Source organism: Phyllopteryx taeniolatus, chromosome 1, assembly GCF_024500385.1.
Source record: "Phyllopteryx taeniolatus isolate TA_2022b chromosome 1, UOR_Ptae_1.2, whole genome shotgun sequence".
NCBI classification, from domain to species: Eukaryota; Metazoa; Chordata; class Actinopteri; order Syngnathiformes; family Syngnathidae; genus Phyllopteryx; species Phyllopteryx taeniolatus.
The window spans coordinates 17,977,761-18,121,939 of NC_084502.1; the positions used below are offsets into that span (position 1 = coordinate 17,977,761).

The window sequence follows — 144,179 nt, forward strand, 5'->3', positions numbered from 1 at the left end:
TTCCAATGTACCATATTTAGATCATAATTGTTTATGTTTTTGCTGTGGTTTAGATACACAACAGGTGTTTTGTTTGTATTTGTATTTGTGTTGTTTAAGCAGACATGGGGATGTATACATTGTCGATCTGTTTATTTTGGTGACATCGTGCGGGCATTGACGGGGTGTTTTCAATCTGTCCGTTTACAACGCGTTTGCCTTGGCAGATATCCACTACATATCTGATTTTTATTTGGAAGAAGTCTGATTCCAGTTTGAGGATATCCAATTCCATGATTTTTTTTTTCCTCTTTACGCTTCCATGACGCATATCTGCATTGTGCCACTTGTAAGCAAAAATTGTGTCACTTGAACCATGCTGTGTAAATCCAGCCTTATTTTCTGTACATGTTGTAGGACTCTAATAAATGGGTGGTGGGAAGGAAATGGCCCACAGGCGGGACTTTGGACACTCCGGCTGTACAGCCACAAGCACAGAATCTGTGATGAAGTGAGAGCGGAGACATTATTATTAACTGTAGGTTTGAGCATCACTCGGAGCTATAATGTAAAACTCACAAGATGTTTAACATGATTGTTAAAATTGTCTTGAATTATCATCCTTCAATAAATTGTAATTGATTCCTCAATATATTTCTCTTCTCTTTTCTGTCCATATTATTTAATTGGACTTAATATTGGACTGTAAAAGCAAATACCAATTACTCTAAAACTTTTTACACGAAGCACCAGTTTAAAAAAAATACATACATACACGTAGCCCTGCAAGTGCCACGATAATGACCAACATTGGAATACACTAGCGTCCTACGTCAGCGTTCATAAAGGTTATATTCCTAAAAAGTATGTTCAATATTATAAGCCACTGTAACATTAGGCAGTTTGACCATTAATACTGCACTTAATTATAAACATAAAAGACTGTACTTAAATGATTCAATTTAAATGTATTGCACAAAAGTAAAAAATTGTACTTGAATAAATTTTTTTAGGGAAAAAGGTTTTGAAAGAATAAATGCAGATGTATTGTACTTAAAGGTAAAATACAACTGAACTGTACTTAAATATAATGTACTGCATTGAAAAATGCTCAAGCCAATGTAACATGATGCCCAGTTTTAACATTTAATTTTGTGATTTTATTCACGTACCACTATTGGTACCACACTTTGATAATCAATGCAATATATTAAAAGTGAAGTGTGTGGTGTTGAAACTAGTGGCAAGATTTGAATGTAGCCTTCACTACTGGCCGAATCCACGCCTCTCGCAGGCGTACACGCGCAGGTCACTAGCTGACTTTACCGTGGTCACCTTGTAGAAGCAACTTTGACATTTTCGGTATGTCGTCTTCACCGGTAAATAAAAAAAAAAAAAAAAAATTGTCATACTGTATAAAAATGGCAACCTAACTAGTGGCATTATATTTAGAAAGTTATTAGCTTGAATGTTATATATCATTAATTACTAGCCCCATTTAGCAACAAGCTATAAATATCAATATTACACATTGTTATATAGAGGCAATGTGCCGTGAAGTTATATCCTTTGTTGTTCAGAGTTCCCAAGAGCTATTGGTGACACCGGCTGACTACAATCCCTGGCCGAGTAGTGTTGGAAAAGTTCATTTTCTACACAAACTAGTTCAAAGTTCAGTTCACCAATCCAAAAATGAACGAGTTTATAGTTTGTTTTCTCTCAATATGTTGCTGACGGGCTATTCCCCTTAAAATACGAGTATTTAATTTTCCCATTGTTGCCACCCATTCAGGCCACACTAGTCGTCAGCTGCAGCTTTCACCCTGCAATCTCAAAAACATGAGGAAAAACGTGTTGCTTGAATGGTCTTTTTTAAAACGAGGAATTCAATCAAAAACAGGACTTTTGTCCTGAATGTGCAAACAAAAACATGCAACACAGTATGACAGGAACGATGGTGAAAGGACATTGATAACTGCATTCCTTGCAGCTCTGGCTGACTATATTAACAAAATATTTTATTTCATCTATTCTTATATTACAAAACAAAATAAATTCTATATCATACAGTATGATCGTACAGAGATTTAAAAAAAAAGCATTCTGATACAAATAATTTTCCTAGTAGGCCTCATCTATTTTTACAATTATGTACTGTATTACAAAAGAGCCACAAAAGAACACTTTCAGTCCCATTCACGCAGTGTCCAGAATGCACCTCATATTCTCACGCAGCTGCGACGTGCCTGCCATGAATGGCGGCTGTGGCCACAGTGAAACGGTTGCCAAATACAACGTTTATCCACTGACATATGAAGGCTCGTATATAGTGTGTCTAGACAGGTTTTCCTGGAATTCACTAACAAAACCTGGCACTCTTGAATGAAAATGAACTTTTGTTTGAAAACTGTTCTTTGGCGCCAGAATGAGCGCGTTCTCAATTATGAACTCAATTATAACTAGCAACCCTTTATTGCTCAGTGACTGTTTTTTTTTGTCAATGTGTTTATGTCTCAAAAGTGTTCTTTGTCAATTGATTGTCTGTTGTCGTACTAGAGCGGCTCCAACTACCGGAGACAAATTCCTTGTGTGTTTTTTGGACATACTTGGCAAATAAAGATGATTCTGATTCTGATGTTCATCAGGCAGATATGAACTAAGTTCAGTTCATGTTCGCACAAAATATGAACTAAGTTCATTGAACGAACAGGTACAACACTGCAGAGTACATCTCTGGGTAGCAGACGAAGAGGTATGCCATGCACTCTATAATGGTCACATGATTTGTACAAATGCATTTACATAGAAACATGTTTTTAGAAACTGTAAATCACAGGTGTAAGAACAAGAAGAAGTATCATCATCTTTATTGTCATGAACATGCATGCATGCACACAAAATTTGTTATCTGCATTTTACCCATTACAGTGAACACACACACTTGTTGGTGGAGCACACTGGAGCAGGGGGCAGCTTAAGCACCCGGGGAGCAGTTTGGGGTATTGGTGTCTTGCTCAGGGACACCACAGCCATGAGTCCAGGAGATGTTGGTGGATAGTCTGGTCGGGGTCTTGAGCCTATGTCCCCACGATGGCAGGCGATGATCTTAACCATTGGGTCACAGCTGACCCCAAAAGATTTTACTGGCATAAGTTACTGTAAACTTCAATTACAGTAACTCAAAATTGTACCAAAACTTCCAATTGTCATATGCAAAAAATGTCATGTGCTGATATCCTTTGCACATTGATGTCGTTTTTTGATGCAGTGCCGCCTGAGGGATCGAAGGTCACGGGCATTCAATGTTGGTTTTCAGCCTTGCCGCTTACATGCAGTGATTTCACCAGATTCTCTGAACCTTTTGATGATATTATAGACCGTAAATGATGAAATCCCTAAATTCCTTGCAATTGTACATTGAGGAACATTGTCCTTAAAATGTTCGACTATTTTCTCACGCACTTGTTCACAAAGAGGTGAACCTCGTCCCATGTTTGCTTGTGAATGACTGAGCTATTCAGGGAAGCTCTTTTTATACCCAATCATGGCACCCACCAGTTCCCAATTAGCCTGTTCACCTGTGGGATGTTCCAAACAGGTGTTTGATGAGCATTCCTCAACTTTCTCAGTCTTTTTTGCCACCTGTCCCAGCTTTTTTGGAATGTGTTGCAGCCATAAAATTCCAAGTTAATGATTATTTGGTAAAACCAATAAAGTTGATCAGTTTGAACATTAAATATCGTGTCTTTGTAATGTATTCAATTAAATATAGATTGAACATGATTTGCAAATAATTGTATTCTGTTTTTATTTACGTTTAACACAACGTCCCAACTTCATTGGAATTGGGGTTGTACATCATTTTTAGAGGTTTGTCTGGTGTTCCAGCACTGGCTCGTGTCACTCTGTTATCAGGCAGTGTCCTTTAGAAAGAATCTCACATTTAGATAACTATTAAATACATTTCACACACAACCCTAAATACTAATAACATTTTATTTATTTTTACAGATTTTGACAAACGTGTTCAAAAAATCAAAATTATTACCAATAGACCTGACATCATTGAGAAGTTTAATAAAATTGATTTAGTGAGCAATGTCATGAAGCATGGAATATTTATAATTACATCATTCATATTTGTATGTTATTATTTCTTGAGACAGCCATAAGATTGAAGTAAAAACTCGGCCTCTGATGTGTTTAGTTTGCAATACCTGAGTAGATCATCATTCCTAATCTGCAGCAGGCCACTGGTGACAGACAACCTGTAATTACATTTTATTTTTATTTGTTTATTTGTGAGGGAGAAGAACACAGACAAATTAACAGTTGCAGATGCAGCATGGGATGTACTGTACTTTTTGCTCACAATGGTACTCTGAATTTGTGAGATATACAGTAATGATTCCATCTCTGCAGTCAGTGTTCTACCTGAATGGGTTAATGAAAGAAAGTTCATGAACTAGTTCATATTTTCGGCGAACGTAAACAGAACAGAACTCTGCCTGATGAATGTTATTGAGAGCGCGTTAATTCTGGCATCAAAGAACGGTTTTTGAACGAAAGTTCATTTTCATTTCAGAGTGCTAGGTTTTGCTAGGGACTTTCAAGACAAAACCCGTCCGGACACACTATATGCAAGTCTTCATATGTCGGGGATGAACAACAACAGCCATTCATATTCACATTCGGTAGGCACCTTGCAGCAGCCTGCGTGCTCCAGTTGCATTTAGGGACATTGCTTAAATGCAGACATGCAAACACCAAAGGCATGAAAAAGGTGACAAAAAAAAATACATTGTAGGAGGGGTTTGTGGCGATCCCCCGGGGCCCCACAGAGAATCTTTTTTAATTTTAACATAAATTAAGCAATCTGGCAGACTCTGAAGAGTACAATAAGGCAAAAAAATAAAAAATTAAATTATTCACGCCGAAAAACATTTATTTATTTATATCAACCGCTCAAGCACACGTTAATGTACAAATTTAAGATTAAAATTAAATTTGCCTCATTGTCTCTGTCGCTTAATACAGTTAACATTAACATCCGTAAACTAATTTGATAATTGTAGGCGCGTTTCCTAATCTATGCAAAATATTAGCAGATCAACTCTTGTCGCCGATGTTATGTGCGCTTCGCGGTTCCGCTGGGACCACAAACAAGGCCACGACCCGCAGCATTGCAATGAGAAAATTCAAAACAACAGTGCAACAAATATGACACTGGCTGATCTGATTAACAAAACTGTTGCTTAAACATAAGAGTAACAATAGAGGATCTCCACTCCAGAGGTAGGTACAGTAGCCAAATATTGTACTCATGTAAGAGTACTGTTACTTGACAATAATGTGACTCAAGTAAAAGTAAAAAGTAGTCCTCCAAAAAATTACTTGAGTAAAAAGTACACAGTGAAATAATTACTCAAGTACTGAATAAATAGTAACTTCTGATTTTTTTTTAACCACAGCAGGAACATCAACAAAATAAATAAATAAAATAAAGTAAATGTGCAAATTTTGATGTTGCATTGTGTGTGTCAAAAAATCAGCAATTTACGGCACGGTGTTTTCTAAAGTTATAACTGAGCTGAAATATCCACGTTGGGGCAGACAGTGCCAGACAAATACTACAATACATAAAAGCCATTGTTTTTGTTCGTCTAAATGTAAACACGAGTAGCGCCTCGTTGCCTTCATGGTAACGATGAGCTTCTCAACATGGCCGCCACGTACGCACGACAATCAACCGGGCTGGCTTATCTAGTGTTAATACCTATGCCCGGGAAGCCCAATAGAAGATGTGTGAGGTCATGTGACTTTCTTGTGTTGTTTGATTGGTGAACTAGACTTAAACGTCACAAGCGCTTAAACTGGTTGGCGCAAACAGCGGCCGATGCAGAAGTCGAAGTCGTAGTCTCGCACACGAAATAGTTGATAAATACGCAATAATTGACGAATAAAAGTAGCAAGCGACATTTAGATCATTGTAACGGAATAAAAGTACAGTTACTTAACAGCAGAAGTGGCGGAAGTGTTTTTTCTGGTCTCGTCAACTCCTGTGACAAGCGGAACCTCAGGCCAATGCGCTCCCATATTAGTCCGCCGCGGAATAATATTCACAATTACATCTGTGTGTGGATGGTGGGAGTGTGGAATGGATCTAGCTGCCAGTGTTCAAGGAGTACGAAACAGCCTATGCCGGCGTCCACCCCCCCCCCCCCAGGAAAAACTTATCGGATCTATACGATTCATGTAAATGGCCTATTTTGAGTTAAAAACGGCGAATTTCGCCAAAATGCGACTAATTTGCATATATGTAAACGGGAGCAAATGTGTTCTTTGGTTGTTTTTTATTTGCAGTACATTATTGTAAAATGTATTACAAGCTAAATTATTATTTTTATCAGAATGCTTTAGTTAAAACACTGCGATCACACTATCATAATATTGACTTGATTTGGTGTTGTTATATAAACACTAGATGAGATAAAATATTTTGTCAGTGTAGTCAGCCAGAGCTGCAAGGAATGCAGTTATCAGTCTTTTCACCATCGTTCTTTTCATACTGTGTTGTGTGTTTTTGTTTAGAACCCAATACAATTATAATGGGCATCAATTAACTCCGGATTTTCACTGTTTGCGGTCCAGCACGGTCCATTTCCCCCGCAAATAGCGGTGGTCGTAATACATCATCTACCCACAATTCATTGCGCACACAATGTAATGGAGGATAAAATGTGTTTGACAGGCCGCATGTGACGTCCAAATATGACAAAATTCCAGTGAAACAATAGTGAAAGTTTTGATTTCTAGCATCAGTATGAGGTTAATGGCAGTTTATATACTGGAACTCAAACTGTTCAGCATTTAAGGACTTCCGCTTAAAAAGACTGGCAACGAAGAGACTGAATTACACAATGCAAGCCTGACACAAAATGGAGGGTCCAAGAGACGGTTTGTCCTGCTTTGATAAACCAATGGTGCTCTCTCTTCCTTTGCCAACAGAGCCCGTTTTTACTGGCGTACGGTGCCTCAGTGGAGACACACACAGGTAGATTCCATGCAGACGTTGTTGACAGAGCAGAAAGTCAGTGCCGATGAGCTCCTTATGCCGGCTTGCTGGAGTTTACAGAGGCTGAAGGAGGACCTATCAGCAGACTGAAAGCTTGTCCTTTTTCTGAGTTCCAAAGCCATGTTAAAACCTGTTTGCTTGCTTGTTCATTTTTGTTCCCAATAGCAAGATTCCCACTAGATTCAACAACTGACTCATTTTACGAGCTTCAGTTACAAAATGAACAGGAAGCAGATTATAAACCACAAAAATGCAACCTTGTAATAAAAAAATATATGTTCTAAAAAAGTTGTTGAAGAGCAAGTTATTTCATATTGCCAAAGGCAATAGAGTTTATGCCAGAATTGGAGGTGTTTGCTTTGTTCTCACAAGGTTACTTACTGTGGGACCAAAAGCCAGCCAAATTCTCTAGACATCAGCAATGTATACACACAATTCAATCCGCAACTCCTTAGGACTGGATCCTAGCAGTCTGCATGGCGTGTCGGGGAAAACAAGCTGAGATTTAACGTTAACGTTCTCATCCATCCGCAAGAGGTTCCAGCTTTGGCAAGCAGGAATGTTGTAGGAATAAGGACGAAATAGAGGAAACCTCTGCAGCGGAAACCTTTTTCCAAATAAACTCATCATTCCGAACAGGTCAGAGACGAGAACTGTTGAAAGACTATTACTCTTAATAACAGGACTTGGATCCAACCAAGACCCTGAAGCAGGATGGCGGCTGAGCATAATCACACTCATTTCAGCATTTGTAGACATGTGGCTTACAGAAAGAGAAGAAATGCAGAAGAAGCTCAAGGTTTGCTTGTGCAAACTAGACTTTACACCGATTTTATCAGCCTGATCGGTATCGGCCGTTAACTAGCATTTTATGCTGATCGGCTTTAATGTCATAATTCGTTGATCCGATCAATGACGTCATTGATCGGCTCCGCAAAAGACTGACTCCACGTCGCCATCGTGCACAGTATATTTGAATCCAAAAGCTAATTGGCCAATAAAGTTATTAAAAAAAAAACATGTCGGCGGTGTGGGACAGACAACACGTCTGAGACACAACACGTAATGCCTGGATCAGACTACAAGACAAATTTGCTCTTTTACGATTGCACTGTCAGACTATGCAATAAAATCTTGTATTCCGATACCACCGCATCTCGTTTTTTACGATCATTGGGATTTATCTTATCAACTCAAATACGAACGGATACACTCGTTACCGTGGCGACGACAACAAGAGTGGATCGCGCCGACTGTATTATAAAGGACAAAATGGGGAAAAACGTGTTGGTGGTCACCGGTGCGTTTAAGGTTTGCTTGAGGTATGTTCACGTACTTTTAATACGATACGAACAAAAACGTTATGTAGCCTAGCAAGCTAGTTCCAGCGCTAACGGTTTTACGTAAATGCCGCCGTTCTGTCGAATCATGCTGTAAAGTTTTTTTTCCCTCACTAGGGTCGCGGGCGTGCTGGAGCCTATCCCAGCTCTCATTGGGGAGGAGGCGGGGTACACCCTGAACTGGTTGCCAGCCAATCGCAGGGCACAAACAAACAACCATTCGCACTCACAGTCACACGTACGGGCAATTTAGAGTCTCCAATTAATGCATGTTTTTGGGATATGGGAGGAAACCGGAGTGCCCGGAGAAAATCCACACAGGCACGGGGAGAACATGCTAACTCCACACAGGCGGCGCCCGGGATTGAACCCGGGTCCTCAGAACTGTGAGGCTGACGCTCTATCCAGTAGTCCACCGTGCCACCATAAGTTACATACATATACACAAATACATACATATATACACATGTATATACGTGATGTCTTGGTGTTCCATGCTTTTTTGCAAAAAATGGTGACGTTAAATACTTCAGCCGCTGTGTACACACACACACACACCTCTCCATACTCTGTGAGACGGCATGATGGGGAAACAGGCGAGGAGGCGGCTCGCACAAAGACACTGACGGCATACAAGACTTCTTGCAGCCAAAACTCACCCACAGCAAAGGTAACAACGGCCTCAATAACCTTCTTTATTGTTAGAAATCCCATCTTTTGACTATTTAGAGCTCCGTAGTGACTAACAGGGACTTCGTATCAAAGTGTCAATTTCATTTCTAAAAACACATTGGTTTTCTCATACGAGTGTCCAGAAAAGGCTCAGCTGACAGCTACTTGTCTGACCCAGTTTTGTATCCACTTTGTCCAGATTTGGCTAAGACCGCCCGCTTTCCTCTTATTGGTTGCCTCCATGTAGAAGAGCCACTTGTGAAAACATTATGTTGACAGCGCTGGCTCAGGAGCGGAGGTAGGTGGCGATCTTTGCTAGTGATGTAGATAAGCTTGAGCTATTCAAATGATTCAAAGGAAAACGCCTGGAACTTAATGCGTGGGTGATTTTAATTAATATTTTACAAGTTTACTGAGGGACCCTCAAGCCAATATTACATCCTAAATGCTAGAAAATTGAAAATCCTTTAGAAAGGGGGGCGGGGGGAGAATTGAAAAATCCTTTAAATACTTAAGACTATACTCTTTCGAATGAGGGCTTTCGGTACATGCTAAAAACAGAGTACCGATACACTATAATGACACCAGCATTTCACCAACAAGTGCCTGGCAAAGTTGTACAACAAAGTAAAGGATGAAACCAAAGAACTATTCAATGCAAAAAAAAATTATTTATTGAAGAGATGCACACCCCTAATACCAATTTTAATTGAACCAGGAAATGTATTGGTCAAGTCATGATCAAACACCTGTTATGAATTTTGCCATTCAGGTTAGAGAACAGCAAGTTGCGCAAAAAGATTTAAAACAAACAGTTGGACATGCTTTCCAAATGTTTTGAGAAGTTAATGAAAGGTTTTATAACAGTGGGACCACTGAATTGATTTATTGTACTTCATACTTTCCCTACACTTAAAATTCAGTCCTGCATGTGATCCATCCTTAACAGTTCCACTGTTCAAGAATAGCAATAATAGTCAACTACTCCTGTGAAAAATTAGGTGTGGCGTTAACGCACTAAAAATAAACTGACTTAAAAGACCATTTTCAGGAAGTGCAACTGGCTGTGTCCCATTACTTCCTGTTGGCAATCCTCTTGGAGCGTCGAGGAACAATATTCTCCTGCTGCTGCGGAACTCGCGCTCCTGCTGGCCGAGCATTTTTAGCGTTGTCTGCCTCTTTGACACTTTCCGCCCGCAATGCTGTGGCCTTTGGGTGTCTGACTGCCTTCACTCTCCCTTGGGTACGTCGTACAGGCTGACACCCATCTGGTAATGTCTGGAATCCTGCGGCTGCTTCTGGAGTCTTGTCTACTGTGGACTTTGAAGGTGATTTTGGGGTTTTGTTCGTGCTCTTACTTGTGTCCTTGCCTGCTGGCTTCCTACTCCTGGGCAGCTCCCTCTTTGTCACTACCTTCCTTCTGACCATCTACATTAGAAGGGTTTAATACTGCATTTGTACGTTAGACGCTAAATTAAGTCGATGGGTTGAAGCCAAGCTGGATCTTACCTCTAGCTGAGCCGTAGATTTAAGTTCAGACATTTCTCTCATTAGTTGTTGGATCACCAGCTAAGAAAAAACAGGCTTAAAAACAAATAGCATTATTTCCTGCAGTTTTTTTTTCCCCTCACCCCTCCCCCCCCTCACCTGGTCATCAACAAGTTGTTTCTCCAGGTGTGCTTTAGTGTGCTCCTTTCTCCTGAGAGACGCACATTTTTATGCACCATAGGATGGGGACATCCACCACCACTTAAATCCATATACATGTTTGCACATGCGTACATACACACACACTGGCTTGAAATAAACTAAACCCTTTTTATAGAGTACTGACCATTCATAACTCAGCTGCTTCAAACATTTTTTCCCTGTTTTAATTAAAACAGAGGTGGCACACTAGTATACAGGTATATTTAAACTGACATTAGTACATCAAGTCAGAGCAAAAGTTAGTTTCGCTAATTAAACCGAAAGTAAAAGATTAGCATTCTAGTTGTTCTTTAATAATTGAGTTATGCTACCCAGGACACACGTGGACAAATTGCAACATGAGATGTCCAAACATACAGACTCATCTCCTTCTGCATGTGACACATTGCCTGCTTCTTCTCGCTTAGCACCCTCGCCACATCTTCCTTGGTCACCATGGCCAGCAGTGACCGGACATCCTGCTCCAACACTTTGAAAGATGGAAGTACGACTCCAAGCACCTGCTTGAGATGCTCCACGAGCTCAGTGCATGATGCGAGCTGACAGGCAGAAGACATTTTTAAGCAGTTTCACCTTTTCTTCACACAAACTGGTCACTGTAAAATAACTGAAAAAACCAACAGAGCAACAAGGTATTGTTTTGACAGCTGTTGGATTGTTTGTTGGCATGATTATACAAAAACGCAACCGAGCAAGGCCCCACTTCAATTTAGTGTACTGTGGAGCTGACTAAAGAAATTTACTTTTTACGCTGCTTTGAGTCGCTGTGGGACTCAACCCGACCCCAGTGTGCAAATAGTGGAGTCCAATCCATCTATCACGGACATATAGCACTCACAAAAAAATTTGAATATTCAGCTTTCAAGGGTAATCACACTAACCTTCACAGATTTAATTTGACCACTTCATCTTGTGGGGATATTTGAGATTTCCATCTTTAGCTCTAAATATACTGTATATAATACTGACTACATAAAATTGTATATTTTGGCTCCATCGTGACTCCTGTTGGCCAATTGAAACCCATGAAACCTAATTTACTACATTTCTTATTTACTAGATTGAATCATACAATTTGGATAAATTACATTGTAGATTCAACACCAAGTCTTGTGTTTTCTATTATATTCCATTAATAAATGTTTGGATTATTTCATGTAATATTCTTAGTTTCTGAAAGAGGAATTTAATGCTTACGTCAATCAGGTGGAGAAAAATGAATGAATTTTTATTTTGGGAATGTTGCGATACACTCTGCTGTCCATAGAGTAGAATTACATTTTCAAAATTGTTAGAAAACCGTATATCAAAACTAATTTTTTTACTACACTTACTGTGCAAACAAATTTCCATACTAAAGCTAAGAAGTGACATGTTAAAAATGTTGCAGCTAAAGACGTGAACAATTCCTGAAATGGTCATGAATAAGCTGAAAGTGGTAAAAATCAAACAACGCCTGAGAGTTAAAACACAACAAAACCAACAGGGCAGAAAAAGCAAACTGTCAGTGCTGAAAACACCTGTGTGTAATGAAAGGTCAACAAATGTCCTGAGCTTACATTCTCAAGAGCTGCTTGCACCTTCTCCCTAGAGGCCAGTGTGAGGTCCAAGGCCATCCGTTCACTTTTAATCACATTTTGCACTTGCTCCAGTTCTCCCTGAAGAATACCTGCATGAGTTTACTTCCCAACTTGTGCTGGTGGATGACTTCATTGAAAACCAACCTGTAGCTGCTTTGTTTGTTTCTCCACTTGCATCTTCCTCATAAAGTCCAGGTCACACGCCGTTAATTGATATCCCTTCATGCCGGTCAGCAAGGCTTCAGAGAAATCTGAAAAACCTTGAGAACAATATTTTAGCATCTTACCCTCAGGGTGGTCGAGGTGTCCAAACTGCATAACTACATTTAACTGATATGGATTCATCTTTTTATATTCAGTGATTTATATCAATTCAGTTACCAACAATGGTAATCACTGAAGCTGGAAGAGCAAGAACCTAAACTAGTGAAACCCATTCCCACTGCCATCTCAGCCCTTTATCTTTGGGAAACATGAGAAAGGTTAGCGAAGCAAGTAAGCATCCAACAACCAGATTAATTACTTTGAGACAATTTAAACAGGAAAGACTTCTTTATCATTGCTATCAGCATTGTTACACCCTGCACAGTGGAATGAAGAGGGCCAGGGGGATTTGTCATGGTTATGACCCTTTTTGGATTTTGCTTAGGAACTTTCCTTTCAAAGTGAGCTCAACCGGAAGTACTTGGATAGGTCGTTCTAATTCTACAAAATGCTTAGGAAAGGGGCGGCACGGTGGCCGACTGGTTAGAGCGTCAGCCTCACAGTTCTGAGGTGCGGGGTTCAATCCCCGTCCCCGCCTGTGTGGAGTTTGCATGTTCTCCCCGTGCCTGCGTGGGTTTTCTCCGGGCACTCCGGTTTCCTCCCACATCCCAAAAACATGCATTAATTGGAGACTCTAAATTGCCCGTAGGCATGACTGTGAGTGCAAATGGTTGTTTGTTTCGATGTGCCCTGCGATTGGCTGGCAACCAGTTTAGGGTGTACCCCGCCTCCTGCCCGATGACAGCTGGGATTGGCTCCAGCACGCCCGCGACCCTAGTGAGGAGAAGCGGCTCAGAAAATGGATGGATGGATGCTTAGGAAAGGTGCCTCAAATCCACCTTTAGGATCAATTACTCCTTTACAAAAAGGAAATACATTACCTACAATCCTATACAGGCTCAATATTTCAAGCAACAGACGATCAAGGTTTAAGACTTCACAAAAACGCTCTAGTGTCATGCTAGGAAAGGAGAGGAAAAAAAAAAAAATCCTCAGATCCTCAGCAGAATGACTCATGAAGTCCTCTAAAACATTCCGGTAGACTGTTGCGGTGACATTAGATTTAACAAAGCAGAGTTTACTAATACCTGCACTGGACATTGCAGCCCAAATCATGACCAACTGTGGATATTTCACACTGGACCTCAACCAGCTTGGGTTCTGTTCTTTACCAGTCTTCCTCCAAGCCTTGGCCAACAGTCCAGTCCTTCCTCTCCTTGGCCCAGTTGAGACACTTCCTCTGCTGGCTCAGGCTCAGACCAGAGGAACCCAACAGTTGTAGCCCATTTCCCAGATGAGTCTAAATGTGGTTGTTTTTGAAGCTGTGATTCCCACCTCATGCCACTCTGTGTGAACCTTTCTGGATCTCTGCTAGATTCTTGAATCTCCTGTTTGCCAATCTGCTGACGCCCATGGTCATCTCTTTTGGTGATGCATCTTCTCCTGCCACATTTTGTCTTTCCATTGATATGCTTGGACACAGGACTCTGTGAACAGCCAGCCTCCTTAGCTATGAACCTTTGTGGCTTACCTAGCCTATTGAGGGTTTCAGTGATGGGCTTCTGGTCAGTTGTCAAGTCTGCAGTTTTCCCCATATTGAACCCAAATGAGACAAACCAAACTGAAGCAATTTAATGACACCTGGGGAAACCTGTGCAGGTGCTTTGAGTTTAGTCGATTAGTGTGTGACACTTCATTTAAAACATTTACAGCCTGCAAACTTTGGGCTGATTCCTTCGCAGTATTCTAATTTTTTGAATTTCAGATTTCATGGGTTTTATGAGCGAGAAACCCAAATTATGTAACAATAAATAAAATGGTAGGCCCTGAATCTATAATAGTTTAACTTTTTGAATGGAATTATGGAAAAACTTTTCCATGATATTCTAATTTTTTGGAAAGAGTCTGTTTATATTTTTTGTGAAACATATTTACCTTGGCTCAAATGTTGTGAAACACTGTTCTAGAAGCATTATTGACAATGACAAACCTTGTTTTGTGCCTGAAGTGTTCAACTTAATCATGTGTGGGTCAGGGTGCTCTCCACTGTCCCCCTTTGGAACACACAGACACAGGTCATGAGGTCAACAATGGGACTTGCAACCAAACAATAAAGTGAGACACAGACAGTCTGTGTACGTGCGAACCTCAGTTCTCTGATGCATTGCCACATTGTCACGTTTTCGATCCAGTTTCTTCACTTCATTCATAGGCGGCGTCCTAGGCAGTTGTCGGCCGGTCGGGATGATGTGCATGCTCCCGCTGAGTCGCTTCAAAAAATTGTCTGCCATGCTACAACAGGCTTTGGAGCTCCTGCTAAAAGTTGTCATGGTCTATGGTTTCCTTGCTGGGCCTTAAAGAGCTCGTGTGTCATCACATTCAGCTCTAATTATTTGCACCTGGGGGCGCACTACTGACTATTGGCCACCGGGAGGCAACAGTTGCACAGCCGGATGGTGCAGAAGCTTCAGGAAATTCTGGGCACTTTCACAGAGATCAAGCGATAACTAGATACGCCAGCGCACTGTAACAGCCGGGCTAACCGACGTGCCTACGTGGCCACTATTTTGGCAGGGGCGACGTTCCCATCAAAGGCAATGCATGGACATTGAAGATAGGTTGTAACTTGCTTATTTCTCAACCGATTTTCATGAGGTTTACTTTTTTGTCAATGCGAAAGCTTGTGCTATTATTACATTTGGGGGGAAGAAATTCCCTCATATATATATATATATATATATATATATATATATATATATATTCCACTTTAAGGTTATTCTCAGTTCCCTTGTCATAATTGTACAGTCAGCATTGTGCGTCACCGTATGCCGTACAATGTGCCGGCATCTTCATGCTTTCAGTTTTCTTGCCATCCCTACAAATTGAATGTACAGATGACTGTGCCCTACTAGCTTAGCATCAATATTATATTATTATATGGAGACGTGGGTAGAGTAGCCAAATATTGTACTCAATTAAGAGTACTGTTACTTTATAATAATATGACTCAAGTAAAAGTAAAAAGCAGTCATCCAAATATTTACTTGAGTAAGATTCAGAAATTACTAAATGAAAACACTACTCAAGTAAAGAGTAACTTGTAACTTCTGATTTTTTATTTTTTAATCCGAGCATGAACATCTAATAATAATAATAATAATAAGAATAATAATATAGCCGGCACAATGGACGACTGGTTAGCATATCTGCCTCACAGTTTTGGAGACTGAGGTTCAAATCCCGGCCCCGCCTGTGTGGAGTTTGCATGTTCTCCCCGTGCCTGGGTGGGTTTTCTGATTTCCTCCCACAACCCAAAAACATGCGTGGTAGGTTCATTGAAGACTCTAAATTGTCCGTAGGTGTGAATGTGAGTGTGAATGGTTGTTTGTCTCTATGTGCCCTGCGATTGGCTGGCGACCGGTTCAGGGTGTACCCTGTCTCCCCCACGAAGATAGCTGGGATAGGCTTAAACAGCCCGCGACCCTAGTGAGGATAAGCGGTAAAGGAAATGGATGGATGGATGGATGGATAACAATGGGAGTTGACACACACCTGCCACCATTTAAATTTTTAACTGGCCAAAAACCAACAACACATGGATTGGGCCCTACAGAAAAAATATTTGCTTTATTCACTTAAATTACTTCATGAAGAAGCTGTTTGCTGACCAGACATATTGATTGAGTGTGTGTGTGTGTGTGTCTGAAACCGTAGGATAGGGCTAATGTTGCCATTTCCACTGCCAAAACAACAATAGAAACATCTGCAACTTAGCGCAAGGTGTTTTCTCAAGTTAGAAGTGGGCTGAAATATCCGAGTTTGGGCAATCACAATTTAAGAGCTGCATGATAAAGCTGTTGTTTTTGAGAGTCTGTACAGTAATGTACATGCGTGTTCTTACTGATTTTACAGTTAGTGGTTACGTAGCATTCCTCAATGGACAGTTCACAGCATCCACTGCTCAGCACCATCTCCAGAGGAGCAGCTTTAATGACAAGCTGCTGTCAGTGCCCTCCTCCACTGACAGACTGAGGAAATCCTTCCTCCCCATGCCATGTAATTTGGTACGCCTGCTTTGCCTTGTGTTGTTTTCAATTCAATCAACTAGAACAGTGAATTTCCTTTGTGGATGAATAAAGTATCTGTCCATCCATCCACCCGTCCGTCTCTCAGTCCCTTTGTCTGTCCGTCCACCTACCTACCTACCTACCTACCTACCTCTTTCCAAGTCCTTAATTTTTTTAGAGTCAGCTAAACCTACTGAGGCGCCTCCTAAGCATGCTTCAACCTGCATTAAATTGGCTTTTTAGTCACTTCTTGGTTGCATCACTTATTCACATCCATCCATTTTGTATACCCCTTCCCCTCACTAAGGTCACAGGTGAGCTGGAGCCTATCCCAGCTGACTTTGGACGAAATATATGGGGTACACCTTGGACTGGTTACCAGCCATTTGCAATATTTGTTCGCTATCCATACACTCATATACATACTGTATGTACTCTCAAGTCTGAGAGTACGGAAAATGCGCTGGCCCTCAATCCCCAAATTGTGAATTAGCAGAGCAGTTAGCCTTGCATCGCTCGCTTTGGTGATGTGTCCAATAAAACGCAAACAACAACTGTGTGCCAATGGGACTTTATTTAACAATGTGCAATATGTGTCCATTTTCTTACCATGGTCACTGCGGTATAGTGTAGCAGTATGTCAAGTAGCTTAGTTAACTTATTTAACACTATGTAAATTTCCCAAACATTTTAACACTGAAATATGTCATTATAGGGTGGCTGAGAAGTATAAAGCAAATTGCAAAAATACGATTGATGACATTGTGGGCTTTATGGAAGTTCCATTCAGGATTCCACTTTCTACCGCTCATCCTGTCCAAGGTGAAGAGTGACCTGGAGCCTATCCCAGCTGACTTTGGGATCTGGGTCTGGTTGCCAGTCAATCAAATGGCACAGATACACAAACAACCATTTACATTGACGATGGGCTACAGTCTTCAGTTAACATAACGCACATGTTCCTGGAATGTGGGAGGCAGTAGGAGAAAACTCACGCAAGCATAGGGAAAACATGCAAATTAGACAGAAAGGCAGTTTGAAAGTTTCTAATTTTGATTGTAATAAAAAGTGTCGTTTTCTTTATAGTTTTGTAGTTTTCTTTTCCCAAATGTTAATTTGTTTCAGAGTTTGAAAAAATGTTATATAAAATGTCATTTTGTAAATGTGTTTGTTTGTTCATAATTTTAAACTACTGAAATACTTTCACTGTTTTTGTTTTTTAGGCCTACTTGTCTGGGAGTATCTTAAGTCAACAGTGTTTACTTTACTTGAATAATGGATTTGGGTTCTGGCAGAAGAAGCACAGATATTGACTGTACCAGGCAGGCGGACAGAGAGCCGAATGGAAACCCGACTTGCTTTAAACCGCCGGTGTCACACTGTCAGTCCCGCATGTTTTGTGGAACTCCAGGAACTTGAGAGGCGAGCACTGAGTCGTAAATACGTCTGTTTTTAAACTCCTTGCTCCCATGATGCTGTGGGAGAGAGGAAGTGAGAAAAGGGTCATCGATTAGTGCCCTGTAAAATCCGATTGTGTAACAAACTATTAGAGCTCATGTCCAAAGCAACGATCACTTTAAGTATCGCACTCATGGACAAGGCGTGCATATTGGCAGTTACTGGATCGCAAAAAGCTCTTGAGTGTCCTAAAAAGAGACCATCGCTCCCTTCGTTCTACAATATCATGTGGTGTAGTGACGGGGAAGCTCATAAAACCATGAAGACGTGCTCTGACTTTTGACTCCATAGGAGACGGGGAGGTCTAGAATGTTTATTGATTCTTATTAAAATCAACAATCTACTAATGATTACACAACAGATTTAAATGCAAATGTGTGAAGTTTTAAGTTTGACTATACTTTTGATAGCTGTAGTGTGTGGTACTTTGGGGCAGGGCAGCACAGTACGGTGGTTGGCACTTCTGCCTCATAGTTCTGAGGTTCGGAAACTCAGTCTTCCTGTGTGGAGTTGTAATGTCCTCACCTTTGCTTCCGTGGGCTTTCTCTTTCTAAACTTGTTAGGGAGTCGAAGGCGCCGAATCATGGAAGCACTAGGATGTTTTTCTTTGGTTGTTGTTACGGCTGAGTCGAGCTGACACTACACATCCATTTTCAAAATAAAAAAGTTTAACGACCATCGCTTGTCATCGTTTCATCGTCAAAGCAGATGCAACAGTATACTGTATTTTTCGTCTTCTTTCTGTTTTGGGGGCATTTGTTGAATTCGCTAATTGACGGCCTGTGTGAGGATTTAGGCTTTTAGTGAACTAGTGTTCCACAATCTGAGGCACTGCTGCTTACTGCGCAAACACAGCAACTGTTGCTTTTAGTGTGGCGTCCGTGCTGTTAAAGTCAAAACATAAGCTCTTACCATCATTGCGAAAAGATAACGTGGATGCATCAACTAGTAGTTAGTTCAACCCCTACAGGAGACCCCACCTGGGTCCTGGAGAACATGGATGGATGAAAAATAGATATAAATACTGATTAGGATAATTATTTTCTCACAAAAACAAAACTAATACAAAAAGTGAGGTGAGATACAAAAGATGTGTGACCACTATTCAAACGGTAAATAATTTCCATTAATTTGTATTATTAGAGAGTAAGATTATAATATTATAAATCCCAAGTACTAGAAAGGCACTTATGGTCAAAAAAGACTAGCTTGATTCACAGACACATAATCAGGAACGACTGAGTGCACCTGGGTTCATCTCCCACACGTGGTGACAATCAGACTCTGAGGAAAGGATGATGGAGGAGGTTTAGTTTTCCTCCTCCTCAGTTCTTCATGACATCAACACAATCAGCTGGATCAGTGGTTTTGTGTGTGTGTCTGTATGTTTGTGTATTTTTGTGTGTGAGGAGGTTGATTTTGTTGTTCCACTTAAATTCCAAGTGGTGGCATTGTCTCACCCCTTTCGTAACGACTCCCAACTTCAGTTTTCATTTGGTGTAAGAATTACTGTTTTTTTTGTTTGTTTTCATTCTCCCAGTCCCCTTTAAAAAAGCATACAGACCCTGTTTTTTTTCATCACATTAGTGCCTTTTTTTGTTAGTATCCCAAATAGCAACTTCCATCCATCCATCCATCCATTTTCTGAGCCGCTTCTCCTCACTAGGGTCGCGGGCGTGCTGGAGCCTATCCCAGCTGTCATCGGCCAGGAGGCGGGGTACACCCTGAACTGGTTGCCAGCCAATCGCAGGGCACATAGAAACAAACAACCATTCACACTCACAGTCATGCCTACGGGCAATTTAGAGTCTCCAATTAATGCATGTTTTTGGGATGTGGGAGGAAACCGGAGTGCCCGGAGAAAACCCACGCAGGCACGGGGAGAACATGCAAACTCGACACAGGCGGGGATGGGGATTGAACGCGGGTCCTCAGAACTGTGAGGCTAACGCTCTAACCAAATAGCAACTTCAAGATAAGAATTTGTTTAATAATCTAATCGCATTTTTTCTTCTGGGTGATACCATTCCTGTAGCTGGTGTTAATGCACATTACAAAATGGGTGCCCATATCACACATAACAAGCTTTATAGTACTGCAGCTCTAGATGGATTTATGGATAGACAGATTTATACTTTATTCATTCACTAGGGAAATTCAATGCTCCATTGATCTCCGCAATGAAAAGCAACACCACACAAAGCTGACATGCCAAATTACTAATAATATTAAAAATATTTTATCGAGCCGCTGGATCTGGTGGGTAAATAACATTAGGTTGGTGTTTTCCCCTTGTTTAAATGTAAATAAAGTACATTAGAAAAAAATGTAAATAAAGTACATTCAAAAAAGCTTATGTACTGAATTATCCTTTTCCAAAACATTAAGAACACCCTCAGATTTCCTATGAAAACTGTGCAATTTGCTTTAGTTTATTATCTACTTCTGTGTACTGTAACTGATCACAGTGATTGTATATAAAGGCACAAAACTAAGTCACAGTTATTTGGAACTGAAAAATATAGTATTACGCTTTAAAATTAAATCACCTTATGAAGATCTAGGACTTATTTCGATTGTACTTTATACTTCTCTTTAAGACTAAATTGACTTCCCGGACCTATAGAACACAAAACAACCGTAGGCTCACTACAGTATTTTTTCACTTTCAAATTCATCCCGTGGGCCAGATTGAACCCCCTAGTACAGGGGTGGGCAAACATTTTGGCTCAGGGGCCATATTGACTTTTAAAATTTGACATGCAGTCCAAGCTAGGACCAGATTCTTACATATATATATATATATATATAAAAAGCATGGTAGTGTTAATACTTAGATTTACTTTTAATGGGAACAGTGTTGTTTTGTTGATCACCTTTTTTTGCCAGTGCATCAAAGTCTGGTATTAGTTTTGTTGTGGCAATTCTCAGCTGGGATCTGTTGGATGTTTTGTTGGTGTTCATCACACTAAAAGTCTGTTAACACACATATGTAGAGCCAAAGACCACCAGCATCCTCTGTGCCATCTTCTGGATTTTTGGAAATGTGTCTGCGCTTAATGAAGCATAAAACTCATACAGTTTGAGAGTCGAACTTCTCTTTTAAGACAGTATCACATTGGAGATCAATCAGTTCCATCTGCAGCTCCCGTGGCGCTGTTTCAGGGTCTTGTGGGACTGAATCTTGGATGGCAGTTTGTCAGATAAAGGTGTTTTGCTGAGTGTGGAAGCTTGATTTTAACCGCTGAGCTGTAGCCATGAGTTTCTGCGTTGATTGGCTGTTAGCATAATCAGCATGCTTGATAGAAAGGTGACGGCTGATATTATAGTCCTTGAAAACGGCAATGGTATCTTAACAAATTAGACATAGAGCCTTTGACCGTACTTCATTGAAAAAGCATTTAGTAGTCTATTCTATATTAAACACTCGGCACTCACTGTTGACTTTTCTTTTCTTTGTCTCACTCATGGTTGAAGAAGGGTTCAGAGCAGTAGCAGCGTATAAACAGAACAGCCAAAGTCAAGTCAATGTATCACTGTACCTACTGCGCTACCTGGCGGAACCACTGGACATTACAGGACAACCTGGTGAAAGCATTGGGCATTACAGGACGACCTGGTGGAACCACTCTGCATTACAGAGTCGGATGTGGCCCGTGGGCCGTAGTTTGCCCACCAATAGCAAGCCTGTTTTGGCCCAGGGGTTGTATGTCGAAACCCCTGTGATAGAGACTTCACAGTGTTCAAACTGAAAAATGCAGTTTCAGTTTTGTTTTAGGGTTCATTTACATTTCCCCCTGAGACCACAAGTGCCTCTATATGTTCCTCCATGCCCTCCACCCTAAGCATCAGGTTGTCCCTCTCCGCAGGGACTGCTGAGGCATTGGGCTTTAGTCAGGAGACATATGGTAACGTCATAGTCGTGTGAATCAGAGTGCAGACACACATCTACCCAAGTGTGTGTGTGTGTGTGTGTGTGTGTGTGTGTGTGTGTAGGGAAGGGAGGGCAGTCGTGGCTCAAGGTGTCAGAAGGCAGTCTGGTTTAAATTTAACTGGCTGATATCTGCATGGCAGGTCGTCCTCTCCCTCTCCCTTACACACACACATACCCAGGCAGCATCGTGCTCACACAGACTTAGCCTTAGACACCATCGTGCACTACACACACAGCAGCAACCTTCCTTTTTCAGACCGCCTGGATTGTACAAGGAGATAACTGGGGACATAGCAGAGAAGTGATTCCTACACTGGGTGAGCAGAAACCATTCAACACTGAGGATAAAAACATCATCCCAGGCGTCAGGCTGAAGGCACTGCCAGCAGCTCTGCAGCATCACAGTTAGCGGTCGGTCGCTTAGCTACGAGAGGTAAGATGGGAGAGGCGTGTGCACCATGGCTGTGTGTGTGTGATTATTAGAAATGCTTTGACTACTTGACGGGAGAGAACTGCTGATGTATATTGCCTTGAGTGTGTTAATCGGCACAGATGACAGGCCACACAAGAGACACATTTTGGGCATCTTTTTTGACCTAATTGATCCCATTGTCTTTTAATGTGATTAGAATGCAGTGAGGTCCAAATTCATATCTCCACAGGAAAATAAATCAGGTGGGAAGAGGCTTTTGACTAACAGTGCTGATGATGGTGGAATGAGATATTGCACTGGCAGCCTGCGGTTAGTCTGCACATCAAAGGTACAGTGATAACTCATGTAAAACTGCTCCTACTTCATGGTGGCACATGTTGGCTGCACCCGGGAAAGTTTCACAAAGGTGTTTGTATTTTTCCATTGGCTCCGCCATCACTGGCTTGCCAACGCCTGTGTTTTGATGATGTGCTGATGTGATGAGGATCACAGGTTAAGCCTGTAGTTGAAATGATTGCCGTTAAGTCAAGTTCTTGATTTCCTCTGCACCGAAACTATTTTCTCCTTAAGTAGCCCAATGAAAAATGTTTGCACTATTGTCCAACCCAAGGCCCAGGACCAGATCTGTCGTGTGAGTTAATTTTTTGTGGTCCACAAAAAGTGTGTCAACTTCATGTTTCCTGTGAAATGAATTTGTTCTATTCATATTGGCAGAAAGCCTGTACAGATTTTGCAACTTTATTTTTTTAACAGATATTAAAAGCATTATTTAAAAAATTAACATAAATTGAACAATACCATTTATTTGGTTGTCACTATTTTCCATTTCTTCTGATTTCAAACTCAGATTATTGTTGTATATGGGTCATTTTCATATAATTCAATCAATAATGGTAAAGAAACTAATTTAGAATTTTTTTTAAATGCAGCCTTGGTTTTATATGAGTAAATGTCTCCCATGCTGAAAGAACTATGCTATGTCCCATTATCAAAAAGTTTAAATTAAAAAAATAATAATAATATGCATTAATAGTAAAGGCAATCCTTAGATCCATAGTTCACCTTGATAGTCACGCTTCTGCCTCCGCTCATAATGGATATTACATTATTGGATATATTTGTAATAATAATGTAATTCTGCTTGCGTCTCCATCGGCTTTTGCGAGTCCATTGCGCTGTAGGCCTGCTGGTTCTTAGTGGCTTAGCACTCCAAGGCTAGTAAACACTGCCAATTAGGCGTAACTACGAATACAAAGTCACCGGATGATCGTACAGAAATTTGTGTTAGTCATTTCGTTGCCGTCGGCCCGAACCCACATATGTCCAAATTTGGTCAATTCCATATTTTCTCACAAATTCATACTATTGGTCAGTCTCCATGTGGATCTGTTATTTTTTTTTTTTACAAATGATTGACCAATCTAAAGTGATGATGCAATTTTAATGGCTCAACATACATGCCGTTTTTTGGGTTTCCTGAAAAGTGATAGTTTTGGAGGTACGGGGATTCTGCTCATCAGCAGCGATATCCTGTGGATATATTTACGGTTTAAATTCTGCCACAGGTTTGTTAATAGAATCCACTGACAGAGCAAATGGTGGCGGTACACTAAAATACACTTCTTGCATAACGGGAAAGGCGGAAGTGCATAACGGTAAAGACATAAAAAGCTTGATAAAAATCGTGTGAGTTCCACAATTTACATGTGTTGCCCTTCAAACTGCGGATACAAGTGCATATATTAACTCCACATAAAACCCATTACATTCTTGTCTTAAAACAATATTAATAAGGGTAAAGACATGCAATTGTTCTGACACTTACACAAATGCATACATACCTCATAAATAACATTTATTTTTGGGTCCACTATTGTGTATTGCAACAACATAATAGGGCTCGCTCCCGTGGCATTAACGGTAAAGACAATTTGAGTGTCAAAGACGGATCATTTGTAAAAGAACAAAAAAAAAAAAAAAAAAAAGGGACTCTGAAATGCATTTTAATTAGTTTTCATGGAAAAGGCATATTAAGCAATAGGACAAATATCTTATATATACAATAATGTAATTATGATCTTCAGAAAACACAATTTCTTTTGGGGCACATAATAGTACAGATATTTTGGCATTAAAAGTTTGAAAAATATTACTTTTGAATATTTTTTTCTTTGAAACAATTATTAACTTTTAAATGATAACAACTGCCAATAATTCAAATACTCACCAGTAAAATTGATTGATTGATTTTACTCAGGAAATTCAGTGAGGTATGTCTTTACCGTTATTGATCAAATTATATGAAAATGACCCATATAATAATAATTTAATGTTGAGGCAATTGTGTATACATAATAATATGATGATGTGATTATTCATCTGGATGATATTCAGAGTCATAATGGCCCTCTGAGGAAAACCATAATTACCATGTTGGCCGTGATCAAAATATGTTTAACACCCTATTCCACAATGCTGAAACGAAGCAAGCAGCATGTTGCTGATATATATTTTGGGATTTGGTACATTATTGGAAGTGACGGTTTGATCTGATTGGGTGTGTCTAATAGCAGGGCAGCAAGCCAGCACCTTCTGGTGCTACTAAGCTGCACAACAGATTGATTAGACATTTTACATGTAGTGTCACGAGAGCCCGAAGTGTGAACGCTGGCCAGTCATACTGAAAGCTGCGAAGATTGTATGAATGCTTGAGGCATGTCTTTAATTTCCTTTGTGACACACTGATAAAGAGATAATTACTTTGATTATATTACCTCTGATTCTCTCACTTTTAGCATGTGAACCACCACAAAACCTTATAACCGAAATAATGAAATGTTGAGTATTTATTCTCTGGTGTGCTGAGGAGTCCTTTAGGCCAGGTTCGATGTTTGTGACCTAAATCATTTGGAGGAAATGCTCTTATCAGATGAAATCTGAAGTGTTGAAATCAGTGGAGAAAAGTGCACCTTGCTACTGAGTGACAGTTTGGGGGTAGTGGGACACAGATTGTTAAAGTACTTTGAGCTCCTTTGACTTGAAGGGCGGATTACAAGGCCTGGTTAAGAGGTTTTGTGTTGGATTTATCACTGACTCATATGGTCAGAATGTTGCTCTTGCTGACTCTTCAAAAATATCACAATCACATCATAAAAGGGAGCCATTCTGTGAGAATTGTTATCGGGACCCACTTTATTCAGGGGTTTCTTACGGATCATTCAATATTTGGGAGTCACACAAATTCATTGCAGCATCAATAACAAACGCATAAAAAAAAAAATCATAGATTACATTTGCTGATTTCAGCAGAACCTTGTTTGTCAGTTCACACAAAGCAATAACATTTGTCAAACGTGTGGTGTTTCTAGAATCATTTGTTCTCTGGCGCATTGAGGCAATGAGGTGGTGGCGAGGTCGACCAGTCCAAATCAAAGTATGGAACGAGGGGCACATGGCGCTCGCTGACTTGTTAGGGCTCGCTGGATCTGGTTTCACTCACCGAATAGCTGCCACTCAGCGCTCTGGGAAAAGAACACTATTTATACTCCACCAGAAACACCAGTGTTGTCCAACATTAGCCTTGCTCCAAGCATGACCTGCAGGCGAAACAGTCCAAATAAGTCCAATAAAGTTAGCAGCGATCACAATGTGCTGCAGGATGGAATCTAGAGAAAGATTGTTGATCCAAGCAAGTTCAAATAAATTTTGGGACACTAAAATGGTAAAAGTTAATAAGACACACCTCTTGGTCCACTGAATCATAATTAAGGGGTGGGCTATAACCAGAGGTGGCAAAAGTACTCACATTCTGTACTTATACTAAATTACAGATGCTTGTGTAAAAAAAGACTGGTAAAAGAAGTACTCATTCAACTCCTGTACTTACTCTGAAATTCATTTAAGTACAAAATGAAAACACATTTTTAGTGTCAATTATATACCTTTCCAACAATTTGTTGATATTTAATCTTTGTCTCATAAACTCTTTAGGGTCTTTCATTACAACTTTCTGTATGTTTTTGTTCAGCTGCTTTTGTTTTCCTTCGTATACCTGTTTGACATCCAACCATACACCTGTACTTTATTTCTTCTTCAGGTCATTGGCAATGGCCAATGTTTGTGCAATGGCCGTGACTGCTTTTCTATCTTCTCTCAGCTTCACAATTACTTGTTTTTCATCCATAGACCTCTCTGATGTGGTCTGGTTAGTTACGGTATACCTCTAACTAGTCTAAATGTAGAGTTCACAGGGAAAACCCAAAAATGAAACTGAGCGTAGACATTTAGCGTTATTTAATGTTTTATGACTAGTTTAATAAGACCCACCTGTTAATCACGTTTCAATACTTTTCCTCACAGGAAAAATAGATGTATTCAAACAAAAGCTGTGTGCTCATAAGCTGCTCTTACAACCTCTGTGTCTGATTCAGATGTAAATACCTGTAAAATAAAAACTGAACTATTCCAATACTTATGGAGGGGAGTGAATGTCGTTAGGACAGTATGAGTTTAGACCACTGTAATAGCCTAGGTCTTATATACATAATAATTTATGTCTGGTTTTCAAAGGAGCACCAGAGGTTGTTGCTTGGTGCTAATTTTTTCCTGACCCACCGACCTCATGGATAAACTTACAAACTTACAACACACACTTGGGTAAAGTACAGTTCGCTGGCCACATTTGGCTCGTCTATGGTTTCTGATCAAAATAAATTGTAAAGAATGCGTTGCTTTTGTTTTGATATGTCCGTGTGCACGGTGGAGAGAAGGGTCGGGAATATGCCTGGTAATGATTAGTCTTAACTAAGAACAACTAATATGAGTTAGTGGTTTGTGCTCCGAATGTCAGCACACTTTAAAAATATATATATAAAAATATATGGAATCTGTAGAAATGCTTTTTATTTTTTGTGAATGTTATTTAATAGTGATGTAATGTTATGTGTGTTAAGTCATTTTAATGTGACAGATTATATTGTTTTTAAGTTTTGATTAAAATTTTAATTTTTTAATTATAACATATACCAATACCATAAAAAATGCACTCGTATTAGTATGAGTATTCAATTAACCTACCATGCATGTTTCTGAGATGTGGGAGGAAACTGGAGTACCGGGAGAAAATCCAAGCAGGCACGGGGAAAACATGCATACACCATACAGACAAGGCCGGATTTGAAAGCAGGTCCTCAGAACTGTGAGACAGATGTGCTCACCAGTCGTCCACCGTGCCGCCTGGGAGGTCATATGTTTAAAAAAAAAATTAATAAATAAATTAATTAAAAAAACAGCCTCGCCAACTGAATTCCATTATTTGTGTTTAAAGCCTAACAAGTGACACTTTTAAAATTGTTTCTGTTGCACTTGTCTGCATCTGTCATGAACTAACAAGAAGACAAACTATTGAACAAACTAAAAAGAAAGTGTTAAAGGTGACATATTTTCCCCCAAAAACGTTTTCTAGTATTTGGGATGTAATATTGGCTCTATGGTCCCTCAGTAAACGTGAAATATGAATTAAAATCGTCTACTCATTCCTGACTCACAGACATTTTTCTGCCGAGAGGCCTGAAATCAGGTCGTTCAAATTTCTTGAGCTTATCTACATCACTAGTGAATATCTCCACCTACACTTTCCGCTCCCGAGCCAGGGGTGTCAACATACCGAACACGTCTGCTCTTACAAGTGGGTCTTCTACACGGAGGCAACCAATCAGAGGAAAGGGGATGGTCTTAGCCAAATATGGACAAAGCGAATACAAAACTGGGTCAAACAGAAGTAACTGTCAAAGGGGCCTTTTCTGGACACTCGTATGACAAAATCAAGGTGTATTTTTAAATGAAATTGACAGTTTTTTACTAAGTCCATATTATTGAGTCACTCTTTGGAGGTCTAAATAGCCAAAATACGGGACCTTTAAGCTGTTGATGTTAAATTTGAAATGCCATTAATTCTGTCCCTGTTTACACAAAAGAAAAGCAGTTTGTTTTGAATTTTCTTCCCTTACCGTACCCAATGTGAAGCAAACCATCACCATAAAAAAACAAACCTCTTGTCTCTAGTTATGTTATGAAATCCGTCCTCGCCATTTGCCGGCTGTGTATGGGGCAGGGTGGGCAGTGGTTCACTTGTATGAGAAAAACAGGCAAATTTCAGTGAGACAAAATATTGACTATTTTAAAATTGATTAATTGATTGATAATATTGAAAAAAATTATTTTAATGCATCTTAAAAAAAAACTGCACAATCCTTCTATTTCTGATATTTTCACCACTTCCAAACATAGAACATTATTGAGGTACATTATATCCGCATATGCATCAAACTTCGATAATCAGTATTTTTCTGGTAACAATGGTTCAGTCTCTAAATTGCCTTAGCTAAATTATCCTTTCCTGTAAGTTTAAAAGGTTAGTGAAGACAACACAAAAAACTCAGAATATTATAATAAAAACATTCATTCATTCATTTATTCATTCATCTTCCGTTACGCTTATCTTCACTAGGGTCGCGGGCGTGCTTGAGCCCATCCCAACTGTCTTCGGGCGAGAGGCGGGGGTACACCCTGAACTGGTGGCCAGCCAATAGCAGGGCACATATAAACAAACAACCATTCATACTCACATTCACACTTACAGGCAATTTAGAGTCTTCAATCAACCTACCCTGCATGTTTTTAGGACGTGGAAGGAAACGGGAGTACCCGGAGAAAAACCACGCAGGCACGGGGATTCGATCCCCGGTCCTCAGAACTGTGCGGCCGATGTGCGAACCAGTCGTCCACCGTGCCGCAATAATAAATACAGCAATTTAAAAAAAAGTCTTATACTGATGCCAGAGTTTATCACCTGCACTGGTCACATTTGCCACTGCATTATTGCCTTCGCTCTGTTTAGTATGTGTGGTTTGCTTTGTGTTAACTACACAGCAGGTCAAACTTAGATTCCACCGCAGGCTACTTGATGCGGTCCGGGGCTTTCCATGATGCAGCACAAATTGCCAAGGCTGCACACATACCGCCTCCCTCCACTGAGTGGCCTTGCTGGTTACAGTCACATAAAATCCTCACAGAGACCCTCATACAGTCTTGCAGCTATTTCTGCAGTCTATTTCTAGGAGGGATGCAACGTCACCTCTGAAATTCCTAGCATGTGTAACATGATTAGATAAAGCGACACAGGTGGGGGGCTGTAAATATTCGCCTTGCAGTGGACATACCATAAACACTGCTCTTTTTTGAGCTGGCATTGTTGCCCTGTGCTGTGTTGCATGTTGCTATGGAGACGCCCCTGACGAAGACCAAAGCTGTGTGTCTCTTACAGTAGCAGTTGACTGAGAGGCAACAAATATTTTTATGTTTTTATGTGTACCTCCTACTTTTAATATTAATTTAGTTTATTTACGTACACTTTCCTGTATATATTTTGTGTTGCAAACCACTAATATATGGAAAAATCACACACATGCAGGCATGCAGGGAGCGATGTCAGAGTGAAAGTGGCACACTGCTTTTGAGCTGGGGAGGGTGCCTTGCACAAGGGCACCTCGACAGTAGCCAGGAAGCAGACCAGCATCTCTGCAACAACGATATCAAGCAATGTATATATTGTTTATATATTCAATGTATTTTGAAAAACTTCATCACAGATTTTTTTTTTTTGGGGTGGCATGTGACCCTGTATCCAAGAAGAATCAAACCACTCTTCCACTGAGCAGCAGCCGAATCACATCTCCACATTCTGAATCAAAACAAGAGCAATTTATAATATATTGTTAGCTGACAATCTTTAAAGAAATGTTTACTTCATTAGGATCATTACTGTCATGCTTTCCAAATTGGACCTTGAAACAGCAGAAAGTGGAGCTATTTGCAATTCTATGTATTTGCTTCTGAGCGGAATTATCTTTATTCATTGAGATGAATAGAAATGTTATTATTTAGTTATAAATAGTGCATTTACAGCTTTGCACATCAATAAAAGCGCTTTAAAACAGTTAGTTATAATTATTAATCATAGAAGTGCCAAATGTTATTGTTAGTACTGTATAAGTAACAGACCGCTATAGAATGGACAGTGGGCCCTGAAACATATATGGATACCTCTGCTTGAGACTGAGGTGGGGATAACTAGTGTAGCTTGGATGACTATGCAATGAGGCTAGGCCCCAGTGCCTCATTAATTTCACAGTCCTACTTGAGCACCAGCAGCTCATTGTTTTGCAAAGTTATTGATCAGCAGCATATTGTTTAGCAGCTAACAAGAAAAACAGTTCCCTCAGGAATCAGCTGATCTCAAACCATCTCATTGGGTGTGTTCACTTTCATTGATCAATTCTTGGAGCGCAGCCTTCTCCACACAGTGTCGCTGAGCCACAAGGAAACATATTCACTGTTCAGGCCTTTCAAGCGACAGCGTGGTGATTGGCTCAAGGATGGCGTGACCTTGTAATCCTCACAATGCTCACTATTGTGTCAGACAGAAGCCACTCTGGCAGACGAGGTGACAGATTGCTGATCGTCCCATAAATCCTTGTCCTGCCTAATCTGCTGTCAGACATCAATTGGGGGTTCAAGCCCATAAAGGAGGATGTGTACATTTGAATCCACAAAACAGTCCTTATGGCCCCTCTGTACCTGTATGGTACTCTGGCAATTAGCAACGGCAAGGCTGAGGATGGTGGTGTTGGGAACGGACCATTATCATCGACGTTGTTATTACAGTGGTGCCTCGAGATACGAGTGACCCAACTTACAGGTTTTTCGACAGACAAGCCGTCGATTGGCTGAGTTTTTGCTTTGTCTTGCAAGCTTAAATTGGAGAAACGAGTCCTGTACAGTGGCAGGAGGCGCCACTCACTTGACAATAAGAAGCACTTTGGCTGATATAATTAGTAAATATTCTTCAAAAAAGAGGCTTCAAGCTGTAGAGTGCTACTACCAGTTGGAGTATACTTGAAAACTAACTATAAAATAAAGATAATGACACATTGTGTGTTTGAAGCTACAACATAGCCACCATCAAGCATACAAAGAAAAAGACCACAGCCACCACATGGGCTAACAATTAACGTAACACAAAAATAAAATACAATAACGCCAGCCACGTGTTGAAAAAAAATGTTGGAGCTGTGGACAAGAGGTCTATTACGCTGGAGAAGTTACAGAGCGACGTCTGCAGAAGATGCGAGATGCTTATGTGGAGGATTCACTCAAAAGCAGATCGGCGTGCATAGCATTATTAAAGAAGAACTGAATGTCATGTGGGGTGTGAATGTTACTGTGTGTTTCTACACAATGCGGTGCTGTTGAATGCAAGTTTTCTTTTTAAAAAATGTAGAACAAAAGTTTTTGGACGTAACTGCTGATGAGAGACACAGACACTTCCTACGCAAGAGGAGCAAGAGAGGGCAGGGCCTGGGACGTCAAGCAAGTGTGCCTGGGAAGAGAGAGCGAGAGAGAGAGAGAGAGAGAGAGAGAGAGAGAGAGCACATTTAAATGCACATCACGCAAATGTAATTAAATTTGAGTGTGTGCGTGTGTGTTTGAGGCTTTTGGCCTGATTAGACTTCATTGAACCATGCAGTTAATATCTTTATTATTATCTTCTATTGTTTTATGACTATATTTTACAATATACTACTACTTTTCTTTAGTAAAAACATTTATGAAATTTTTTTTATTTTTTTTTGTGGGGGACTGGAACGGATTGATTGCATTTCCATCCATTTTAATGGGGAAATGTTTTGTGATACGAGTGTTTTCAGATAAGAGCATGGTAATGAAATGAATTAAACTCGTATCTCAAGGTACCACTGTACTGTTGTTGTGCCCATTGTTTTCTTGTCCCTTCCCCGGTCATTCAACCTCTCTATCATGTTCTCGCTCCTCTGACTCTCCCTCTCAACCCGACCGGCCGACACAGACTGACGCCCCACAGAGCCAGGGTTCTGTTGGAGGTTTCGTCTTTAGAGGTCGTTGGTCCTTGCCTCCGTTGCCAGGTGCCGCTCATGAGGGGTTCAGGTGCTTTTCTCTAATGTATGACGAGTGTGGTTCTTGACCTGCTCAATGTGTTCAGTGCCTTGAGATGACTTTCTGTTGTGAATTAGCGCTTCTAAAAAAAAAAAATACTTGACTGTTTGGTAAATAAACATGCAGAAGAGAAGCTAACATTGGTCCTCCTAAATATGCTGAGACACGCATCCTCCATTCAAAGGGGGCCGGCCACATCAGGCTTACATTTAGAATATACTACCCTCTGCTGGTTGGTTGGTTAAGGTGCACGCTTTCATTTTTGGGATGATACTGTAAAAGCCGTCTCACGCGTTACTCCCACCGTGTGCGTGTGCGTGTGCGTGTGCGTGTGTGTGTGTGTGTGTGTTGCTCTGACAGAGGGAATGGCTGCTGCTGAGGGAAAGACTAACACATGATCAAGAACACCTGGGTGCTGAAAAGAGTTTTAATGGAACCACGTGTGTCAAACTCGAGGCCCAGGGGCTACATCCGGAACGCCACGTCGTTTTATGTGTTCCACCAAAGCAAATCTTATGTGTCTACTTCATGTTTCTTACCAAAATCTTTACCAAAAACCACGGTGTTTTCAACTCCTTTTAAAAATAAATTGAACAAAAGTTGAACAAACTATAATCTTTGACTTATGCTTTCAAAACTAGTTATCTATTATTCTCTGGGTAGTGAATCGATCGAAACTGGACTGGTCTGGTTGTCTTAAAATAAGTTTCGCCTCTCATCTGTGCAGCCTTCATCAGTTCTTGGAACCGGCTACGTAAGACAGCACTAGTGAGTTTTTTTGTTTGTTTGTTTTTTGCCTGGTGTGGAAAACCCACTCTTTATCCTCCAAATTTGTCCTGGGAATGAAATGACTTGGATGAATGAGAGTATTCACAGGCATTATCCATCAATTTGTTGTGTATATGTGATAATTTGATCAGGTGATTATTCATTTATAGTAAACGGTTTCACAGTCATAATGGGTCTCCAAGGGAAACCATAAGCCACAATCTGGCCCGCAACAAATATTATTTTAACACCCTTGAGCTAAACTATTGATCTCAATAATGCTTTGAAGAAACAAAGATCCACAGTGTCAGAGTCTGTCTGAACCCACTGACCCCTCACTGAGATTACTACAACCCAGGAGCACTTCTGGCTTCTTTCTCTCATAATCACCTGTTCCAAAACAGACCTGGTTACAGTGCAACTGTACGCGACCTACAGTTTGCGCCAAGAGAGGAAAGCCGATACGGGATAATAAATGCAATTGTGTGTTGGAACATGCACTGAGGTCCAAACGGGATTCTCAGGGCTAAAGATAGTGTGTACAGTCCCACGGTGCAAGAACGAGGTTTACGTCTCATGCGTCATATTCTGTTCATTGACGTTTGACTTCACACAGCATGACTCTCAGGGTAGTCGCACAATTAAAAAGTACTCTGGTGTCATCTGTTGTGGGTGAACTTCTGGGGCTTGGGTTTTCACCAATGCCATCCTTGGCACCAGAAAGGCTAAAAAAAACTTAAAAGGTTGAAGATACAGTATATCAAGCTACAGTATAACGTTCAATGTTTTGGAAGCAGCTGTAAAATAGAAAGATGTTGTTATGGCAACACCTGGAATTACAAACAAACAAACAGGACTTTGTTTTCTGCGCTTCTTACATGAAACAATTCCCACCTTGAAGAGTCAAGGGAAAATAAATCTCAATTTACTTAAATTGAGGGACAACCCTGGCCTAACTCCACTGTGGCACAATAAAACTGCTCCGGCATAAAAGGGATATAGATCCTCTTTTCTGCTTGATCTAAGAGCTGAACAGGACAAAAAAAAAAAAGGTAAACCCTGGCCTAGTTACTTACTAAATGACTGACACAAAGGGCTCTGATGCACAACATGCACCGTTGCTGCAAATAGCACGCATCATGATATTCGTGCCAATGCAAGGCTCGCTGCTCGTGTTTGCCTATCTGGCAGACCGATCTACACCAAGCTGGGCGGTGTCGGCACAGCGCCGTTTGTTCCTTGCCTTCTGTCCGGAGCATGGGACATTTTGGTGACTGAGGGCTCTATTTTCAGTGATGCATCTTCATTTTCGCGCAACGGTATGACTCGCTGCGAGTTGGCAGACCCGTCTGTGCCAAGCTGGGCTCAGTGAGCTTTGCCAGTGGAGTGAGGGTGTGGTAGGCGGAGTGAGATCTTGGTTTCAGAAAGTCCGTCTAAACTTAGGCCGGCTTATAAAACATCTAAGTTGTGGAGCGGGGATTTAACGCGATTTTGGTGAATCTGATCGGTGTACATGCAGGCAGAAAGACATACAAATTCATCGGACGTGTGTGTGTGGTGGATGACATTTATTTCAGCAGTCGGCATCCAACCTCTTAATCTTTGTAGAAATCAATTCATTGAATGCATTATTATTATTATCACCATTATAACAGTATATATATTTTTAAATCCACGTAGCGGCTGGCACGCCGGTCTGGCGGACAGGGGTGTTGGGGACGTAAACGAACGCTCATCTGACGGGATATAGATTAATGAAGTCCCCGGACACATTTAAGTTGGCAACAATTTTTCACCAGCAAATTCTGTATTTAATAAGGTGCTCCAAGTGCTCCAATGCTCCAGTCACGCATGGGTCGCTGAGTACCTTTCTACATACAGAATATGACCTCACCATGCGAGACACCAGTATTTGTGCAGCTTTTAAAGGGTATGGAATAGCCCGCTTCGATTGGAGAGGATTGAAGCCAGTTGTGGTGACGCCCATACCAGCGCAAATGTCCCATTTTAAATGTGCTGGGGGTCCATCGTTCCACTAAAGTACCAAAACCGGGTGTAGCCCTCCTCCTCCCAGAGTGGTCTGACAGCTACATGAGCTCTGCAGACATGTGGGGTGGATCAGACGTATTTCATTGATAAATATGTGAACAGCGGACATCGAACCCTCTGAATCATTGTAGAAAGCAGTTCATTGAAAGCATCATCATTATTATCATCATTAATAGCCCATTTTTAGTTATTTAAATCACCCCTCACGATATACTGTGTGTGTGTATATATATATATATATATATATATATATATATATACAGGGTGATTGAAAAGTAACTCCCTATTTTTAAATACTTTTACTTTTAAAGAGTAATTTATTTCTGAACTATAATTCTTACAAGAAATGAAAACAAGAAGAAAGTGTATTGCATGGAGTTTTATTTAAAATTCGATATGGGCGCCAGCATTAGCCACCAGTTTCTCAAGTCGCTTGGGAACCGCATTATCTGATTTCACAAGGAACTCTTGTGGGATGGAAGACATAACTTCTCGTATTCGTCCTTCAAGTTCTTCCAGAGTCGTTGGTTTGGTAGAATAGACTTGCTCCTTTAACCAACCCCACAGAAAACAAGGAACATGGAACATACACAAACAAATTGAGGAAAATATTACAACATATGAATAAATTATAAGTATTTTAAAATAGGGAGTTACTTTTCAATCACCCTGTATATATATATATATATATATATATATATATATATATATATATATACACACACACAGACATACATAGATAGATAGATAGATAGATAGATCGATAGATAGATAGATAGATAGATAGATAGATAGATAGATAGATAGATAGATAGATAGATAGATAGATAGATAGATAGATAGATAGATAGATAGATAGATAGATAGATATTGATATATTGAAATTCTGTTGGATCATTGTAAATAATGCTCTCGTTCACATTCCTCCATGTCGCCGCAGTCCCTGATTTTTTTCCCCACCTGATTTTTGTCCTTGATTTTTTTTCCCCAAGATCTTAATGAATTAATATCTCAACCACTGTTGAATTTACGCCTCTCTATCTAGGATTTTTATGTTGTGTCGTCATCTGTGGAGGTTGAAAAAAATAATGACCCTAAGTAACGAGTATAAAAGTAGAATTTCAAGTAGAGTAAAAATAAAAAGTCGCTAGAAAAGAAATACTAAAGTAAAGTACAGATATGTTAAAAAAAAAAAATAAATAATCCACTCAAGTCAACTTCCCACCATTGCAAGTAATGGACGACACAACACAATCACACCAAAATTCAGAACTCCTCACTCGTATTCATTTTTGGAAATCAGCACATCACAAAACATTTACTTGGTTGTATAATGTCAGACTTTGGATGGGTGGGTGGACCGGCATCCCGGATTCCCAACTATTTATGTACATGTAATTAAAAAGTCAGTTTTCCATAATGTATCCCCTTTAAAGTTTTTTTTTCTTTAAAACTCACTCACCCATCCACAACAATACCTGTACATCCTGCACCACACCCTGTGCTTTTGAATGTCTTGTGCTGGGGGGAACTTAATAAGATTCCCGATTACTCATTCGCTGTTTGACAAGGCTCTCTTATGCTGGCAGGAAGCATCTTAAAAGGTTTTATACCACCTCAAGGAACCGTAAACTCTGGGCGCCACCTGTTGCTATGACAACCATCTACCCTGTTTGTAAATATTCCACTCCTTTTTTGGCTCCATGATTAAAACCGTGGAAGAAAAGCATGCTACACTGAGGGTGCTATTATTACAGGGCTAATAGCTGGAATAATAAAAGAAAATACTGTTAAGTTCCTGTGGGTATTTTACAAGCATAAGCGTACTTGATGAAACAACATTCGCAAAATGAAAACAAGAACAGCAGCTGAATAAGGAAATCACCAACAGTGTTGGGTAGATTACTTTGAAAATGTCATTGGTTACAATCATAATACCCTGATGAAAATGTTATAGTAGTGTAACTATTTTAATTACGTTCTCAAAATAAGATAGCTAATTATATTTTGTTACATTTTGGATACTTTTTCTTAATTTTGAACAAATGCTCTCATTTCAACTGTAAACGACTTTCATATTTTATGACCTGATGTGTGTGAAAATCTTTCAGCAGTACATAAGACAACACAAAGACTATATAATAAAAGACTATACAAGATTGAACTTCAGGAACTTTTTTACTGTCACAACAGCTTCACAGTACACTTACCGTCACAGTTTTCATTGCCTTAACAATATATATAAACTTTAACACTCAAGACTTTCAACAGTCAATGCAAATTAAATTAAGCAGTTTTACTGTAAAATCAAACTGGCAAACAGAACAACACAAAGATAACAGATGTCCACACACTATACATCACTCATGTGGATAAAAACCTAGATAAATGATGGCATTAATGTTCCATCAGCAAGTCAAAAATTATAAAGCTGAATCTGTTCAAAAGTCAATGTTCTTTTTTGTGTTCAAAAGTATAATTTACTATACATTCGAATCTTTTCAAAATCTCAGATAAACTAACAGATTGCACCGTAAGGTGCCGCTTCAAGGTGATATTTAAAGGAAAACGATGCCTTGTTTGAGAGCATCATAAATGATATGAAAATAAAGATGACTTTGTCATCATCATTTAACCTGCTAAGCATCAAAAGACACGTGGAACATGGCAAACTCCTCAAGTCAAGACTCAGCTGTCTACCTGCTCCTCCAAGAGAAACAGCACTTTTTTTTGTGTATATTCTGGACAACGGCTTACAACATCAGAATGCCGTCCTTTTGTCCATGCCAAAGAAACTCAATAATTCTGCCTCCAACAAACAGCACAGCCTCCTTGATCGTTAGGTAACTCTACGACCACTTTACAACTGAACGGAATATCAATGTGGGAGTTTCCACCCAATGACTCTGGTGGACGGCCAATGGCCTCTTGGCCAGGTGGCTTAACGGCTCTCCCCCTTTTTTTGCATTCCAAGGAAATGGTTCCTTTGGAATGCATGTGGGTGCAGAATGTGTGACTGTGGTGTGGGGGATGCCTCTAAATTGGAGCATATATAGTTGGGTTTTCCACACAAAACCGGCTAAAAGCCTTTTTGCATGAACTGATGAAGCCTGCCCAGATGAGAGGCGAAACATCTACAAAGACAAACAGAACAATCCAGTTGGGATCGATTCAGTGCCCTGAGAATGAAATGACGAGGATGAATGAAAATATTCACAGGCACATCATCTCGTTACATGTAATTTCGTTACTCTCCAACACTGATTACCAACATATACTATTTATACGATTTGAGCCAAAAGATTGAAAAAAAAGCCAAAATATACTAAATTGCAGGCCAAAAGTTGATATTGGTCTGAGTAGTTGATTAAGACCCCACTTTGTGTGCAGTAGGCAGACAAGTGGTGGAACTCCTCCTTCTTACCAAAGGTCACTCCCTCCATCTGCTCCTCCCCTCTCTCTCTGCTCCCATTTGAACTGGGTTCTCTTGCCCTCAATCACGTCAGGGTGTGATGTCAGGCTGTAGGAATGTACTCAGTAATGTGTTTGTGTGTTTTCATGCATACGACCTCCATGCTTGGGGGAAGAGGTTTATTTTCTTTGTGGCACACCTGCTTCCTCACCTTTCACCCTGGTGACTTTTACGGGAAAATAAAAAGTGAAGGCCTTTCTTTTTTGTTTTTTACATCATGATACATGAAGTGGTCGTTGACTCTACAGAGTTCAATAGTCTAAGGGCAGCATAACCAAGGTTCTGGGACTTCCCATATCCTACTTTTAGACCTGCTCGCCAGTCACGGAAACATAAGTGGTCACTGGAAAGAAAGACTCCAAATTGCCAACTGTTTCCAGTGACTTTTGGCAGCAGATACTGTTATAACTGCCGAGAGTAAACGTATAGGCTGGATCTCCTGAACTGCTTTTTGTTGTTGTTCTTTTACTGCCACTAGATAATTTCATATAGAACAAATTACCACTAACACATCAAAATGTCACAATTACTGAAGTGCGTATTTACAGTATACTCGTTGGCCTTAACATTAGATATATCCAAATCAATCAAAAAACTGTATCAATTTTGTCTTAACAAATTTAAGGATGCTGTTGTATAGTGTAAAATTGAAATTAATCAATTGAAACTGAAAATTAGATGCAGGTGCTGTTGGCTCAACTCCCCAAAATAAAAAAGGCAACAACTTCAATGCACTATAAATACCTGCATTTTACAGAATTAGCCTGTGGCCTGGAAATTCCCCAAGTGCATGTTTATAGCAAGTGACTGAACTATTCATTAAATTCAACATGAATCGGCTTCCTTGTCCCATGTTTGACCCTTTTTAGCTTTTAAATATGTGATATATCTGTGATCCCTGTTGCAGTTTTGGCAGATATGTGATACTTGCACATGCCGAGCTGATGTACACGTCTGTGACCTTTGGAACTGTTGCGCTAACCCGTTCTGCTAGCAGCGCAGTGTTCTGACTGAGTGGATGTGGAGTTTGTCCTGGACTGCAGGGAATTACCTCAGCTCACAATCATGTGGCGTCTCACCTCCAGTTTGTACAATGTAATCAGCCAGCCATTGCGATCACTCACAGACCATCAGAAGGCCTCACACATCGGCCGAGTCACGAACACTCCACTAAAACGCTGCTCTATTTATCTGGCAAGTTCACCCAGTGGTGAGATTCCATTCAGCTGCAAATGTGAGTTGGATAAAATTACTTTCTGTGCCATAGATTGAAATAAATCTCTTACTTTATTATTTTAGATGATTCATTGCCTACTAATGGTTTTCTAATCCCTCTGAGGCCCATGCAAATCTCTTCTTTAAGTCTCAACTCCGATAAAACCGCTAATAAAAGATGATGCAATGATTCTGGCATCCTTGTTTGGTTTTTCTGCTAAAAAAAGAAAAATGTTAGAAATTGCGTGGTTAGTTCATTTGCTTGTTCTATCAATTTATCATAGTTGGGTTCACCATAATCAGCGAGAGCCTGAGAGTCACACAGCGGACGTCAGCCTACCAGATGATGATTCTTCTTATCCCAAAGTCATCTTTCACTGAAGTTACTCATTTTTCCAATCACATTCGGGGGCCAAAGATATCAAACATAGTCACAGGAGAAAAAAAATTAGGAAGTGTTGGTTGTAAGTGGTAGGCAAAAGATTTCAGCTAGGTGGTCCCAAAAAGTTCTGGATGCAGTTTGTAATTTGTAGCATTTGATCATTTTTGGGCTGTACTGATGACTCAATTTTACTTTGAAGCTAATAATAGCTTGGAAGGCCGTGACAGCAAGAAAGAGGATGCAGCACCAGCGTGTTCGAAAACAGGGCCACATATACAAACTGTATACATTATACAGTAGATAATTTTGTTGTTGCCTTTTTCAGATCCTTGGTATATTCTTGTGCTCGAGTTTGTCAGACAATTGTATTTTGCTCTTGTTAGCTGTGAGGCCTAACCCTTGCATGCATTGTCTAAACTGCTGCCAACAAAAAGTGAGTACACCCCTAAGGGAAATTGTCCAAATTATCTGTGGTACATCCTCAAACGGAAGGTGGAGGAGCATCCACCTCTGTGATGTCGTTATGAAGGAGTGGAAGAGGATCCGAGTGGCAACTTGTTTAACGCTGGTGAACTTAATGCCCAATAGGATAAAGGCAGTGCTGGAAAATAATGGTGGCTCACTTTTGTTGCCAGTGGTTTAGACATGAATGGCTGTGTTGAATTATTTTGGGAGAATAAATCAAATGTTTTCAAAAATGTGAGCGATGTATTCATCTTTGTGAAATTCTGCACATGCGTGTGCACATCTGAGTGTAATGTCCCAACTCTGTTCTTTCAAGGAAGCAACATGCGCTCCCGTAGCAGCAGCCTGGAGGACGTCACCAAGGTCAAGCTGGACAAAGAAGGACCCTCAGGGCGGCCAGAGCGCCGCAGTCGCCACCGGGAGCCGCCAGATGACACCGGCACCGTCCAGCGGAACCACAACACCAACAAGAATGGTGGCAGCGGCGCTACGAAGGCAAGAGACCTTTCGCGTGATGACTTGGTCTTCCTGCTGAGCTTGCTGGAGGGAGAGCTGCAGGTCAGGTGAAATGGGCAGAAAGACACTTTTTCTCAGCAACTCATACAATAAACTACATTCTGCCCTCTGCAGGCAAGAGATGAGGTGATCACTGTGCTGAAGGCAGAAAAAATCGATTTGGCCCTTCTGGAAGCCAAATACGGCTTTGTCACACCACCCAAAGTGCTGCAGGCTCTGCAACGGGATGCCATCCAGGGCAAAGCTGACGGTTTGCAGGAAGACATCTATGAAAGGCCCATGGTGGAGGTATCAGCAGTCTTGAATTAAGTACCAGAGCAATACTTGAGTAAAAGTAGAACTATCTCAACAGAAAACTGATGGAAGCAAAAGTCACTTTATGGAATAGTACTTGAGTAAAAGTCATAAACTTTTGGGCAAGAATATGTTGTATGCGCCCCCACTAGTCTAAACATGCCATACTGATTAATATTGTGCCCGGAAATTAGGATACCGGGCTCTCCATGTATGCTGCGATAACTAATCAACTACGGGTTGATTACATGATGGTTTTAACCCACACTTGCTAGAATGTTGTTTAAAACACCATGTAATCAACCCGGAGTTCACAGCACACACGGGGAGGCCACCTCCTGGGTTCTGGGTTTGGTCACGTGATGTAATACAAATACGATGACACTTGTGGCGTTAACTTCAGTCGACAGCAGAGGGCGACAGCAGAGGGCGACATTGCCCCACATGGCTGGCCCCTGGGATCGGTGAAAATTGATGAATTTAACTGTTTTAATTCTTATTCCACAAACTCCATATTCTTGCCCATCAAATTTTTGCAGTCCCTTCCCCTTTAAAGGATCTGATATCTGCAGTAGGCTACTTAAGTATTAAAAGTACATTTCTAATATTAAACATACTTCAGTATTGCAAGTAAAAGTATTTTTAAAAAGTGAGAATTTTTATTTGTTTTTATTTATATTTTTCTATTTCGCACCCATCAGTAGTGTACAGATCCACATGTACTCTGCACTGGTAAATTGCATGCCTCACTCTTGACAGGACTATTCTTTTGCTTTGCGCTCCGTGGTACAATACAGATATATGGACATTTAAAGTATTCGTACTCTGTTACACTACAAGAGTGGGTGCCACTTGGCTGTTGTTGATCTGCAACATTTTTTTGGCCAGACTGTAAGTGTCCTGCTACTGTCTTGAAGCTAGACAAGCTGGTGGAGAAGCAGAGGGAGACGTACCGTCGCATGCTGGAGCAGCTGCTGATGGTGGAGCAGGCCCACAAACAGGCCCTGTATAAAATGGCGGACGAGAAGCGCAACCATAGCGACTTTATGAGGAAAAGCGACGATTTCACCAACCTGCTGGAGCAGGAGCGTGAGAGGTCAGTGCACATGAATGCAGCACTGATGTCATTACAGAGCTTCCCCAACCTCAGTAGCCCAGGCCACATCATGAGTTTGTGTTTATTAGGAATTCATGCTTACAGTAAACACTGAATTGTAGCAAGAATTTACAAAGTCGATGATGAAACTAGATACAAATAAAAGCGTATATAAAAACTCTAAAAATTAAAAGAAACAAAGCATCTTCTAAACAGCCACAGAGATTTAAAAATTAATAAATAAATAAATAACATGACTAAAACAAGAAATGACCATTCCAGAAGCATTCTCCGGGCACTCTGGTTTCCTCCCACATCCCAAATACATGCATGGTAGGTTGACTAAATTGCCCTTAGGTGTGATTGTGTGCTCAAATGGTTTGTTTATTTATATGTGCTTTGCGATTGGCTGGCGAGGATAAGTGGAACGGAAGAACGGAACGGAAGATGAATGAATGAATGAATGTTGTATAATGAGGAGTGTCAGACAAGTTCCAGGACTGGTGTCACAAAAGATGTAAAATGTCAACTACTGAACTAAATGTATTATCACTACATTTAGGCATAATTCTGACTAACAACTGGATGTTATGCAAGTAGAGTGCTACCTTGACTTACTAGTGCCCCAATTTACGAGTTACAAGCCTTGGCTTGATGTTTTTTTTGTTTTTTGTTTTTTTTGTATTGTGAGCCAAAATTTCAATTTTGAGCAAACTTCCAATAAACTCGCGCTCGAGTGGTATGAAACAAAAATTGAGCAATTAAGGAACTGTAATGGCTTTGCATGTGGGAAAGGAGAGTTATCTATTTTGCGTGGATGTCTACTTATGACAAAACAAAGTGTTAATTTTTGAATTTGATACTTTTCCATTAAATTACCATCTGTTCCTATAAATTTCCATATTTTCCTTGGAAAATTTTCCAAACTTGCCAAAATTAACTTCCCATGAAAATCTACCTGAAATTTTATGGAAGGTGATCAGAAATTTGCCAGCCCTTTGTAGCCCTAAACAGAAGTCAAGGACAAATTGTGTCAAGCTTTCCCAGGCCACATAAAATGACATGACGGGGCGGATATGGCCCGTGGGCCTTGAGTTTGACACCCGTGGAATAGCGGATGTGCGGAAATGTAGGCAGATGCTCCCCTTTGATTGATTAAGGATTTGTCATTGAGTGGTGACCTCATCGCATGCCGGCTGATGCAGGAGCAGCAGGGATTTGGGAGCCACAACGAGAGCGACGTGCTAACCAGCAACAGATGTTTCTTAAAACATGACCTCAGCTCAGAGATGAATGCGATGTAGACGGTAACTTGCCGCCATTGCTCTTCTAGCGCGAACTCAAGGCCGGGAGCCAATTTCATGGCTGCCTGTATCCCCTGATTCTGTATAACACATATACACGCTTGCACGCACACACGCGCACACACACACACATAGTAGGGAAAATTGACTTTTACAGATTGGGACATCACAATTTGGCTCTTCAGAAGTCTCTACTCACTGACAAAAGTAAAAAAAAAAATCACTTGATATTTTTGGTAATTGCGTTTTTGGAACGGAGTCCCTATAACGGTCAGAAAGGTTGCTAAGCTGGCAACAATGAGTGGCCCTCGTTTTTGCCTTAGCTCCTCCCCAGTCATCATGGTAACGAAAGACATACTCGACATTTGCATGAGAGAGAACCGACCCCTGAAACCGAGTAATTTCAAGCATAAAGTGACGTCAGAGACCCTTTATGAGATACCAAGGAATTGTTTTAAATTTTGGGGGGAAAAAATTGCATGTGTCTCCTTTTAAAGTAACATGGTACGTATTTTTAAGAACACCATCTGCCAACACTTTGAGCCAGGTTCACACCCACTGCTATGGTGCCTTTGAGCAATGCACCAACATTTTTATATTTTGGGTAAAGGACCCAATTTGTAAATATGAAAGAGTAAAAGTCATAACAGTAAAAATGATTGATCACCCTTGCAAAACGTAAGAATAACAAACCACTCTCCTTTAACTTCAATCCTTTTGATTCGTGCTGTACTTTAAGCTCTTTAGTGAAGCATTGCTGAAGTCCCGTGTGATGTGCTAACATGACGCCTTGCATTAGGCAGTTCCCCCCCTCCATTTTCTATTCCACTTATCCCCAACATTTTCTGTATTTCTCGAGTCTTAATGCTTGAGCAATGTGTGTAGTATATGATAATTTGAATCTAAACATGAAGCATTAAATTCATCATATGTAATAAAATAGGGCTGCAGTGCAATGACAGTGCGGTAGCTGCAAACATGACACAGCATGATCTCAGTCTGCCTCTTTATTTGCTACGCAGGGTTTGCCATTTATCTTTATGCCATCTGGCTGGCTTAACTGAAGCGGCGATGACGTCAACAGGTCGAGAACATTCTTGAGCGATGCCCTCATCATCACTGAGGTGTTTATTATCCAGACCTACCCTCCTCTTTGAAACAGAACACTACATTTTAACAACGTGGAATTTCTGGTTAAAAATTATCAGTGTTCCTGTATGATTGAGCTTGCCACAGAGGAAAGTTGTGAACTCAGCAAGAGAGTTACTGTGTAGTAAACCCCCGCTCCATTGCGGTGCATCTTTCACACCTCCACTATATTGCTATATATTATTATGTTTTTACGTTACAGTATATAGGCACGTCCGAATTTTATGACAGTTATAATTTTGTGTCGTACCACGTGGTGCTGCAATATGCTGGGCAGCACTGAGCTGTACTTGGCAGATGAAGAAGTGGAGAAGGTCACTACTAAGTGAAGAGACTATATGCCTGTGAGTAATGTTGTACTGTATGGTTTGGTTGGACATTTTGGTGTTCAAATACACATTTAGTTCTATTTTGTTGTATGTGATCTAGCTCCTTGAGTGTTAAAGTATAGGAGTTGTTTGAAGGTTTATATTACCGTTACAGCTATGCTAATTTAACTCGCCTATGGCGTTTTGCATTGTATGTTAGCATTAAGCTAGCAGACTTTCGTTGATATGTGGGTTGGTTAAATATTTTAGTTTAAATAAAGAATGCTTTACTGCGATTGGCTGGCAACCAGTTCAGGGTGTGCCCCACCTCCTGCCCGATGATAGCTGGGATAGGCTCCAGCACGCCCGCGACCCTAGTGAGGAGAAGCGGCTCAGAAAATGGATGGATTGATGGATGGATGAAGAATGTTTTAATTCAATTGTTTGATGTGTCAGTTTTACAGTAAACTTAAACTAGGAGTGACGAATAAACAGCTTGAAGCAAGCACCCTTTACCTTTTATAAATGTGTGAGCAAGATCGTGAGGACTAAGGAATACTTAGTTCTGGTACTACTCATATTATTTTATTAATAATAAAACTAAGGAATACTTTGAAAAGTGTGTTTTAATTAGTTTAAATGTGTTTGAAGCATGTGCCAGGGATACAACTAACGTTGTATGGTCCTTCTAGATCACGTTTACTGGAACGTATCCAGCGAGATAAACGGGGGTTTTGCTGTTGTGTCCAAATGACAGCATGTTTTTGGACGTTATCAGGCACCAGTCGTGCTGCATGCATGAGCAGGGCCTGTCGGCACCTACAGACCGTTAAAATGCCATTGGGCCATCAAAAAGTGTTTGCAGCATCTTTCCTGAAGAGATCCACACCTGCATTTTCAGCCTGCCGCACGCTACACATTCCTGCTCTGTACCAGCTTTCTGGGAGTAGATGAAGGGAAATAGAGTTGTTGGGAACTGGAGATGCTTTGTACCAAACATTTCCTTGTATGGGAAGAAAAGTGATTTCCAGGGCTGAGGATTGCGGGTGTCTGGCAGATGTATGCTTTGTGAGCATGCCCTCATACTGAGACCACTAATAGCAAATAGCATCGACACATTGACCCAACACACAAAACACGCACGTTCTACCTCATCCCCAAATATGTCAGCAGGCCTCCTTCCAGCGAACATCACTCTTGTGGAAAAAATCTACTTGTTGAAAAGGATGGACATCGGGAATGAGTCTGAATCAGGAGGGAGGAAGTACAATGATCGTATAATGAAAAAGATTAAAAAGAAATAGGATGAGTGTCTCATATGGGTCAGTTTAGCCTGCAGCAAAAGTACATTCTCTTTCTGATCAAGGGGCTTCTTTTTCTGATTTGTAATCTGCTGCTGCAATTGTATCCTGGGTTCAATATAAAGGTAATAGGTTATTCATAAAGGAACCTGTTTAAGCAGCAAGCCATTTGTAAAGTGGGCGTGAATAAGGCTACAAAATTTGGCCTTGCAAACACAATCACACGAGGCGACTGTTCCAGATTTTTGGGTGAATGTCGTCTTTTAAGTAACATTTAGTCAGAATGATCAGATTCATGTGAGTGCGGTATAACCTTCTGAGTAGCTGAAGTAGCCAGGCCATGCAGTTTGTGAGATTTCAAAGTTCACCTTTCCTTAAAAGGTACAAAGGCCTGGGAGCAAATAGCTTAGAGCTTATGTGCAGGGCGAGACAAGCTTGACAGACTTAATGGAGTCTCGCTGGAGGTCTCATTACAATCGAATGAAAGCTACACAACATTAGTGATGACATCATGCTTGAAGATAGAGCCACTTACAGGAAAGGTCTACAGACTGTGACAGCATGTGTTTTCCTTTATCTATCTCCCTGGGTAGACAAAAAATAACAGTGTAAAGAGCTTGACAAATTATTTTGGTTGGCAAAGTGTCTGCTTGTGACAGAAAATACACAAAATATACCACATATTAAGACACCGATCCATCCATTTTCTATACTGCTTTTCAAGATTAGGATGCTGGAACCCAACACTGCTGCCTTTTGTGCAAAAGCCAGGTTATGCTGTGGACTTGCCAATCATTCACAGGGCACACTTATACAGACAACCATTAACACTCACATTCACACTTGTATGGCTAGGAACTGGACCCATTGAAGCCAAGCATGTGAGCCACTTCAATGAGAGTATTGAGACAAGGCGCTTAATTAAACAAATGAACAATAGTTTAGACTTAATCCCTTTAGTTACCTCTGAATAATAATTGTTCATCTATCCTGGACATTTTGGGAAACTCTGAATCAGAATCAGAATAAGAATCCTCTTTATTTGCCAAGTATGTCAAAAACAGACAGGACAGGAATTTGTATCCGGTAGTTGGAGCCGCTCTAGTACGACAATAGATAGTCATTTTGACAATAAATACTTTTGAGACATAAAAACTCACTACAGAGAGTTACTTGGCCTCTAGCAGTTTAATGCCAAGAGGGAAGAAGCTGTTGGAACGCCTGCTGGTTTTATTTTGCATTGATCTTACCTCAGGGAAGGAGCTGGAAGAGGTGGTGACTAGGATGTAGCGGGTCCAAGAGGATTTTGCATGCGCTTGTCTTAGTTCTTCCAGCGTGCAAGTCCTCAAGGGTGGGTAGCGGTAGTCCTGATTGTCTGTTGCAGTCAGAGTTTGTCCTTTTTTTGGCAGCACCAAACCCGACTGTGATGGATGAACAGGACTGATTCGATGACTGCTGTGTAGAACTACCTCAAGTACATCCTCTGCTAGGCCTTTTTGAGGATGGAGTTGATGTTGGTCTCCCACTTCAGGTCCTGAGAGACTGTATTTCTCAGGAACTTGTAGGTTTTGACAGTCGACACAAGGCAGTTGGACAGTGTGAGGGGATGCAGGATGCTTACTGATGTCCACGATCATCTCTACAGTCTTGAGCGTGTTCAGCTCCAGGTTGTGTCGGCCGCACCAAAGCTCCAGCCGGTCCATTTCCTGTCGATATGCAGACTCGTCACCGTCTTTGGTGAGGCCGATGACTGTTGTGTCGTCTGCAAACTTCAGGTGTTTGACAGCCAGGTGCGTTGAGGGAACAGTTTGGGGAAAGCCCTTTTCTGTCCCAGCTTGACTATGCCCGAGTATACAAAGCATGGTCCATGCATGCTTGGATGAGTTTGTTATGGAAGAACTTGTTATGGAAGAACTTGAGAGTGCCCCATCAAACACATTTGGGATGAAGTAGAACAGAGATTGTGAGTCAGGCCCTCTCTCAGGTCCAATATTAGTGCCCTCTGATGTTGCAAAAATTCCTAAAGACCTTTCAATCTTGTAGAAAGCCTTTCCAATAGAGAGGAAGATCTAATACTGTAGCTGCAAATGGGGTCGGGGGACCATTTCCATTATTTCTTATCAATAGCGATCGTGAAAACCCTTATTTAAAAATTCCCCTTTTTGGAGAAACAAAAAAACAAAAAACAAACAACAAACAAACAAAAACATGCAGTATGACATTTGCTGAGCATACCTAATTCTTCTTCTTAAAAACACTGTTTGTCTACCATGTTACTATATTATGTGGTGGAAAAAAGTATTGAATTTGGGTAGCAATCCATGTTTTCCTCTTCATCAAAATCCACCAATCAGAAAATCTTGCAGATTGTAAGTTTTGGAGGAACCTTACCCTTTCTGTCTGGGTAAGTTGAAACTAAAGAGGTAGATGTTTCTATACTTTTGTCGTTGACCATTTGTTGCAAGCGTCACAAAGATAGTGGTGAGTTATCTTATCACCATGTAACCAACACTTTCTGCACCCCCAGCTTTCCAAAAAGAGGAGGGCAAGAAAGGTTTTCTATTGTCGTGTGTTGAGAATCATCTGTGTGATTGTCTTCTGGCAGCCTATACACACTGAAATAGCCTACTGCTAACATCAGATGCTGAGTGAAATGCATTATTGTAACAATTAGACAAGGTTAAGCCCTCAAGTGTTTTTGACACGCAGAACGGATCCAGGCGCCCTCCGGGAAGTATGACCTCATCTCATGATTCCATCAACAACTACCAACAAGCTTCCACCCAAAGTTGTCCCCAGATCTTATTCTTGAATGTCACAATTTGGTATCTTACAAAGTTTGGAATCTCTTAAATTCTGAGGGAGCTGAAAAACAACAGCTTTGAAATACTTCGTGGTAAGTGGCTGGGGTTGAGTGATTTGTCACAACTTTCACTTTCCCGTGATTGGTCTCACCGACGAGAGAAAACAGGATGGATTAAAAAAGTGGCAGCAAACTTCACTTGGTTCAGGCTTAAATTAAATGAAGCGTGTTTTAAACTAGAAACCTTCAGATCAAATTATGTAATTGCAACAGCCACTATGGTCAAAATGTTGAACTAAACTCCTCCTTAACCCTTTAACTACCCGCTCGACCAATCAGTGAAGCATATTATAAAATAAAATAATCAGTTTTAAGGAAACTATAGATGTTGTTACCATAGATGCCAGCTGAACCGTTTTGTAGATTGTGTTTTTAAAGGAATTATTTAACATTTTTTTATTACAGTGGGAAGGCCACCCATGATGTGACAACAACAGAAAGCAGAGGTGAAGGTGGCAGAAATTAATATGTTGAGGTTCTCTCTAGGAGTGACCAAGTTGGATACGACTAGAATTTATCTTATCAGAGGGACAGCCAAGGTTAGATGTTTTAGAGACAAAGTTAGGGAGACCAGACTAAGATGGTTTGGACAGGTTCAGAGGAGAGAGAGCAGATAGAAGGATGATGAGGATGGAGCTGTCAGGAAAGAGAGCTTGAGGAAGACCAAAGAGAAGGTTGATGAATGTAGTGAGGGAAGACCTTTGGGCAGTTGGTGTTAGTACGATGCAGAAGATAGATTTAGATGAAAAATGTGCTGTGGCGACCCCTAATGGGACAAGCCCAAAGGAAAAGATAAAGATTTCACATTTTTGTTATTATAAAACTCAAACGTTTTACCCTGCCGACAGGCCCTGCTCATGCATGCAGCACGACAGCACGTTTTACCCTGAACAGATGAGATGAAGATACTCTATGTCACTATACCTCTGAATATTCTCATACATCCAGGTCATTTCATTCTCAGGTTATTAAATCGATCATAACTGGACTCTTCTGATTGTCTTAAATGTTTCGCCTCTCATTTTAGCAGGCTTCATCCATTCATGCAACAAGGCTTAGTTAGGACAGACTAGTCCATATGTCACTATGGTAATATTTCACATTTTCAGCAGTATCTGCATGCATTCCCAAAAAAATAAAAAATATTTTGAGCTGTGTATTTCTTTAAAAAAAAAAAAGTAACTGCCATTATCATTTTTTTGTTTTGTTTTGTTTTTTTAACAATCAAGTGACATCTCAACTATTTGGTAGCGGGTCATATTTTAAAAAGTATCGATTCTTAAAACTGCCCAAACGAAATATAAAATACAAACTTTTTTTATATTGTTTGTTTAGGGGTTAATGCCATTGGCACTATCCACGACGTCCAATACACCCATTTTTTCCCAAGCGTAAATCATGTGGTGAAATCAATTTGGGTTGGTCTCGGGGAGCCTTTAACATGCATTGCTAAAGCTGAGGAACAAAGACAGTTCGTTGTTTTTTGCTTCAAATAAGCAAACACACAGTAGCTGGATTCTGAGACGATGGGAGTCAGGGCATGGTCTGACTAAATAGGCTTCAGAGGCCAGATCTGATTGCAGCTGTCTCGGGAGGAGCCGAGCAGTGTAAGGAAGAGGAAGTATCAATGTCAGCATGCCGACAAGCCATGAGGCCCCTGCAAAGAGCCAAATGCACCAAAACAATGTCTTTGGGTCACAATCCCTGATCTGGTTTTTGCAGGAACACACAGACTCACTGTGTTGGATCAGCCCTTCCAAGCTCTCAACAGAGTTCTTGTAAAGTTTAATCAGGGGCACGGCATGTGCGGTTTGGATTAAGAGCATAGGCGAGAGGCTAAATCATGCTCTCTAATTTAATGTAAGTATAGCATGAGCTCATTCCAGAAGAACACTCTTTTTCCAAACAAAGAACTCATGAGCTCATGTTTGAAGAAGCCATCCATGACAGCCAACTTAACGCTCAAGTCAGAACGACCCAGAATCGAATTTAACAGCAATTCCCTTGCTAATTGGGCCTCATTTTGAGCCCAGTTAAACCCAAATTAACCTGCTATGTTTAAGCAAGTTATTGTCATAAAATAAAATTAAGACGCAGTGAAGAGTGTGGAAGGGGAAAAAGCACAGAACTCTAAGTGGACTGGCTCCAGATGTGAGAGCCAACTGTTGTGCTCAGTCACTGTGCTGTGAATATTAAAGGTGCCTTTTTTTCTTTGCACAGCCTGAACATGTTGCCTGATAAAAATGTTCACTTTCTAGAGTGCACCTCTTCTTCGTGATATTACAAGTATTTGAACAGTGATTACAATCAAATGTGCTGCAGCACATTAGTGTGTCATGACATATTGTCAGGCATCGGTGTGCCTCCGGAAATTGTCCAGTTTCTCTTAATTATTTAAAAAAAATATTTATATACTACAAATAAGATGTCTTTGTTCAATAACAGCTTTGTTTTCAACTAAACAGGGCCAGGTTTTACACTATGTAAATTTGTGAGTAAATTGATCAAAATTACTTCAATATATATACAGCTCTGGAAAAAAAATTAAGGGAATGCTGCAAAATGAAATGATCTGTTTCTCAGTTTTGCTATTCATAGGTATATGTTTCAGTAGGGCGGCATGGTGAAAAACTGGTTAGCACATCTGCCTCACAGTTCTGAAGACCAGGGTTCAAATCCAGTCCCGCCTGTGTGGAGTTTGCATGTTCTCCCCATGCCTGGGTGGGTTTTCTCTGGGCACTCCGGTTTCCTCCCACACCCCAAAAACATGCATGGTAGGTTAACTGAAGACTTTAAATCGCCCGTAGGTGTGAATGTGAGTGCGAATTGTTGTTTGTTTATATGGGGCCTGTGATTGGCCGGCGACCAGTTCAGGGTGTACCCCGCCTCTCGCCCGAAGATAGCTGGGATAGGCTCCAGCACGCCCGCGACCCTAGTGAGGATAAATGGTACTGAGAATGGATGGATGGATGTTTGAGTAGAACCAAAAATTCATCCCAAATTTCAAATACGGTCATTTAGAGCATTTATTTGCAGAACATTAAAAATGGTCAAATTACCCAAAAATGGCCAGTGTTTTTTGGTCTCTTAATTTTTTCCAGCACTGTGTACTTTTTGTGACATTTTTGTTTGGTGGTGTGCTGTGACATTTTTCTGATGTAAAATATGTGTTTTGGCTCAATAAAAGTTGGGAAACACTGGCTTAGAGGACTCATCCACCTATGACTAACAGGTTGTACCCAATTACCTCACGGAAGACAAGGTGATGACACCTTCGGATGCTGACATGATGTCACACATCACATGAATGATGATGTGATGTGATTTGAAAGAGGCAGGTATCTTGCCTCATCCCCTTGAAGTGCCCTTGGCAATGATGTCACCATGATTGCACACCACACAGACTCAGGGTGCGTCGCAGGTCCATCTGTAAATTCCAGTGTCGCACACTGCAGTACAGAATGCCTGTCATTTCCATTCCTCGTCAAAAGTTACGCAGCAGGCAGGAGGATCTCTAGCTGGGGTCACCAGCGTGGCCCTTTGGTGACCCCAAGAACCACGGTTCGCCCATGGGCTTATTCTAAATGTAGCTCAGTTAGTCAGTATTAGGGCTAGTGAAAATGGGACAAGGTGATTTCCTAGGAATATTATAGAATTGATCATTTGAAAATGTCAACACTTGCAGAGATTAGAGGTAGTGTTCCATATTGATATTTGTGTGGGTGTGGGGGGGCATTGGATTCCTGCGGCCTCCTCAGGGTGGCCGGTTGTCAGGGCGCCTCGGTGGGGCCGGCAGACGTGGGACGTGTCCTGTCTGCCGGGCGGCTCTTGGGCCCCTGAGCCCGATCCGGTCACTCGATTGATTGGGTGGGGTCCTCAGCCTCCGCACTGCTGGCACATCAATTACAGGACACTTCTGTCAGTCTTTGTGCATGCGAAAAGGTGTCAGTTCACTTGCATGTGTCCGCAGGCACACACCCCTGGGACTCTTACGCTGGGTGTAGGGCCACTCACTTATTGCGACAAATAACTCATGAATATGCAAATTGCTTGGGTATCCCCTCACTCACACTCTCGCCCCATAGACTTTTATAATTTACATAGTCAGTCCCACCACACTTCAGTTGTACACTCGGGTCCACGACCCTTGTCCTGTATGCTTCTTTTCCTGTCCTTGTCCTGTTCTATCTTGTCCTGACCTTCCCTCACAGGCTGCAGCACTACAGCCCCATGCAACACTCATATCTAATGCTTAATTATTGTAGATATGTAATGATTTACTTTTCTCATCCTGTTTACAATTATTGCTTTGTCTTTTGTCTTTTTTTGCTCTCCCCTCTAGAAACTTTGTTCTGTTCGACTGATCGACTCTGATTCTCAATAAACATCAATTATACTAAGAAACCACAGGGGCAGCTTAAAAGCTCCACTGGGACACAGTAAAACTGTTCTGGCATAAAAGGGATGCAGATCCTCCATTTTGCTTGACCTAACAGCCGAACAGGACAAAAATAAAAAATAAAAAAGAGCGTACTACTACACCATCAGTGACCCTGTTTCTTTTTAATGATCACTAAATGGATCATCATTATTGGAAATCTATTATTTTTCAGGGGAAAATTGTGTCAGTGTTAAACTGTCATTTGCATGTAGGCTTAAAACAACCCTTGGATTAAAAAAAAAAAGAATAATAATAAAGATCTAGATCTCTATGAGGCTATGACCTATTTTTAGCTTTTAACAGCCTCAATCACAGTTACTGCCAATTATTTCCCCCTGGTGATAAATCACCAGCAATGTTATTATTTGTGTGATTGCAAAACAAGTCATCGCTTTCATTAAAAAAACAACAACAAACAAACAAAAGAAAAACTCCATGACTGCAAAAGAACACCTTCAATGCTATTTTTCTGAGTTTTTCATCTGCGTGGTCATGGTAATTTATAAACTTGACTGATGCTTATGCATAACAGCTTGATTGCACGCCATGTGTTTTGTTTTGGTCAGAAAAAGCTACTTACTTCCTTTATTAAGACAGTGATTAGAGGCACTAGAGACCTAGTCACATCTTTACAAGATTTAGATGCAGCAGTAGAAAACAATTTCTTCTGTTTCTTGAGCTCCCTGCCAAGCTATAAAGTGGCCAGCAACAAACTTGGAGTAAAATATCACACACATACCTTTTGGATTCAACTTAATTGGCTAATAACTGCACTGCAGTCCTGCAAGGCAAACAACACTCTCATGGAATGTGGCTGTCTAAAATTGATGCAGATCTGTCCTGGTCACCATACTACAGTGGCACCTAAATGCCATCGTGTCTGTACAAACAGTGTGATTGGATATGATTGACATCAAAGTCCAAAGTGGTTGGTGGTGGCGGGACAGCTTACCAGCTGACCTTACTGAGGATAGTGTGCATGACACAGTGACGACAACACACCCTGGTTTAAATTTTCTTGCGTTTTCGGTTGGAAGTAGCAGCTCTTAAAGGGGACATTATGATAGGGAAAAACAATAAATCTAGGATTCCAAAGAATTTCCATGGTGTGAACATGTAAAGTTACTCCAAATGTTCATGCAGTGAAAAGGGGTCTTAGGTGTATAAATTACAGTCTGTCTGCATCATTCCACCCTTCTGTCTGAAGGTGCACAATCGATTCCTGCCTCTAAACTTTGAGCAGTTCATGACAGGACTGCACACGTCACTCATTGTGCAGGTGCATTGGGGATTATCTTATCTATCTTATCTTTGGAATAGTGAAATGCTCAAGTACATAGCATTCAAAATATCAATGGTACTGAATATTAAGCCAAATCTAGTTTAAAGATTTCCCACTGAATATTGATTGAGACAAGCTTAAGTGATGCCAGGTGTGACAGAGCAACTCTAGTACATCAGATGGCACTATAAGTGCAGGAAGTGACTTCAGCCATCACAAGGCCAAATTTCCACTAAGTGGTACAGTTTAAGTGTCTCACAAAAGTGAGTACACCCTGAGCATTTTTGGGTGCCTCGGTGGGACCGGTGGAACGCCCTGGGTCCCTTGGTGTGGGAGGTGTCCCGTCGACCGGGCCGCTCTCAGGTGGGGTCCTTGGCCCAACCCTGCCACTCGGGTGGGTGGGGTGGGGCCCTCAGCCGCCGCGGTGCAGACGCAGCAATTACAGGTCACTTCTGGAGGTTATTTGCTTGGTGTGGGGCTAGTCACTCATTGCAATAAATAAGTCTTATAACTATGCGAACTTCCTGGGTATCCCCTCACTTTGCATTCTGTTTCTAAAGATGTTAAGAATTTACATAGCCACTCAAACCACACTTCAGTTGTACAGCCGGCTCCACTACCTCTGTCCTGCATGCTTCCCCCCTATTCTTGTCCTGTCCAGTTCTGTTCTTCCTTCACAGGGTGTAGCACGACTGCCCCATACAACACTCAAATCTAATGTCATTGTACAAGGCATATAATGATAGGCTTTCCTCATCTTTCTTATGGCTAATGTCCTGTCATGTAGTTGTCTTCTCTTCCTATATTATTTAGTTATCTTTTCATTGTCTCTCCCTTTTGTTTTTTTCTGTCACTGCCCTTTAAAATTTGTTCTGTCCAACTGAAATCTTCAATAACAATCATAATACAGTGAACCACAGTGGCAGCTTCAAAACTCCACTATGGCGCAGTAAAATTGTTTTGTCATAAATGGGATACAGATCCTCCTTTCTGATTGACAGCCAAACAGGATTTTAAAAAAACATTTTTGTAATGAAAAAAAAAAATCCTTTAATGGGACAACACTGAAGAAACGAGACTTTGCGACAATGTAGTCAGTGCACAAATTTAATAACGTCATTTTGTTGTGACCAGTATTAGAGTGTGCGAGCAATAACACCAAATTTAAAACACCTGCTCCCCATTAACACCTGTGACCTTGTAACACTAACTAGTCACATGACACCAGGGAGGAAGCATGGCCCGCGGTATAAGAAATGGATGGTTGGATGTATCATACACACACACATGCGCGCTTGCACTTATTTGTCAGGAAATTACATAATGCAGGCTAAATGACTTTACTTCCTGTAGACTTGCCACTGACCAGAAATGGATACACACAACATACTGTGTTGAGTAAATGTCCCCTGTATAATGTTGTTAGAAATAATCCCAAAATTAGTAGAGATAAAATACATTGACAAAAGACACCTACAGGTGGTTAAAATGCAGTGGTGGCAAAAGTACTCGCACTGTGTACATAAGTAGAAGTACAAATGCTGGTACCATAAAAAGACTGGTAAAAGTACAAGTACTGATACAACTCTATAAGTACAAATTAAAATGTACCTAAGTACAAAAGTAAAAAATAATTTTTACAAAAAGGTCTATACAATACTCATTTTGATGACTCGGAACCAAGAAACTTGTCTGCACACAAAATAGTCTTATCAACTTTTATAGTGCTTGTCCTGAGAAGAAAAAAAAGCTACCTTGCATTGGCTCAGGCTTTTATGCCATTAAAACAATGCATTCTAATAGCTAACATGCTAACGTTGTGAACTGACTCATGAAAAAATATTAAATCAGCTAATGGCAACAACTGAAAAAATACAAAATTGTCTTAAATAAGGCCATGGCTGGCGAATATCTTGCTCCTCTGAATCTGTTGCATTATTGTTGGTAAGTCCCTCTGGTTTATGTTCTGCATTTTTTAAATGCCTATTGTCATCCCTGAAGGTCGAAAATGCAGCCATTTGGGGAGCACAAGCCAGTGCAAACTATAGGCCGGTCCCAAGCCCGGATAAATGCAGAGGGTTGCGTCAGGAAGGGCATCCGGCTTAAAACTTTGCCAAACAAATATGAGCGTTCTAAAGAATTCCATACAGGATCGGTCGTGGCCCGGGTTAACAACGTCCGCCACCGGCACCATCAACCTGCAGGGCGTCATTGGAAATGCAGCTACTGTGGGTCGAAGTCGAAGAAGAAGAAGAGGTGGAAAGTGGGTTCTTCGGCAGAAAGAGAAGAGGAAAGCACAGAGCCCAGAACTGAATGTGGGGACTTTGAATGTTGGGACTATGACAGGAAAATCTCGGGAGTTGGTTGACATGATGATTAGGAGAACGGTTGATATATTGTGTGTCCAGGAGTACAGGTGGAAAGGCAGTAAGGCTAGCAGTTTAGGGGCAGGGTTTAAATTATTTTACCATGGTGTAGATGGGAAGAGAAACGGAGTCTGGGTTATTTTAAAAGAAGAGTTGGCTAAGAATGTCTTGGAGGTGAAAAGAGTATCAGATCCAGTGATGAGGCTGAAACTTGAAATTGAGGGTGTTATGTATAATGTGATTAGTGGCTATTCTCCACAGGTAGGATGTGACGTTAGAGGTGAAAGAGAAATTCTGGAAGGAGCTAAACGAAGTAGTTCTGAGCATCCCAGAAAGAGAGAGAGTCGTGATTGGTGCAGATTGTAATGGACATGTTGGTGGAGGAAACAGGGGTGATGAAGAAGTGATGGGTAAATACGACATCCAGGAAAGGAACTTGGAGGGACAGATGGTGGTAGACCTTGCAAAAAGGGTGCAAATGGCTGTAGTGAACACTTTTTTCCAGAAGAGGCAGGAACATAGGGTGACCTACAAGAGCGGAGGTAGAAGCATGCAGGTGGATTACGATATAATCTGAAGGAGGTTACCGACTGTAAGGTAGTGGTAGGGGTGAGTGTGGCTAGACAGCATAGGATGGTGGTGTGTAAGATGACTCTGATGGTTGGAGGAAGATTAGGAAGACAAAGGCAAAGCAGAGAACCATGTGGTGGAAGCTCAGACAGGACGAGTGTGGTGCATCTTTTCGGGAAGAGGTGAGACAGCCTCTCGGTGGACAGGAGGAGCTTCCACAAGACTGGACCACTGCAGCCAAGGTGATCAGAGAGGTAGGCAGGAAAGTACTTGGTGTATCTTCTGGCAGGAAAGGAGAGAAGGAGACTTGGTGGTGGAATCTCACAGTACAGGAAATCATACAAAGAAAAAGGTTACCGAAGAAGAAGTGGGACACTGAGATTCAGATTATCGCACTACTCGTCACTTTAAACGGCAACTCCTTGAAGTCTTGGCGCCCTTTGCACAATGGTCATTGCACTGGACTATTGCAATATTAGTCATTCGAACTGCTCGAAGTGTTAGAGGACTCTGCATCTTTTTGCACAATTGTCAAAATAAAATAATAATTTTACCGGCATTACCAGATAACTAGCAACCCTTTACTGCTCAGTGACTGTTTTTTTTTTGTCAATGTCTTTATGTCTCAAAAGTGTTCTCTGTCAATTAACTTTCTGTTGTCGTACTAGAGCGGCTCCAACTCCCGAAGACAAATTCCTTGTGTGTTTTTTGGACATACTTGGCAAATAAAGATGATTCTGATTCTGAGAGGACCGAGGAGAGGCGAAAGGAATACATTGAGTTGTGACACAGGGCAAAGATAGAGGTGGCAAAGGCCAAACAAGAGGCATATGATGACATGTATGACACTAAAGAAGGAGAACAGGATCTATACAGGCTGGCCAGACAGAGGGATAGAGATGGGAAGGATGTGCAGCAGGTTAGGGTGATTACGGATAGAGATGGAAATATGTTGAGTGGTGCCAGCAGTGTGCTAGCTAGATGGAAAGAATACTTCGAGAAGTTGATGAATGAGGAAAATGAGAGAGAAGGGAGAGTAAAAGAGGCAAATGTGGTGGACCAGAAAGTGGCAATGATTAGTGAGGGGGAAGTTAGAAAGGCATTAAAAATGAAAAATGGAAAGGCAGTTGGTACTGTTGACATTCCTGTGGAGGTATGGAAGCATCTAGGAGAGGTGGCTGTGAAGTTTTTGACCAGCTTGCTCAATAGAATTCTAGCGCGTGAGAAGATGCCTGAGGATTGGAGGAAAAGTGTGCTGGTACCCATTTTTAAGAACAAGGGTGATGTGCAGAGCTGGGGGAACTATAGAGGAATAAAGTTGATGAGCCACACAATGAAGTTATGGGAAAGAGTAGTGGAGGCTAGACAGAAGTGAGTATTTGCGAGCAACAGTATGGTTTCATGCCTAGAAAGAGTACCACAGATGCATTTTTTGCCTTGAGGATGTTGATGGAAAAATACAGAGAAGGTCAGAAGGAGCTACATTGTGTCTTTGTTGATCTAGAGAAAGCCTATGACAGTGTACCCAAAGAGGAACTGTGTTACTGCATGCAGAAGTCTGGAGTGGCAGAGAAGTATATTATAATAATACAGGACATGTACGAGGGCAGCAGAACAGCGGTGAGGTGTGCTGTAGGTGTGACAGACGAATTCAAGGTGGAGGTGAGACTGCATCAGTGATCAGCCCTGAGCCCCTTCCTGTTTGCAGTGGTGATAGAAAGGCTGACAGATGAGGTTAGACAGGAATCCCCGTGGAGCATAATGTTTGCAGATGACATTGTGATCTGCAGTGAAAGCAGGGAGCAGGTGGAGGAACAGTTAGAAAGATGGAGGCATGCACTGGAAAGCAGAGGAATGAAGATTAGCCGCAGTAAGACATGATATATGTGCAGGAATGAGAGGGGTGGAGGGGGAAGAGTGAGGCGACAGGGAGAAGAGATAGCAAGGGTGGATGGCTTTAAATACTTGGGGTCAACCGTCCAGAGCAATGGTGAGTGTGGTCAGGAAGTGAAGAAACGGGTCCAAGCAGGTTGGAACGGGTGGAGGAAGGTGTCAGGTGTGTTATGTGACAGAAGAGTCTCTGCTCGGATGAAGGGCAAAGTTTATAAAACAGTGGTGAGGCCAGCCATGATGTACGGATTAGAGACAGTGGCACTGAAGAGACAACAGGAAGCAGAGCTGGAGGTGCCGGAAATGAAGATGTTGAGGTTCGCTGTCGGAGTGACCAGGTTGGATAAAATTAGAAATTAGCTCATCAGAGGTACAGCCAAGGTTCGATGTTTTGGAGACAAAGTTAGAGAGAGCAGACTTCAATGGTTTGGACATGTCCGGAGGAGAAATAGTGAATATATTGGTAGAAGGATGATGAGGATGGAGCTGCCAGGCAAGAGAGCTCGAGGAAGACCAAAGAGAAGGTTGATGGCTGTTGTGAGGGAAGACATGAGGGCAGTTTGTGTTCGAGAGGAGGATGCAGGAGATAGGCTGACACGCTGCGGCGACCCCTGAAGGGACAAGCCGAAAGTAAAAGAAGAAGATGAGTCATCCGTGAAGGTCGAAAAAAGTAACAAAACTATTTTGACATTGTAAGGAACAGAAAATACAGATGTCTGCTTTCAAACATTAGAAGTAAGAGTAAGAAGTCATAAGAAAAATACTCAAGTGAAGTACAGCTACCCAAAAAAGTTACTTAAGTACAATAAGGTATTTGTGCTTAATAACTTCCCACCACTGTTAAAAGAGAAGAAAATATGGCATACTGTATACATGCTCTCTAGTTCTTGCACACACTCACACAAGCAAGCAAGCAAGAACACCCCTTCTTGTGAGTCTGTGCAATGCAAAGCTCCATATAAGGCCATGCTGATGATGTCATGGTCGACAGGCAGAGAGAGCAGAGCACATCCTTTATTATTTGGTCTGGCTGTAGGAATTCTACTCAGAGAGCGAGGCTCACGATGTACGTCAAAATAACTCATGGCAGTGAGACTGAGAGAAGCTTGGCTCCAGGTAGGCTTGCTTAACATTATCCAAACTCTTTGCTGGCTTGGGGACATGCAGATCACACGTCTGGTCAAGATAGAGTACTGTACAGTATTTTCTTGCTGGACTGTCACCACGATTTTGAGCGCTACACTCATCTGGATTACAAATTACTTTCCTACACAGTAAAATTAAAAACTTTTGTGTATATGTACTTTATTGAGTACATTTAAAAGCTGCAAAATCAGATTTAGCCCACTGAATTGAGTAAATCAGAGTAAAACGATTAAGACTAAAATTAAAACTAATTTCCTGAATAAATGCAACAATAATGCTAATTCAAATTCACGGGGGGAAAAAGTAAAAATGAGCACGAGAGGGGTAAATGTGCTGTATTTACTTACATTTAAGAGAATTTAACTATAATGGATTATAATTTGAGGAGATCTGGGTTATATTTTTCATTTCAAGATCTCAGAGTGGAGTGTGCATCCTACATCCCCAAAACAAGCATGTTAGGTTAATTGAAGACTAAATTGTCCATGGGTGTGAATAATTGTTTGTCTAAATATGCCCTGCTATTTGAAAATACAGTATATGGATTCTAAATTAATCATTTGTTACTTTTACTTAAATGTTTAGCTGTTTTAAACTTGTTACCAAAACCAGAGGTGCACATAAACCAACATGACACAGATCTGACCATTTATATATTTATCAAACAATAATTAAATTACATGTATACATACAGCCTGCTTCTTTGCAAATGGTGTGCAAAAATATTAATGCCATACAATTAGGCTAAAATGGACAAAGAATTAAACTATGGACTTGAAGCAATCATTCAATCTGAGAAATGTTGTAAAACTCGGCTTTTTCCCTCCACTCCGCAGTATAATTGTCACCACAAGATTGAAAGGCTGGATGTTTTTTTTAGAGAATAAAACATGAAAATATATTTGATACATTTGAGTTGGTCTGTTCTGTTAAAATCAATCGCTGTAATGTGCCGTTGTAGAAGGTAGCCCATGCATGTAGTCTGCATGCAGATTAATATCTGCTTAATAGACGGGTTCGTCAACTCAACGTTTATTTATTGAATCTCTCATAACTCCAAGACCTTGGAAAAATAATTTGGGAAGGCACAACAATCACTTTGCGTAGTATTTAAAGGTTTTTTGTATGATGCATGAGGGCACACTTTGATGTGCACGGCTGGCACTGGCTAAATGCTGGTGACGTGTCCTAACATTTTTAAAAATCAGTGATAGGATAATACATTTTAATTTTTTTGTTTTGCATAATAAATTAGCGATTGAACATGATTTTGGGGTGGTGTTGTGCAGTTGTTGGTGCACATTGGAAATTTGGGAGATGAGGATTCAGCGAAGATGCGGCACGGTGGACGACAGTATATATATATACTGGTTAGAGCGTCAGCCTCACAGTTCTGAGGACCCGGGTTCAATCCCCGGCCCCGCCTGTGTGGAGTTTGCATGTTCTCCCCGTGCCTGCGTGGGTTTTCTCCGGGCTCTCCGGTTTCCTCCCACATCCCCAAAACATGCATGAATTGGAGACTCTAAATTGGCCGTAGGTGTGAATGTGAGTGCAAATGGTTGTTTGTTTGTATGTGCCCTGCAATTGGCTGGCAACCAGTTCAGGATGTACCCCGCCTTCTGCCCGATGATAGCTGGAATAGGCTCCAGCACGCCCGCGACCCTAGTGAGGAGAAGCGGCTCAGAAAATGGATGGATGGATGGATTCAGCGAAGATATTTATATATATATATATATATATAAGATATATAAAAAAGATATATAAAATTCACTCATGAGTACGTTGACTGCAAATTACTTCGTTCCAAACAAATCACTCATCGTACTAGTACATCTCTCAGCGGAACGAATCACTCGTGTCTAACGGATCGCGAATGATAAGTTCAATGAACGAATCACTCTTCAGTTCTTAAGTTCCTCAGTACACCAGGACATTCAGACACTTAAGTCCCTCCCCTGAATGAATCACTCTTCAGTTCTTCAATAGACCAGTTCACTGAACGAATCACTCTTCACTTCTTCAGTACACCAGTTCACTGAACGAATCACTCAGTCCATTTAAGACCCTCCCCCGCCTGCAAGGCACTGTTTGACGCTGGCTGCTCATTGGTCATTCGCCGAAGTGAGGGTCAACGCTGGGGAATCACAAAACACATGGCAGTATGTTTAGTGAAGTCTCCGCCCCCGCTTGAACGCTGGCTGCTCATTGGTTATTCGCGGAAGATTCAGAAGTGAGTGACAGAACACTTCAGCAGTTCCGCTTCCGCTCCCAGCCAACTCGCTCACAGGGTGGGTGGCAGCCAAGCTAAAAAAACAAATCATTTCATAAACTGATTCAGTTCAGTTCGTACACTAAAAAGATTTGTTCTTCTGAACGAAACGTTTGGGAACGAAACAGCACTACTTGAGACAGCTCGCTGCTCTTACCCATCATGAGATGTGTCTTGACTCACACTTTGGCACTGAGACCTTTTTGTCGGCCAACAATTAGGACTGAACCAGCTGATATTCATTCGTACTGACATGGGACTGAAGTGAAGTTTGTTTAGTGATAGATTTTAGATTTTTTGTTGTCTTGGCTTTCCATGCCTTTTTGCACCTCCGTGTGTTCAATACCTTTTCCCTGTGTCATTTCACATTATTACACACAACTTAATTTCTGATCTTACTTGTTCTACTTTCTTTGTATGTATAGATTACTTGGGTTGTTCCCAACATCTGGTGAAATTGTAAAGTCAATAGCACCTTTGGAAGTATATTTAGTGAGAAAAATTGTGTCATGTTAAATACTTATTTCAGCCGCTGTATATCTCATAGTTCGGTTTTATCACGGGAATAATCTCATGGTATGATAATTGTTGCAATATCGTGGGAAAGCTCACGGTATTGCAAGAAGACTCATGGTATTGCAGGAAGGTTCACGTTAAAGTTGAGGCAAAGAGGCGAAAGCAGGAGAACCGAAAAACCTCTTTTTCTTTCTCCTTCTCTTTTTGACTCTAGGCTAGTCCCTCTCAACAGGTTTTAGTAGTATCTGTTCATTTTGCCACTTTTTTTGTGAAAAAGAGAGCTTCAAATCATATATTACCGTGCACTTCTATCCCGGTCCAATCAATGTTTACATTCATGTACAGACCCTTTCCAAAAAATGTGAATATCATGGAAAAGTTTATTTATTTCCAAAATTCCATTCAAAGAGTTAACTTTCATAAATTATAGATTCAGGGCCCACAATTTAAACAATGTAAAGTATTTATTTGTTTATTTTTACATAATTTGAGATTCCAGCTCATAAAACCCACAAAATCAAGACCCACAAAATCAAGAATTCAAGAATTCAAGAATTCAAAAAATACTATATTACTATATATATAAACATATATATATATATAATAGGCTCCAGCGTCCCGCGACCCTAACCAGGATAAGCGGTGTTGAAAATGGATGAAAATGGATATATATATATATATATATACATATATATATATATATATATATATATATATATACATATTATATAGGTACACACTTATACAGTGGGGCAAAAAAATATTTAGTCAGCCACCAATTGGGCAAGTTCTCACACTTAAAAAGATGAGAAAAGAGAAAATTTTTGGAGGGAGTTGAAATTCTGCGTTGCCCAGCGACAACCCCAAAACATCATTTTTCTAGAGGAGATCTGCATGGAGGAATGGGCCAAAATACCAGCAACACTGTGTGAAAACCTTGTAAAGACTTACAGAAAACGTTTGACCTCTGTCATTGCCAACAAAGGGTATATAACAAAGTATTGAGATGAACCTTTGTTATTGACCAAATACTGTATACATACATATATATACACACACACACACACACATATATATATATACACATATATATAGTATATACGCACATATATACACGTATACACACACACACATACACACACGGACACAAACACATATATACACACACACACACACACGTATATATATATATATATACATATATATATATATATATATATGTATATATATATATATATGTGTGTGTATATAGGTGTGGGTATATATGTATATATATACATACACACACACATATATATAAATATATGTGTGTATATATATACACACACACACGTATATATATATATATATCCATCCATTTTCTGAGCCGCTTCTCCTCACTGGGGTCGCGGGGGTGCTGGAGCCTATCCCAGCTGTCATCGGGCAGGAGGCGGGGTACACCCTGAACTGGTTGCCAGCCAATCGCAAGGCACATAGGAACAAACAACCATCCGCACTCACAGTCATGCCTACGGGCAATTTAGAGTCTCCAATTCATGCATGTTTTTGGGATGTGGGAGGAAACTGGAGTGCCCGGAGAAAACCCACACTGGCACGGGGAGAACATGCAAACTCCACACAGGCGGGGACGGGGATTGAACCCCGCACCTCAGAACTGTGAGGCTGACGCTCTAACCAGTCGGCCACCGTGCCGCTATATATATAATATATACTCTAAATATATATAGATACTCCGTAATATATACTCCGTACTCTAAATATATATATATATATATATATATACTGGTTAGAGCGTCAGCCTCACAGTTCTGAGGTGCGGGGTTCAATCCCCGTCCCCGCCTGTGTGGAGTTTGCATGTTCTCCCCGTGCCTGCGTGGGTTTTCTCCGGGCACTCCGGTTTCCTCCCACATCCCAAAAACATGCATTAATTGGAGACTCTAAATTGCCCGTAGGCATGACTGTGAGTGCGAATGGTTGTTTGTTTCTATGTGCCCTGCGATTGGCTGGCAACCAGTTCAGGGTGTACCCCGCCTCCTGCCCGATGACAGCTGGGATAGGCTCCAGCACGCCCGCGACCCTAGTGAGGAGAAGCGGTTCAGAAAATGGATGGATGGATATATATATATATATATATATATATATATATATATATATACATACACCTTATCTGCATAGTTTTTGCTTCACCACCCCGCCAAAACTTGCTGTTGTAGAAATGTAAGCAAAATCATGACTAGTTATTGTACAAAACGTACTGTGATGGGTGGGGTCGAATATGACTTTTAGGGAAAGCAGATTCATACTGTTGTCTCAGTGCTTGAGGGTCATGCTTTCTAATTTCCTCTTTTTCAGGCTGAAGCTGTTAATTAATCAGGAAAAGGCCCATCAAGAACGCAAGGACCAAGAGAACAACAAAAAGGTCACAAGTCTGAAAGAGGAGCTGACAAAGGTCAAGTCCTTTGCGTTGATGGTGGTAGATGAACAGCAGCGCCTCAAAGAGCAGCTTAGTCAACAGACGGCCAAGGTCCAACAGCTGAGCACCAACACTTCACAGGTTCAGGAGCAGCTGAGCTTGGCCAACACAAACCTGCAGGAAGAGGAGCAGAAGGTGTGTTGCCTGGAGGCAGAGCTGCGTGACTGCATCAGTCGACACCATCAGGAGCAGGAGGCCATGATGGCCAAGCTGACAAGTGAGGATGCACAGAATTGGCAGCTGCGTCAGAAGTTATCAACTCTCAGTCGGCAGCTTGACGAACTGGAGGATACCAACAAGACACTGCGTCGAGCAGAGGAGGAGCTGCAGGAACTCAGAGACAAAATTAGCCGAGGTGAATGTGGAAACTCCAGTTTCATGTCAGAATTGGAAGAGTTACGGAAAAGAGTGCTTGAAATGGAGGGAAAGGATGAGGAACTGATTCGAATGGAGGACCATTGCCGAGACCTCAACAACAAACTGGAAAAAGAAGCAAGCCAAAGTTATAGTTTGAAGGCTGAAGTTGATAAACTGAATCAGAGAATTATGGACTTGGAAAAACTAGAGGATGCATTTAGCGAGAGTAAACAGGAATGCAACTCATTAAAAAATAACCTTGAGAGAGAAAAAACTGTGTCAAAGGCTCTCTCTGGTGAACTAGAAGCCTTGAAAGTTCAAGTTAAAGACTTGGAGTGTGCTGAGGGTCATCTAGAAAAGACAGAGGTAACACTGAAGGAGGATCTTGCCAAGTTAAAGACACTGACAGTCATGTTGGTTGACGAGAGGAAGGCCATGGCAGAGAAGCTCAAGCAGATGGAAAACAAGGTACAAAACAGCACTGGCAAACTTCAAGCGGAACAGGATAAGGTTACATCAGTCACAGAAAAGCTCATTGAAGAGAGTAAAAAAGCTTTAAGGTCAAAGGCTGAGCTAGAAGTGAAGATGTGTGATGCCAAGAGGGAGCGGGATGACCTAAAGGCAAAACTAAGGGACGAGGAGGAGAAAAACATCGATTTGCAGTCAAAAATCAATATGATGAAAAAAAGGTTGCAATCACTAGAGACTATAGAAAGAGACTACCTTAGGAGCAAAGTCAAAGAGGAGCATGTTAAAACACCCATAGCCAACCGCTTCCAACAAGAGGACAACAAAGTCAAAGACTTGACCCAGGAGGTTGAGCGCCTCCGACAGAAACTCAAAGACATGAGGGTTGTAGAAGGTGACCTGTTAAAAACAGAGGCGCTTGAATCCTTGGAGAAGAGATTTACAAACGAGCAAGAAAAAGCCAAGGCTTTGATGAAGGAGCTGGAAATATCAAGAAAAGAACTTTCCACATACCAGCTGGCTGAGAAGAATGAGTCTAACCAAGAGCACGTTTTGTTCAAACGTCTGAAGGAAGAAGAGACGAGGTCAAGTCATTTGGCACAGGAGGTTGTAGCTCTCAAAGAGAAGATCCACGAATACATGGGACAAGAGGATTCCCTATGCTGCATGAAGACGGACTACACCACTCTACGAAGGAAGCTGACCCAGCAGGAGGTCCGAAACAAAGAACTGGCCAGGGAAATGGAGACACTTACTCGGGAGCTTGAACGATATCGAAGATTTAGCAAAAGTTTGCGCCCTGGCATGAATGGTAGGCGCTTTTCTGATTTGCACCTTTCCACCAAAGAGGTCCAGACTGAGCCTCATGACCTCGTGACAGCGTTGCCATTAGGGCATGTCATGCTTAATGGGAAGCTGTGTGACCAGAGTGAATCCAAATGTGGCCCCTCCCTTGTAAATAATATCAATAATCTCAATAACAACATGAGAAGAGTCCAATGTGCTAAATCCAATGAGGGCCCTCGCCAGTTGAATGGCAAGTTGCAACCACGGCCCAATGCTAACCATGGACAGGCTGGTGACGTGGTATTAACACACAGTCCTGGCCAGCCGCTTCAGATTAAAGTGACTCCTGAGCATGGACACAACATGGCAACACTTGAGATCACCAGCCCTACCACGGAAAACACGCAATCTTTTACCAGCACCGCCATTATACCCACAAGCGGAGGCATGCCCAAACAGAGAATTACTATTATCCAGAACACAGCCATTTCCCCGACTGCGAAATGCAGAGGTTCCCCGATAACAGACAGGTCTTGCTCGCCAGACAGGATACTCTCCCCTCTTACAATGGCAACATACTCCAGAGCCCTGACACCTGATTCTTGTAGCTCTCTTACCCCTGATAGACCCATGTCCCCAATCCAAATTGTTTCCGTCACAACAGGCACCCCTGACCGGAATGTCTCAGTTGACCCGGTGGAGGTTGCCGGAGGGCACGCCATCTTCCGTGTGACCCCCGAGCATCAGAACGGCTGGCAGGTGCAGAGGTCCAACAGCTCTGGGCCAAACGTTATCACCACAGAGGATAACAAAATCCACATTCACTTAGGGAGTCCCTTCATTCAGAGTGTTAGCTCACCAGCACTGCAGGAGCAAAGGGTCACTAACGACAGCATTGCAACACCCAAAAACAAGAGCAAAGTCACTAGTAGCATCATGATTAAGCCCACCGCTACCCAAACCCAACGGCCATCACAGATTACAGTAAGTAATGTTTACGACTGACCCTTATGACACCCTTCTCCACCCTCATCCGCCATCCCATCACCCAAGAGATTCGATACAAAACCCTGACCCATTTCTATGTGTCTCCTTTGACTCAGAGTAGTTAGCTTAGACCAGGGCTTTGATTGTTGTTGCTTTGCTTTGCTTGGTTCCGTTTGATTTGCCTCAATTGGACTAAACAGAGTGCACGTAATGTGTTGCAGTTGACACTGATTTACACTGATGTACATTATTATGTCCTATCATATGTCTGAGTTCGTTTCTGAGAATTAAAGTTGTTCTCGTTTGTCATCCATGCTCACCGGCCTCATTTATTCACTGAATGCAGCATGTTTGGATTGTGTGGGATAAAAAAAAGAGTTGTTTGATTCTATTTTTACAGCATGTACAGTTAACTTTTTTCCATTGCTGGGATGCACTCACATTTGACCATAATTACATGCATTATACAACTTTTGCACTCACATTTAAATGTCACTGAAATTTAGCTATCAAAATCCACTGGTCAACATAATAACCCCAAATACCTAGACTAACAAAGCAACACAACAACTTCATTAGGTCCAGGAGAATGACCGATAGACATGGATCAAGCTTGTGTGAGTTGGCCTTCATATACCACCTCAATGGATTTAAAATGAGACAAACTAGATTTAAGTGTATAATTTAATTTGAGAGGTTTCTCAATTCCACTGACATGCCTTCCCTTGAGCAAGCACAGTCTGGGTTCTCTGAGGCGGGCTCTTCTATCTCTGGGGTTGAGGTCACCGAGGTGGTTAAAAAGCTCCTCGGTGGCAAGGCCCCGGGGGTGGATGAGATTTGCCCAGAGTTCCTAAAAGCTCTGGACGTTGTGGGGCTGTCCTGGTTGACATGCCTCTGCAACATCGTGTGGACATCGGGGACAGTGCCTCTGGATTGGCAGACTGGGGTGGTGGTCCCCCTTTTTAAGACGGGGGACCGGAGGGTTTGCTCCAACTACAGGTGGATCACACTACTCAGCCTCTCTGGTAAGGTCTATTCAGGGGTTCTGGAGAGGAGGGTCCGTCGGGAAGTCAAATCTCAGATTCAGGAGGAGCAGTGTGTTTTTTGTCCTGGTCGTGGAACAGTGGACCAGCTCTACACCCTCGGCAGGGTCCTTGAGGGTGCATGGGAGTTCGCCCAACCAGTCTACATGTGTTTTGTGGACTTGGAGAAGGCGTTCAACCGCGTCCCTCGGGGGGTCCTGTGGGGGGTGCTTCGGGAGTATGGGGTACCAAACCCCCTGATACGGGCTGATCAGTCCCTGTACGACCGGAGTCAGAGTTTGGTCCGCATATCCAGCAGTAAGTCGGACTCGTTTCCGGTGAGGGTTGGACTCCGCCAAAGGCTGCCCTTTGTCACCGATTCTGTTCATAACTTTTATGGACAGAATTTTAAGGCACAGCCGAGGTGTAGAGGGGGTCCGGTTTGGTGGCCTCAGTATTGCATCTCTGCTTTTTGCAGATGATGTGGTTCTGTTGGCTTCATCAAGCGGCTGGGATGAGAATCAGCCACTCCAAATTTGAGACCATAGTCCTTAGTCGGAAAAGGGTGGTGTGCCCTCTCCAGGTTGGGGATGAGATCTTGCCCCAAGTGGAGGAGTTCAAGTATCTTGGGGTCTTGTTCACAAGTGAGGGAAGAATGGAACGGGAGATCGACAGGCAGATCGATGCAGCGTCCTCAGTGATGCAAACTTTGAATCGGTCCGTTGTGGTAAAGAAGGAGCTAAGCCGAAAGGCGAAGCTCTCTATTTACCGGTCGATCAACGTTCTTACCCTCACCGATGGTCACGAGCTGTTGGTCGTGACCGAAAGAACAAGATCCCGGATACAAGCGGCCGAAATGAGTTTCCTCCGCAGGGTGTCCGGGCTCTCACTTCGAGATAGGGTGAGAAGCTCGGTCATCCGGGAGGATCTCAGAGTAGAGCCGCTGCTTCTCCACATCGAGAGGAGCCAGATGAGGTGGCTGGGTCATCTGATTCGGATGCCTCCTGGACGCCTCTCTGGTGAGGTGTTCCGGGCACATCCCGCCGGGAGGAGACCTCGGGGATGACCCAGGACACGCTGGAGAGACTACGTCTTTCGGCTGGCCTGGGAACGCCTCGGGATCCCCCCAGAAGAGCTAGAGGAAGTGGCTGGGGAGAGGGAAGTCTGGGCGTCCCTGCTAAAGCTACTGCCCCCGCGACCCGGCCTCGGATAAACGGTAGAAAATGGATGGTTTCTCAAAATGTTTAATTTGCATTGATTTCATTCAGAAATTGCAGCAATTATTGAGTTGGGAGTGCAAAGATTTAAACATTTGACATAGTTGTAGTACATTTATTGTAATTATTGTAATAGAACGCTTCACAGTCAATAAGTGCTTGAAATTTGGAATCCACGGACATCATTAACTTGTGATTTTCCTCCTTGGAGATTCTTTGACAGGTCTTCATTGCCAAAACCTGTTGTTGTTGCAAGTTTGCAGGTCTTACTACTTTTACATTGGTCTGAGATCAGAACACTTACTCGGCCAAGGAAGGATATTCAAATGACTTGCATTAAAATTTTCAAGAATAGTTTAGGGTCAGGCGGCACGGTGGACGACTGGTTAGAGCGTCAGCCTCACAGTTCTGAGGACCCGGGTTCAATCCCTGGCCCCGCCTGTGTGGAGTTTGCATGTTCTCCCCGTGCCTGCGTGGGTTTTCTCCGGCCACTCCGGTTTCCTCCCACATCCCAAAAACATGCATTAATTGGAGACTCTAAATTGCCCGTAAGTGTGAATGTGAGTGCGAATGGTTGTTTGTTTGTATGTGCCCTGCGATTGGCTGGCAACCAGTTCAGGGCGTACCCCGCCTCCTGCCTGATGACAGCTGGGATAGGCTCCAGCACGCCCGCAACCCTAGTGAGGAGAAGCGGCTCAGAAAATGGATGGATGAGTTTAGGGTCATGAATCACTAGTTTTATGAGCAGCGTATAAAGGTCTGCACATCATAATTCATCTTGTTACTTGCAGCAGTCAACACATCAATAATGTTCCAGCAGTTTAACCTGACCAGCCATGACATTACCTCCAACATGTTTGACACATGATGTGGTATGCGTTGGATCATGAGATGTACCTTTCCATCATTTGGATACAATGGTTTCATCTGTCTACAGCATGTGATTCCAAAAGTGTGTTTTTCTAATCTGCTTTAGTTATCTTACTGTGAGTTACTCCAAGAAGCAACTCAAGGCTTTTTGAAGGCAAATAAATTAAATATTTTTCAATGGCCAAGTCAGTGACCTGACCTGATATCAACCCTTTGGCAAAGCATCTCCAGGGAGGAACCTCAGAATTTGGTGATCTTCATGGGCTTCATACATTTTCGTCCCTCAATTCAATCAAATCCATCGTAGTGGTGCAATGAGGCAAAATCATAATATTTCTCTTACTTGTCCAAATACTACTGGACCTAACGTTATGTTAATATTGGGGGGAAATGGTGCTCCATCCTTTGTACATGAATCACAGCTAGAGAGATGAGGAGGCAGTCAGCCTGGTACTGGGACATGTTTAAATTCAAACTACGCTGAACAGCCGCTAATGAGGGATATCAAGGGATGGGATGTGGAGAATGCAAGTTATGGATTTGTACATATGCATGCATTTTGTAAGATTCATTCATTGACAGTGATGTGCAAAAGACGTATAGTTGGTTGGAGTTTGTGGTCATGCTGACTGCAGTAAGTACAACCCAATTCCAATGAAGTTGCGACGTTGTGTTAAACATAAATAAAAACAGAATGCAATGATTTGCAAATCATGTTCAACCTATATTTAATTGAATACACTACAAAGACAAAATATTTAATGTTCAAACTGATTAACTTTATTGTTTTTAGCAAATAATCATTAACTTAGAATTTTATGGCTGCAACACATTTGAAAAAAGTTGGGACAGGGTCATTTTTACCACTGTGTTACATCACCTGTTCTTTTTACAACATTCAATAAACGTTTGGGAACTGAGGACACTAATTGTTGAAGCTTTGTTGGTGGAATTCTTTCCCATTCTTGCTTGATGTACAGCTTCAGCTGTTCAACAGTCCGGGGTCTCCGTGCAGAATGTGATTTGGCATTGTCTTGCTGAAATAAGCAGGGGCGTCCTCGAAAAAGACGTTGCTTGTATGGCAGCATATGTTTCTCCAAAACTTGTATGTAGCTTTCAGCATTAATGGTACCTTCACAGATGTGTAAATTTACCCATGCTACTGGCACTAACACAGCCCCATACCATCACAGATGCTGGCTTTTGAACATTGCGTCCATAAGAGTCCGGATGGCTCTTTTCCTCTTTGGCCCGGAGGACACGACGTCCACAATCAATTTGAACTGTGGACTCGTCGGACCACAGAACACTTTTCCACTTTGCATCAGTACATCTTAGATGAGCTCGGGCCCAGAGAGGCCGGCGGCGTTTCTTGGTGTTGTTGATAAATGGGTTTTGCTTTGCATGGTAGAGTTTCAAGTTGCACTTACGGAGGTAGCCCCGAACTGTATTTACTGACATTGGTTTTCTTGAGCCGTCACCTTATCGTGGTGGAGGGGTTTGTGTGTCCCAATGATCCTTTGAGCCGTCACCTTATCGTGGTGGAGGGGTTTGTGTGTCCCAATGATCCTAGGAGCTAAGTTGTCTGGGGCTTTATGCCCCTGGTAGGGTCACCCATGGCAAACAGGTCCTAGGTGAGGGACCAGACAAAGCACGGCTCCAAAAACCCCTATGACGAATACAATTAATGGATTCAGGTTTCCCTTGCCCGGACGCGGGTCAGCGGGGCCCCCCTCTGGAGCCAGGCCTGCACCCATGGGGCCCGGCCGGGCACAGCCCGAAAGGGTAACGTGGGTCCCCCTTCCCATGGGCTCACCACCTGTGGGAGGGGCCATAGCGGTCGGGTGCAGTGCGAGCTGGGCGGTGCCGAAGGCGGGGACCTTGGCGATCCGATCCCCGGCTAGAGAAGCTGGCTCTAGGGACGTGGAATGTCACCTCTCTGGCAGGGAAGCAGTCAGAGCTGGTGTGTGAGGTCGAGAAGTTCCGACTAGATATAGTCGGACTCGCCTCCACGCACAGCTTGGGCTCTGGTACCAGTCCTCTCGAGAGGGGTTGGACTCTCTTCCACTCTGGAGTTGCCCACGGTGAGAGGCGCAAAGCAGGTGTGGGTATACTTATTGCTCCCAGGCTCGGCGCCTATACGTTGGGGTTCACCCTGGTCGACGAGAGGGTAGCCTCCCTCCGCCTTCGGGTGGGGGGACGGGTCCTGACTGTTGTTTGTGCCTATGCACCAAACAGCAGTTCAGAGTACCCACCCTTTTTGGAGTCCTTGGAGGGGGCGCTGGAGAGCGCTCCTGCTGGGGATTCCATCGTTCTGCTGGGGGACTTCAATGCTCACGTGGGCAATGACAGTGAGACCTGGAAGGGCGTAATTGGGAGGAACGGCCCCCCTGATCAGAACCCGAGCGGTGTTCTGTTATTGTACTTCTGTGCTCATCACGGATCGTCCATAACGAACACCGTGTTCAAGCATAAGGGTGTCCACACGTGCACTTGGCACCAGGACACCCTAGGTCGCAGTTCGATGATCGACTTTGTGGTCATGTCATCGGACGTACGGCTGCATGTCTTGGACACTCGGGTAAAGAGAGCGGCGGAGCTGTCAACTGATCACCACCTGGTGGTGAGTTGGCGCCGATGGTGGGGGAAGATGCCGGTCCAATGTGGCAGGCCCAAACGTATTGTGAGGGTCTGCTTGGAACCTCTGGCGGAATCCCCTGTCAGGCGTTTCAACTCCCACCTCCGACAGAACTTTGCTCATGTTCCGGGGGAGTCGGGGGACATCGAGTCCGAGTGGACCATGTTTTGCACCTCCATTGCTGAGGCAGCCGACCGGAGCTGTGGCCGTAAGGTGGTTGGTGCCTGTCGTGGCGGCAATCCCCGAACCCGTTGGTGGACACCAACAGTGAGGGATGCCGTCAAGCTGAAGAAGGAGTGCTATCGGGCCTTTTTGGCCTTTAGGACTCCTGAGGCAGCTTTGGTGGTCGCTGAAGCAAAAACTCGGGCAAGAGTTCGGTGAGGCCATGGAGAAAGACTTCTGGACGGCTTCGAGGAAATTCTGGTCCGGCGTCTCAGGAGGGGGAAGCAGTGCACCATCAACACTGTGTATAGTGGGGATGGGGCGCTGCTGACCTCAACTCGGGACTTTGTGAGCCGGTGGGGAGAATCCTTCGTAGACCTCCTCAATTCCACCGACACGCCTTCCCATGAAGGCGCAGAGTGGGGGCTCTCCTATCTCTGGGGTTGAGGTCACCAAGGTGGTTAAAAAGCTCCTCGGTGGCAAGGCCCCGGGGGTGGATGAGATTCGCCCGGAGTTCCTCAAGGCTCTGGATGTTGTAGGGCTGTCCTGGTTGACAGTGCCTCTGGATTGGCAGACTGGAGTGGTGGTCCCCCTTTTTAAGAAGGGGGACCGGAGGGTGTGTTCCAACTACAGGGGGATCACACTCCTCAGCCTCCCTGGTAAGGTCTATTCAGGGGTGCTGGAGATGAGGGTCCGTCAGGAAGTTGAATCTCAGATTCAGGAGGAGCAGTGTGGTTTTCGTCCTGGCCGTGGAACAGTGGATCAGCTCTACACCCTTGGCAGGGTCCTCGAGGGTGCATGGGAGTTTGTCGAACCAGTCTACATGTGTTTTGTGGACTTGGAGAAGGCGTTTGACCGTGTCCCTCGGGGGGTCCTGTGGGGGTTGCTTCGGGAGTATGGGGTACCGAATCCTCTGATATGGGCTGTTCGGTCCCTGTACGACCGGAGTCAGAGTTTGGTCCGCATATCTGGCAGTAAGTCGGACTCGTTTCCGGTGAGGGTTGGACTCCCCCAAGGCTGCCCTTTGTCACCGATTCTGTTCATAACTTTTATGGACAGAATTTCTAGGCGCAGCCGTGGCGTAGAGGGGGTCCAGTTTGGTGGCCTCAGTATTGCATCTCTGCTTTTTGCAGATGATGTGGTTCTGTTGGCTTCATCAAGCCGTGACCTCCAACTTTCACTGGAGCAGTTCGCAGCCGAGTGTGAAGCGGCTGGGATGAGAATCAGCACCTCCAAATCTGAGACCATGGTCCTCAATCGGAAAAGGGTGGCGTGCCCTCTCCAGGTCGGGGATGAGATCTTGCCCCAAGTGGAGGAGTTCAAGTATCTTGGGGTCTTGTTCACGAGTGAGGGAAGAATTGAACGGGAGATCGACAGGTGGATCGGTGCAGCGTCTGCAGTGATGCAGACTTTGTATCGATCCGTTGTGGTAAAGAAGGAGCTAAGCCGAAAGGCGAAGCTCTCCATTTACCGGTTGATCTACGTTCCTACCCTCACCTATGGTCACGAGCTGTGGGTCGTGACCAAAAGAACAAGATCCCGGATACAAGCGGCCGAAATGAGTTTCCTCCACATGGTGTCCGGGCTCTCCCTTAGAGATAGGGTGAGAAGCTCGGTCATCCGGGAGGATCTCAGAGTAGAGCCGCTGCTCCTTCACATCGAGAGGAGCCAGATGAGGTGGCTGGGGCATCTGATTCGGATGCCTCCCGGACGCCTCCTTAGTGAGGTGTTCCGGGCACGTCCCACCGGGAGGATACCCCGGGGATGACCCAGGACACGCTTCGGCTGGCCTGGGAACGCCTCGGGATCCCCCCGGAAGAGATGGATGAAGTGGCTGGGGAGAGGGAAGTCTGGGCATCCCTGCTAAAGCTACTGCCCCCGCGACCCCACCTCGGATAAGCGTTAGAAAATGTATGTATGTATGGATGGATGGATGCTTTTCTGAAGTGTTCCTGAGCCCATGTGGTGATATCCTTTACACATTGATGTCGGTTTTTGATGCAGTGCCGCCTGAGGGATCAAGGTCACGGGCATTCAATGTTGGTTTTTGGCCTTGCCGCTTACATGCAGTGATTTCTGCAGATTCTCTGAACCTTTTGATGATATTATGGACCGTAGATGATGAAATCCCTAAATTCCTTGCAATTGTACATTGAGGAACATTGTTCTTAAACTGTTCGATTTTCTCATGAACTTGATCACAAAGAGGTGAACCTCACCCCATCTTTGCTTGTGCATGACCGAGCAATTCAGGGAAGGTCCTTTTATACCCAATCATGGCACCCACCTGTTCCCAATTAGCCTGTTCACCTGTGGGAGGTTTTTTTTGCCACCTGTCCCAGCTTTTTTGGAATGTGTTGCAGCCATAAAATTCTAAGCTCATGATTATTTTCTGAAAACAATCAAGTTGATCAGTTTGAACATGAAATATCTTGTCTTTGTAGTGTATTCAATTAAATATAGCTTGAACTCGATTTGCAAATCATTGTATTCTGTTTTTATTTATGTTTAACACAAAATCCCACCTTCATTGGAATTGTGGTTGTATAAACACTAGCAGAGCAAAGATTATTTCCTATTTAAAGCATAGAAGGGTAAGTGAAATTGAAACCAGGTATTTGGCATAGCAACAATATTTTTATATAATATGCAGTTAACAAGTTAAGGGGTTGAAGTAAAGCAGACATAAAGAGAAGTGTGCTAAGCATTTTCCTCAGCTCATCAACAACAGACTCGTGCGACAGTGAAGCGATGATTAAATGAGGCATTCAATAGAACACATGCTACAGTAAGTGTCACAGCTGAAGAAACTGGATCCTTGGTGGGTTTGGAAAGGAAGAGATGATGCAGGCTAAACAAGATGCTATTCATTAGTGTAAGGCCTGAGAAAACTGGGCAGCTGGGTATGCTGTCTGTGATTCACTTTGGATTGAACACAAACTTTTCCCAACAGCTGCACTGAAACTTCCTGAATTTCCATAATGGACGAACGACAGTAACCATTGTGACCTGCAGGCAAAATAAAAGTATGATAACGCCGGTCTAGGGGCTTTCCCAAACATACCACATCACATGCAAGTGGGCATGCAGACGCCATGAATGTGACCGCGCTCCAGCACTAGCACCAAAACAAACCTCGTGTTTGGTTTCTACGGAAACAGCAAGAGGAAGCTGAGCTCCTGCTGCATCAATGATATGCCAAAGAAGAAAATAAAATCCCACAAATCAAGTATTGACACATATTCCGGTCTCTCAGAGGAAATGTCGCCATAAAGAAGTAATGCACGCTCAACAATATGCTATGCCTGTCGTTGTGCTCCTAGATTTTTAACAAAAATTGAATAAATAAATGTTAAGCCAAACTACTGAGACACAGAATGACATATAACAGATGAAAATAGTTACCATATGTATCACCATGTGCATAAAGTCAGTGGCATAGCCATCATTTCAGAAGTGTGTGTGTGTGCAGGGGTGGGGGGCAAAGTTATTGCAATCAAAATGGAAAGGAATTTTATTTTGAACCATTTTTATTTATGAATGAATAAAATTCACATTGTCCTATTTCAGCCTGTCAAATTTGAATCTGATGTACGTAGTCCTCATTATCTCTGTTTTCAACATTCATGGACATCAACTGGCTTAGGAAAATGTATCAACATTTTTGCCCATTTTCTGATATGTTTCAAATAAAACAAAACATTCCCATTCCCGACAACTATGTCCATCCATTGTGTCTGAAAACATCTGCAAGGGAAGGGTTTTGTGTAACTTAGTAAAAGAGTTTGGCTCCACCTAAAGGTCGCTTTTTAGCAAACCAACTGCAACTTTTGTTGAGCTGCTCGACATACATTATTTTGTCTCCTCTGTGTGCTCCTCCAGATACCCCAAGAATCATTCAGACGCCCAGGGCCAACACGCATACCAAAACCAAAGGGTTACGCTTCTGTAAAAGGGACAAGCGGCAACGGGGTGCTACAGATCGGGAGCCAGTCATTGCACACTCCTCTAAGTAGTGGCAAAGATCAGCCTGTGCACACATCTGCAGCACGCAGAACTACCACCACCACCACCACCAACAACCCAAAGCTTTCCAACCGTTGACTTTAATCTAATGTCATGGCTTTATAACAGATGAATGACAATATGTGATTTGTAGGTCATCCTGTATTCGGCTTACAATCTGATGATGACTGCAGAAAAAAAAAACTCATACAGAAGCTGTTTTAGTTTAGTTCTCATCATGTCACCATCACTGCAACCTAGGTGAAGAGAAATAGGAAGGGCAATTCCAAAAGCTGTATGTTGAGTATATGTAATTTATTTTTTATCAGTTTGAGGAAAAAAAAACAGATGAAGACAAACTTTTCTTTTTTTTAATAAGTGGCAATAAAAAAATGTAAATGTGTAAAACAGGTGACAAAATGCAGCTGCATCACACTTTAAAGTCTAAATAGTTGTTTTTCCCTCCTGGTTCAATAAAGACCTTTTATACTGTATCATACACACACACACACGTTTCAAATTCATCTTCACCATAAATGCTACAGAAGCATTGGTTAATAGTAAAAAACAGTCCATCCAGTAAGTATTCAGAATGATACTTCACTTTTCTTATGCTCTAGCCTCATTCTAAAATGGAATACATTCAACAAAGGCTATGAATACATATGTACAAGGTGATTTCTTTGTTATGCCCAATAAATTTGCTAAAAGGTAAAACAATTTATTCATATTGTTATTATGGAGTGTGTCTAGAATTTTGAGGAAAAAAATACATGTATACAATTTTAGAATGAGGCTGTAACATAACAAAATGTGGAAAAAGTGAAGCACACTGAAACCTTCCGTATGTGCTATGTTATACTTTAAAAAGTATTCATGTTGCATCATTAAATGTTTTTGCTTGAGATTCCTTGACACTTCAAGTCCAACTTGTTCAAATCTCCTCCTGTCCTCGCATTGTCATCCTGTTGCTGATCACGTGGATGTCAGCGTTGTTTGCATGGCACTGCTCAGCACGCACAGGAAGTGCTTCATCTGATCGCCTCGCTCAGTGGCACAAACCCAAGAGCGTGAAGGCCCCTCCAGGATGAAGGCGTGCTTCACATCTAAGAAAATATGACGCAGTTGAGTGAAGAGCGGCAGCAGCAAAGTGTGTGAAAATTATGTCTGTGTGTGACTGCTTACAACGTGAGTGCGTGATCCTCCTCACAGTCAGACTGGCGAGCGTCACAGAGGCGAGGAACGTGTGTGTGCTCCTGTGCACTACTGTGAAAGGTGTGTGCTGCTTTTTCCTCCGCGTCAACACCAACATATCAGAGAACAGGAAGAGGCTGACATCTGCCACATGCTCGTAGGTCCTAATCAAACATGACCCACACATAATTCGATCGTATGCAACATTAACATCTGAAAAAGCAGCATTGATACTTGAAGCACACAATGTGTATTTGTCATGGATATTTCTGGATTTTTGTGTGGCCAGAGCCTGTAGTGAGCAGCAGCAGAATCACATCTCCATATTCAGAATCAAAACAAGAACAATCTGTACTAAGTTGAGGAGGAGAAAGTGGAGCAAACAATTAAGATTCATGATTCATTGTGGTGTTATGAATAGAAATTGTGTTAGTATTTTAAAGACGTTTGATGGGTGAAAAACAAGGAAATGAGAGATGAGAGAGAATTAGTTAAATTAAATCACCACCTGAGAGACTCTGGTATGTGGTCATTGGGGCTGTATAGCAAAGCAGCTTCCTGACTGGTTATCAACTGACGGTTTCCCTCTCTGAGCCTCTGTATGCAGACACACACAAACACTAAAAAACTTGCCCGAGTGTACAAATGTTAGAAAGAGACAAGAGGTGCAATTCTACCGGACAGTCTTGGATCATCTGCTGGGTTTCCTCCAACAGCCGGTCTCTTTCACAGTTGCGCTTCAGCTAAAACGAGACAAAACATATTGATTGTATTCTTTTTGAGGAAAAACAGTGTTCACTGTTCATGTGTGTGTTTGTTGTTCTACATTTTGGATGAACTTTGTGTATCGCTGCATGGTGTTAAGGGCAGAGGAGAGGTGTGTGTGATCAGGGTGACTGTCATGTGTATGCAAAGTCAGAGCTTGCAGCAGAGTTGTGTACTCCTGGATTCTCCACACTGGACACAGCAGCAGCTCCTGTAAACTATGAGAGCAGGCGAACACATGAAAACAAACAAGAATGTGTCAACATCAAACGTCAACAGAGTACAAGCGTACACAAGTCACCTCAGCATGTGTGTTGCAAGAGTTCTGTCAGTTCTCTTCAAGAAAGCTCGAAATGCTGGCTTTGCATCCCTGCACTGACAGGCATACACACAAAATTACACGTATAGGACTGTTGATAACCAAATAGACAAACAATACAGAATCATTATAACCATTTACACAATCCTACTGAGTTAGTGTACTGTAGTGAGCTATATAAAATCATACCTTTCACAAAGATTGTCACTTTCAAAGGCGTATTCATTTCACACACTGTTTATTATTGTCATTGTAGCTAGTAGTGGTATAGAACTTCAGAGCATCACCCTGAACTGTTTCTAACATTTATTCATTCAATTATTTATTCATTTGGCTGCATAAGAGAGCCAACATATTAAACACAGTTTTCAGAATTATACAGTTTTGTGTAGAATATGTTCTAGAAATCTTGTACTTAATATCAATAGAATCTGCAAGTAGTGGAAGTGGTTACCTTGTCAATGGTACTTAGAGCAGTTGTGTAATTGTTGAGGTAGTTTGTGTACACTCTGAAGTGTGTGCACAGTTTCACGCACACATCGCCAACACACTGCTCTGCACCCCACTGCTGCAGTCTGGCATCTAAATCTACCTTGAACCCCCTGTGACAAACAGGTGGGAAATGTCAGAGACAAAAACTTAACAAGAAAGCTGAGTGTGTAGGTTATACTTTGTACATACCTGTTGAGGTCCAGAATTTGTGCAATGGGGCTCAGCACAACATGCATGTCCGCAAAGCTGAGAATGGCTCTGTTGGAATTGAGGGCTGCTGTGAGAGGCTCCTGGTATGCCTTTAATGCAGAGGAGGTCAAGGAAAATTAATCAATAAAGTATGGAACTTTAAAATATACACAATCACTGCCACCAAGCTGAGTAAGTTTGGAATGATTCTGATCTGGTAGAGCGATAGTTGTGTCAATCAAGCAAAGTTAGTCATAACAACATGATACAATGAAAACCCACCAATCTATTCAACAAACAATAAGTGGAATTTGACAAAGTAAACAAAAAAAACATCCCATATTTTGTGTTCTCCTTGGCATTTGGCTTTATTTGACAACAGGCACTTTTTTGTTTTCTTCCAGTTCTATTTCCTTTTTCTAGAAGTGTCCAATTAAGACTGCAGTTTGGCTTGCTCCATCTTTAGGTACAACATATATCGCAGTGGTAAAAACAGAAGGGTGCTAAAAAGCAGTACAGTGTGAAACACTTGAAATTTGTCTTTTTTTATACCTATGCTACAGTGATAGAAAGACAACATACTAAGTGCAGTGGACAACGCAACATGTTCCATCAAATAAGTAACCGCGTGTTAGTGCAAAACAAAATCGTCTAGCACTGTTTAGTAATTTTATGGACACAATCCATAAACGAGGCACTCGTAAAGTGAGCCTCTTATCCATAATCATCAGGTTCTGAAGATGACAGACCTTCACAAGAGCACTCAGTCTGCTGATGTACAGAAATTCGCTGAGTTGCAGCTCTCTGACAATGACTCCTCTCCAGTCAAAATGCGTCTGGAAGCAGAGGTGAGCAAAGATAAAGGCATGGCTGTTCTCTGGCAGGGGGAGAGAACATATATAGCATGTCACACCTGAGGATGCCCTGACACCAGAGAGCATTGAGACACTTGTTTTTCCTCTCTGGCCTCCTCCTCGTCACTCCATTTCGTCAGGAAGGCAGCGAGAAACTCAAACGGTCTCATCTGAGGATGCAAGCATGGGGGTTGTAAAGAGTGCTCGATTACTTGACTTTACTACTCCACGATAATGTTCAGAGCTTAATCATTTTCATTAAAAAAAAAATAAAAAATAAAAGCCACATTCGAGCAGGATTTGAAACAACTTTTCGGATCCGCATCAAAGTGGAAGGAGCGCACACGTCAATGCTCTTGTGCGTTAACATGTATGTTATGTAAAATGTAACAGCTGATTTGCTGCTTGTTGATTTAGTTGCTCTTCTGCGTAGATTCTTCATATGAGCTGCCCATTGTAAGTGAAGACAGATTATTGAAAAAGTTTCCCTCCTGTGATTTCTATGACATCAGCAACTAGTCGACACCGCCTTGACTTTCATCACATTAGAGTCGACTTTAAACAATCTGAAGTACGCAACTCCTAGCAACCACGTTAACATCTGTTCAGGTGATCACTGAAGTAGTCCTATTTACCTCTTCCTGTTTGGTGAGAACAGTGAGTCCTTCAGTGAGCGCCATGCTAAGGTCTTCGGACAAACACAGATCCTCAAGACGGACTCTCTCCCACAATGAATGACCTGTAAAATCACCAGAATTTGAAAGACGCAGCATATTCTCACAAGCCTACAATAGTGTGACACCCACCCAGAGCTCTGCCCCAGGCTTGAAGGCCAACCTGCTGAAGCCGGAAATCCAGACAGCTTTTCATCTCCCCGAGTGCTTCCTCCATCCACTGTACCTGTCTGCACCAGCCCTGCAGGACTGGCTCACTGATGTAATGGAGCGCTGGCCCTCCCGGTTGTGGGTCGGAGAGCCCGATGGCACTGATACTACCATCAGACCAATCACCAAAGACTGAGGATGGGTAACAAACACCTGGGTTTTGTTCATTTTAAACAGTGTATCATTCTATTCTGTAAGACTGTGGCTACAGGACTCACTATTTTGAAAACTTCCAGTGGCGAGACCCATTGGTGCCCAAACCTTCAGACCTGTAACAGCGGCAAGCTTCTGCATGAATGCCATGCCTGAGGCTGAGAGAGATGAGCGGGTGAGACGCAGCGCTTTACTGAATTCAAAGAAAGAATGGGGTACACCCACTTGATGCCGCACATGGCGAGAAAATGTCTATCCCACCGCTTTGCTCAGCAGGGGCCACTAGCATGGACAGTTTTTCCCAGAAATCTCGGTGGGCTGGAGTGAGAAGGGTTCTGTCTGATAAACAGCTGTCTGCAGGAACAAATTAAATTCATGAAAACAAAGAAAAAACATACAATTCAGAAGATCATCATTGTACACTTAAGGATTAATAGATGCTGTTCATTAGGACTAAAAAAAGAATCACTTCTGGGTTTTTAAAATGGTAAAAAAAATGTATGAATTCTCACTGTGAAATAGGTGGATTTCCTCTGTTCCTCCAGGTGCTAACAGGCCGAGCCTTTGAAAGGTGCGCCCAGAAACAGCCCCCTCCACCTGGCACAACAGTGCCGACAGGGTCCCTCGGTGGTCGTAGAGGACCACAATTACATCTGCCTTGACGCCGCTCAGCACCAGCTACATGCCACACAGGCAGAAAGCAATGGTGGCAGGTAAATCCCTTTCTACCCCTATGTTCAGCCATGTCTTCTTGAAGTTGATGGATCACCTCGTAAGCAGGAATTCTATTCGAGACCAACAGCAAGCAGGTTGCAGGATGTCTGTAGATGCTGGAGGACTGTAGTGGTGCAGGTCTGGAGATGTAGTTAGACAGCGGGCCACTAACTCTGTTCAGAAAATATTTAAACAGCAGCTCAACTTATTAACAGTTACGATATGAAGAAATGATTTAAACCCAGTCATGCTGGAACAGGAAAGGTCTTTTCCAACTTGATCCCACAAAGTCTGAAATGTCCACTAAATTGCTGCATATCTAAAATCAGGAAGTTGTGGTTTACAGTGTTCAACATAAATGAGTGCAACTAGATCGACTTTACGCCGATCCGATCGGTGTGATCATTATCGGCCCATAATTAGCATTTTATGATGATCGGCTTTCATGTCATAATTCGCCGATCCGATCAATGATCGATCGGCTCCGCACAAGACATCTAACTCTGCGTCGTCGTTGCGTATGAATCCAAAAGCTAGTTTATTTTTTAGCCTTGTCACGTGTCTTGTGGCGCAGTACTGTAACTATCTGACGGGCAATAAAGGTTTTTTTTTCAATCTTGTCAGTTAAAAAACACATCATCGGTGTGGGACTATTTTGCGGTGTCTCTCACGCAGCATGTAAATTATTTGCAGTTCTGCATTCTTTTTGTAAAGTGTATGTAAAGACTGTCTGTATGACATGCCAATAGAATATTATTAAAATATTTTGAAAAATCATCCCTCTCTGGCACCATCTTATGTCTAATTAGTATTTTTATTTAATTTATTATTTTAAAACTTGCCCCACCACAAGAACAGCTTATCATAAACTGTAGAGACAGAAGGCATGACCGACGAGATGTCAATCATTTGCCGTGCACACACACGCGCGCACACACACACACACACACACACACACACAGGCTGCAGCCTCGCACAGACTTTATTTTATTTACCTCCGGTTAGCAAAAAGTTAAAAAAACAAGGCACTTGACAGCTTGAGACAAAACAAGGGTAAACGTACTGTATGTAATGGTGATATTTTACGCGGTTTGCTTACCGTGCACGTTCAAAGAGTGGACGTCTCATGCACCTTCATGTTAGTGGGGAGCTTGGCTTTGGTCAGAGACGAGAAGTAGGGAGTGGAGTAAGCATACATTCAAATCTTGCTAGCAGTTTGAAAACTGCAAACTCTGCTTTTAGGCGTGAATGTAAGTGTGAATGGTTGTTTGTCTGTATGCACTCTGCGACTGACTGGTGACCAGTCCCGGGTGAACCCTGTCTCTCGCCCAAAGTCAATTGGGATAGACTCCAGGTCACCTGTGACCAGAATAAGCGGTGTCAAAAATGGATGGAAGGAGGGAACAATGAATTTTAAAAATGGGTTTCTCCAAGAATTCAACCACAGGTTGAGGCTAATCATCAACATAATTTTGAAAATTGATCCTGTGTTTACTGAGAACTGCTATCTTACAGTACTTTTTAAGTTCAGTGTATGTTGAACACCGTTTATTACAATTTCAGATTGTTGTTAGATACATTTCTGACCTGCTCATGTTTTTCTCCAAGCTCAGGCCACTGCTTGTGGACAGACTCAAGCCAGGAGGTCCAGAGGTCCTGAATATTGTCCCAAGGATGGTTGTTTGGCTCTGGATGCTATGACTTCTAGATTCCCCCAACTTTGTGCTGCTGCTCCAGCCTTTCCTGGTTCTCATTGCTATTCCTGCAGATAGAAAAAAAAACATTCAATAGGCTGTATTTGTTATGCTACCTTCTTTGTTTTTACTCTACTCACTCTTCTCCTCTTGAATATTTGCTCTGATCATCTGCCTCATTCTGCTCTCTTTTAGTCTCTCCTCTTCTTCTTCTACCTCTTCACATGGTTGGTTAAATGTCCGGTACTGGTGTGCTGCCTCACGAGGAGTCAGCCAGTCCAGTGTGTTGAGACAAGAGATGAAGTGGTTCTTCCAAGCGCCAAACTCTTTTTCTCCGGGTGTGTAGGGAAGAAACCAACCTTGTCGTATGCAGCGCCTCGCCCACAGACAGTCCTGAGGTATATTTGAAGCCACAAGGATTAAACTCACCAGAGAGGTCATGTACAATTGTTGGCCTTATGACTTTCCCACCTGTTCAGATAGAACCCTCCAGTGCCAACTGACTTGGGCGGCAGAGCAAAGGTCCAGAGGGGGCAGGAAGGACATGATGTAAAGTGACAGGAAACGGGGTAGCATCGCTGTGAAATCCGCTTGGGTCAACGGAAGTTTTTCAGTCAGCAGATCTCTACAGTACCTGCTCGGGTGATTGACATATTTTGTTGGATGGAGGTCTGATGTGCGCATTTTACAGGAGAGAAAAAAAGGGCATCACGTGACCTGAGCTGAGGCTTGGTGCATCGTGTGAGAAGAGAATGCAGCATGTGTTTCCTCTGTCGGTCAGTCCACAGATCAAACCAGTGGAGCACTAAACTGATCCTTTCTTCAAATAACTGCAGGGAAACAAACATGCTGCAGCAATGGTACGACTGCACAGTACTCCAGCTAATAAGTTCAAAACATTTAAATTATTATTATATTCAAAAGAAACAAGCCTTAAGATAATACAAGACTATGCTCTTTTTATAAATGGTTCATTTCAGAATTGGAGGACAATTTAGACACCAACATTGTTTGTTTTCAAGAAAATACGTAATAAAACATAGTATATATTTGATTTGTCCAGCTCAATTATCAACTATACACTTTTTATGAGATATTTTATTTGTCATGTGCTGTATTTGGCACAATCTTGTTACATATAGGCTGCTCAGGCACATGAAAAACAAATACAGGCGCTTAAAAAAATATTGCTGCGTTAATCTTTTATAATTAGTAAACTTTTATTCAAATGCCAATTTAATTTTAGTATTACTCTAATTACAGTAGCAGGTTTAAAAATCAGTGCTAATGATGTTTTGATTAGGCGCACGTGCTAGTTGTGTTAGCTGCTACGCTATCTGGTCAAGAACTTAAACTGTATTTTACCTTATATTTGAAATGCAAGTTTGTCATCAAGAAAGGACAAATAAAATAAAATAAAATCCCTTTTAGGGGGTGCTTAAGAGCTAGGAACAATAAATAATATTCAGGAGTCACTGTTACTATAGATACCAACTACCGGAGACAAATTCCTTGTGTGTTTTGGACATACTTGGCAAATAAAGATGATTCTGATTCTGATACATTTTTGTCTCAAGACAACTAACTATACGTGCATGTTTCTGTATGTATAAAATATCCTGTTTTCAGGTGCCTGGGTTAACAAAATAAATCAAGCGTACCGTTGAGTTAGACTAAACGATGCCTGTTTTTTTCCTTGAAGCCATAAAAAGAACAACTTTTCAAAAATGTCGGTGCCTTCGGTGATGGGTCAGTCCAGATTTTGTTCATAAATTTCTATTTGTGTACGCGAAAGCTCTTAAATTGTGTCATTTGGTGTTGCGCTGACCTGCATGTTCTCGATGTGGTTGCTCAACGGGGTCCAGCAGCTGAACAGAGTGTGGGAGTTCAGCTTCTTCTCCATGGATGATGCCTCAACAAGCCGCGTGGAAAGACCTCATGACAATTTTCTTCAACATATGCAAATCATGTGGCTCCGGGTCACCATGGAGACGCACCAACACATTACTTTCGATACGGCGCCTCCTGCGGGTGGCAACCTCTCAAGGTGCGAAAAGTCCGTTAGGACGGGCTTAAAAAATTTAAATAAAATAAAATAAAGCAAAAAAAAAAATATTTTTTTAAAAAAACGAGGAAAAAAAGTCCGCCAGCGAGTTGTTTTCTGCCTTCTAATCGATAACATTTTAAAAGAGCATTACGAACCTTTTGTAGGCGTGTGATTAAAGTTCTGATTTATTCAGTCCTATAAGTGCAGCTTCGTGTTATAAGCACAAGGTGGAGCATGGTGAATGTCCAATGAAACCCAAATTCAAACAGCAGTGTTTCTAGACGTTTGCGCCAACAACACATCTTAAATGTGAAAAATGGCAACCACACCATCAAACAAAAAGTGGATACAGAGGCAAATTGTTATGTACCCTTTGCAATCTGGTAGACGAGCATTTGAAAGGTTCTGCCTGTCACAATACGTCACTGGCATAAATAGATGAACAAAATATACATTTGTAGTAAATCATTTTTGGACCCATCCATCCATTTTCTGAGCCGCTTCTCCTCACTAGGGTCGCGGGCGTGCTGGAGCCTATCCCAGCTGTCATCGGGCAGGAGGCGGGGTACACCCTGAACTGGTTGCCAGCCAATCGCAGGGCACATACAAACAAAGAACCATTCGCACTCACAGTCACACCTACGGGCAATTCAGAGTCTCCAATTAATGCATGTTTTTGGGATGTGGGAGGAAACTGGAGTGCCCGGAGAAAACCCACGCAGGCACGGGAGAACATGCAAACTCCACGCAGGCGGGGCCGGGGATTGAACCCGGGTCCTCAGAACTGTGAGGCTGGCGCTCTAACCAGTCGGCCCACCGTGCCGCTTCATTGTTGGACCAATTAAGTAAAATTGGATAATTCCCAGCGACACACCTGATGATCTCTCATGGCACACAAATGTGCCGCAGTGCATTGTTTGGCAATCACTGCACTGTACTCTACTTCCACATAAAAAAAAAAAAAAAACGAACCTCTTTTTCAAGGAAAAATGCTTACTGAAAATCTGCAGAATGTTTTTGAGGAATGTTTGCAGAAACGTGATTCATTCATTTTATTAAAAACAGCAGCATACATGTTTTTAACAGTTCAACCTGTGAAGAGAATTCATCCCCAACATTGGCTGACACTGACAGTGAAAGCAGCAAGTGATTGATTACAATTTGCATGTGAAGAACTACAATAACTAAAAATGCTTACGTCACAACACAATTTAAGGCATGGTAGTGAAATCAATATTTGGATTACTGGACTGTTTGCAGCCCAACAGAGAACATACAGCAGCTGAAATAAGTATTTAACACGTTACCATTTTTCTCATTAAATATATTTCCAAAGGTGCTATTGACCTGAAACCTTTACCAGATGCTGGGAACAACCCAAGTAATCCATACATACAAAGAAAGTAGAACAAATACGCTCAGAAATTAAGTTGTGTGTAATAATGTGAAATGACACAGGGAAAAAAGTATTGAACACGCCAACAGGTATTTATTTAATACTTTGGACAAAAGCCTATGTTTGGAATGACAGCTTCAAGACACCTCATGTATGAAGAAACTAGTTGCATGCATTGCTCTGTTGTGATTTTGGCCCATTCCTCCACACAAGCAGTCTTCAAATCTTTAAGGTTCTGTGGGGTTATTTTATGGACCTTGAGTTTCACTTCTTTCCAAAGATTTTCAATTGGATTCAAGTCAAGTGATTGGCTGGGCCATTCTAGCAGCTTTTTTTATTTTTATTATTATTTATTTGAAACCAATTGAGAGTTTCATCTGCAGGATGCTTTGGATCATTATCCTGCTGAAAAGTCCACCCTCGTTTAATTTTCATCATCCTCGTAAATGGCAGCAGATTTCTGTCAAGAATGTCTCAGTACATTTGCCCATTCATCATTCCTTCAATAACGTGAAGTTTACCAGTACAATTTACTCAAAAGCAGCCCCACACCATCATGTTATTGTATCTGTCATTATTATTAATATGTACTCCTTCAGGCTCTGAAAGCCATGATGGAGGCTAAATATGAGTCTGCTAAGAAGAAGGCTAAGGATGAAGTGGCAAAGGTGGCTGCCGTAAGCCTTACGTGTGACATGGACGCCTACCTGGCAATAACTTGCCATTTTGTGGTAGCCTGTTTAGTGCTTTTGGGAGTGCATGCATTCCCCCAATCCCACACAGCAGAAAATATAGGTCATGTGAAAGCCTCCCTGATGGAGGAATGGGGAATCACTACGAAGGTGACATGTATAGTCACTGACGGCGCACCAAACATGGTTGCCTGTGTGGGAGAGCCGAAACTTCGCATCACATTTGTATTGCTCACACACTAAATTTACTTGTAAAAAAGAAACTTGACCAGTACCCTGTGCTCTTTGGCATCAGAACCAAAGCAAGGAAGCTGGTTGGTTACTTCAGAAGCAGCACCACTGCTAAGGTATGCTATTTCCCTTCATTCCAACTTTATAATGGTAATAATTTGTTCGTAGTTCCACTACAGTGATTAATGGCCTACTCATCTGTATCTTTGAAGGAGACGCTTACACAAGTACATCTTAATATGGGGCTGAACAACATGAAGCTTTTGCAAGAAGTGGAAACTTGATGGAACAGCACATACTTGATGCTGCAACGTTTATTTGAACAAAGGGAGCCAGTAGGAGCAGCTTTAGCAGGCCTACAACATGACATCCCCTTATTGACATTGGATGAATTTAACATTGTTGAAGGGTTGTCTCCCCTTGTTGAAGATGCTGGAGCAAACCCTACAAGAGGAAATGACCAAACCAGCACCAACAGTTACACTGCAAATGGGAGCTCAACTCATCAGGCAACTCCGACATAAGCTATTCACATTACAATCAATGAGCCTACACCTACCTACACTCCTGGAACCTCGTTTTAAAGCGATAGGGTTTTTCAGCCCCACTAAAGCCACAGAAGCTATAAAGAGACTGACCTCTGAGTGCATCAGTGTAATGAAGTACGAAAAAAACAGAGAGGAAATCCCAGAGGCTTCCACATCCCATGCTGTCACTGGAGGTAATGTATTCATTTAAATTTTGAGAGGAAGTACTCCTACCAGAGCACTTACTAACATGATCTGTGTTTTCCTCTTAGGTAGCACACTGTGGCATCGTTTTGACAGCAGTGTCATGGAAGCACATAAGTCAAGAAATGTTTCTGCAGATGCCACTGTCGAGATCCAGCGCTACCTATCTGAGCCTAATTGGAGCAGGATGGAAAACCCTTTAGAGTACTGGGAGAGGCGCAAATCACTTTACCCCAATTTGTACACGCTTGCTTTGGCGTATTTGTGCACCCTGGCATCTTCTGTGCCATGTGAAAGAGTATTTTCAAAAGCTGGGGAGGTCATATCAAAGAAAAGGAATCGCTTAAAACCACAAAATGTTGAGAAACTATTATTTCTGGAGAGAAATGAATAAAATCTCCCCTGTTCTTTACATCATAGTCCAAGTTACACAAGCATATTTACTGCCCTATTCCTAGTCCTACAAACACTTTCAATGTCCTCTGCCTGCATAAGCCCATGCCATCCCCCAAAGTTGACAAAGACATAGCACAAGCTGCCATAATGGTACATCTCAATAAATTATAATAGAGTCAAAAGCTTAATTTACTAAAGTAGTTCAAAAAGTGAAACTAGAGATGCATCACACACACTGAAATATTTCATGATTTCTTTTATACATGTATAATTTTGATGATTATAGCTTACAGCAAAAGACAACTCCAAACTTGCCATCTCTAGAAACAAGAATGTAACAAACTATTATGAAACAATGGAATTTCTTTTTATTGTAGAATTTAGGCAGGAATTTGCCCTCTGAGAAGTAGTTTTTAACGACTTTATATGTATGACTACTGAAATCAATTGAGTTTTCTACCACATTCTATTTTTTTTTTTTTAGACATACCTGTATACAATTACTACCATTTTGGTAACAGTTACGCGCACAGAATATGTTCAAATAATATTTTCTTATTTCATGTCATCACAATATTTGGTCAGACATTTTTTTGTCATTCATAGTCATTTCCAAGAGCCACAACAAATGCTAGATTGCAATGCATGACAAATTATGTGGCCTGAGATAGTTGCCTGTGATTATACACATGGCCAGCAGTGTATAATGGTCTAAATGTTATGATGCTTCATGAAGCTGCATCTCACCATCACTAGTTTTTAGGTTGATGTGCAGTGCCATTTCTCCTCCAAACGTGGTGTACATTATGGGATCCAAACAGTTCCATTTTGCGCTCATCCGATCAGACTATATTGTCACAGCATTTAACTGGCTTGTCCAAATATTGTTCAGCAAACTTTATACGAGCTTTGACATGCTTTTTTTCCAGCAATGGGGTCTTGTGTGGTGAGCATGCTACAAGCCATGGCGGCAGAGCACATTACTCACTGTTTTCTGTGTGACAACAGTACCTGCTAATTCCAGGTGTTGATGAAGCTCTCCACAGGTGGTCCTTGACTCGTGGACAACTCTTGTGATTATTCTTTGCACTCCTCTTTCGGAACTCTTGCGAGGAGCACCTGATTGAGGCAAATTTATGCTGATATGATTGGCTTTCCACTTATGTATTATGGTCCCAACCGTGCTCGCTGGAACGTTGAGAAGCTTTGCTATGCGCCTTTAACAAAGCTAAACTCAACCACGAACTCCCTAAATACAAGCAGCACATCGACTGTCCTACCAGGGAAAATAATACTTTAGACCACTGCTACACCACGGTAAAAAACGCATACCGTGCTATACCTCGTGCAGCCTTGGGCTCGTCTGATCACTGCTTAATTCACTTAATACCGACGTACAGGCAAGAACTTAAATGTGCGAAGCCTACAGTGAAAACAGTCAAAAAGTGGACAAATGAAGCCAAGATGGAACTTCAAAGCTGCTTAGACTGCACAGACTGGAGTGTCTTTGAAAATTCAGCTGGCAGCCTGGATGAATATACGGACACTGTTACATCCTATATCAGTTTCTGTGAAGAGGTCTGTGTTCCAACCAAATCATTTCGCACATTCAACAACAATAAGCCGTGGTTCACTGCTAAACTTAAGCAGCTTCGCCAAGCTAAGGAGGACGCATATCAGAGCGGGGACAGGGCCCTGTATAATCGAGCTAGAAACCAGCTGACTAAAGAAATTAACATTGCAAAGAGGATCTATACAGCAAAGTTGGAAAAACAGTTTAGCACAAACGACTCTAAATCAGTCTGGCATGCATTCCAGTCGCTGACTAATTACAAGCGACGATCCCCCCAAGCTGAGAACAATAGCACACTAGCCAACGACTTGAATACCTTCTACTCCAGATTTGAAAAGGACAGTTTCACACCACACACCAACCCGGCCGCACCCGCGACCACAATCACACCTCTGACCTCTGCGTTAACCATCCATGAACAGGATGTGAGACGCATCTTCAAACAACAAAAGATTAACAAAGCGGCAGGCCCGGACCACGTGTCTCCATCCTGCCTCAAAGTCTGCGCGGACCAGCTCGCGCCAGTCTTCACTCAGATCTTCAACAGATCACTGGAAATGTGCGAAGTTCCATCCTGCTTCAAACGCTCCACCATCATCCCAGTCCCCAAGAAACCTGCAATCTCGGGTCTGAATGACTACAGGCCTGTCGCTTTGACATCTGTGGTCATGAAGTCCTTTGAACGTCTTGTGCTGGACCACCTCAAGAGTGTCACAGGTCCCCTGCTGGACCCCCTGCAGTTTGCCTACCAAGCGAACAGATCTGCGGATGATGCAGTCAACATGGGACTGCACTTCATCCTAGAACACCTCGACAGTGCAGGGACCTACGCGAGGATCCTGTTCGTGGACTTCAGCTCAGCGTTCAACACCATCATCCCTGATCTCCTTTCATCCAAGCTTCTCCAGCTCAGCGTCTCACCTGCCATCTGCCAGTGGATCTACAGCTTTCTGACGGGCAGGACACAGCAGGTCAGGCTGGGGGAGGCCACCTCATCCACACGCAGCATCAGCACTGGGGCGCCCCAAGGTTGTGTCCTCTCTCCGCTGCTCTTCTCTCTCTACACGAACGACTGCACCTCAGCGAACCCGACTGTCAAACTCCTGAAGTTTGCAGATGACACCACTGTCATCGGCCTCATCAAGGACGGTGACGAGTCTGCATATCGACAGGAAGCGGAGCGGCTGGAGCTGTGGTGCGGCCGACACAACCTGGAGCTGAACACGCTCAAGACTGTAGAGATGATCGTGGACTTCAGGAGGCATCCTTCGCCACAGCTGCCCCTCACGCTGTCCAGCTGCCTTGTGTCAACCGTCGAGACCTTCAAGTTCCTGGGAATTACAATCTCCCAGGACCTGAAGTGGGCGACCAACATCAACTCCGTCCTCAAAAAGGCCCAGCAGAGGATGTACTTCCTGCGGCTTCTGAGAAAGCATGGCCTGCCACCGGAGCTGCTGAGACAGTTCTACACAGCGGTCATCGAATCAGTCCTGTGTTCTTCCATCACAGTCTGGTTTGGTGCTGCTACAAAAAAGGACAAACTCCGACTGCAACGGACAATCAAAACTGCTGAAAGGATTGTCGGTACCCCCCTACCCACCCTTGAGGACTTGCACGCTGCCAGAACTAAGACAAGGGCGTGCAAAATCCTCTCGGACCCTCCCCACCCTGGTCACCAGCTCTTCCAGCTCCTTCCCTCAGGTAGGCGCTACCGATCAATGCAAACTAGAACTAGTAGACATTCCAACAGCTTCTTCCCTCTTGCAATCAACTTCTTGAACAGCTAACTTACAATTCCATTACAACAAGCTGGCAATTTTTTGACTTGAGTTCGTTGTCACATTTCTGTATTATGTATTACTCGTGCACTCACTGTAGTTGTCTCGCCGTGCTGCACTATTTGCATATAGTGGCCACTCATGCCAGAGTAGCATCTGCTCCATTTGCACACTGATTGAGGAGTATCTGTAACATTTGCACAACCATTGTCCCAGATTATCGCAGTACTCGTCACTTTAAACCGCATACACTCCTTGAAGTCTCAGTGCCCTTTGCACAATGGTCATTGCACCGGACTATTGCGTTATTAGCCATTCCAACTGAGGACTCTGCATCTTTTTGCACAATTGTTGTTTGTTGTTGTTTTTTGTCAATGTCTTTATGTCTCCAAAGTGTTCTGTAAATTGACTGTCTGTTGTACTAGAGCGGCTCCAACTACCGGAGACAAATTCCTTGTGTGTTTTGGACATACTTGGCAAATAAAGATGATTCTGATTCTGATTCTGATTCTGTAACAAATGCCATCGTTATGTTTTGCAACAATTAGCTTGCGATGGTCTTGAGATAGCTCTCTGCTCTTACCCATCATGAGATGTGTCTTGACTCATACTTTGGCAATGAGATCTTTTTGTAGGCCATCAATTAGGACTGAACCAGATTATATTCATTTGCACTGACAAGGGGCTGGATTGCTGTTTTATTATTGATAGATTTTAGGTGTTGTCTTGGCTTTCCATGCTTTATTGATCCTCCCTTTCTTTATGTGTTCAATACTTTTTCCCTGTGTCATTTCACATTTTACACACAACTTAATTTCTTAATTGTTCTACTTTCTTTGTATGTAAGGATTGCTTGGTTTGTTTCCAACATCAGGTGACATTTTCAGGCCAATAGCACCATTGGAAATATATTTAATGAGAAAAATGGTGATGTTTTAAATACTTATTTCAGCCACTGTACATGTGGACCATTTAATCTTGATGCTTAAAGGTGATAAAAACACTATTTGTTACACATGGTAACCACATATTGATAAATTTGTTTGATTATACACCAATTGACTGATAATATAAAGTGCAACAGAGTGCTATAATATTGTTTGCAGCCACACAATCTATTGTCAAGTTAATTCAAATCACTTTGGTTAGAATGTAGACCTTCCTCTACAGGACACTGTCTGTAACAGCAAATAGATGCTGGTGATCAGTCAGACAAGATAGTAAATATTAGTGCCTAAACTACTGGGATCTTAATGTTGAGTAAAATTAGAATGCAGCCCTCACAATACGCGCATTAAACTTTGCTTTTGCATCTCAGCGGCAACAACCATGTTACCCGCAGTGACTGTGGCGGAAAGGCAGTCACAAGCTGGCAGACTTCGGAATCTCTTGGCTGTCGGTCAGATTCAGTTTCTGTCTGAAAAGGCAAGTTCAGGGGAAACACAAGCACGTCTTCTAACGCAACAACAGTTTATACATCTCACATGAGGTCTTGCAGGGGCCAACAAGGATACATAGATGAACTTAGCTCCTCCAGCTGAAAAGAAAAATTATAATTAGATTTTATTTTTTTAACCATAATTAAAGGTTCTGAGACTATAGAGGACAAAGAGACAAAACAAAAATATAGAGATATAATATATAAATATATAAATATGAATACAAATAAAATATATATGTTTATGTTCATAAATATAGAAAATAGAGCATTCGACTTAATTTCTTCCCCAAGTTTTACTAATTGCACACCAAAATGGAATTCAATTGAGGTTTCCCTCAAAATCCTATATACAGTGGAGCAATAAAGTATTTAGTCAGCCACCAATTGTGCAAGTTCTCACACTTAAAAAGATGAGAGAGTCCTGTAATTTACATCATAGGTATACCTCACTTATGAGAGACAAAATGAGAAAAAAAATATCCAGAAAATCACAGTCTGATTTTTAAAGAATTGATCAGGAAACTATGGTGGATAACAAGTATTTGGTCACCTACAAACCAGCAAGATTTCTGGCTCTCACAGACCTGTAACAACTTTAAGAGGCTCCCCTGTACTCCACTCATTACCTGTATTATGGCACCTGTTTGAACTCATCAGTATAAAAGACACATGTCCACAACCTCAAACAGTCACACTCCAAACTCCACTATGGCCGAGACCAAAGAGCTGTCAAAGAACACAAGAAACAAAATTGTAGACCTGCACCAGGCTGGTAAGACTGAATCTGCAATAGCTAAGCAGCTTGGTGTGAAGAAATCAATGTATTAGAAAATGGAAGACATACAAGACCACTGATAATCTCCCTCGATCTGGGTCTCCACGTAAGATCTCACCCCGTCGGGTCAAAATGATCACAAGAATGATGAGCAAAAATCCCAGAACCACACAGGGGGACCTAGTGAATGACCGGCAGAGTTTTGGGACCAAAGTAACAAAGGCTACAATCAGTAACACACTACGTTCCCAGGGACTCAAATCCTGCAGTGTCAGACGTGTACCCCTGCTTAAGCCAGTACATGTCCAGGCCCATCTGAAGTTTGCTAGAGAGCATTTGGATGATCCAGAAGAGGATTGGGAGAATGTCGTATGGTCAGATGAAACCCAAAATAGAAAGTTTTGGGTAAAACTCAACTTGTCGCGTTTGGAGGAGAAAGAATGCTGAGTTGCATCCGAAGAACACCATACCTACTGTGAGGCATGGGGGTTGTAACATCATGCTTTGGGGCTGTTTTTCTGCAAAGGGACCAGGATGACTGATCCGTGTAAAGGAAAGAATGAATGGGGCCATGTATCGTGAGGTTTTGAGTGAAAACCTCCTTCCATCAGCAATGGCATTGGCGATGAAACATGGCTAGGTCTTTCAGCATGACAATGATCCCAAATTATCCCGAGCAATGAAGTGGCTTCTTAAGAAGCATTTTAAGGTCCTGGAGTGGCCTAGCCAGTCTCCAGATCTCAATCCCATAGAAAATCTTTGGAGGGAGTTGAAAGTATGTGTTGCCCAGCGACAGCCCCAAAACATCACTGCTCTAGAGTAGATCTGCATGGAGGAACGGGCCAAAATACCAGCAACAATATGTGAAAACCTTATGAAGACTGAGAGAAAACATTTGACCTCAGTCATTGCCAACAAAGGGTACAGTGAGTACGGAAAGTATTCAGACCCCCTTAAAAATTTCACTCTTTGTTACATTGCAGCCATTTGCTAAAATCATTTAAGTTCTCCCCCCCTCATTAATGTACACACAGCACCCCATATTGACAGAAAACAGAATTGTTGAATTTTTTGCAGATTTATTAAAAAAAGAAAACTGACACACAGCCATAAGTATTCAGACCCTTTGCTCAGTATTTAGTAGAAGCACCCTTTTGAGCTAATACAGCCATGAGTCTTTTGGGGAATGATTTTTCACACTTGAATTTGGGGATCATCTGCTATTCCTCCTTGCAGATCCTCTCCAGTTCTGTCAGGTTGGATGGTGAACATTGGTGGACAGCCAATTTCAGGTCTCTCCAGAGATGCTCGATTGGGTTTAAGTCAGGGCTCTGGCTGCGCCATTCAAGAACAGTCACAGAGTTGTTCTGAAGCCACTCTCATTATTTTAGCTGTGTGCTTAGGGTCATTGTCTTGTTAGAAGGTGAAGCTTCAGCCCAGTCTGAGGTCCTGAGCACTCTGGAGAAGGTTTTCGTCTAGGATATCCCTGTACTTGGCCGCATCATCTTTCCTTCGATTGCAACCGGTCATCCAGTCCCTGCAGCTGAAAAACACCCCATCAGCATGATGCTGCCACCACCATGCTTCACTGTTGGGACTGTATTGGACAGATGATTAGCAGCGCCTGGTTTTCTCCACACATACCGCTTAGAAATGAGGCCAAAAAGTTCTATCTTGGTCTCATCAGACTAGAGAATCTTATTTCTCATCATCTTGGAGTCCTTCAGGTGTTCTTTAGCAAACACCATGCAGGCTTTCATGTGTCTTGCACTAAGGAGAGGCTTCCGTTGGGCCACTCTGCCATAAAGCCCCGACTGGTGGAGGGCTGCAGTGATGGTTGACTTTGTAGAACTTTCTCCCGTCTCCCGACTGCATCTCTGGAGATCAGCCACAGTGATCTTTGGGTTCTTCTCTACCTCTCTCATCAAGTCTCTTCTTCCCCCGATTGCTAAATATGGCCGGACAGTCAGCTCTAAAAAGGGTTCAGTTCGTCCCAAACGTCTTCCATTTAAGGATTATGGAGGTCATTGTGCTCTGAGGAACCTTAAGTGCAGCAGAATATTTTTTGTAACCTTGGCCAGATCTGTGCCTTGCCACAAATCTGTCTCTGACCTCTTCAGGCAGTTCCTTTGATGATTCATGATTCTCATTTGCTCTGTCATGCACTGTGAGCTGTGGCTTTCCTAATCGAGTCCAATCAGTACAATAAAAAACAGCTGGACTCCAATGAAGCTGTAGAACCATCTCAAGGATGATCTCAAGAAATGGACCACACCAGAGTTAAATACAACCCATCCATCCATCCATTTTCTGAGCCGCTTCTCCTCACTAGGGTCGCGGGCGTGCTGGAGCCTATCCCAGCTGTCATCGGGCAGGAGGCGGGGTACACCCTGAACTGGTTGCCAGCCAATTGCAGGGCACATAGGAACAAACAACCATCCACACTCACAGTCATGCCTACGGGCAATTTAGAGTCTCCAATTCATGCATGTTTTTGGGATGTGGGAGGAAACCGGAGTGCCCGGAGAAAACCCACGCAGGCACGGGGAGAACATGCAAACTCCACACAGGCGGGGCCGGGGATTGAACCCGGGTCCTCAGAACTGTGAGGCTGACGCTCTAACCAGTCGGCCACCGTGCCGCTAAATACAACCCCAATTCCAATAAAGTTGGGACGTTGTGTTAAACATAAATAAAAACAGAATACAATGATTTGCAAATCATGTTCAACCTATATTGAATTGAATACACTATAAAGACAAGATATTTAATGTTCAAACTGATAAACTGCATTGTTTTTAGCAAATAATCATTAACTTTTATTTTTTTCAATCTGCAAAAAATTTTTCTGTCAATATTGGGTGCTGTGTGTACCTTAATGAGGGAAAAAAATGAACTTAAATGATTTGAACAAATGGCTGCAATACAACAAAGAGTGAAAAATTTAAGGGGGTCTGAATACTTTCCGTGCCCACTGTATATATAACAAAGAATTGAGATGAACCTTTATTGACCAAATACTTATTTTCCACCATCCATCCATTCTCTGAGCCGCTTATCCTCACAAGGGGCGCGGGAGTGCTGGAGCCTATCCCAGCTATCATAGGTCAGGAGTCGGGGTACATCCTGAACTGGTTGCCAGCCAATCGCAGGGCACGTATAAACAAACAACCATTGCACTCACATTCACACCGACGGGCAATTTAGAGTCTTCAATTAACCTACCATGCATGTTTTTGGGATGTGGGAGGAAACCGGACTGCCCGGAGAAAACCCACGCAGGCACGGGGAGAACATGCAAACACCACACAGGCGGGGCCCCCATAATTTGCTAAAACATTAATTTTCTGGGGGGGGTTTTTTCCCCCTCATTTGTCTCTCATAGGTGAGGTATACCTATGATGAAAATTTCAGGCCTCTCTCATCTTTTTAAGTGGGAGAACTTGCACAATTGGTGGCACACTACTTTTTTTCCCCTCACTGTACACAAACCCAACCAGTTCAGGGTGTACCCCGCCTCCTGCCCGATGACAGCTGGGATAGGCTCCAGCATGCCCGCGACCCTAGTGAGGAGAAGCGGCTCAGAAAATGGATGGATGGATGTACACAAACCTCCAGAATGACAAAGTGAAATAAAAAGTTTTTAAATGTTGCCTTCCTTAGGATGTTGCCTAATTTTGGGCAGTTCGTCTCATTCTTCAATGCAGATCCTCTAAAATACAAAGCATCAGTGCAAAGCCATTTTCAGATCGCCACATTGGGTTCAAGTCTGAGCTTCAACTGTGCGACTGGAGGATATTCATAGACGACTCCCCAAGGCACTCTTTTGTTGTCTTGGCTCTGTGCTAAGGATCATTGTCCCGTTGGAAGGTGAAGACTGGTCTGAGTTCATTGCACACTGTTTGTGACCTGACAATGTAATGCTCCAAAGTCAGAGAGACAGTGGTAAATCGAGGACGCCCCTGTAACCTTGCTTTTTGGGACCTTCAACGCTGAAGATTTTTTTTTCTAGCCTTTCCCAAATCTGTGGGGTCTACAGAAAATTCCTTTGACTTCATAGCTTGGTTAAGTGTGGGACCTTCTATCGATAAAAGTTTCGCTTGCCAGGTCATGTCCAATCTGGTTTGACCACAAGTGGACACCAATCAAAATGCAGAAACAATGGTGATTTGAAGTGTCATACCAATTGGTGTGCTTACTGATATAGTAAGTACAATACTTGAATTTTTAATGTGCTAACGCAAAAACAGTCATTATGATATCTTTCATTCTCACCGGTGTTTACATCTTCCCCAAGCTAACACGAATGCCGCACTGCTAACGCTCGCTGAACAAGTAAACAAAATTGAAAAAAACCACAAAAAAAAACACCCAGACTCACCCCTCATTATGCTCAGGGACATTAACAAAGCTAAACTAAACCACAAACTCCCTAAATACAAGCAGCACATTGACTGTCCTACCAGGGAAAATAACATTTTAGACCACTGCTATACTACGCTAAATAACGCATACCGTGCTATTGGCCGCGCAGCTCTGGGCTCGTCTGATCACTGCTTAATTCACTTAATACCAACATACAGGCAAGAACTTAAATGCGCGAAACCTACGGTGAAAACAGTGAAAAAGTGGACCAACGAAGCAAAGATAGAACTTCAAAGCTGTCTAGATTGCACAGACAGGAGTGTCTTTGAAAATTCAGCTGGCAGCCTGGATGAATATACGGACACTGTCACATCCTATATCAGTTTCTGTGAAGAGGTGTGTGTACCAACAAAGTCATTTCGCACGTTCAATAACAACAAACCATGGTTCACTGCCAAACTTAAGCAACTTCGCCAGGCTAAAGAAGATGCATATCAAGTGGGGATAGGGCCCTGAATAATTGCGCTAGAAACCAGCTGACTAAAGAAATTAACATTGCAAAGAGAAACTATGCAGTGAAGCTAGAAAAACAGTTTATCGCTAATGACTCTAAATCAGTCCGGCATGCATTACAATCGCTAACCAATTACAAGTGACCAACCCCCCAAGCTGGAACCAATAAAAAACTAGCCGACGACTTGAACACCTTCTACTGCAGATTTGCAAAGGACACTTTCACACCCACCTAGCCGCACCACCGATCAACATCACACCTTTGACTTCTGCGTTGACCATCCACAAACAGGATCTTCAAACAACTTAAGTCTGCGTGGACCAGCTCGCTCCAGTCTTCACACAGATCTTCAATAGATCGCTGGAACTGTACAGGACACAGCAGGTGAGGCTGCGGGAGGCCACCGCATCTACACACACCACCGGCACCGGGGCGCCCCAAGGTTGTGTCCTCTCGTCGCTGCCCTTCGCTCTCTACACAAACGACTGCACCTCAACACACCCGGCTGTCAAACTCCTGAAGTTTGCAGACGACACCACGGTCATCAGGCTCATCAAAGACGGTGACGAGTCTGCGTATCGACAGGAAGTGGGGCTGCTAGAGCTGTGGTGCGGCCGACACAACCTGGAGCTGAACACGCTCAAGACTGTAGAGATCAACATCAACTCCATCCTCAAAAAGGCCCAGCAGAGGATGTACTTCCTGTGGCTTCTGAGGAAGCACGGCCTGTCACAGGAGCTGATGAGGCAGTTCTACACAGCAATCATCGAATCAGTCCAGTGTTCGTCCATCAGAGTCTGGTTTGGTGCTGCTACAAAAAAGGTCAAACTCCGACTGCAACGGACAATCAAAACTGCTGAAAAGATTTTCTGTACCCCCCTACCCACCCTTGAGGACTTGCACGCTGCCAGAACTAAAACAAGAGCATGCAAAATCCTCTTGGACCCTCCACATCCTGGTCACCACCTCTTCCAGCTCCTTGCCTCAGGTAGGCACTACCGAACAACGCAAACTAAAACAAGCAGACATTTCAACAGCTTCTTCACTCTTGCCATTAACTTCTTAAACAGTTACGTAACTACAATTCCATTGCAACATGCTGCCAATTTTTTGTCTTGAGTTTGTTGTCACATTTCTGTCGGGCAATTATACATTCATTACTCGTGCACTCATTGTAGTAGTCTCGCCACGCTGCACTATTTGCATATCTGTTATTGACCAATACCAGCCACTAGTGTGTCTGAGTAGCATCTGCTACAATTGCACAATCGACATTGTCCCAGATTATCGCACTACTAGTACCTTTAAACTGCATACGTTGCTTGAAGTCTCTGCACCCTTTGCACAATGGTCATTGCACCAGACTATTGTTCTATTCATTTCAAACTGCTCTAATTGCTATAGGACTCTACATCTTTTTGCATTTATTAAAAAAATAAATTGTACCGGCATTACCAGATTACTAGCAACCTTTTATCGCTCAGTGACAGTTTTTTTTTTTCAATTTCTTTATGTCTCAAAAGTATTCTCTGTCAATTGACTGTCTGTTATCGTACGAGAGTGGCTCCAACTACCGGAGACAAACTCCTTGTGTGTTTTTGACATACTTTGCAAATGTGGAATAAAAGTGGAAAAAGTGAATACTCTTCAATGTAAGTGGTGTTTAGTAGGTGTGACTTACACTGGAGTTAAAGGGAATTGAAGCATAATTATTAACTATTTTAACTATGTCAATATTACTACTACAGAAAAGGTCCTTAAAACAACAATGCTAGTGGTGGTACAAAAGTTTTGCACAGAACTGTTTAATGTCCAATATCTTACATTTAGAAGCAACTTGTCCATGTTGCTGTCCCGTGCTGTTTTCCTCTGTTCCTCTTGCATCTCTTCCTCCTCGCCGTACAGGTCAAAGTGTAAGCGGGCCAGCTTCTCCTGCATCTCCCGCACATGTTCCATCTGCTCGATGGAACACTCATTACCTGGGATATACAAGACAAAAGAAAAGTTTATCAACTCTTGTTTAACTTGCTGTTTGGGTGAAAATACCCAAGGCTGGATTTATACTTCAGGTCCAAGTGTCCAATTCCGATTTAGCGTTTATATCCGATTTGTTTTGTCTATTGACCGATCCATTACATGTGCCGACTTCCAAAATGCATCTAAATTACCCTAAAAAACATTTTTAATTTGAGGCACTGAAGTGATAGGGTCCCAAGACATTTTAACAAGCCTCATATTACAAAGCGGGCACGAAATCAGAATTGGGCACATAGGCCTGGAGTGGAAATCTGTCTGAAGAAGCGTAATTCCAATATGGGGACATACATTTTTTATTTATATATCAGGTTTTATTTTCTTTTTGTGCTGCCATATTTGAATTGTGCCATTCGAAAACAAAAAACAACAACTGAATTGTCTCTCTCGAGTCAAGCAGTGAAACTCCATTAATCAGCTCACCAAACGCTTGCAATTTCCCAGAGTGGAAGTCATCGAGGAGGCTGAGAAGTCCATTCTCCATCTCCTGCACGTCAGAGACATCAGTCAAGAACGAGTGCTGGATGATGGGTGCTGCCTGTTTCTGATTTGGGCTGGGGTGAACACCGGAACCCATTTTATACTTTGATTTCTCACGAAGTCCCCTGGAAAAAACAAAACACCAATTAAAGCAGGGGTGTGGGCCTTTGACACTGAGAAAACGCATGGTTAAAAGGCCTTGAAAATCATTGAATGAGTTTGACACCCCTTAATTAAAGTATTAACTTGTGAGTGCAAGTGAGGATAAGCGGTAAAGAAAATGCATGGATGCTGCCCAAATTTTGCTGCTACCTTCTATTTTTGCTCTTCTGGCTGGAATGAGACCCCGTGCCATGACTGTAGCCGACATGTTTCCCACCGGTAGAAGCACTGTGTTTCCGGCCAGATCCGGTTGTTGCTGTCGGCGCTGCTACCGTCACCGCAACCGCAACCGCCGCTGGCGCTGGCGCTGGGGCTGTGGGCGTCCTCGGGCTCTTTCTCTTCAGTTTTCGCTCCTCCATAGCGGCAGCCCACGGTGCTCTCTGATTACGAGGGTCGAGCGCACATCAGGACAAGGCAACGCTCAACACAACAATCAGAACACACATAATCCCAACTCAAACCGGAATCTTTAACATCAGATTACATGAAACTAATGCTAGCTGTGAAACGTACGCATATGACACGCAGTCAAACGGATGTAATCAAGATTGGCGTAAAGTCAGCACCCTGGCAGCATGTCTACATTTGAGCAACAATCGAGAAAACTACTAAAACAAACAAAAACCCTTAGAAAATGACGCCTGTAGCCTTGCCAGGTAGCTAGCCATTAGCCAACTCAGAACACTTCCTGCTATTTTTCATCTTTCTGTGTTTAATGGTGTTTGTCGAAAAACGTTTATGCACATTACCGCCATCTATTGGTTGGAGATCTAAACAACAACATTTTTAGGTAATTACTGCCAGCAACCACAAGATGTCGATAAGAGAACACTCGATTAACATCCCAGTCTCAAATCGATTTTTATTTGTTCAAAATGTATTTAGAATGAATAATGAATAAAAAGTTGTCGTATTTGTCGCCACGGAATGTTAGGTATTCTGCATACTAATACAACACAATCAAATCACATTTTAAAATGGTAAAAACATTTGGGTAAAAGTGACAAAATAGTAATGTGAGAACATTTTCTCGGTCCACTTGACGTCCCCTCTATACGCTCCCTCTTCTCGCCTTTGTGAATTTGTGTATTTGTGCTGCGTGACAGACTGAGTGAGGTGAACCATGACTAAAATTCCACAGATGAACACATTTTAGACTAAGTCCTCACAGCCATTAGGAGATGCGCGTCACATAATTGCAGTGTAGAATGCTGTTACGAGAGCCAGTTCATTCCTTTCTAATGCTTTTTGAATTATGCATTCGATTTTAGATGAATGACAACTCATTTAATTACACACCTCCTCACGCTGCTAATTCTAATTTACCTGTCGTTCAAATTCAGCGTTTACTTGAACTACAGAAAGTGAAAACTAGCATCAAAATTGCTTTGGATAAAGGAATCAAAAAGACAAATAAAATAAAAAATACTGAATTATTTTGCTTTGGATCAGAAAACTGTTCACTTTATTTTACTTGGATGCATATAAGCTACCTTTATATTTTAATTTCACGAGGTAAATGTATGCTCTCCCTGTGGAACTGGCATATGATGGGCAAATTGAAGAGTGTAATTTTTTCTACTTGATAGTGACTGTCCTCGTAGGAGCTATAATAGAGTATGTGTAAGGTTTGCTGTGCTTATGTAGAAAGTTTCAAGAACAGTCTTACTTTTATTACAGCACATGTAAGCTAATATTAGACCTTTTCACACCTTTGAATGCCTCTCACTTTTCCAAAACCATGAGCTGTGACATTGTTGTTATGAGACTATAAAGCAAGATGTAAACTGCATGCATGGTTTAAATGACACAATTCAGATCTTTTTTGCTCTCTAGAGCTTGACGTCATTGAGATACAACACAAACACATTAAAAACACCAAATGCAGAGCTAAGCTACATACCATTAATCAATTTCCATCCATCCATTTTCTACACTGCTTAACCACCTCACTAGGGTCGTGCGTATGCTGGAGCCTATACCGGGCAGGATGCGGGGTACACCTTGAACTGGTCGCCAGACAATCGCAGGGCAGATAAAAACAAACAACCATTCGCACTCACATTCATACCTACGGACAATTTAGAGTCTTCAATTAACCTACCTTCCATGTGTTTGGGATGTGGGAGGAAATGGGAGAACCTGGAGAAAACCCACGCAGGCACAGGGAGAACATGAAAACTCCTCAGACGCAAGGCCGGATTTAAACCCGGGTCCTCAGCACTGTGAGGCAGATTTGCTAACCATTCATGCCGCCACATATCACATACCACGAGGTCTATATATGATACATTTAAGGTGTGCCAATCAAGTGGATAAGACTTACTGTAAACCAATAGGGTGAAGAGACAACCCAGGCCAGCGAAAGATTATGTAACCTTTAGCATTTTTAAAATTGTATTATTCATGCCTTGTGCCTGGCGACCAGTCCAGGGTGTACCCTACCTCTCGCTCAAAGTCAAACAGAAAATGATCCAGCTCAGCTACGAGTACGACCCATAATGAGGACAAGCGGTGTAGAAAATGAATGGTCTCTAGTGGCCAGTTTACAGTTGTGATCTCTTCCCAAACCAACTTTACATCATCTGCCCTTGGAGGTCAGCTTGCAGAGCCGTATAATCATACTTTCCGAGCTTGGACCTCTGTCAGTGTGCCGCATTTAAAGGGAATGAGAGGATCTGCTTTGATTGGACATGATTGAAGCCGGCTTTGGTCACTCCCACAGCAAGGCAGACCACCTTCTTTTATTTGCGCCAGGGTGCATTGATCCACAAAATTACCAACGCCAAGACTAACCAGGCTCAACGCAAAGTTTATTATGCCAGTCACAAAAATCGAGGCTTCAGTCTTTTTCTACCTCTGAAAACCTCCATTCAATTAGATTTACCGTGTCTGAGAATAATTCAGTATGAAAAAAAATCCTACTGAACTTTTAGTTAATTAAACCCGAGGCAAAGAAACCCAAAACCTATGAGTTACAGTTAATATTACACATTGTTACATATTTACTGACCATGTTAACTTTATAGCTGAAACACAAATCTTGTTACTGAGAATTTACTAACTCATGAATTCGAATTTTATAATACAGTTGAGTGATTCATCAAAATGTCTTTTGACCCATGAAGGCCACTGTACTTCTTGGATGAAGTACACAAATGAGAGAAACAATTTAGGTCTGACCGCAGGGACAACACACAACAACACAATGGAACACAATTATAAAGTGCACCATATTTTGTCTGCCGTTCAGGATTAGAATAGACAATTTCAGTAAAATGCAATGTAATTACTTGTATAACGGTATAGAATTGTGCTAAAATTAAATTTCCAATCACCAACCGATTGTCTAGATAGGCCCCTACTGCTCCTATTCCCCAAACTGTCACTCTTTTTCTCTTCAACTTTGGTCTCTCTCACACAATCCCTGGTTTCCTCGTCACTCTGTAGAGGGTCCAGCTGACATTTTGGCTGTCTGCTGCCTTGAGGGGGTCCAGGAGGTACAGACGTTCTTGGCATGTCGCCACAGAATAGCCGAGGGTCCCTAAAGGGGCCTCCAGGAGAAGCAATCAAAAGAAGACATCATAAAATGCACCAATCAGAAATAGACTGCACATATTTTACATTTGTAAAAAGTTGAGCTTTTATCAGCCTAACTATTTCAAAGGGTCAGTTTGGGGGGCTTCTGGAGATACAGTTGTAAATGATGGTTTAAATAACAAGTGTCAAACTCAAGGCATGGGGGCCAGATTCAGCCCACCAAATTATTTTCTCGTGACCTGCTAAAGCAAATAAAGTGTGTCTACTTTGTGTTTCTTGCTCTATGGATTTATTATTTTCAATTTGGCTAAAAATCTGTGCAAAAATACCAAAAACGGCCAAAAGGTTTTCTTCATTTACAAACACGACTATCATATATTTTTTTTTACAGAGGCACTGTGTACGTGTGGTTCACACATCTGCTACACAATTCTGAGGTTGGGGGAAGTTAGAAGTTTTCATGTTCTCCCTGTGCTTGCGGGATTTTCTGCTGGTACTCCAATTTCCTCACACATCCCAAAAACATGCACGGTAGGTTAATTGAAGACTCTAAATTGTCCGTAGGTGTGAATGTGAGCATGAGTAGTTGATAGTCTTTATGTGGTATACAATTGGCTGGCGACCAGTCCAGGTTGTACCGTGCCTCTCGCCCGAAGTCAGCTGGGATAGGCTCCAGCACAGCAGTATAAAAAAAAATGGATGGATCAATGACAAGTTTACTTTGGTGGAGAGTTCTGGTAGCAGAGCGCCTCATCTCTGTCCAGGGAGACTACTCTTATCCTTATTGTCACTTACCTAACACTTCATTGGGCTTGCACGTCTCTTAAGAGTTAATGCTGCGATGGGAGAGCGTTACTGTGTAATTACCTGGTATACAGCTCTGGGAAAAATTAAGAGACTACTGCAAAATGATCATCCATCCATCCATTTTCTGAGCCCCTTCTCCTCACTAGGGTCGCGGGCATGCTGGAGCCTATCCCAGCTATCATCGGGCAGGAGGCGGGGTACATCCTGAACTGGTTGCCAGCCAATCGCAGGGCACATACAAACAAACAACCATTCGCACTCACATTCACACCTGCAGGCAATTTAGAGTTGTCAAATAACGTACCACGCATGTTTTTGGGATGTGGGAGGAAACCGGAGTGCCCGGAGAAAGCCCACGCAGGCACGGGGAGAACATGCAAACTCCACACAGGCGGGGATTGAATCCTGCTCCTCAGAACTGTGAGGCAGACGGCTCTAACCAGTCGTCCACCGTGCCGCTGCAAAATGATCAGTTAATGCTAATTAATTTTCATTGAGATGCAAAAAAAAAACAAAAAAAAAAACCGAAAGTGTTTCTCAATCTCTTTACAGGTCTATATGACCGTGACACAAGCACAGCGAGCAAGATTGGTCCCTCACTTCACCCTTGATTTTAAAATCCTCTTATTTCTCTTTAGTTCAATCTTTCAGTGGTCTCTTATTTAATTATTAATTTATTTTTGCAGTGCTGTAGCTGCCTGTGTTTTCTCCAGAAGTTGTGCATACAGACAATAGAGGAAGGGATGACAGAAGAATGTTGGGTGGGTGGGTCCTCACGTCTTGATGCAAAATTTGTAACACTCTCAAATCATCCATCAGTTTTACTCATCTCTTTCAAACCATTATCAAACAAAGCCTTTTATTTTTGCACCTTGCTTGATGAGTGATAATAAATTCTGTGTGTAATAACTGAGACGACCCCTCTCTGCTAAACTCAAGTACGTTTAATGGCGACGTGAAAGTGTTTGCGCGTGTGCACATATGCGATTATGTGTGAGTGTTTGAATTGATCCTGTTCAAATTGTGGAGTCTCTCCAGGGACAAATTGTTATGGATGCTGCAGTGCTCAAAATCACTGTTATTTGGTTCCTTTAAAACAAACTAATGACAGCAATCAGTGTTTTGTGTGTGTGTGAAGCTGTATGTTCGTGTGTATGTGCACTGATGTGTGCATCAGTTTCTTTCCTCTTGATTGTTTGTGGCCACGTGTTTCTTTAGCGTGCACTTGTTTACTACTGCAGCTGTTGAGCATCACTTTGGTTTTAAGGACAACAACAATGACATCAGTGCTTTTGGCCCAATGAAAACAAGTCATTAAAGCGTTGCAATCCCAAAATAATGTTTCTTTAATTGCAATTAACCAACAAATTACTACCCAAATTCCAATGAAGTTGGGACGTTGTGTTAAACATAAATAAAAACAGAATACAATGATTTGCAAACCATGTTCAACCTATATTTAATTGAATACACCACAAAGACAAGATATTTCATGTTCAAACTGATAAACCTTATTGATTTTAGCAAATAATCATTAACTTGGAATTTTATGGCCGCAACACGTTCCAAAAAAGCTGGGACAGGGTCATGTTTAGCACTGTGTTACATCACCTATTCTTTTAACAACATTAAATAAACGTTTGGGAACTGAGGACACTAATTGTCGAAGCTTTGTAGGTGGAATTCTTTTTCATTCTTGCTTGATGTACAGCTTCAGCTGTTCAACAGTCCGGGGTCTCCGTTGTCGTATTTTACGCTTCATAATGCGCCACACATTTTCAATGGGAGACAGGTCTGGACTGCAGGCAGGCCAGTCTAGTACCCGCACTCTTTTACTACGAAGCCACGCTGTTGTAACGTGCAGAATGTGGTTTGGAATTGTCTTGCTGAAATAAGCAGGGGCGTCCATGAAAAAGACGTTGCTTGGATGGCAGCATATGTTTCTCTGAAACCTGTATGTACCTTTCAGCATTAATGGTGGCTTCACAGATGTGTAAGTTACCCATGCCATTGGCAAAAACACAGCCCCATACCATCACATATGCTGGCTTTTTAACTTTGGTTTGGCTGGTTCTTTTCCTCTTTGGCCCAGAGGACACGACGTCCACAATTTCCAAAAACAATTTGAAATGTGGACTCGTCGGACCACAGAACACTTTTCCACTTTGCATCAGTCCATCTTAGATGAGCTCGGGCCCATAGAAGCTGGCGCCGTTTCTGAGTGTTGTTGATAAATGGTTTTTGATTTGCATAGTAGAGTTTCAAGTTGCACTGACGCGCTGAACTGTATTTACTGACAGTGGTTTTCTGAAGTGTTCCTGAGCCCATGTGGTGATATCCTTTACACATTGATGTCGGTTTTTGATGCAGTGCTGCCTGAGGGATCGAAGGTCTCGGGCATTCAATATTGGTTTTCGGCATTGCCACTTACATGCAGTGATTTCTCCAGATTCTCTGAACCTTTTGATGATATTATGGACCATAGATGATGAAATTCCTTGCGATTGTACGTTGAGGAACATTGCCCTAAACTGCTCTACTATTTTCCCACGCACTTGTTCACAACGAGGTGAACCTCGCCCCATCTTTGTTTGTGAATGACAGAGCAATTCAGGGAAGCTCCTTTTATACCCAATCATGGCACCCACCTGTTCCAATTAGCCTGTTCACCTGTGGGATGTTCTAAACAGGTGTTTGAAGAGCATTCCTCAACTTTCTCAGTCTTTTTTGCCACCTGTCCCAGCTTTTTTGGAACGTGTTGCAGCCATAAAATTCCAAGTTAATGATTATTTGCTAAAAACAATAAAGTTTATCAGTTTGAACATTAAATATCTTGTCTTTGTAGTGTATTCAATTAAATATAGGTTGAACATGGTTTTCAAATCATTGTATTCTGTTTTTATTTATGTTTAACACAACGTCCCAACTTCATTGGAATCTGGGTTGTATTTAACTCTGGTCCATTTGTTGAGATCATCCTTGAGATGGTTCTACAGCTTCATTGGAGTCCAGCTGTTTTTGATTATACTGTGTGTGTGTGTGTGTGTGTGTGTGTGTATGCGTGTGTGTGTGTGTGTGTGTGTGTGTGTGGAGGCACCGACAATTTTAGTCTAACTCCCAAACAGTGACCTGACATAGGTGGTTCTAACACATTTTACACCACGGAATATTCTGTCAGGACAATATTTTGATCTATCATACAACTAGGCTATTGGTGGCTTTAGTTGGAGGGGGAAACCGGCCAGATTATCATTATGTGTGTACCGGTTTCCGACAAACAGGGCACTATCTGCCAGGCAGGTGTGTGTGTGTGTGTGTGCGCGTGTGTGGCACACAAACCTTTGTGCCAGCTCCTTCACGCCCTTGTGTGCCAGGTATGGCTCGTCTTTGTGTGTGCATGAAAGCGCACCACATCTGAAGAAGGAAGAAAAATGCACATTCTCACGGGGAGAAGAGGAGGGAGAAGAGGAGAAGGAGAGAGATGGCCTTCACTTTCCTCTCATCATTCCATCCAACACTTCTCCTCCTTTCGTTTGGTTCCATGTACTCAGCTTTCAGGTCTTTCTGTTTTGTGGCATTCCATGTGGAGCCGCTCCTCTGCCGTCCTCCTTTCTTTGGACTCCATCCTTTTTCTCCCCCAGCCCTCTTTTTTCCATCCATCCCATCTTCCTTCTCGTCCCAGTTTCTAAATGTTTGGATGGCTTGCTGCTCCGGTCACTGCTCAGGGACCCTGACAAGCTAAAGAAGAACATCACAGACAAATGGGCTCCAATTTAAACTGAAACTTGTTTGCTACCTGCACATCTCCACATCCCAAAGCTTATCAGCGCACCCAGCCCAGGAAGCATTACCAAAACTGGTCCGACATCACTCGCATGCAAACACCAAGCGTCCAGAGATAAGCCTCTCTGCTCTCGTCTACGCTGGTTGCTCAGCACCGCAGGCCGAGCAGAGTCAAGCACAACTCTGTAGCACTGGAATTCAAACAGGCGCAAAGACAAACCTTCCATTATCCTCCCACCTGAAAGCTACTGTCATCTCTGAAAAAAAAAAATAATTAGTCAGATATGAGTTACAGTATGTGATGCCGATGAACACTCAGTAAACAGGCCCAGTAAATCAAAATTTCGCAGGAGAAATATTATTAGCACAAATGCGACAAAAGTGCTGTAGTGGCTGGCGTTGTTGTTTTGGGTGTGACGGACTTGTACATGGACAGAATATATAAAATGATTACAACCATTTTCAGCCTTTAGATGGAAATGATAACAGGTCATTTTCATAAAGGTTAGGAGACCCATTTCCAAATGTTAGCATTTTCTGGGCTTCAATACATTAATGTAAACAAAAGGCCAACATTTCTAAAATTTTTCAGGTTTTTTTTTTTGTCTTTTACCTTTATTTAACTAGGTAAAACACCAATTGAGACCAAAGTCTGAATGGTGATGTCGCCAAACGGTCAGCAGTATACGTCTCACAAAACAAATGAAAACCGAGATCCCATTCAACATAGCATGATTTGACATAAATTAAGGTACAGAAGTTGTGAATGGTCACTGATGGTGTAGTGGTACACTCGCCTGACTTTGGTGCAGGCAGCGTGGGTTCAGTTCCCACTCAGTGACGGTGTGAATGTGAGTGCGAATGGTTGTCCGTGTCTATATGTGCCCTGCGACGGACTGGCGACCAGTTCAGGGTGTAGTCCGCCTTTCGCCCGAAGTCAGCTGGGATAGGCTCCAGCGTCCCGCGACCCTAACCAGGATAAGCGGTGTTGAAAATGGATGGATGGATGGAAGTTGTGAATGCAGGAACTATTAAAAACATAGGCACTGTCCAATGGATTTTTGTTGTCTGTTCTGCTCCAAGCGGAGCAGCATAACTACAGTAAATATTCTTTCAACCAGTTTTGAACACTAAGGATAAGAATGTCACATCACCGTAGGGTACAGGCATGTCTTTCTTAGAAGTAAACAACCAAAATACATCGGAAGTAGACCAATGAGGATCTTGTAGACCACAGTCAGTAAGTGTGTGTACCTGCAAACACTTGACAATGCCAACCAAAGTTCATATACAGATCGTAATGATGTGCCGGCCAAATTAAACCAGTTATGAAATGCAAAGCAAAGGGACTGAATACGTTTTGTGGAAACACTCAAATAGATTACATCACTCTAGTCAATTAGAGGTATACTGTATTTGTATAAAAACCCCTCAGTCAAGAAAACTGTCTGAAAATTAAAAGAACATACACAATTTTTAAAAGTGAGGAAAAATCTGAGTAAGCCAGAGAAAACCCACAAATGATTTGCGGAGAACATACAAACCCCCCCCAAATGTCACAATTCAGGATTTAAACTCAGAACCTTCTTGATAAGCCGTAAAAATGTGCACAGCCAAACCCAGTGTACTATATGTTGAGCAATGTTGAAGCTCCTTCTCACTTCGTACTGAACTTATTACATAATTCTAACTTGCTCAGGGATAACAGCATCACTTGCTGTTCCATGCCATCACTTCCTCCCTCCTCCCTGCTACTCATCCTCAATGGTGCCTTCATCTGTGCACATTGATTGAGTGTCAATCCGCAGGTGTGCGTGACCTTTCACCTGAGGTGCTCGTTCTTCAAGACTTCAAGAGGTAAGAGCGATTGATGTTAGATCTTTGAAGGTGTTTGTGTGTGTGTTTCTTCTGAGCTCCTGCAGTTAAGGAACCAAAGGTCCTCAGGGTATTAGAGTAGGAGATCAGGATATCGGCTCACGCACACACACACACACCCATACTGTGGCATCTCAGCGACCTCTTGGTGAGTTCAGTGGCAAGGCGTGGTGGGAGTGGTCGTTTGAACCTGAAGATTTTAAAGATCACACACACACATGAACTGCATAAACGCATGCACAAACATATCCACTGCACATTGAACAGCACACATACACAAAAATGTTTGTGTTTGCTTTTGATGGGAGGACCGCACAGAGAATCCAACCTGCTGCATATAGAAATTCCTCATGTGATGACAGATGTTGGAAAGTTCAGATGAGGGGGAAAAAGTCTTTAATGTAAGCGGTCTTGTAAGGTCGGATGGGGGAGGCAGGGGCTTCAGGCGGGGGGAAAGGTTATAAGAAAGGTCAGCATGATTTATTTAATCACAGCTCAATCTCTCTCTCTCTCTCTCGCACACATGCACATATACACACACATACACACATTGTGTATTTCTCAGCTTCATCAGAAGATGATAGAGGTGAGAAAAATGATTTATTTATTTTGGACCTCGCATGTATACAGAGGTTTTTGTAAATTTTCAAGGCTATTTTCCAACCCAATTCCCTGTTGGGTTAACTAACACACCTCAAAACTTGATGCTTTCCTGGAATGGGTAAAGAGGCCCTGGTGGAAGAAAGAGAATAGCAGATTGGTGCAGTGCATGAAAAAGAAGCCTCATGAAAAATGGACGAAAGGACTTTACAAAAGAGGATGTAATTAATGCTAGCGATGAAACAAAACTGACTGTCATTTGCTCATCTTGTTGGGAGGGTGGAAGACAGAGGCGGGATGATGATGAGCAGATGAAAGTAGAGCACACCTGCCTTTTGTGGCTATGGATGCCCTGAGGCACAATGTCACAATAGTGTCTCAGTGACAGTGCCAGCCTCATTGACCAAGCACACCCCCTTCCTAAAGCTCATGTACCGCCACCCCCTTCCCTCTGCTCGTCCCCTGTTCACTGCGTCGCTAGCGGCCTTGTTAGTCCTTTGTGGGCCGTGACCTTGGTGGTCACACAGAAAGCGGCCATATGGGGGAGACCGAGCACGAAACTGACATTCAACTAATCCTTCATTTGCCTCTATTTTCTTCGCCTCCTTCCTGTCGCTCTTTCATGTGCACCATATGCACTTTTGGCCCCCCACCCCCACCAACCCCTTTGGCTGATGCCGAGGCCAGTGCCCCTGCCACCTTACCCAGGGCAAGGGCTGCATTTGTTAAGAAGGTGGGTAGTGGCGGCAGATGGCCGAGCCCTAAGGCTGCCACGGCTGGTGGTAGTGCTGGTGCATGCAACGGAGGTGTGCACAGTTAGGTGGTTGGAGATTCCGTCTGTGTGTGTTTGTGTGTGTGTGTGTGTGTGTGCGTGCGTGTGTGTCTGTGTGTGTGTGTGTGTGTGTGTGTGTCTGTCTGTGTGTGTTTCTGTACAGAAGGAAGCACCAGTGCAGACAGACTTGTTATCATCATGTTGAGAGAGCCCGGGAGAGCATTTACATTTCTATTTAACCTTATTCAGTAAAAATATTCTGAGATTCTTTGTTGGAAAAATTGGTCACGTGTTACCTTCCGGTCTTGCAGGTGGTTAGCAGTTGACAAGTAGGTGACAACTAACTACTAAACAACAGAGGGAGAAAAAGAAGCCAGAGCTGCTGTCTGCCATCCAAAAACTATTAACAAAAAAATCCTTGGTTGGATCTAAACTAAAATGTAAGTATATTCAGTATATTGTATACAGTATCTCATAAACGTGAGTACGCCCCCTTTTATTATGTCTTTTCATTGGACCGAAGAAATTACTTTTTTTGCTACTATGTAAATTAGTCAGTGTACAGCTTGTGTAACACTGTACATTACTGTCTTCTCAAAATCACTCAACACACACCCATTAATGTCCAAACCGCTGGCAACAAAAGTGAGTACAACCCCAAGTTAAAATGTCCACATTGTGCAAAAAGTGTCAATTTTTGTGTGACCACCATTATTTACAAAAATGTGAGGGGTGTACTCACTTTTGCACCTTCTGTCCCCCCCATAAAGTTGCCAGAAAATTGGTGAGCAGTTTTTTCTTTAGCTACAAACAAACATACGTATAAGCACAAAATAAAACCTTTAAGCACTTTGTGATTGGTGTAAGTACTATATTTTTCACTGAAACTGTCAGAGTTAATACTGCACCTTACCTTTAAATTAAAAAAAAGATAAAAATAAAAGTGCTCAGGGTTTTTTTTTTTAGCGTCGTGATGGATGTGTTCAGGACGTTTATGCAGCAAAGCCAGCGGCAGTCGATGAGTTGAGGGAAGAAATTGGAAGATAGTCTCTTGCCATTCCAAATAAAATGTACACAGTGTTGTTGAATCCGATGATCTGTTTTTATAAGCTGGAAAATGATAGAAACTAGTTTGAAGATTTGTGAACACGCAGGAATCAATAGATTGTACTAGGGAGAGATAATGCAATTATAACTAATCTTTAATATAATGTTATTTTCTTCAATTCAATTCATTAGACCACCATGTCAATAAACATATAAATTAAAATGAAATAAATGAGTAATGAGGAAATGTCATAGACCATTTTACAACTTAGGCTATGTGAGTCCTGGGATGCACATGTCATGGAAACAATGAATCTGTCATTGTCACTATCACTATCTCTGATTGATTTAGAGACCACGATGGGTTTCATGTGTCTGCTTTCAAGTCGCGGAAAGTTTTATTTCTTCCTCAAATGGCTGGGCGTACAGGTGCACCTTGTTTTTTTTTTTTTTTTGGTTTTTTTTGCCGCACCATTCAGAAATGAGGGCGCATATGCGACCAAATTAGTCGCACTCTAGAGGCCTGTCTCACCCCTACGCCCCCCACCCCCACAAAAAAAGGAAAATGCCGGGTTTCCAAGCACCACGCCAGAGTACTTTAGGCCATAACTCTGCAGCCTAAAAAGCAGATTGATCTTAGTCTATGCGTCCCTGCTAATTTTTGTGCGGCACAGACGGAGGATGCACATCAAACGACATCCCTGAATTTTACATACTATGTCCCCTTTCATTGTCGGGTGAATAGATGAGTTATCTTGCCATCGTTATGCAAACAGTGTAATAGTTTTCTATTTGTTGCTCCTATTACCTCAAAGGGCAGAATATTGGCAGAACGACTCGAACCTTTAAATCCGACTTGAACAGGCTGCCTAAGAGGAGCTTTTGTATAGCAAGAAGTTCTGAAACAGATCTTAAAGTGCATGCACACATGTGACACTGTCCAAGGAGAAGAGATTACATTTCATCGGGGAAGCCGAAGAGTATGACAGAGGGAAGACTTTTGTCCTTCATTTCACCCACAATCCTTCTCTTTTGCTACAGACGAGGGCATTGTGAACATGCTTGGAGGTATAACACAGCTGCTGCGCTCTGAAGCGCACACACACCTTGCAGATATGGGCCGGCTGCCATGCTTTAGTCTGGATAATAGGCTGCTAAGGGCGCTGCTTGCTAGGCAGCCGCAAACACACACACACACACACACACACACACACAATTTCAGAGACAAGTTCATCTCACTTCCAATCTCATGTATTTTCAGTCATACTGAACTTGTAGTCTGTTCAGCGCTTTTCAACTGCACGTTTTGGATATTGTCGCTGTCGGACAAAATGCTCGCATCGCCAAAATTACGTTTCAGGGAAAAAAAAAAAGCATGAGATGCCAAACGCTGCATCGTTCAAGTTGGTATTATACCTTTTATTGCTATCATAAAATGATGCACAACAAAATCAACACAACATCTTCCCATAATCAGAATCATCTTTATTTGCCAAGTGTGTCACAAACACACAAGGAATTTGTCTCCAGTAGTTGGACCAATAAAAGTACTGTAAGTACCATCCATCCATCCATCCATTTTCTGAGCCGCTTCTCCTCACTAGGGTCGCGGGCGTGCTGGAGCCTATCCCAGCTATCATCGGGCAGGAAGCGGGGTACACCCTGAACTGGTTGCCAGCCAATCGCAGGGCACATATAAACTAACAACCATTCGCACTCACATTCACACCTACGGGCAATTTAGAGTTGTCAATTAACCTACCATGCATGCTTTTAGAACGTGGGAGGAAACCGGAAACATGAATAACTTCTGATTTCTTTTTTTTTTCAAATCAGAGCATGAACATCAAATAAAATTAAAAAAAAAAAATAATACATGGGAGTCGACACACACCTGCCACCATTTAAATTTTTAACTGCCCAAAAACCAACACCACATACATTGGGCCCTACAGAAACATTATTTGCTTTATTCGGTTAAATTACTTTATGAAGAAGCTGTTTGCTGACCAGACTTAGTGATTGTGTGCTCGTGTACGACACCATAGGGATAGTGCTAATTTTGCAATATCCACTGCCAAAACAACAGTAGAAACATCTTCAACTTACCGCAAGGTGTTTTTCTCAAGTTAGAAGTGGGCTGAAATGTCGAAGTTTGGGCAGTCACAATTTATGAGCTGCATGATAAAGCTGTTGTTTTTTGGAATCTGTAAAATAAACACAGATGCGCGGCTGTTTCCCCCCCCCCCCCCCCCCCCCAAAAATGAGTAATTTTGATTGGCTTGCGAAGGCTACGTGCGCGGTTATGTGACTGCCTTGTGTCATCTGATTGGTGAATTGGTGTCAAATGACATTAGTGATTCCGTTTGGTTGGCGCAACGGGCACCCTATGCGGAAGTCAAAGATGGAGTCTTAAAATAGACCCGCCCACGCAAGAATGAATAAATCAAAATAGCGAACGGCATGTCAATCATTGTAACGAGGTAAAAGTGCCGATCATTCTTCACATAAATACTCAAGTAAAAGTAAAAAGTACAGGGCATTTAAAGTACTCTGACAAGTACAGTTTATGGAAAATGTTACTTGAGTAAATGTAACAGAGTAAATGTAACGCGTTGGTACCCACCTCTGAAAATAGTATATGGTCTTGATTCTCAGTACTGTCCTGTTAATTCAGGAGCAGTCGTGGTAAATTGTGAGCAGTCAGGAAACCACTCTGCTGGACGTCTGGAGCGCCTGTTTTCCTTCTACTGGTTTGGACTGAAGGCTGATTCTTTGTGCTGTCTCGCATTCTCTATTCATGTGGCTGCGTGACGCACGTGCCCCCTCATCTCTGCTTCTTTTATTCATCTTTTATTTTCCTCTCTTATTTGGTACTTTTTTCCTCCATTCTCTTGTTTCCTACATACCCACCACTCTCTTTCACCGGGACCTGTGAATTCTCAATCCATAAAATTTGTGCACGAAGAACATCAGGCCTGCTACGTGCATTGGACTGTGGTACTAGTACCTTGTGAGTGGGTGTGAGTGAGTGTGGGCCCACATTTCTTTGTTTATTTGGTACTTGGTGTTCGATGCCATAATCACAGTTGACCATTTACTGTTTTGGAAGCCATACCTTTATTAATTTCATGAACTGGGTGTATTAAGAATACATTTGTTTGGCTTAATTTTACAACGGATCCCAAGTTTTGAACTTATAGTCTACATTGTTTTTCCTATATACTGTGGCATTGTACATATTGGTTTCTTACATATTAATAAATAGTTTTTGTGTTTAAATTTAATTCGTGTCATAGATATACAAGGAAACAAGGCTAATGAAGGAAACTAAGGATGTACCTTAAAGTGTAATATTCAACATGCAGTTCTGAAAACTACAATAGGAAGATACCGTATCATTTGTGGAGGCAGAGAGAGTGGTGCTGCTCAAAGTGCTGCTGTGAGCTGCACGTAAATGCCTCTCTATGCATTTTGATGACGCACACGGCCGTGCGACTGTTGCTGGCTGGGGTTGCCAAATAGGGCTTTATCCCCCTACATTTGAAGGCCCGTTCACAGTGTTGTTAGCTGGGATTTCTCCTGGAAGTCTCTAACGAAACCTGGCACTCTGTTGAACAAAAATGACCTGCCAGTCAGAAACAGTTCACAGATGCCAGAATGAGCGTGTTCGCAATAATTAATCAGGCAGAAATTCACAACCTTCATCTCACATTAACCCAAAATATGAATGAGTTCATTGTACTATTAATTTTTAACAAAACAGGCGTCAACTTATCTAAGCTAACTATTTTCACTTGATAATATCCAAAAAACACCCGACTTTCAATCTTGAGGCGACATAATGTTGCAAGGCTCCCACAGAAAGAGAAAGGGGTGGAGTTGTACGACACTTCTCAGACATTTGGAGTGTCCAAGAGAGTTAATAGAGTTGGTCTCAAGATATTTTTAACACTTTAAATTGGTTAATTATGTGTAAAATTACTGTAACAAGACACGGTGGGGAAAGACCAACAGCATCGGTTTGTGAAAAACATGAAATTGACCATACGTAGATATACGGAGGTTTCCACTGGACAGCGACGATATTAAGTTTGCATATCACTATTATCACATCTACACAAGCACCCCCCCCCCCCCCACCCCCTCCCCCCCAGACTCCCAGAAGGTCATTGCCCTGAGGACATCCATTTGAAGTGAAGATCTCTGGCACCAAGCGGCTGGAGGCCTAGATACAGCGTCTCGTCTAAATGCTGCTACTCTTGTATGGTTTTCTTTCCCCATTGTTGTATATTTAGACTTACCCTTGGTAAACAAACACTAAAATCTTATTGTGAACCAGCAGGCAATATGTGTTTTACCTTTGAGCTTAGAAACAACATAGATTAGGCCTCTTTCTCCAATAAAACCGCTTCTATGACATTCATCTTCACGTCACTTTGTGTGTTTGTGTCTTCCTATACCTCCTGGTAATGGATACTAATGGTCCCGGGCAGCCCTCTATGGTGCAGCGGGTGAGCGTTGTCTGTTTGACCCCATCCTCAAGCTGGGCGACCTGGACCCCAGGGGTGGTTGGCCCTGTAGGGATCTGTGTCGCCATCAGCATGCATTACACTCAAGGTAAACACACACTGTTAGTTGCTATGCTTTTGCTTTTGTGGGGGAAAGTGTTGATGGACCTGTTCATACAATGTGGCATTAATTTCATACAATGTGTTTATCAATGCCTGAACACCTTTTATTGCATATTTGAGCTCATTCTGCACTATCTGCCAAAATATTTACAACTTTGGTTCAGGTTTTCTACACGATATTTACTTTCTATGATGGCTGTTTATTTGTTTTCTTTTTTTCTAATTGTGGGGCCGACCTTAACTTGCCCAAACAACATGTGTCCTTCCTTTTTTCTCCTTCTGTCTCCAAGTAGGTGAATGTCAAAAAGAGGGGAGTAGCTCAGGTAAACAGAACTCCCAGGGGAGTGTTGGCCTTTGGTTTCACAGTCGGGGAACAGACAAAGAGAGGCAGGTGAGGGAATGAGCAGGGGGAGGTTGAGTGGAGAGAATAATAGCAAATAAAGAAAAAATGGGGACGAAAATGGAAAACGAAAGTTGTAAAGCAGTAGAGAATCCTATCCTGTCCATCTAGGTGAACATGAAGTTCACCTAATTCGTGATTTGCCTTGTAAAAATAATGTATTTTTGGGGTGTTGGAAGGTTCCCAAAAAGTTTATCTTGGGTTCAAGAAATCGGATCATAGTACATATTCAAGTTCACTTGCCTCCTACAGGGGCAGGCCCACAGCAACACTCTTCGAGGAAGTGACACTTCGAAGTGTTGCACACTAGCACAGAGCGACTCCTGCCTCCTAGATGGAGGTCTTGGCCTCCTGGCGTGGCAAGCAGACACTGCTCGCCCTGGGCAAGTGCTTCGCTGTGGGAAGGAGCCTTAGCTTTAAGTGGCTCTAAGTGGCTCTCGCTGTTTGTCTCTTTAGCTGTTTATTTTCTCCTGCACTCGGTGTGGGCAGGGAGGGGCCTCTTAGTGCTAGGCAAAGCCAGGCAGGGAGGGTGAACACAGCAAAGCCTGCAGCGCAGTGTTCACATTTACCGTACTTGTGTGTGCATGCCAGTCATTTCATCATTAGAATTGCTATCCGTGTTTATTAAGATTGTATTATGTTGATTTGGAGTGAGTGAGTGAGTGAGTGACTGTGCATGTGGCTTTGTATTGACATAGCCAAAAGGTCCAAGAGTGACCTTCTAAGATGACATTATTTGGTATCGATCTACCGCCGTTGTGTGTTTGAACCTTGCTGGGACTTCGGTGCCGACAAGGCTGCCGTTGTTCTGCTTTTAAGGACGCTCGGTGGCCTGGACCTGACTCAGCGTTACTTTGTGAAGTTGTTGTGAGCTGCACTTACAAAGGTGGCCTCTGAGGTGGCCATGAACGAGGATGTTCAAACACTAAAAGTTGCCTCAAATGGCACTTACCACACAGACACAGACACACACATACAGACACACATCTTCAGTGGCCTCACTGTCTCAAGTTAAGCAGCAAATGAACACAATTAGCCACGGCTCTGCAAACACACACTGGGGTATTGTTCTGCTCACACTCACTCAAACCCTAATCTGGTGCACCAGAGGGATCCTGTATGTGTATGTGAGAGAGTGTGATGTGTATGTAAGAGTGTGTGTGTGTGTCTGCGGGGGCAGTCGAGGGGAAGGAGCTCGGAGCCCAGCTGACAGAAGGGGCTTCGAGGCCTTTTTCCCTCAGAGGTTTACACGACGATGATCAACTCCTCGCGCCTTAGTCCTTGCTGCGCTCGCATCAGTACACACGCACACACACGCTCTCTCTTTCTCTCTTGCTGTCTCTTTGAGCAATGGCCCATTTCAAACAATCATAGACGCGCACACACACACACACACACACAAACACACACACCCTTCGGTCAAAGCCAGATGTTCCAGAGTGAACAAAGGCATTAAGTCACAAGTTACTGTTCTCAACAGCAGGTTGAGCCTTGGGTCATGATTAACATGCACACAAACACGTGCACACATGCACACATACTCATTCAGTGCAGTGCTCATCCACTCCCTTTCTCTGCAGCAAGTGCGTGTGACTAATTGACGGCTGGTACAAGATTTCTTGCAAGAACACCTACACAAGTGGCTGCCTAATGACTGCACTTTAAGAGGCCTCCCGGGCCTTTCTAGCGGTGGAGGCGGCTTCAGGCCCGTCGCACCAGCAACTGGTGGCAAGTAGAGCTCAAACAATATGATTAAACCGATATAAGTTGCTGTCATATTATTATGATTATTATTATCAGGTTGGTTACACAACAGAGCAGAGAGGGTTGTAAATCCTCTGCCAGTTTGACTCTTATTCACGTTCTCATCCTATGTGAGAAGTCTGTTTGAGTGTTTCTGTTGCCGTGACAACTGGACAGTGTCTTTCTGTGTTTCATTTTGCCATTGCAAATGTCAACTTGACTACATGCAGTCGTTTCAGGATCATGAACAGGGTCAGGATAAAGTTTATTGTCCCCTCAGGGAAATATGTCTTGAAAATCAATGGAACTGCAACCACTTTAATTATTGTTTGTGGAAAAGTACTCTATATGTAGTGAGAGTACTTTTCCACAAACAATAATTAAATACATCTGATAAAAATTAAAACATATACATATCCATACACATACAGACTTTCTACACATTCTCAATCCATCTTCATATTGTCCACAAGTTAAATAAGCCACAGAAGAGCATGGCCTATTATCTCTATGTATACAATATACTGTAAGCAAATATCAAGTTGGTCCCTACTTTGCAACCATAAAGATCTCCCACACTTCTGAAAGGCTTTCTACATGCATTTGGAAGAACATTTGTGATGTCAGAGTTCAGTGATGTTGGCGTAATCTTTGTTCTCAATCACCTTGAAAGTTTGTGGTTGAAGTGTTCCAGTGTTTTCACAGCATGCTGGAACTGAAAAGATCCTTGCCCCAACTCTTCCCACAAAGTTGCAAAACAGAACTGCACACAATCTTAGGGGACTTACTCAACAACTGATTATTTATTTCATTTTCATTTCTCCATTGCAGTGTACCACAGAAAACACACACAATGAACATTCCAGTTCAGATGAAAAGGTGGCATTCTGAGAGGACGGTTATTACCACTGCTGCATCCAGCCATCTCAAAGTGCACCAGATGTGCTCGCTTGTGCAATTATTCCAGCAAAGACACTGGCTCAGATGTTTTGTGTGTGTGTGTTAACAGCCTTGTTGGAGCAGTAAATGTCTTCCATTTGAGCTTCTGGCTGACCTTCTAGCGCTCTGGCCTTTCCCCCTTTTCCCACCTTCACCAGCAAGGCAACTGTGGAATTGTGTGTTTAAAGCTTTGCCACCTCTGCCATCTCTCAGCGTGCCTCTCCTTCGAGGGAAACCTTTGGCTAACATTGCATGTGTCTCTTCCGGGTTCCACTTCCTTCAACTTGGGCAGTTTTGTTTGGACATGTTACAGCAATAATTTGCATAGGTCTGGTATTTACTCGCAAGCCTGCATTGTTTTTCAAATGTGTGATTGTGCTGATGTAATGTGCTGATGTATGTAACAATGTGTGTCATAATAGTCCAAAGTGCAGGTGAAAGATGTAAGAGCATGTACTCTTCCTCTACCCACTAACGTTCTTTTACTTGTGCTGATGGCCCGAACAGGAAGTTGACTTCAGCTTGTACCCTTTAAAAACGATACATCTTGTACTTCCTTCATGCATTTATAACAGGTCAATAATTTTCTAAATATAAGTCTCTACCCAGTGGTTGTGATGTCACTTGATGTTTAAAAAAAAAAGAGCATAATGGACTAAACTAGAAGAAAAGTTACTATTTTTAAAGATTTGTTTTTCCTGTGTAAAAGATGTATTCACGAGAGGTTTTTGAAGTAGGTTTTGCAGTTGATAACATGGTTAAGCATTGAACATGGTGCAGACTGCACAAGACAGGTGCCCAGGAATTTTCTGTGCTGAATAAAGGACAATATTCTGTTGATTGTCTTGTTTAGATACCTGAAGAATTTCATCGGATCACGGGGACTTTCAATGCATCCCTTGACAAATTCGTGCTTGGCCTGCTGAAACTGTACAGGTCTCTTGGTGAGAAGATGGAAGACCTGGATAAACTTGATGAATAGGTGAGTAAAGTGTTTTTTTTCCTGACATTTTTCGAGGAGTATGAATATACTTTTCTCATAAGAGAAACAGAAAAAGATGTTGGCTTCAGCAATAACACATTAATGGACATGTGTCAGTAAAATGACTTGGCATACCTCTTTGGCCTTCTGTATGCCCTCAACATTGATTATCCAAAGCAGATGAGGTATACTTTTGAAGCAATTCAATCTTTTTTGAGCTCGATGGCTCTCGATGCTCACAGCGCATAAGGTCTCTGAAAACAAAGCTATTGCTGTGACTGTTAATGGGGAAGTCAGACATGACTTCACATGAAGCGCAGAAGTGGTGTTTTAACAGTTAGTTCCCTATTCATTGATGGTGAAATGTCAAATAACTTTTAACTGCTCTAGTTCATTATAGTTATGCCCATGTAAAACGTCAGTGTCTGGGTATACACAGGCAATCATTTGTGGCACTATTCTATGTACAAGTGGTTAAGTTCGGCTCAGGGTCTGTGCATGAGTTACTATATGTAGCTGGACACTTTTTTTTCCACATACTTTGTTTTTCTTTATTGGTTCTGGACTTCAATGTTAACATCTGTGCTGTGGCTGTCAAAGCAACCAAAAGAAAAAGAAACCGTCAATATTTTTTTTTGCAGGAATTGTCCCGATTACCCATGACGCTCTGAAATGTACTTGAGGCACTGTTAAACGAAATAAATAAGATTTCAGATAACATTCAGTTGTGCTTTGTTTTTGTTTTTTTGTTTTTTCAAAATCTACTTATTGAGCATTTTTCAAATCTAATTACAGCAACATACATTTTCCTTTATTCATATATTAGGTACATTTTTAACTCACTGGAGTAAGAATTGTATGATTATTCAACAAGAATATCTGTTTGGTGAAGGCAGAAACCAGAATTTCTTCGTTAGCTTTACAGGATTATCCTAATTAGGTCAACACAAAAATCCAAGTTGGCAGAACTTGTGTTCTAACTTGTAAACCTTAGTTAAGTCAACAACAGTAGGCAAAAGTTGAGAAAACTCAAAAATCTCTTGCATCAATTTACCATAATATTTTACGTTTTGTCAAGGTTTTTTTTTTTTTTTTTTAATTTCTTTTTTAATTTCTTTATTTATTTTTACAGTGTACGAGATGCACTTGTTATCTTCACACCTTGTTTGTAAAACTTAATGTTTAATGAGACAGACAGGAAATTAGATTGCTTCTTAGGTTGAGATGAAACCATTGTAGATTCTTGGGCCCCTGAAACCCACTGTGTTTCAGAGGTGACATCATAGTTTTGACATGACAAAGACCTATTAGTCAATCTGAGAGACACCCACGTCGACACACACACACACACACACACACACGCGCGCGCGCGCACACACCAAATTAAAAAGGGATCAGTGAGCAGTACAGTACCTGTGAAAATCGTCTTCATATTATTTTATTGCTACTCAGAATATTCTTTGAGCACATGCTGCAGTTGCAAAGGCTGACCAGTAAGTGGCAATATGAAGCACACAAAAATTTGAAACGCCATTCTGGATCTGCATTTGTTTTTCTTGTTTGTTTTTAAGCGACTTCATTTTACTTTTATGTTTGTGATGATATTATCGGTCTGAATGAGTAGATTTTCAAACATTTTTTTGCGTGTCCCACCTTGTTAAAGCAGAGTTACAATATTTTTAAAGTAATTATTTCGTACTTTTCTCTTTTCAAAATGCATCAATATTTAAGTGTGTGTGTGTGTGTGTGTGTGTGGGGAGGGGGGGGGGGGGGGGTTGTGGGTCTTTTGTTTAGGTCAGTATGTTGGTGTGTGTTGACCTGATAATCTGTGTGCTTTATGGAGTGCTGTTCATACATCAGTCTCGACTGTGATCCCAAAACCAAATACAATGCCGCCCCTCCCTTTTCTACCGCACACACACGCACGCGCGGGCGGGCACACATAGTTTCTTCATTAAACAGATAAAAACGTATATAATTAAAATTGGGTTGATGCAACAACCAAAAACAATTTCACAACACAAAACTAAATGCAGCTTTTGTGTAAGTATAGTCTCATTTTTGTTTTTCCCCAAAGGTCAGTTGTACTGATCCCACTCAGAATCCCTCAATCCCAAACTCAAACAAAGACTCTTTATCAGAGAACACACTCGCACATAATCCCTGGATAACGACACCTGGGAGTGCGTGTGCGTCTGTGTGTGTATGTGTGTGTGTGTGTGTGTGTGTGCGTGTGTTTGCGTCCATGTACTGCCTTTCTGCGATGGCCACAGTTCTTCTAAATTCAGAAAAAAAGTGAGCTTTTGTGAGCAGAAACGAGAGTTAGTGCATTGGAATGGACATATAGTGTTCCATAGTGCAGCATGTTTATGATGATACCTATCATTGATGATTTTAATTGTGTGATGCGTGGAATTTAGGGTTCAAAATAATACTGCATATATAATAAATTATATGAAATCAAGATTGGTAATTGGGGGTGGTGAAGGTGCTTATAAGCCTCTCAGCATTGTCTTGATACCCTTAAGCAAGGCAGGAAGCCACCCAAAACTCAGTTCAGGAGTCATGTGTCCTTGCCTACATGCTTGCATGTTTATGGTCTGTTTCTTTGTGTGTTTTACGCATAAGAAAACAGAGTATACTGTACATTTCTCTTTGGGGATTAATTTAGAAATTTTAAAACAATAAACAAAATCTAGGCAGAATGTGTCCAAGTGGGTCTTGAAGAAAAAAGTCATTACTTTGTCAAAACTGAAAGATACAGTATTGAGGCAAGTACTGTAATACGGACACCAAATTTGAATGTGCTTCTAGTAAATGTTTGACATGTGCTGCTAACAAAATAAGATACCATATTGCATGTTTCCTTGTAACACATGTAACAATTATTGGACTGTTTGCAGCCTCTGTTGGGGATGCTGGAATTTTCACGCGGTGATCATGAGCAGCAACGTTGAATACTTAAATGGGACACAGAGAGGTTTCGTTGTTGATGTCAATTACATCTTTAATTGGTGCGTGTGTAATGTAAATACAGTCTGCTTTAACTGCTGCTGCTCCACAGTAAAACAGATTTTCTCCCTCATTAGGCAGTCACTCCTTCAAGTGGCTCTCTCCCCACGGACCTGCCCTGGACATGCCTGCATGTGTGTGCATGCATGTATACGTCTGTGCATGATCGAGAAAAAAAAGAGGCGTATATGCGTCCATATTTAACAACAAAAATGTTACAAGGAAGGACAATTGCTACATTAAGAAAACAATAATGTCCTTCATTTTGGCAAAGTATTGAACACATGCAAACATCAACCTTCTTCGTGCATCCTTTCATGCAATCTTTTCTGTTCAGTCAAACCTTGATTGTGCCTTTAGCTCCATTCATTGTTCAGGATGTTATTTATGTCTCATAATTGTTGGGGGGCTTTTTGAATGTGGCAGCGATGAAAAGAACAAGTCTATTTGAATGAGCAATGTCAGAGTTTTTATTTTTAATTTTTTTCCTGGAAGTGTAACCTTAATGTGAACACGGGCTGGCTGCATGCACAGCCCCACTGTTATTCCTGGGGTGCAAATGTCTGAGGGTTCCAAATAATACACACCATATCATAACATGGACTATTGGTGGCCTTTGCAGCGAAAGATGAGAAAGAAAGAGAAGGCTGCAACTAAAACATTTTAGTGAGAAAGAGTGCAAAAGACACCATGTGCTGTACACCTGAGTCAGGCGAAAAGGGCGGAGGGGTTAGGGCAATGTGGGGGGTGGCGGGGTGTTAAGTGGGGGATGATGGGAGGGAATCAGTTCCACTACACGCTCATTACCACCTATTCATCTGGAAGACCTCTCTGAAAAGATCCACTGCGGGCTAACTTATGTATTTGTTTGCAAGTGGGGGTATATTAATCTGCATGTATGTGAGCATGCTGCAACCCCCCCATCGCAACCACACACATAATAAGATTAATGACTTCATAATGAACCATATTTACCTCCCTGTCCTTTTACTTTCCCCCGCGTGACTTCCACTCCACTGCCCGGCGTTCACTTTGAAGGCTGCAATTAGCTCCTTTATTAACATGAAAAACACAAGCTTTTACATCTTCATGGGATAATGGAAGATGACGAGCACTACAATATTCTACTACAATGTCCCCCACGTGGCCATTTGAGGCTTTTTAATACCAGCACTGAACATTCACAGCAAAGCACTCAATGGTCAAGTGCAGCACACGTTACATCTTTATGAAATAGGCTTTTTTTAAATCCCAAATTCCAAAGGTCAAGACAGAAGCAGAGTCACAGATGATGAAAGAAAGATACAGACCACATTATTCTAATACAGTTTGGAGGGCCTCACGGCAGTCCTGCATACTTCAAGCCCAAGTTCCAAAAAAACAACTTGCAATATCTAGCCGCATCTCTTCCCTCTTCTTCATCTTTTCATCTTTTATTACAAGATTGATTTGAATGCGTGTTTGTTCTACTTTCAGTTCAATTTCTCTTTTAAAATCTGCATCTTGGGCATGTGTTTAAGCAACTGCCAAATTTTCTATTAAATTTGATGACGGTGCTCGAGTCTTGGGATGAGGGAGATAAGCTTGAGGATACAGAGAGATTATTTTACATTATATCATGCATTCCTCCATTTGGACCATTTTGCCTGTGAAATGCGATCCTCTGAAATCAGGACCTTTTGCACTTCGGCTACCCCTGGCCAAGCTGATGGTCTTGGGTTGAGATCATCAAATCACATAATGGTACTTTTTTCAGGGTAACACTTTTCACTGGTATTCAGTGCTTTTTGGGAAGTTTTGAAGGCTTCGTTGCCTCATTTACGAGTCTGTCGTCATATATTAAGTAGAACAGGATTGGGGAAGGCGGCACGGTGGCCGACTGGTTAGAACGTCAGCCTCACAGTTCTGAGGACCCGGGTTCAATCCCAGGCCCCGCCTGTGTGGAGTTTGCATGTTCTCCCCGTGCCTGCGTGGGTTTTCTCCGGGCACTCCGGTTTCCTCCCACATCCCAAAAACATGCATTAATTGGAGACTCTAAATTGCCCGTAGGCATGACTGTGAGTGCGAATGGTTGTTTGTTTCTATGTGCCTTGCGATTGGCTGGCAACCAGTTCAGGGTGTACCCCGCCTCCTGCCCGATGATAGCTGGGATAGGCTCCAGCACGCCCGCGACCCTAGTGAGGAAAAGCGGCTCAGAAAATGGATAGAGGATTGGGGAATTACCTCACGGGACAGACCCATATTTTAAGTACAATTGCTGATATTGTCTCTTAAATGCAGCCCTTTTTTTCTTGGAAGTTGTAGGCTCTTCTTGATTTGTCTCATCAATTTTTGTGAGTGCAGTGGCACAGGCAGATGCACCTTATTTTCCTAATAAAACTTTTTGACTCTGATGATCAATAGAATATTTTTTGTTCAGTCGATCTGTGTGACTCGGTGCCAAATGGCCACGGACCGGTGGTTGGAGACCTTGCCTGAGAGGGAATCATTCCTTGTATTGATCGACAGATTCATCTAAAATAATAGTATTGATACCATCGTTGATACATTATCTGTATTAAGCAAAACTTGTTTGATGAGACTGATACTTTTTTTGTGTGTCAACTTTCAATACACAACTCTAGTTACATCATAGTGGTTGTGCTAATAGCACTCCTCTTACTTTGCGTCTCCCTCGCCCCATAATATGCTGTGAGTTGTTGCCGGTGTGCCGTTATGGTGCGCAGTAGCTCAGCCATGCGCTGCTGGCTGCTGGTGGTAGAAGATGAGTTATTTTATCGCTGCACATAAGAATACTGAAATTTGTTAATGTTTTAAGGAAACAGATATGCTACCTTGATTCAGATTATTATTATTATAATACTGATTATTTTTTGCATATTTATCACACTTAAATGTTTCAGATCATTAAAGCAATTTTAGTACAAATAAAATGCAGTTTCCAAATGATTATTTTATGTAAAACCAAATTTATCGGCCCACTGTAAAAAAGTATTTGCGCCCTCAACCTTACAACTGATTGTGCCACCATTGGCAGTAAAATCTGAAATCAAGCATTCGTGATACTTGCTGGTGAGTCTTATGCATCGTTGTGGAGGAATTTTGGCCCACTGTTTTTTTTGCACAATTGAATGAATGAATGATTGAACTTATGTCATGGTCTGTCCCTACAGTTCCGTTGTTGGAGCTTGGGTGGCGCTTTGCGCTCCTCTCGCCCTCTCTCTCTCCCCCTCTCTCTTTTCCCAGTAATCAGCACCACCTCGGCCACGCACCTGTTGCCAATCAGCACTCTACTCTGCCTGCATTTAAGCCTGCCTGGTCCAAAACTCCACTGCCAGAGTATTAACCTTCTCCCGTGGTACAGCGGCTCTCTGACCAACACGTAAGCTACGCCAGTCCTCGCAACACTTCTGACCTCTGCGTTTTTCCTTGTCCTCAGTGCTCCTTCCGTGTTCCCCGCCGTATTGACCTCTTCCACCACGCCGCAAAGCCATCCACCTGCTCACGCCTCCGCCTGCCGCATGTTCCCTGTCTCGACAACCCGCCAGTACGCCTCAAGGATCCATCTCCATATCCTCTTCAATAAACCTTTCACCACAGACCTCTCAGCCTCCGCTTGCTTCTGGGTCCAGTGAGAATCGAATCGTGACAACTTAGTCAAATTGGAGGGTTTTCAAGTATGCATCCATCCATCCATCCATTTTCTACCGCTATCCAAGGTCGGGTCGCAGGGACGCCCAGACTTCCCTCTCCCCAGCCACTTCCTCTAGCTCTTCCAGGGGGACCCAAGCCGTTCCCAGGCCAGCTGAAGGACATAGTCTCTCCAGCATGTCCTGGGTCATCGCCGGAGTCTCCTCCACCTCAGCAGGGAGGTGTCCGGGAGGCATCCGAATCAGATGCCCCAGCCACCTCATCTGGCTCCTCTCGATTTGGAGGAGCAGCGGCTCTACTCTGAGATCCTCCCGGATGACCAAGCTTCTCACTCTATCTCTAAGGGAGAGCCCGGACACCCTGCAGAGGAAACTCATTTCGGCCGCTTGTATCCGGGATCTTGTTCTTTCGGTCACGACCCACAGCTCGTCACCATAGGCAAGGGTAGGAACGTACATCGAGAGCTTTGCCTTTCGGCTTAGCTCCTTCTTTAAAGATCGATACAAAGTCCGCAAAGTCAAGTATGCAGCGCCCGTTTAAGATCCTACCACAGCATCTCAATTGGATTTAAATCGGCTGCCTTGGCTTCTCCAAAATCTTCATTTAGTTTTTGTTTTTTTTGAGCCATTCAGAGGTGGACTTGGTATGTTTCTTGTCATTATCCTGCTGCATACCCCAATAGCGCCTGAGCTTGGGGTCATGAACTGATGACGTTCGCCTGCAGACAGCAAAATTAATTGTTCCATTAATTTAACAGCAATTTGCCCAAGTGCTGAAGTACAAAAGCAGCCCCAGAACATGACACGCCACCATCATGTTTGGATGCTGGCATGATGTCCTTTTTGTCAAAAGTGTCATTTTTACACCAGCTATAATCGACTGCAAACCCTCCAAAAACAAATTTGATCTCATCAATCTACAGAATATATCTAAAAAAACATTGGGCTTATCATCATGTACTATGCCAAATTTAAGACTAGCCTTTGCATTTTTACATTTTATTTTGTCAGCAGCACTTTTTGCCTTGGAACTCTCCCACAGATGCCATTTTCCCCCAGTGTCTTTCTATGGTTGAGTCATCAACACTGACCTTAACTGTGGCCTCCAATTGTTTGTATGTCATTCTGGGTTCTTTTGTGACTTCTTAGAAACGTCATTGAACTCTTTGAGTAATTTTGGTTGGCTGATCAATCCTCAAAAGGTTCGCCACTGTTTCTCATTTGTTCTTGTATTTCTTTCTTTCATCATCATCAACCACCTGTGCTGGAATGCAAACATCATCTGCACAAAAAAACCTGAGCAGTCTGACAGAGAGGTTTCTCACACAGTTGCTATAACCCCTAAATGAACACCTGTTGTTTCGAAAATTTGTCACAAAGTACATCTTCATCATTATCTTCTTTGATGTAACAAGACGAGGTCTTCTCCAGTTGTGAATAAACAATTAAACATCTGTATTTCTGGACAATGTGAGGTGATCTTCATGGTCACAACTTTACATGAGTTATGCCCTAATTTTTATTTCCACACATCTGTATGAATGTGTGCATGCAACCACAACTATTACATGAAAAGAAATCAGGTATGAGTTCCAGTACACAACAATATATGAAGAACAACATTTTCCATCACAGGAAGCGACACGAACATCAATCAGAGCTTTGTTGCATTTACTAAATCTGTCTTCAGGCACGCTTTTCTGCCCGTTTATGTGTTTGTGCATTGACATTTTTATGTGTGCATCAGCGCGCATATGCTTGTGCATGCCAGCGAGTGTGTCGCGCAGCTGGCAGCCTTGCAGACAGGTGGGCAGGCAGCGCTCGCCTTCCAAAGAGTCGTAGCCCCGCAAATGTTTCCTCCTCACCACCGCCATCCTCCCCCACTTGCCGCCCTTCCCGCCTCGTCTCGTGAGCTGCTGTTGTTTCGTATGTTGGCCCAATCTGGAGGGACATATGCAGCCGCGTGACTACCCCCTTGTTTGGGCTCCCAAGAAATTGTCCCACATAAATATTGCAAATTAGTGAGACCAAATGGCCTTTTATGGATTCTTCTGTCACCGGAACGATTTCAAATGGCAGCTTTTATTTCCTCTGTGATGTACATCTGTTAATGTGGGAGAAAAACAACAACAGATTTTTGCATGCCAGATTTGAAACTTCCACTTTTTTCTTTTAACTGTCCAATTTTCCAAAACACAAACTCTGGCCGTTGTACTGTCACGTGTGCTAAGATAATGGCTTTCGCAAACAGCTATTGTTACTGCAGAGACAGCACACAATGTCACACCAAAAACGGACACGAGTGTCTGTGTGTGTGTGTGTGTGTGTGTGTGTGTGTGTATGGCACAGTTTATCATGCCAGAACTCTCTGCCCTTCTTTCCATCTGCTGAAACCCCCTAGGCTGGACCAAGGTCATCTTGCCCCTCCTATTCCTCGGATGTGGCTTCACCTCCCACCGCATATACTGTACGAGTGTGAGCATGAATCAAACAGGTTAAAGTCTAAATAAAGTGCACTTCCCATTTGAGTTGGAAGAAAATTATCCAGTCTAGCCAAGGCGACGAAACCAGCCAGGGATTATGACAGGACTAAGGAACAACATCTTGTCAATAAAATGCCCTTGAGAGTGGAAAAAAATCCCAATAAATACTTGATGCAGATAATATGGGATGCTGTGTTTGCAAAACCAACATTAGGAAAGTAAAGCTGGTGTTTCCCCCCAACCATGGAGAAGAAAACGCAAACATTGACAGAGCGATGCTCCTTCTCTCAAGAGGACGTGGAGGACGTCTTAAGACGTGCTGATTCCCCTAGGAGAGAACAGACTGGGCTTGCTGCCAGACTCTGGTCTTGTTACTGGATAATTACTGACATCATCTACACACACACATATTTGATGACAACATAAAGCATGTTTTCCAGAGAGAATAGAATAAAGAAAATGAGTTAGGATCAGCATACCTTGCATTGCTAATTTTTCCCTTGTGGACAGATTATGAGCGGTACCTTGATTTACGTGTGCCCCAATTTACAAACCCCAGTTCCAATGAAGTTGGGATGTTGTGTAAAATAGAATATATATAGAATAAAATGATTTGTAAATCCTTTTCAACTATGCACTTTCTGCAGATTATTGAACGGGACAAACAGTCAAACATACAAATACGCTGACAAGGAGCATGGATTAGATGCTAACAATGAACGACTGTAACTGCGTGGTAAATGGCCAAAGGAAGCTGGAGTCAAAACTTGGTCAAACAGAAGTGGCTGTCAGAGGGGTCTTTTCTGCACACTCGTATGACAAAACCAAATGAAAATGACACTTTTATACTAAGTCCATGTTGGAGAGTCACTTAATGGAGGTATAAATAGCCAAAATATGGGACCTTTAATGGGGAAATATGTTTTGAGATAAGAGCATGGTGACGGTGCGAATTAAACTAATTTCTACAGGCACCACTATATTTTTCCATCCATTTTCCATTCCGCTTATCCTCACTAGGGTTTCGGGCGTGCTAGAGCCTATCCCAGCTAACTCCGGGTGAGAGGCGGGGTACACCCTGAACTGGCCAATCGCAGGGCACATATGAACAAACAACCATTCGCACTCACATTCACACCTACGTACGGAAAATGGCCAAAGGAAGCTGGAGTCAGAGCTCCTGATGTTGCTCACTAAGCCCACCACAATACCACTGTATATGTGTGTAACATTTGGCTTAATTGCACTTTCTAAAGCCAGTTTATTGTTTTACATTTTCTTGCATTATGTTTTCTTATGTTTGTAAATTCATATGTTACAATGCAGTGCTATTTTTCTTTATTAAAATGTAACAAAAAATGATGGGGTTTTTGTTAGGTTTGGAACAGATTGAATGAATTTCAATTCATGCACACGCATGCACACGCACACACACACACACATGCACTCACACACACACACACATGCACACACATCAACATTTTTTGTATTTAAAACAATTTTAATCTGTGGAAAAGAGATCCATTACGTCGGAGAAGTTACAGAGATACGTCTGCAAAAGATACAAGCCATTCACGCTAATGGGATGTGGAGGATTCACACAAAAGCAGAACGCCTTTATGTCGCAAACAGAACAACTGCAGGTTTTGTGGGAGTGCAAATGTTGTTACTTTGTGTTTGTACACAATACCGTACTGTTGAGTGCAGGTTTTCTGATTAAAAGACCTCTAGAACAAAAGTTTGTGTAATATAACCGCTGACGAAAGACAGATCCTTCTTGCTTGCATTACAGGACCATGAGAGGAGGTGGTAGAATGAGTGTGTGTGTGTGTGTGTGTGCGTGTGTGTGTGTGTGAGAGAGAGAGAGAGAGAGAGAGAGAGAGAGAGAGAGAGAGAGAGAAAAGAGAGAGCGAGAGAGAGAAAAAGAAAGAGAGAGAGAGCACATTTAAAGGCACAGCATGCAAATATATTACAATGTGTGTGCGTGTGTGTGTGATACTTTTGGCCTGATTAGATGCCATTAAACCAAAATCTTTACATTCACTTCAATTATGTTTTATATTATCGTCTTGTCTTGATCAAAAACGTAAAAAAAACACGCTTTTTGTGTTTTTTGGGGGAAGTGATTTTTTGCATTTTCATTCATTTTAAAGGTCCCATGTTTTGCCAAACAAACCTTTTCTAGTATTTGGGATGTCATATTGTCTCTATGGTGCCTCAGTAAACGTGAGAAATATGAATTAAAATCTTCCACTCATTCCTGAGCTCCAGACGTTTTTCTGCTAAGAGGTCAAGTCATTCGAATTTCTGGAGCTTATCTATGTATTTAGCTAAGAAGCAAACGAACACATGTGCTCTCACAAGTAGGTCTTCTACATGGAGGCAACCAAATGAAAGCCAAATATGGACAAAGCAGATACAAAACTTGGTCAAACAGAAGTGGCTGCCAGAGGGGTCTTTTCTGCACACTCGTATGACAAAACCAAATGAAAATGACACTTTTATACTAAATCCATGTTGGAGAGTCACTTGATGGCGGTCTAAATAGCCAAAATATGGGAGCTTTAAAGGGGAAATATGTTTTGAGATAAGAGCATGGTCACGGTGCGAATTAAACTAATTTCTCCAGGCACCACTATATTTGTCCATTTTCCGTTCCGCTTATCCTCACTAGGGTTGCGGGCGTGCTGGAGCCTATCCCAGCTAACTCCGGGTGAGAGGCGGGGTACACCCTGAACTGGCCAATCGCAGAGCACATATGAACAAATAACCATTCGCACTCACATTCACACCTAAGTACGGGAAATTAAAAGTTTTCAATTAACCTACCATGCAAGTTTTTATTTTTTTATTTTTTTTATCATTATTATTTTTTTAAATGTGGTAGGAAGTGGGAGAGGAGGCACGGTGGACGACTGTAGAGCTTCTGCCTCACAGTTTTGAGGACCGGGGTTCAATCCCCGGCCCCGCCTGTGTGGAATTTGCATGTTCTCCCCGTGCCTGCGTGGGTTTTCTCCGGACACTCCGGTTTCCTCCCACATCCCAAAAACATCCATGGTAGGTTAATTAATGACTCTAAATTGCCCCTAGGTGTGAATGTGAGTGCAAATGGTTGTTTCCTTATATGTGCCCTGCGATTGGCTAGCAACCAGTTCAGGGTGTAGCCCGCCTCCTGCCCGATGATAGCTGGGATAGGCACGCCCGCGACCCTAGTGAGGAGAAAAGGCTCAGAAAATGGATGGATGGATGGAAGCCGCAGAAAACCCACACAGGCACAGGGAGAACATGGAAACTCCACACAGACGAAGCCGGATTTTAACCTGGGTCCTCAGAATTGTGAGGCAGATGTGCTAACCAGTCGTCCACCGTTCCACCCCACTATATTTGTATACAAGCAATTAAAAATTCAATTATCCATAACATGCCCAATTTAACACATAAGGGCCACAACTGAGACATCATTAAGAGGAAATTAATTTTGTTCTGTGAGTTTCTAAACTCAAAGCTGACAATCTTCGGTAACACCTTTCTGGAAAGGCACTGCCCGCTGCTAGACCAAGATGAGAAGAGAATATTACAAAAAATTGCATGTGCCTGCCTTGTTACAAATTTCTTTAGTGGCACCAACTAGTATGCCTCACATTCATTCGCTTTGTCTGAACTGAAGAGTTTTCGATCCATGTTGGTGCGCAAAATTCTCAGTCAAAGAGAAATTGAAGCGGAGCCAAAGGTCATATTTGTTTTTTTATTCTCTAATTAATCTATTTGTGCGCTGCAAAGAAACAGCCTTTTTGTTGCACTGAAGTTAATACAAAAATAAGGAAAATCGCTTGTATTAAAAAGTTTTAAAGACAAATTTGATTTCCTGTGTGTGCGTATGTGTGTGTCTGTGTGTGTGTGTGTGTTTGTTTGGGTTACAGTGTTGGGATACAGTGGGTGTCTCAAGGTGAGAATCGCTTATCAGCCGTGTCTTCAAGACGTGCTGTTGATTGTTTGATAGCAACACACACACACAAACATACACATACACACACACACAAACGCACAAATGTACCTACGCACGCACACACGCACAACACAGGCACACACACAACTCCCTAATGGGCAACACAGAATCTTGTTGCTCTTATTTTATATTAGTTAAAACTTGTCCATTAGCATCCATTCATTTTCTAGAACCGCTTATCCTGTTCAGGCTTGCTGAAAGCTGGAGCCTATCGCAGCTGGCTTTGGGTTAAAAGCAGACTAGACTATGGACTCGTTGTCAGTCAATCAAAGGGCTGCAGCTATAGCAGTTTACACTTTTTGAGCTATTCTTAAGATTTTGGATTGTGGCTGTGCATGTTTTTTCCTTTAATGCAGATAAATTTTGTGAGGTAAGGGGTCACTGCATTTGTCCACCATCCGTCTTGTAGTTCATCCCAAGGTAGTTTCGATGGGGCTGAGCTTGGGATGCTTAAGTCGCTTCACACTAAACTCAATGCCTGGACAGACCTTGCTTTGTACACTGGGGGGCACAGTCACCCTGGAACATGTCTGGTTCTCACAAAGTTGGAGCCAAATAATTCCAGTCCTAAATATCTTGGGAAGATAAGGAATTATGATTCAGGGGAAAGGAAGACCTGCCGGGAGTGTCAAACAGATTTTCACGCTGGTCCACAACGTAGTTATTGTATCACTCAGAGGGCCGTTATGACTGTAAAAATTACAAATGTATAATCACCTCATTATGTTATTACATGATATACACAATTGCTCCTGTATTCCATCCATCCCTATGTCCATCCTTCCATTTTCTATAAGCCTTAGCCCCTTTAAGGTTGTGGGTGTGCTGGAGTCTAGCCTAGCTGACTTTGGGCGAGAGGCAGGGTATACTTTAGACTGGTCACCAGCCAGTCTCTGGGCACGTATAGACAGTTTAAATTTAGTCTTGAATTACTGAACATGCATGGTTTTTGGATTATGGAAGGAAGTACCCAGACAAAAACCCAAGAAAGCATGGGAAGAACATGCAAATTCCACACAGGAAGGCTGAACCTGGAGTTAAACCCCAACCTCATAACTATGAGGCGGATGTGCTAACCAGCACCATGCCACCCCTTGCATTTGTTGTTATGATACACTAAATAGGTCTATTTCTATTAAATATACATTTATGTGAAAGATGCACCAAAGAGGCCAAAAGAATGTCTTGCCAATTTGACACACCACAAAGAAGAGTGTTTTTTAAAAGCCTGCCATATTTAAATGAATACAAAAATCACCATGTATGTCAGATAAGGCTCTAAAATCATGAAAAATAAGGCTCGCGCTCGAGCTGCAGGACTGTGTGGACGTGTCTGCTGAAACCGCTGGAGACAGCCCTTGACCTGTCAATCGAATATATTCCCTTGTACGCTATGTGCTCAAGTGTTTTTAATCAGTTACTGGCTGAATAAAGTGTGCTGTTGTGGTTATGGTTAATAAACACTTAACTTTCCCGTGTCTCTGTTATGTGGGGAGACCACCACACTACAACTCAGAGCAAGGCGCTGACATTTTGGATGACCCAGCCACGGTCTAGCAACCTCCTTAGCATGTTGGCTCGCTATCTTGTTAGCTCACATGCTAGCGAATGTAATAAACATTTAACTTTCCCTTGTGCCGTGCCTTTCCCTTGTACCGGTTGTCTTTGTCGCGTGGATCTAGCCGCGACGGATGGAGCAAGGCTGTGGAGTACTGTACGGAGCCAGCACTGGTTTGCCGGTCTGCCGTCGGTCCACGAGCCCATTAGCCCCTAGTCAGTAGTAGCTTAGCCACTGATAGCAGGCCACTTCACAAGGGGAGCCAACCAACTCGCCGTCAGCTCACTGCGTGAGCCGCACTTGGGTCACATCAACAGAGACACTGTAGCCCAAATAACACAAAACACTTTAGGGAAGATGCATTTTTCGGGTTGTAGGCATAGTTTGATTGCTAACTGCACGATGTAGTGCTATAAATAGGCGAAGCTATTATTACTAAGTCTCTCGCAATTCCGGCAAATAGCCATAGACGGCGCTCGTTACTTATATGGTGAGGGAAGGCTGACTCATGCTGTTCCCTGGTGACGTCAGCGTGGTCCTGGTTTAACTCCACACAAAACTATCCCACCAGCTGGGATGGTGAAAAAGAGCTTTAGCTCAACAATTCAGTACTACATTGTTCTTGCACGTTTTAAGCATTTCCCTTCAAACATATTTGATGTATTCAGAAACACAACACAAAAATGACTCTGGTTCAACTTTAATAAGTGATCTGATTTCAAACAAATTCTTGTTATATCCATTGAGGAAAGGTGCAGGTCGACACTTTCTCTATGAGACTGTGTGTGTGTGTGCATGTGTGTGTGCATGCATGTGAGAGAGTCCGCGTTGGACAGCTCTTTAAAGTAGTAAGTAGCCTGAGGCAGACCAGGTTGAACAGACAAGACAGGCAGATAATAGAGGGGCATCTGTGTGCCAAGGACTGCACCTCAAAGTCACACACTCACTCACACTCCCGCATGCACACAAACACATCCAGACACAGACATGCGCGCGCACACGCATGCACACACGCACACACACGCACTTACACGCGCACACACACATTTGAGACAGCCAACACATACATCCTCTGTATGCGTCTATTTATCATTTCTACATTAATCTGAAAGCTTTTCTAAGATGTCTCGTTCTCAATCTGTCCCCTATAGGCTCCTGTCCTCTTCCTCGCACCCCTCCCTTGCTTGCCACTCATGTCATATCTCCCTTCAATTTCACATATCTTGAATTAGGTGTAGATAGCCTTAAATACCCCACAGTCCACTTCAAATGGGCCTATATTATTCATCGATGTACAGATAGACAACGCGTGTGTGTGATTGTGTGTATGTGTGTGTTCGTGTGTATGTGTGTGTTTGTGTGTGTGTGTTTGTTAATAGCTTCTGTGTGTGTGGACATTAAAGTAGGTTGTCACCACATCATATGACAATAATGTTTTCATCATATATTCAAACAAATTACAGTCATCTCTGTACTAAATTCTAGAAAAAGGGTCCACTGGAAATACAGTAGAAACACAAACTAATAATTATTTGTATTAATATAGTAGTTCATACAAGACTAGATACAAGGTAGAATTGCTTGGAACCAGCTCAAACAAGAAACAAAAGGTTCTGTTATGCCTAGATCACACAACAGGATTTTAGCCCCGATATTGGCTCGATTAGCTATCGCGGATGATTTCACAGATCGAGCCTGACATTTTTTGGGGAACGAAAAAACTTCTTGTCGTGTGACATAATTCACGACAAATGATTTGGCCCTACAATAGCCCTATGACGCCTAAATGAAAAGTCTGCCATGTTTGAAAGGCCAAATGTGTCTTGTAGTCTGATCCAGGCATTGCTTTCATGAAAATATGCCCTATCCCAAACGTTTTTTTTTTTTTTTTTGCTAATTAAAATTCATAAGGTATGAATTCTTTAATAAAGAATTATTAATAATGAGAACTTATTTTAAGTTAGGGTTTCTTTATATACCAGAATTTGTTGATTGTAATAAGCAAAGTTTTCAGAATTTTTGGCACCTCTAGTTTTCCGACTCGTTATTGACTTAAATGGGATGGATTTAAAAGCTATTTTTAAAAATTCTAGCCAAGCTGATTTTGCTCACCCCATTGGCAACTTTTTTTTCCCTTTTACTCAAAATAAGAAAAAGGGACGAGATTTGAAAAAAATTTGCATATTGCTCGGAAGGTTTTTTTTCTGGGTACAAAAGTTGTACAAAAAAGGTTTCAAGGTGATGCTGAAGTAGTATTACTAATGTTTTCTAATATCTTGAAACGCTAATCAGTTATTATTTTAAAGTAAATATAATTTTTTAAATTTTGTTTTACAAACCCCAATTCCAATAAAGTTGGAACGTTGTGTAAAACGTAAATTAAAAACAGAATACAGTTATTTGCAAATCCTTTTCCACCTCTATTCAACTGAAGACTGTCTCTCGCCCGAAGATAGCTGGTATAGGCTCCAACACACCCGCGACCCTAGTGAGGATAAGCGGTACATAAAAGCGGTACACTGTTTTCCAGTGTTACACAACCTTTCCTTTACGTATGGGAACTGAGAACACTAACTGTTGATGTTTTGCAGGTGGAATTCTTTCCCATTCCTGCTTGATGTACAACTTCAGTTGCTCAACTGTCTGGAATCTCCGTCTTCGTATTTTGCACTTCATAATGTGCCACAGATTTTCAATGGTAAACAGGTCTGAAATCCTGGCAGGCCAGTCTCGTACTCATACTCTTTTACTACGAAGCCATGCTGTTGTAACACGTGCAGAATGTGGCTTGGCATTGTCTTGCTGAAATAAGCAGAGACGTCCCTGAATAAGACGTTGCTTAGATGACAGCATATGTTGCTCCAAAACCTGTATGACCTTTCAGCATTAATGGCGCCCACTTTGCGTCAGTCCATCAAAGATGAGCTTGGACCCAGAGAAGACGGACAGTGGTGTTTCTGAATGTTGTTGATATATGGCTTTCGCTTTGCATGGTAAAGTTTTCATTTGCAATTATAGATGTAGCAACAAACTGTGTTAACTGACAATGATTTTCTGTTCCTGAACCCATGTGACAATATACTTTTCACAGTGATGCCTGTTTTAATGCAGTACCGCCAAAGGGCATTCAATGTTGGTCTGCCGCTTACGTGCAGAGATTGCTCCAAATTGTTTGACTATTTTGATGATATGACACGCCTCTGCAACATCGCGTGGACATCGGGGACAGTGCCTCTGGATTGGCAGACTGGGGTGGTGGTCCCCTTTTTAAAGAAAGCGGACAG

At 42.2% G+C, this 144,179-nt stretch overlaps 4 protein-coding genes and 2 long non-coding RNA genes across 14 annotated transcripts; 3 read left to right on the forward strand and 3 right to left on the reverse strand.

Annotated features, from left to right (window-relative positions):
• Positions 1 to 9,717: 9,717 nt before the first annotated feature.
• On the reverse strand, positions 9,718 to 15,004 carry LOC133487866 (uncharacterized). Its single transcript, XM_061795489.1, has 8 exons — positions 14,768 to 15,004; positions 14,611 to 14,674; positions 12,501 to 12,616; positions 12,336 to 12,434; positions 11,134 to 11,315; positions 10,714 to 10,765; positions 10,576 to 10,635; positions 9,718 to 10,494 (listed from the first exon to the last, which is right to left on the reverse strand). Exons 1-8 carry the CDS (start codon positions 14,948 to 14,950, stop codon positions 10,141 to 10,143), a joined length of 1,110 nt encoding a protein of 369 aa, XP_061651473.1. The 5' UTR covers positions 14,951 to 15,004; the 3' UTR covers positions 9,718 to 10,140.
• A 7,198-nt stretch (positions 15,005 to 22,202) lies between these two features.
• Positions 22,203 to 79,494, forward strand: filip1l (filamin A interacting protein 1-like). Of its 4 annotated transcripts, none has more exons than XM_061777245.1 (6): positions 22,203 to 22,512; positions 41,212 to 41,453; positions 41,526 to 41,699; positions 42,623 to 42,801; positions 66,559 to 68,315; positions 79,069 to 79,494. In XM_061777245.1, the coding sequence occupies exons 2-6, from the start codon at positions 41,220 to 41,222 to the stop codon at positions 79,200 to 79,202; spliced, it is 2,478 nt and encodes an 825-aa protein (XP_061633229.1). In that variant the 5' UTR covers positions 22,203 to 22,512; positions 41,212 to 41,219; the 3' UTR covers positions 79,203 to 79,494. The 4 variants fall into 4 exon arrangements, with proteins under 4 accessions (XP_061633229.1, XP_061633205.1, XP_061633213.1 ...); XM_061777221.1 differs by having other exon boundaries at positions 22,217 to 22,512; positions 66,559 to 69,274; positions 79,069 to 79,488; XM_061777229.1 differs by lacking the exon at positions 22,203 to 22,512 and adding an exon at positions 39,994 to 40,067 and having other exon boundaries at positions 66,559 to 69,274; positions 79,069 to 79,488.
• Positions 79,495 to 79,527: 33 nt separating this feature from the next.
• On the reverse strand, positions 79,528 to 89,401 carry LOC133479813 (epithelial cell-transforming sequence 2 oncogene-like). 2 transcript variants are annotated; one of them, XM_061777263.1, is made up of 21 exons: positions 88,278 to 89,401; positions 87,167 to 87,279; positions 86,921 to 87,083; positions 86,590 to 86,842; positions 86,343 to 86,517; positions 84,811 to 84,928; positions 84,554 to 84,719; positions 84,267 to 84,395; positions 84,107 to 84,199; positions 83,811 to 84,020; positions 83,640 to 83,743; positions 83,064 to 83,174; positions 82,900 to 82,986; positions 82,151 to 82,260; positions 81,924 to 82,071; positions 81,452 to 81,525; positions 81,212 to 81,368; positions 81,063 to 81,128; positions 80,894 to 80,982; positions 80,377 to 80,549; positions 79,528 to 80,297 (listed from the first exon to the last, which is right to left on the reverse strand). In XM_061777263.1, exons 1-21 carry the CDS (start codon positions 88,350 to 88,352, stop codon positions 80,167 to 80,169), a joined length of 2,745 nt encoding a protein of 914 aa, XP_061633247.1. In that variant the 5' UTR covers positions 88,353 to 89,401; the 3' UTR covers positions 79,528 to 80,166. The 2 variants fall into 2 exon arrangements, with proteins under 2 accessions (XP_061633247.1, XP_061633238.1); XM_061777254.1 differs by having other exon boundaries at positions 83,811 to 84,041.
• LOC133479829 (uncharacterized) lies at positions 80,329 to 87,147 on the forward strand. The gene is made up of 4 exons (XR_009789080.1): positions 80,329 to 80,466; positions 84,587 to 84,754; positions 86,645 to 86,847; positions 86,929 to 87,147. It is a non-coding gene; the product is annotated as an uncharacterized LOC133479829 (long non-coding RNA).
• A 132-nt stretch (positions 89,402 to 89,533) lies between the features above and the next one.
• Positions 89,534 to 105,765, reverse strand: ccdc28a (coiled-coil domain containing 28A). The gene is made up of 6 exons (XM_061777274.1): positions 105,578 to 105,765; positions 105,215 to 105,444; positions 104,846 to 105,027; positions 104,213 to 104,367; positions 96,808 to 96,830; positions 89,534 to 96,710 (listed from the first exon to the last, which is right to left on the reverse strand). The coding sequence occupies exons 2-6, from the start codon at positions 105,421 to 105,423 to the stop codon at positions 96,656 to 96,658; spliced, it is 624 nt and encodes a 207-aa protein (XP_061633258.1). The 5' UTR covers positions 105,424 to 105,444; positions 105,578 to 105,765; the 3' UTR covers positions 89,534 to 96,655.
• Positions 105,766 to 121,982: 16,217 nt separating this feature from the next.
• LOC133479834 (uncharacterized) lies at positions 121,983 to 134,306 on the forward strand. Of its 5 annotated transcripts, none has more exons than XR_009789083.1 (5): positions 121,983 to 122,108; positions 126,058 to 126,186; positions 129,090 to 129,200; positions 129,276 to 132,556; positions 132,638 to 134,306. It is a non-coding gene; the product is annotated as an uncharacterized LOC133479834 (long non-coding RNA). The 5 variants fall into 5 exon arrangements; XR_009789085.1 differs by lacking the exon at positions 121,983 to 122,108 and having other exon boundaries at positions 124,881 to 126,186; positions 132,638 to 132,829; positions 132,918 to 134,306; XR_009789084.1 differs by lacking the exon at positions 121,983 to 122,108 and adding an exon at positions 124,881 to 125,779.
• The last annotated feature ends 9,873 nt before the right edge of the window (positions 134,307 to 144,179 follow it).

What these genes read in the sequence shown, in the direction of transcription:
- filip1l (XM_061777221.1), top strand. Translation starts at nt 41,220, where the DNA reads ATGCGCTCCCGTAGCAGCAGCCTGGAGGACGTCACCAAGGTCAAGCTG. An exon ending in TGCTGGAGGGAGAGCTGCAG is followed by an intron (nt 41,454 to 41,525) that starts GTCAGGTGAAAT and finishes TGCCCTCTGCAG; the next exon opens with GCAAGAGATGAGGTGATCAC. An exon ending in AACGGCCATCACAGATTACA is followed by an intron (nt 69,275 to 79,068) that starts GTAAGTAATGTT and finishes GTGCTCCTCCAG; the next exon opens with ATACCCCAAGAATCATTCAG.
- LOC133479813 (XM_061777254.1), bottom strand. Translation starts at nt 88,352, where the DNA reads ATGGAGAAGAAGCTGAACTCCCACACTCTGTTCAGCTGCTGGACCCCG. An exon ending in ATAGAATTCCTGCTTACGAG is followed by an intron (nt 84,720 to 84,810) that starts GTGATCCATCAA and finishes TGTGGCATGTAG; the next exon opens with CTGGTGCTGAGCGGCGTCAA. An exon ending in GGAAATCCACCTATTTCACA is followed by an intron (nt 84,396 to 84,553) that starts GTGAGAATTCAT and finishes TTGTTCCTGCAG; the next exon opens with ACAGCTGTTTATCAGACAGA.
- ccdc28a (XM_061777274.1), bottom strand. Translation starts at nt 105,423, where the DNA reads ATGGAGGAGCGAAAACTGAAGAGAAAGAGCCCGAGGACGCCCACAGCC. An exon ending in TGGGAAATTGCAAGCGTTTG is followed by an intron (nt 104,368 to 104,845) that starts GTGAGCTGATTA and finishes TGTATATCCCAG; the next exon opens with GTAATGAGTGTTCCATCGAG. An exon ending in TGGACAAGTTGCTTCTAAAT is followed by an intron (nt 96,831 to 104,212) that starts GTAAGATATTGG and finishes TTTTCTTTTCAG; the next exon opens with CTGGAGGAGCTAAGTTCATC.
- LOC133487866 (XM_061795489.1), bottom strand. Translation starts at nt 14,950, where the DNA reads ATGACAACTTTTAGCAGGAGCTCCAAAGCCTGTTGTAGCATGGCAGAC. An exon ending in AACAACTTGTTGATGACCAG is followed by an intron (nt 10,636 to 10,713) that starts GTGAGGGGGGGG and finishes GTTTTTTCTTAG; the next exon opens with CTGGTGATCCAACAACTAAT. An exon ending in AATCTACGGCTCAGCTAGAG is followed by an intron (nt 10,495 to 10,575) that starts GTAAGATCCAGC and finishes CTTCTAATGTAG; the next exon opens with ATGGTCAGAAGGAAGGTAGT.